At 59.0% G+C, this 129,981-nt stretch overlaps 11 protein-coding genes, 1 long non-coding RNA gene and 1 pseudogene across 54 annotated transcripts in view; 5 read left to right on the top strand and 8 right to left on the bottom strand.

Moving 5' to 3' along the window:
- Positions 1 to 2,950, bottom strand: part of Pycr1 (pyrroline-5-carboxylate reductase 1) — a 6,468-nt gene extending 3,518 nt beyond the window's left edge. For 2 of the 3 annotated variants that reach the window (XM_047546784.1, XM_047546783.1), the window contains exons 1-4: positions 2,811 to 2,950; positions 1,167 to 1,270; positions 443 to 567; positions 138 to 208 (exon numbers count right to left, since the gene is read on the bottom strand). In XM_047546784.1, the coding sequence (XP_047402740.1) occupies positions 138 to 208; positions 443 to 567; positions 1,167 to 1,270; positions 2,811 to 2,942 (432 nt within the window). In that variant the 5' untranslated portion in view covers positions 2,943 to 2,950. Of the gene's footprint in view, positions 1 to 137; positions 209 to 442; positions 568 to 918; positions 982 to 1,166; positions 1,271 to 2,810 lie in introns of those variants that run through there. The other variant, XM_047546786.1, reaches the window with a different exon arrangement.
- A 47-nt stretch (positions 2,951 to 2,997) lies between these two features.
- On the bottom strand, positions 2,998 to 5,297 carry Myadml2 (myeloid associated differentiation marker like 2). Its single transcript, XM_047546789.1, has one exon. It carries the CDS (start codon positions 5,133 to 5,135, stop codon positions 4,212 to 4,214), a length of 924 nt encoding a protein of 307 aa, XP_047402745.1. The 5' UTR covers positions 5,136 to 5,297; the 3' UTR covers positions 2,998 to 4,211.
- Positions 5,298 to 5,345: 48 nt separating this feature from the next.
- On the top strand, positions 5,346 to 13,814 carry LOC124980828 (uncharacterized). Of its 4 annotated transcripts, none has more exons than XR_007107882.1 (6): positions 5,346 to 5,467; positions 6,232 to 6,308; positions 10,036 to 10,111; positions 10,484 to 10,722; positions 11,484 to 11,795; positions 12,250 to 13,814. It is a non-coding gene; the product is annotated as an uncharacterized LOC124980828 (long non-coding RNA). The 4 variants fall into 4 exon arrangements; XR_007107879.1 differs by having other exon boundaries at positions 11,402 to 11,795; XR_007107881.1 differs by having other exon boundaries at positions 11,402 to 11,795; positions 11,899 to 13,814.
- Positions 13,714 to 21,583, bottom strand: Notum (notum, palmitoleoyl-protein carboxylesterase). Of its 6 annotated transcripts, none has more exons than XM_047546781.1 (12): positions 21,328 to 21,583; positions 19,829 to 20,193; positions 18,673 to 18,725; positions 18,498 to 18,593; positions 17,993 to 18,053; positions 17,733 to 17,836; positions 17,355 to 17,457; positions 16,443 to 16,634; positions 16,204 to 16,304; positions 15,196 to 15,343; positions 14,777 to 14,824; positions 13,714 to 14,534 (listed from the first exon to the last, which is right to left on the bottom strand). In XM_047546781.1, the coding sequence occupies exons 2-12, from the start codon at positions 20,164 to 20,166 to the stop codon at positions 14,228 to 14,230; spliced, it is 1,551 nt and encodes a 516-aa protein (XP_047402737.1). In that variant the 5' UTR covers positions 20,167 to 20,193; positions 21,328 to 21,583; the 3' UTR covers positions 13,714 to 14,227. The 6 variants fall into 6 exon arrangements, with proteins under 6 accessions (XP_047402737.1, XP_047402738.1, XP_047402736.1 ...); XM_047546782.1 differs by lacking the exon at positions 21,328 to 21,583 and adding an exon at positions 20,597 to 20,900; XM_047546780.1 differs by lacking the exon at positions 21,328 to 21,583 and adding an exon at positions 20,949 to 21,242 and having other exon boundaries at positions 13,715 to 14,534.
- An 11,084-nt stretch (positions 21,584 to 32,667) lies between these two features.
- Positions 32,668 to 71,233, top strand: Aspscr1 (ASPSCR1 tether for SLC2A4, UBX domain containing). 5 transcript variants are annotated; one of them, XM_047545786.1, is made up of 16 exons: positions 32,668 to 32,834; positions 33,858 to 33,913; positions 36,770 to 36,884; positions 38,679 to 38,779; positions 45,712 to 45,769; positions 47,538 to 47,611; positions 48,023 to 48,443; positions 62,365 to 62,504; positions 62,741 to 62,822; positions 63,172 to 63,238; positions 63,948 to 64,010; positions 64,381 to 64,433; positions 68,470 to 68,521; positions 68,764 to 68,833; positions 68,902 to 69,077; positions 69,160 to 71,233. In XM_047545786.1, the coding sequence occupies exons 1-16, from the start codon at positions 32,733 to 32,735 to the stop codon at positions 69,171 to 69,173; spliced, it is 1,644 nt and encodes a 547-aa protein (XP_047401742.1). In that variant the 5' UTR covers positions 32,668 to 32,732; the 3' UTR covers positions 69,174 to 71,233. The 5 variants fall into 5 exon arrangements, with proteins under 5 accessions (XP_047401742.1, XP_047401745.1, XP_047401746.1 ...); XM_047545790.1 differs by lacking the exon at positions 32,668 to 32,834 and adding an exon at positions 32,964 to 33,236; XM_047545787.1 differs by lacking the exon at positions 32,668 to 32,834 and adding an exon at positions 33,082 to 33,219.
- Cenpx (centromere protein X) lies at positions 70,602 to 73,734 on the bottom strand. Of its 3 annotated transcripts, none has more exons than XM_047545796.1 (6): positions 73,669 to 73,699; positions 72,492 to 72,533; positions 71,580 to 71,631; positions 71,432 to 71,485; positions 71,120 to 71,208; positions 70,602 to 71,039 (listed from the first exon to the last, which is right to left on the bottom strand). In XM_047545796.1, the coding sequence occupies exons 1-6, from the start codon at positions 73,696 to 73,698 to the stop codon at positions 71,025 to 71,027; spliced, it is 282 nt and encodes a 93-aa protein (XP_047401752.1). In that variant the 5' UTR covers position 73,699; the 3' UTR covers positions 70,602 to 71,024. The 3 variants fall into 3 exon arrangements, with proteins under 3 accessions (XP_047401752.1, XP_047401751.1, XP_047401753.1); XM_047545795.1 differs by having other exon boundaries at positions 70,602 to 71,024; XM_047545797.1 differs by lacking the exon at positions 72,492 to 72,533 and having other exon boundaries at positions 70,602 to 71,024; positions 73,669 to 73,734.
- Positions 73,735 to 73,927: 193 nt separating this feature from the next.
- Lrrc45 (leucine rich repeat containing 45) lies at positions 73,928 to 81,392 on the top strand. 7 transcript variants are annotated; one of them, XM_047545780.1, is made up of 18 exons: positions 73,928 to 74,013; positions 74,417 to 74,622; positions 75,117 to 75,178; positions 75,526 to 75,596; positions 75,849 to 76,027; positions 76,229 to 76,357; positions 77,527 to 77,639; positions 77,994 to 78,052; positions 78,304 to 78,381; positions 78,584 to 78,719; positions 78,790 to 78,867; positions 78,957 to 79,068; positions 79,162 to 79,232; positions 79,565 to 79,657; positions 79,985 to 80,077; positions 80,457 to 80,630; positions 80,701 to 80,848; positions 80,925 to 81,392. In XM_047545780.1, exons 2-18 carry the CDS (start codon positions 74,421 to 74,423, stop codon positions 81,119 to 81,121), a joined length of 1,995 nt encoding a protein of 664 aa, XP_047401736.1. In that variant the 5' UTR covers positions 73,928 to 74,013; positions 74,417 to 74,420; the 3' UTR covers positions 81,122 to 81,392. The 7 variants fall into 7 exon arrangements, with proteins under 7 accessions (XP_047401736.1, XP_047401734.1, XP_047401741.1 ...); XM_047545778.1 differs by having other exon boundaries at positions 74,417 to 74,671; XM_047545782.1 differs by lacking the exon at positions 73,928 to 74,013 and adding an exon at positions 74,048 to 74,065.
- Positions 81,393 to 81,792: 400 nt separating this feature from the next.
- On the top strand, positions 81,793 to 84,095 carry Rac3 (Rac family small GTPase 3). Of its 4 annotated transcripts, none has more exons than XM_047545792.1 (6): positions 81,793 to 81,962; positions 82,468 to 82,539; positions 82,767 to 82,884; positions 82,992 to 83,018; positions 83,427 to 83,586; positions 83,691 to 84,095. In XM_047545792.1, the coding sequence occupies exons 1-6, from the start codon at positions 81,928 to 81,930 to the stop codon at positions 83,819 to 83,821; spliced, it is 543 nt and encodes a 180-aa protein (XP_047401748.1). In that variant the 5' UTR covers positions 81,793 to 81,927; the 3' UTR covers positions 83,822 to 84,095. The 4 variants fall into 4 exon arrangements, with proteins under 4 accessions (XP_047401748.1, XP_047401747.1, XP_047401750.1 ...); XM_047545791.1 differs by having other exon boundaries at positions 82,992 to 83,054; XM_047545794.1 differs by having other exon boundaries at positions 82,992 to 83,054; positions 83,427 to 83,590.
- Positions 84,096 to 85,631: 1,536 nt separating this feature from the next.
- On the bottom strand, positions 85,632 to 87,489 carry LOC124980420 (L-xylulose reductase). Its single transcript, XM_047545950.1, has 8 exons — positions 87,341 to 87,489; positions 87,135 to 87,232; positions 86,604 to 86,758; positions 86,469 to 86,511; positions 86,291 to 86,390; positions 86,148 to 86,212; positions 85,941 to 86,058; positions 85,632 to 85,812 (listed from the first exon to the last, which is right to left on the bottom strand). The coding sequence occupies exons 1-8, from the start codon at positions 87,390 to 87,392 to the stop codon at positions 85,709 to 85,711; spliced, it is 735 nt and encodes a 244-aa protein (XP_047401906.1). The 5' UTR covers positions 87,393 to 87,489; the 3' UTR covers positions 85,632 to 85,708.
- Positions 87,490 to 89,286: 1,797 nt separating this feature from the next.
- On the bottom strand, positions 89,287 to 91,752 carry LOC124981426 (carbonyl reductase [NADPH] 2-like; annotated as a pseudogene).
- An 18,762-nt stretch (positions 91,753 to 110,514) lies between these two features.
- Rfng (RFNG O-fucosylpeptide 3-beta-N-acetylglucosaminyltransferase) lies at positions 110,515 to 113,831 on the bottom strand. 2 transcript variants are annotated; one of them, XM_047542919.1, is made up of 8 exons: positions 113,496 to 113,831; positions 113,357 to 113,405; positions 112,802 to 112,904; positions 112,512 to 112,665; positions 112,343 to 112,431; positions 112,095 to 112,260; positions 111,711 to 111,796; positions 110,515 to 111,632 (listed from the first exon to the last, which is right to left on the bottom strand). In XM_047542919.1, the coding sequence occupies exons 1-8, from the start codon at positions 113,751 to 113,753 to the stop codon at positions 111,551 to 111,553; spliced, it is 987 nt and encodes a 328-aa protein (XP_047398875.1). In that variant the 5' UTR covers positions 113,754 to 113,831; the 3' UTR covers positions 110,515 to 111,550. The 2 variants fall into 2 exon arrangements, with proteins under 2 accessions (XP_047398875.1, XP_047398874.1); XM_047542918.1 differs by having other exon boundaries at positions 112,802 to 112,907; positions 113,496 to 113,830.
- On the top strand, positions 113,348 to 118,635 carry Gps1 (G protein pathway suppressor 1). Of its 9 annotated transcripts, none has more exons than XM_047542912.1 (14): positions 113,348 to 113,452; positions 114,689 to 114,781; positions 115,292 to 115,473; positions 115,886 to 116,062; positions 116,154 to 116,289; positions 116,373 to 116,450; positions 116,607 to 116,667; positions 117,061 to 117,146; positions 117,245 to 117,339; positions 117,447 to 117,552; positions 117,624 to 117,704; positions 117,780 to 117,917; positions 117,985 to 118,119; positions 118,195 to 118,635. In XM_047542912.1, the coding sequence occupies exons 2-14, from the start codon at positions 114,704 to 114,706 to the stop codon at positions 118,267 to 118,269; spliced, it is 1,428 nt and encodes a 475-aa protein (XP_047398868.1). In that variant the 5' UTR covers positions 113,348 to 113,452; positions 114,689 to 114,703; the 3' UTR covers positions 118,270 to 118,635. The 9 variants fall into 9 exon arrangements, with proteins under 9 accessions (XP_047398868.1, XP_047398867.1, XP_047398865.1 ...); XM_047542911.1 differs by lacking the exon at positions 113,348 to 113,452 and adding an exon at positions 113,752 to 113,935 and having other exon boundaries at positions 115,898 to 116,062; positions 116,610 to 116,667; XM_047542909.1 differs by lacking the exon at positions 113,348 to 113,452 and adding an exon at positions 113,752 to 113,935 and having other exon boundaries at positions 116,610 to 116,667.
- Dus1l (dihydrouridine synthase 1 like) lies at positions 117,062 to 129,777 on the bottom strand. Of its 9 annotated transcripts, none has more exons than XM_047542899.1 (14): positions 129,326 to 129,777; positions 125,303 to 125,612; positions 124,720 to 124,828; positions 124,117 to 124,167; positions 123,556 to 123,668; positions 122,563 to 122,645; positions 122,291 to 122,394; positions 121,895 to 122,168; positions 121,650 to 121,746; positions 121,491 to 121,579; positions 120,723 to 120,868; positions 119,801 to 119,838; positions 119,391 to 119,481; positions 117,064 to 119,308 (listed from the first exon to the last, which is right to left on the bottom strand). In XM_047542899.1, the coding sequence occupies exons 2-14, from the start codon at positions 125,537 to 125,539 to the stop codon at positions 119,178 to 119,180; spliced, it is 1,563 nt and encodes a 520-aa protein (XP_047398855.1). In that variant the 5' UTR covers positions 125,540 to 125,612; positions 129,326 to 129,777; the 3' UTR covers positions 117,064 to 119,177. The 9 variants fall into 9 exon arrangements, with proteins under 9 accessions (XP_047398856.1, XP_047398862.1, XP_047398855.1 ...); XM_047542898.1 differs by lacking the exon at positions 129,326 to 129,777 and adding an exon at positions 126,039 to 126,112 and having other exon boundaries at positions 117,065 to 119,308; XM_047542900.1 differs by lacking the exon at positions 129,326 to 129,777 and having other exon boundaries at positions 117,062 to 119,308; positions 119,391 to 119,567; positions 125,303 to 126,113.
- Between the last annotated feature and the right edge of the window lie 204 nt (positions 129,778 to 129,981).

Raw genomic sequence — 129,981 nt, 5'->3', positions numbered from 1 at the left:
AGGGTGAGGAGGCAGGGCCTGGAGGTACACCAGCCCAGGCTTGCTTCTCTCACAGGGGCCCAGCCCATCACTATCAGGGCTGCCAAACACCCAGCCCCAGACTCGCTAGGAACTGGGCCTTCCTGCCCCACACCTACCCTGAGGGCAGAAACTGTGGCCAGGTCCATGTCTGGGGAGCTGGCCATTATCTTGTGGGCCGCCAGGATACCTGGTGGGGAAGACAAAAGTTCCTCCCTCGAGGCCCAATTTTGGCCTTTCTCCCCCAACTCTGGGGGAAAGAAGCTGCAGCAAAACCCCACCTCCAGGGTAAGAGAGCAACCCCAACATATGGAAGCTGCCAATCCCACAGGACTCAAGCCATGTAACCCAGACCCCCATGTTCAGCCCCCAGCCCCGCACAGGGTAAGGGAGCCCAGCCTGTCCCACTTGGTCCCTTCCTGACCTGCTGATGTAAAGCCCTTGGCCAGAGCAAAGGCCAGCTGGCCAGCCCCGATGAAGCCCACGCTCATGATGCCTGGAGGCCCCAAACCGGCAGCCCTCACAGCTGGTTCCGGCTCTGCAGGGCAGCTGCGGGACGAGACCAGCCGAATGGAGAGCTGGAAGTTAGGTGGGCAGTACCAGGGCTGGCCGCTCCTCAGGCAGCCGGGAGCCCACCACCTCCTAACCCAGCCAGTCTAATCTTCCCAGTTGTTGCCCATCGGTCCCCACTCGGTAACTATCCCAGCCCCCTGCCCATAACGAGGGTCCCGAGCCCGCTGTCGAGGGTCCCCAGCTCTCCAGACGGAGTCGGGGAGCCCCCGAGAAAGGATCGGAAATGAGAGAGGGCCGGTAGAGGCCCAGCGCCAGGAGAACCCCACGCCCGAGCCGCCGGCCTGCCCGTGCCCCCAGCAGCGAAACCTCTGCCGGACCCCTGCCCACCTAAACCCGCGCGGCTTGTCCCGCCGGAGTGCCGCGCCCGCCACGCGGCACCCGCGTCCCGGCCCCGCCCCCTCTGTTCCAGCCAATCCGCGGTGCAGCCGCTGCGCGCCGGCCAATCGGGAGCGGCGGCCAGAGCCTGGGATGTTGCATCATTCCGGAGGCCGGCCCGTCGGCCCCGCCCCGCCCCACCGCAGCCGCCCTGGAGAGGGAGGCTCTTGCACATCAGGTCAGCGCCCCAAAGCCCCTACCTGGTGGGTGTCTCCTCTGTAGAGCTACCTCGCAGACGCGACTTTGAAAGCTGGCTGTTCTTTGTGGTCACAGGCCTCTTACACTCCAAACAGGTGGTATTCAACTAGTAAATTGGGGAGGGTGATCTTGTAGCGCCCCAGCTCCCCAATCCCCTGACATCTTATCTGCAGAGACCCTGGTACTTTTAGACCCTGGGTTTTAGGGAGAGTAGGGGTCTAGTCATCCAACTCACACCCCAGGGCATGCCCAGGATCTATTTCCCGCCCTTCAGGCTGCAGGGTAGTCTAGGGTAGTCTGGGGTCCCCCAGGCGCAGGACCAAGGCAAAGTGGAAGTGACCACCACGACAACCCACCCCCCCCCCCCCGACAAAGGGAAGAGGTGGCCCGTTTCATTTTTCTCTGTTCTGTGTTTTAGATGAGGACAAGCTATGGGCTGGGTGTAGTGACGAATGCCTGTAATCCCGGCAGTTTGGTAAACTGAGGCAGGAGGATCACCAGAGTTCAAAGGTTCAAAGCCAGCCTCCACAACTTAGAGAGGCTCTAAGCAATTTAGTAAGACCCTGTCTCTGAATAAAATATTTTTAAAAGGGCTGGGAATGTGACTCCGTGGTCAAGCACCCTGGATTCAATTCTGGATATGCGCCACCCTCCCCCTGCAAAAAAAAGGGGAGGATGAGCTGCTTCAGAAGATAATCTCAGAATGATTAAGACATTTTTGTCCGCCTGGCTGCAAACTCTGGCTTCCTATCTACCTGGTCCCCTTCTCCTGGACATTTAATGATCACCACCAACACTAGGGCCCTGTTTGGTAGGGATGAGTTTGGTCTATGCACTCCCAGGGAGAGACTGGGATAATGGTGAGTTTCAAGTGTGCAGCTTGGACCCATGACACAAGCCAGGTCTCCATTATTCTTCTAGAACAGAGCTCCCTGTGTTAAAGGTCACTATTCTCCAAGTGACAACAACAAATTTTAGTCCTTCCTAAAAACAAAACAGAGCAAAGACCAGGAAGTAACCATAGCAGGACTAGCCCTGATATGAGCCTCCCAAACCCTTCTGCCATGCTCCTCTCTGCCTTCCCTCAGGACTTCTGAAATTCAGGTGGGGCAGGGTGCTGGGGGCAGAAGGTCACTGGACCAGTGAGAAAATTGTTTCAGAGTTTTGTCTATCAAAGGAAGGAAAGGAGAAAGCACAGTCCCTCCCCAGATGATGTCCAGACCTCCCTGTGAGTCAGGACGGGCATGGCGTACGTGCTCCTTTGTTATCTGGCGACATGACCTCCTGACCCCAACTTTCTCAGTCAGTAGACCCAGCAGCTGTCTACCTGCCCTTGGGGATCCGCTGTTGGGCCTCAAACACCCACCCCCTCCAAGCAGAAGAGATCGTTTCAGACCCAGTTTGTTGACAGACTCAAGGGTGCCCTCTCCAGCTGGCCAGCCAAGGCCACTTGGCTTATGTGGTACCACACAAGACCTTCAGGGCCTGCCTCTCTGCTCAGAAAGTGTCAGAAAGGGCTAACCAGAAAGTGCAGCAGTCCCTCCGCCCATGCCCCAAGCCTCTGGAGACCCCAGGTGGAGGTGTGGGCACCTTTAGGAAGGAGGAGGTGGAGTGACCCTCCTTCTCCCCACTGGTCTGTCACTCACCAAGGGAGAGGGCTCTGCCTGTCCCTTTCTTGAAGCCCAGTTCCTCAGGAGAAGAGGCCCAGCCTTCCCTGCACTCCAGAGTCCGCGTTTTCCTTCGGCCAAGCCCCAGGGTATGCTCTCCTCCCAGAGCATCCAAGGAGCAGGGAGCCCAGGAGGTGTAACTGGGCAGAGACAGCTTGGCCATAGCCAGGTTGCAAAGGAATCTCCATTTATTTACTGCTCAAGGTCCTGGGGACAGTCAGTGGGCTGAGGAACTGACAAGATGCTACACACATACTCCTGCTCTGGTGGCCAGTGGGCCTGTCCAGGCTGGGCTTGTCTTAGCTCTTGTGCAGGAGAAGCTGGCTGGAACATGGAGGATGTTGGTGCCTGTGGGCCCTGGTTGTCAGGAGCAGCAGGCAGCTGGATGCCTGGTGCCCAGGCTCCACGTCCCAGTGACTGTCCAGGCCAGGCCATCACCCTGTGTCGGTGTTGCCTACCAGGCCAACCTCCCAAAGCAGCCTCTGCAGTAGCTTCTGTGTCACAGCCCACAGTGGGCATTGAGCAGGGCCTCCATCACTGGGACCCCGACTCCTGGTGGTGCCGCCAGCTCAGCAGGCCCTTCCAGGCTACCAGCACTGTCTCCAGCCACTGAGCCCTGGAAGGCAGCCATGGGTGGCCATAGCCCAGTCTGCACTCGCCTTCCAGTGGCCATGGCCACTGGGAAACTCCCCAGAGGCCAGTGGAGCAGGCTCCTGATTTCTGGGTTCCTTTTCTGTGAGCCGGCACAGCTCCCAGCAGAGCTCTCTTCCCAGGGTTCTGGACACTGCCCCTTCAAATGAAGAGGAGGTTTCTGCTTCACGGTCCCCTCCGTGGGCCTGGCTCTGGTGCTCTCCTGGGCTTGTCTGTGGCCCTTCCAACACCTCTGGAAATCGTCCACTGTCTAATGTATTTCCCACCTTGAGTGCCATATCCAGACACTGAAGGACACACTGGGCCATATCTGAAGTCCATTTAGCCTGCATGCCCCATCTGTAGAATGGGCCTCAGCAGTACCTGCTCCAAGGCTTCCCACATTACAGTGATCAACGCTGGACCCAGTACTGGACCCAGTACTGGACCCAGGGAGAAAAGGACTGGGAAATGGAGAGAGAGAGAGAAACACAGATGGAGACAGACAGAGATAGGAAGAATGAGAGCTGTCCTGTGTCCCCTGCACAGAGAGCCTCCTGCCCCCATCTTTCTTCTGCCCTGCCAAGCCCACCCTGAGTGCCGCCAGAAATCCAAGGGCGTCCGCTGCCCGTTGTGCAGCGTCTGCCTGAGTCCTCAGACCCCCTCCTGCTCACCCACATGTCTTGTTCCCCACACATGCCTGTAACCCCCAGCCAGAGAGCGGAGGTGGGCCGGCTTCGCCTTGCCAGGCTACAGGGTAGGCACGAAGCGGATCCTCTGAGAGTAGGCGAGGTCGGCGACGTAGAGGAGCAGGTTGACGTAGGTGAAGATCGCTACCACCAGCTGGCTGTCCCAGGGGCAGCTGCCCCGGGGACAGTCGGGGGGCCTTCTGGGCTCCCCGTACTTGGGATCAAAACAGAAGACCGGCCAAATCACAGCGGTGCTGAGGTACAGGAGCACAGCCAGGAAGGTGTACACCACCACCAGGCGGTCGAAGGGACAGCCCAGGCTGCCCGCGTGGCCCGTCACGCTCAGAGCCACCACAGCCATGGTGGCCAGGAAGCACAGGCTGTAGACGGCCACGCACCACTGGGTGGCCATGTAGCGCCCATAGCGGCTGTCATGGACCAGTGCCCCAAAGATGATGCAGGCCACGAAGGCCTGGACGATCTTGAGAAGCCCTGACACCGTGGCCATGTAGCTGGCCACCTGGCCAGGCCGGGCCCGCGTTAGGGCCACCTCCGCTGCGTAGGCCAGGAAGAGGAGCCCGGCAAAGACGCTGGCCGCCAGGCGGAAGTCCCTAGCTGCGCAGCCGGCAGGCTCTGGCGGGCACTGCAGCCGGGTGAAGTACAGGGGGTAGATGACGGCAGCCGTGGCACACAGCAGCGTGGCCAGCATGGCGAAGGCCGCTGTGAAGTTGCCCCAGGAGAGGCGGAGGCAGCCGTGGAGCTTCGTGAGCTCACAGGCCACCACCAGGAGTGACACTGCGAAGCAGAAGCCCCAGGCAGCCATGCAGAAGGTGCCCTGGACGCCTGCAAAGCCGCCCCGGTGGGCAACCAGGCTGAAGGTGGTGCAGCCAAAGGCCAGTTGCAGCACCCGGGCTGTGCCCACGGGGGACGTCACAGCACCCAGGTGCAGGTATGCACCCCCGGGGGGCTCCATTGTGCTCCCCATCTGGCCAGCCACCTCCCGGCTTCACGCAGTGCCCCAAAGCCCTGGGGTCCCTGATGGCCTGGGGGCCCTCTGTCCTCTGCAGTGGTGACAGGTGCCGGCAGCCTGCAGCAGCGGTGACGATGGTGACATTGCAGCAGGGCAGCCTCTCTGCCGCCTGAGTGGTGAGCGTCCCCCACCCCCGCTCTATAAATAGACAACCTCGATCACAGCCCCGGAATAGCACTGTGAGCCTGTCCCGGTCCAGGAGGAGTATCTGACCCCTTCGTCCCACGCAGATTCTCCGCTGGACCGTTAACCCCTAGGCTGCCTAAGCACCTGCATCCGTCAGTCTGGTCAGTGTCGGGAAGGGGTGGGGAGCATGCAGAGAGCATGGGGCTTCCCACCAGGCCGCCCCACCTCCAGCAGCCTCCAGCGCCAGCTGCACTGGGGGAGGGAACAGGGAGGTGGGAGGCAGCAGCCCAGCGGCAGGCCCTGGGGAGGGGGCTCCCTTCCTGTCATTTCTCCCACCCCTCCCAGTCGGTGGCTCTAAAGCTCTGCTGGGTTTCAGGACCCTGCTGTCATTGTCCCTAGAGCCCTGGGGAAGGGGAGAGGAGTGTAGAGAGGGGGCCACTTGTCAAGGGCCCACCCTCAATCTGGCCTTGATCTTCAGCTTGTCCCTGATGGTGCTGGGCCAGGGAAGGTGGGAGGGTTGAGTTTTTAGTTTTTGTTTGGAGGTGAAGCCTTTGTCCTAGGCATGTAAATACCTAGAAAATAAGTCTCAACTCCTGGTTTGTTTTTAGTGCTGAGGATTGAACCCCCGGGGAGCGGGGGGCTTTACCACTACATTCCTAGCCCTATTTATTTATTTATTTATTTATTTATTTTGGTGGTTGGTGGACTTTTATTTTATTCATTTATTTATATATGGTGCTGAGGATGGGACCCAGTGCGTCACACATGCTAGGCAAGTGCTCAACCACTGAGCCACAACCCCAGCCCAGTCCTCTTTATTTAGTCAGTCGGTTTTGGTACCAGGGACTGGACCTGCAGGTGTTTAGCCACTCAGTCACAGACCCAGCTACTTTCTTTTCTCTTCTTTTCTTTTATTTTGATGCAGGGCCTTTCTGAGTAGCCCAAGCTGGCCTAGAAATTGCAATCCTCTTGCCTCAGCCTCCAAAGTTGCTGGAATTACAGGTGCTCATTTTACGTTATTTATTTGTTTATTTATTTATTTAGAGGTAGAGTCTTGTGTTGCCCAGGCTGGCCTCTAACTCCTGGGCTCAAGTGTTCCTCCTGCCTCAGCCCCTGGAAGAGTTGAGACCGTATCTGGCTAACTTCCCCCACCCCCAATAGTACTGGGGATTGAACTCAGGCCCAGCCTTTTTTTTTTTTTTTTTTTTTTAGTTGTCGATGGACCTTTATTTTATTCGTTTATTTATATGTGGCACTGAGAATCGAACCCAGTGCCTCACACATGGTAGGCAAGTGCTCTACCACTGAGCCAGTCCCCCAGCCCTTTTTATTTTTTATTTTTTATTTTTATCCAGGGTCTCCCTAAGTTGCCCAGACTGGCCTTGAACTTGCCATTCTCCTACAGAGTCTCCCCAGTTGCACCTGACGTTCCATTTTTAAGCTGTTTTGTTTGCTTGTTTTGGTGCTGGGGATTGAATGCAGGACCTTGTATATGCTAATCATGCACCCTCCCACTGAACTATAACCCTAGCCCCAAGCTAAAATTTTAATAAATTATGAAAAGTTTCTGAAACGATAAGCAAATTCTGATTGTAAAGCTAATTAATGCACGCTCAGGCCCAATCAGTAGAGAAAACAGACAGAAACATTGCCTGTAATTCTACTGCCTGGATCAAACCCCTGTTAAAAGGTCTTGGTGTGGGGCCTGGGGTGTAACTCAGTGGAGAGCACTTGCCTAGCAAATGTCCCCATGTGTCTTCATAGATGTTCCCTCAACTTGTAGTCAAAAAAACTTCAGATCCGGGGGAGAGTTGCAAGAGAGCAACCCACACCGTGTCCCCTTCACCCAGGGTTGAGGATTTTCTTGGTGTGTGTGTGCACGCCCAGGAACTGTTCATGTTGTGCCCTGTCTGTACCCACTTAGTTATTAGCTCTGGTTCTACAGATGTGACAGTGTGGCCCCAGACCCTTCCCCAGCAGCTCTGCAGAGCAAGGCGGTTTCCCTAGAGAACCACGACACATAGATGATGTCCTGATGCATGTCCCCACCTGTCCCCGGAACACAGATCTGACCAGGGTGATGCGCTGTGGTGGCTGTCCTGGCTTTCAGTGCTCTTTGCTCTGGAACATCCCTTCTTTGTGTTTCATAACACTGACTTTTTCAGGGGTTTCGCGGACTAGCCTTCAGAATGTGTGTTGTCTGGCTGTTTCCTGGTGGTTGGGTTCCAAGCTGACTGCTTCTGGCAGGAAAAACTGGCAGAGGAAGACCCTGACAGTCCACCCGGAGCATGAGAAGGTCGACTGTCTGTTGGGGCCCTCATTCAGGTGTCCACTGGTTCCCCAGCAGCCTGCCCCGGGGCCTCTGGAGGGCAACCTTCTCTGGGAGCTTACACCCCTTGAAAAGTGGAATCACACTGTTCCTCCACTCCAGGATGTTCACTCCTGATCTTTCCGGAATAGTTCATGCAATGAAGAAACAACACATGGGATGACAGGGGCGTGCCACAGGGCCTGGCACCAGCCACCGTTTGTGTGCAGGGACCCCAGAGCCGATCTCCACAGCCCATCTCTTCATCTTGGGTTGCCACAGAAGCAGCAAGTGTCCTCCGCGTGCTGGCTGATCTCAGTTCTCTTTATCATTTTGCAGAGGGCACAACATTGGTCCCAGATTTACTGAGGATCCCAACCTTCTTATTTATTTATTTACTTTTTGGTACCAGGGATTGAACCCAGGGGTGCTCAACCACTGAGCCATATCCCTAGTACTTTTTAAAATATTGTATTTAGAGACAGGGTCTTGCTGAGTTGCTCAGGACCTCACTCAACTGCCGAGGCTGGCTTTGAACTCACGACCCTCCTGCCTCAGCTTCCCAAGCCTCCCAGCAGTCCCAGCCTTCTTGATGTGATTACCTGTGTTACCAGCACTTAGGTCCAATCCCAAAGCCAAACAATCCCTCTTGTTATACCCTTGGTCTCTACTTCTGTCCTCCCACATCTGTCCATCAATGAGTCACCGACTGTGGCACTTGAGCACTGGGCATTTCAGGGAAACCCAACGTCAGTTCTGCTGACACAGGCCTCCAGTGTCCCCAGGGGCTCCAGACTGGCCTGCACATCTGTGTGGTGGGAAGTGGGCTTTCTATAGAGGTCTGTAGTGGTCTGGAAAGGTCACCTGGGAGCCCGGCTGGACACCTAAGAGTGACCAGTGGCCTCTGGGTTCTGAGTAAAAGCAGCCTTGGGAGGCACTGCAGCAGTATCCCAGAAATGGCAGCTATGACTACCTGCAGCCCCAGGGCTGTGGGTGGGCTCCCTGCTGGCCCCACTCCAGGCCCACCTGGCCCTGCAAGGTAAGGGAGCCTTCAGGGACCAGCCCAGGAGAGAGCTGTGGCCACAGGACTGCACTGGGCTCGGGAGGGAGCAGAAGACTCCCAAGAGGGAATGGGTCGTCCTGGACTTGCTGGATGCCGGAAGGCCAGACTAGGAGCTGGAGCCTCACGTGCTCTGGGAAGGAGGTGCCAGCCTGCAGAGGTCTCCTTATCACCCTCTGCACACGAGGACACTACAGCTGCTCGGCCCGAGCCGCCTGGCTACCAGCCACCACCCACACCCCACTCAGCAACAGCCACCCCCAAGACTCTTGTTTAGTACCTAGTTTGGTGAGAGTCTGGGGCAGGAGGATGGCCTTAGCCCTGGAGCTCGAGGCCAGCCAGGTCGACATAGCAAGACCCCTTTCTAAACAAAAAACTTCTTTCTGTGCTCTGCTGCTGGGACTGTGCCCACCCACAGTGGGGGCTTCTGTCTCTGACGCTGCAGCCCCCTGATCCTCACTGCTTGACCCTGTTACACACTGACTTGCTCGGTACCCTGGCCTGGGAAGCAGGCTGGGTGGCCACTTCGAGGCTAACCCAGAAAATGCAGAGCAGTTCCAAACATCAAACATGGGCTATGTCTCAAATCCCAGATATCAAGTCCCCAGAGACTCAGCCAGCCACGATGTCTGTCTGACATGGTGACAGGCACAGAGATTCTGCACCAACAGCTTCTCCAGGGGTGGGGGCAGCAAAGGTATTCTGCAGCAAGGCAGCTGCAGATCACCCAGAGGTTTGGCCATGGGGGCTGGTGGTGCTCTGACCTCAATGCCATGCTTCAGGCTGGCACCCACCCTAGGGTCACATTACAGACAAGGGAGGACAGACCTGAGGAGGCCACAGGGTCGGAGCCTGCACAGGCCCTGTGCGGGTCACACAAGTTCACTCTTACAGCAAGAGGAGTGTGGATATGTGGCCTCAGAGACAGGGAGAGGCCGGGCGAGTCCCCACAATGTCCCCGTGGCTGCCTCTAAGTGTGGAGTGCACAGTGCCCCTGTTTGTTCTTTGGATTTTTAAAAGTTTTCCAAGTTTTCTAAAATGAAAATCACATACTTTCCAAACCCCTAGAAAGAAGAATAATTTTTAAAATTAATTTTCATGTTTTGAAAACTAAAATAGAGGGACTGGGGTCTGTAGCTCAGTGGTAGAGGGCTTGCCTATGCTTTTACAAAAATTTTAAAGTTTCTCCTTCTCCTTCTCTTCTTCCCCTCTCTCTCCCCTCCCTCCTTCTTTTTTTTTTTTTTTTTTTTTTTTTTTTGTTGTTGTTGTTGTTGTTGCCAGGAATTTAACATTTAATGCAGGGCTGCTTTACCACTGAACCACACACCCAGACCTTTTTTTATTTTTTATTTTTGATGCAGGACGTCGCTAAGTTACCTGGCTGGACCAGAACTTGTGATCTTCCTGCCTCAGCCTCTTCAGTTGCTGGGATTACAGGTGTGCACCACATGCCTAGAGTTTCTTCTTTAGAACTATTTTTTTTTTTTTTTTTTTTTTTTTGCGGTACTGGGGATCGAACTCAGGGCCTTGTGCTTGCAAGGCAAGCACTGTACCAGCTGAGCTACCTCCCCAGCAGAACTATTTTTTTTTTAATGGTCCTGAGGCTCAAACCCAGATGCTCTATCATGGAGCCACATCCCCAGCCATTTTTATTTTATTTTGAGTCATGATCTCACTACGTTGCCCTGAGTGGCATTGAACTTGTGATCTTCCGGCCTCCCAAGCCTCTGGGATCACACCACCCAGCAATATGCTATTTTTTCCCCTCTCCTTCTGATTAATGTCTTCACTAAACAAATCTTTCTCCAGTGATTGTGCAGTGCCCTGTCTTGCTCAAGGCACCCAGAAACGCAGAAGGACAAAGGAGACCACAGCCTCAGAGCTGGACCATCAGCTAGACAGTCATGGATTGTCAAGTGTTCTGTAGAGACAGGAAGCATGAGGTGAGAAGCTGAGGTCATCTTTTCTGGGGGAGATCAGCCAAGGCCACGCTGAGGAGGTGACAGCTGGACTGTAAGCTCAATGAGGAGGTCGGCCCAGGTACAGAGGTAAGCAGCAGGTAGAGGGATCAGCAGGTGCCAGGGTATGGCAGATAGAAAGGCCTGGTGTGCTCAGGGGCCAGGGTTCAGGGCAGGAGGGATAATAGAAGAGGAGAGAGAAAGCTGGGTACAGTAGCCAAGCCTGTAATCCTAGCAACTTGGAAGGCTGAGGCAGGAGGATCAAAAGTTGGAGGCCATGGAGCTGGGGTTGTGGCTCAGTGGTAGAGCGCTTGCCTAGCATGTGTGAGGCACTGGGTTCGATTCTCAGCACCACATATAAATAAATGAATAAAATAAAGGTCTATCAACATCTAAAAAATATTTAAAAAAAAAATAGATTGGAGGCCAGCTTGGGCAATTTAGTAGGACTCTGTCTCAAAATAAAAAATCAAAGGGGCTAGGGAGGGCTGGGGTGTAGCTCAGTGGCAGAGCCTTTGCCTAGCATGTGTGAGGCACTGGGTTCCATCCTTAGCACCACATAAAAATAAGCAAAGTAAAGGCATTCTGTCCATCTACAACTACAAAAAAAAGTTTTTTTAAGGGGCTGTAACTCAGTGGCAGAGTGCTCAGTTTCCGTTCCCATTGAAAAAAAGAAAGAAGGAAGAAAGAAAAGCAAAAACCCAGCTCTGTCCTTCAAGAGCTTTCCTTTCCTTTCTTCCTCTTTTTTTTTTTTTTTTTTTTTTCCTAGTGCTCTTGGTCAAACCTGGGCCCCAGCTCATGCCAGGCAAGGCTGGGCCGTGGACACCCCGGCCCTATCTACTCTTTTTCAGTTTGGGTTGAAACGTGTCACGGGTGTCGACATGGAGTTCAGGTTCCGCTCTGGCGGAGGCTTGCGGAGAGGAGAGGCCCAGGCGGGCGAGTGTCCTGAACACTGCTGCTCCTGCAGAAAGTGTAAGGCCCAACATTTCCAGAAAGGCCGAGAAGTCAGCGCAGAGAGGCCCCTGGCCACGTCAGGGCTTCAGTGGACAGGCTGGGTCTGGAGGGCTGTCGGGGCTGCGCCTCTGTCCTCGTGTGGGCCGGCGTTCCTTCTGTCTCTGGTCCTGGCAGGAGAGCGCGGCAGCTACCTGCCCACCAGTCCCAAGGTGAGCTCTGCTTTCTTCCTCCGTCACCACTTTCATGCGGAGAAAGGGCTTATTCATCTAGGAAAAGCCCTTTGGGCCTGACCCACAGTGTCGTGTTCAGCAGGTCTGGTGTGCCGGACACACAGTGTCCTCGGAGGCCTTCGGGGCCCCTCAGAGGGAACAATACACACTCTGATTGGAAGCCGCCACCTACCCCCCTTCTCTGCACAAATAGGGGCTGGTACCCAGCGCACCTCCCACGTCCCAGCCCAGCTCCGACAGCACCTCCCTCCCAATAGCCTCCTCTCACCAAGAGGCACCCGCCCCATGGCTCCCCAGCCTCCTCTCCTGCCCAAGTTCCCTCATGGAGAGAGTGGTTCAAAGCCTTCCCAGGAGGTCTGGCTCTGGAGGACGGAGGACCGGCTGGTCTCTCAGGCCAGCAGCACACCCTTGGGTTGCCCTCTTCCTTCCCCAGCCCCCAGTCTCTGCAAGTCTACTGTGCCGTCTCCCTTGGCTGCTGGGACTCCATGGATTTCTGCAGGAAGCCATGTAGGGTGGCCCGTGGAGGAGACCTGGGGAAGTGGACATTCGTGATGAGAGGCCCCACATGGGGCAGGACAAGGCCCCAGTGTGCTTTGGCGGGGCCTAGCAGGGCTATGCCTGCCAGGGCAACACCAGCAGTTCGGGCAGCTCCGTCCTCAGGCCCAGCGTTGCCCTGAATTGTTGGCCTGGTCAGACCCTGAGACACGTCGGGGTCCACCTGGCTGTCCCCACTTTGGGAATGGAGCTGCAGTTCCCTGGTGTCTGTGGCTGGAAGCCAGACTCAGAGTCAGGCTGAGCTGGGACAGGGCCTCTTTGAGCCGTGACTTCCTTCTCTGTAAACTGGAGCTTATGACAGAACCCTCCTTGCAGGGCCACTGGGAGAATCAACACCTGGGTTCGCACAGACTGCTTTGCTCAGAAAATTCAACCCACAAGTCCCAAGGTCAGAGTTGCCATGACCAACTGTGGCACTATCAAAACTGTTCCCTAGCCAAGTGCAGTGGCCACGCCTGTCATCCCAGCGACTCCGGAGGTTGAGGCAGGAGGGTCATGAGTTCAAAGCCAGCCTCAGCAACTTAGTGAGACCCGATCTCTAAATAAAACATAAACAGGCTGGAGTGCGACTTGGTGTTAGGGCCCAAGTTCAGTTCCCAGGGCCAAAATATAAATTTAAAAAATCTCTCCTCTGCCTTTGTCCCCACAATCCCACGTCTGAGGTGAACATTGGTGACTGCTTGCCCACACACTGAACCACGCAGATACAAAGCTACTCGCAGGTGTCCTTTGCACCCCATAAGCATGGAAGACAGAGCCTACTGGAGGCCCGGGAACACTGCCCAGTAGCCGCTCCCCTAGAGCTCCAAGATACAGGAGCGGTGGAATGAGAAGCGAGCAGCGTGTGCACAGCCACATGGGTTACAGAAAATGCACGTGCTCCTGGACGTGAGGCAGGGGGTGGGGAGGGTGCGGGTGGGGAGGGGGCATCCCCCCACTTAAATACAGATGCAGACTTCTAAGAAAATGTCAGCTACATAGGCGACACATTTCTGTAGCGATGAGTTTTGAAACAAGACAAAGTTGGCAGTCGCTGCAGCTGCAGGACACGGAACGTGCTAGATGCCATGGTCATTGAAATACTCCTGTTCACTTATTTATTTGTACTGGGGATTGAACCCTGTACCACCGAGCTGCACCTCCCCCAGCCCTTTTTATTTTGAAACAGGGTCTTTTTAAGTTGCCCAGGCTGGCCCCAAACTTGCCATCCTCCTGGCTGGCTCAGCCTCCTGAGCCACTGGATTACAGGTGCGAGCTGTCACTGTCAACACTAGGAACTAGGTATTTGCTGAATGAATGAACAGGGCCTTTCAGGGGCTGAGACAAGACCAAGGTGCAGTGGGCGCCACTGAGCATATAGTGTTTCCAGCCTCCCCAGCCTCCTGCTGCCCTGGGGGAGGTGCGAGTTGAGTAGAACCGTCCCTTAAATAAACAGGTCGCAGTGTGAGCTGCTTTCGTTGTCTTTTTTCATTATTTTTTTAAAAAGTTACAAAACAATGATGGTTCATCATATATTTCTTATTTTTCTTTTTTAAAATATTAAAGTAATAAAAAAGTCATTTTATAAAATAATACAAAAGGACATGATCAGCTGGGGGCATGGCAGGACATGGGTGGCTGGGCTGAAGAACCCAATGCGTCCCTTCTGGCTCCCCCTCCGCACCACGGGCTGGGGGCTGGGGGCTGGGAGGAGGTGAGTGGGCTTGGGAAGGGTCTCCAGGCTGCCCTCTGGATGGGATTCCTGAGGGCAGTGGGAGAGGAGCTGGGTACAGGGCATCCACACCCAGGTGGGGGAGCTGGACCCCGCTGGTCCTGGGAGAGGCAGGAGGGCCTGCTGGCCACCAGGAGGCAGTCCCCTAGCTCCCACTGCTCAGCATTCCCAGCAGCTTGCTGGGCTCCAGTCCCTGCTGCTGGGCCACAGTCTGCACGTCGAAGCCCATGTGCATGAGGAACTGGGCCACGTTCATCTCCTGCCCCGTGAACTGGTCCCGGATGGTGGGGCACGAGGGGTTGCAGTGGGGCCAGGGGCAGCTGTCCACCAGGTGGACAGGGCATCCCTTCAGGGAGGCTTTGCTGGCCTTGTGGCTGTCGTGGAGGCTGCGGTCCCAGCAGTGCAGTGCCCGAGGCAGTGAGGTTCCCTTCACCTGGACATCTGTCCAGTGGCTGCAGACAGAAATCCAGGTGGGGTCAGGAAGGAGGGGCTGACCATCACTGTTGAGGGGCTGTGTTGATCCTGGCCTCGCAGTCAGCTGTACAATAAATGTCTCTGGAAACCCCAACGGGAAACCCTTCAGGTAGAGGTGGGGTTGGGGGGCTCAAGGGAGGGCAAGGGCAGGCTGGGTGGGAGCTTGTGGTGCTAGAAACCAGTGCTGCAGACCAGGCTGCCCAGGGCCCAGGGCACTGACCTGCGGATGATGATCTCATGAGAGAGGCAGGCAGGAGCAAAGCTGGCCCTGGGGAGGAGATGGGGCCTGAGCCCAGGCCCAGCCCCGCCCACTCCATGCTGCTCGCCCAGGTACTCCACCCTGTTTCCCTGAACCCCATCTTCTGACGGGAGACCAGTTCCTCCTGTCACTGTGGCCAGGCAGCAGCAACTCTGCCTGGGTCTTGTCCCCACCTGCCAGCACGCCCCCTGCTAACCCTGCCCTTGGTGCCTACAAATCTTGCTCAGAGTCCACCTCATCCACCTGGGGCCTGCCGGGCAGCAGCAGGGGTTGTCCCCGACAGATGAATCTCTTGCCACTTCAGCTCTGTTTTGGAATCAAGTGGCTTACTGAGGATGCGGAGGGGCTGCTGAGCACCAGGCGGGTCCCCACACACTCACGGCACATCCTTGAGCGTGCTGCGCAGCTCGCGGCCCAGGTTCTGGATGTACAGCCACTGTCCCTCCTGGACTGGCTGCCCCGTGAGGTGCACGTTGTCCACAGTCAGCTGGGCCTCGTCAAACAGCCACTGAACCACGAACACTGGGCCTGGGAGGGTACCTGGCTCAGATGGGCCTGCCTGGGTGCTTGAGGTCCTGGGCAGTTCTCTGGCAGGCTCAGTCTCCCTACCTATGTGTTCTCTCTTTTCTTTTCTTTCTTTCTTTCTTTCTTTCTTTCTTTCTTTCTTTCTTTCTTTCTTTTCTTTTTTCTTTTCTTTTCTTTTCTTTCTTTTTTTTTTTTTAAGTGCCGGGGATTGAACCCAGAGCCTCTACTGCTGAGTGACACCGCACCCCTTTCCTTCCTTAAAATCTGCCGTTGCTGCTGGGCATAGTGGCACCCGTCTATAATCCCGGGGACTTAGGAGGCTGAGGCAGAAGGATTGCAAATTCAAGGCCAGCCTTAACAATTTAGCAAGGCCCTACTAACTTAGCAAGACCCTGCCTCAAAAATAAACACAAAGGGCTAGGAATGTAGCACAGTGGTAGCGCCCCTAGTGTTCAATCCCTGGTATGAAAAAAAGAAAAATTACTGTCCTTTGAAGAAACTTGCTATCACCTTGACCTAAGTCTCAGGGACTCTAATTTGACCAAAATTTGGTGATTATGTCTCTAGCAGGGGACCTCACTAGTCCTCTGAGTTTGGGTCCTGCCTGGGGCCCTGTAACCCAGAGGGACAGCACAGGGATTCAGCTCTAAAGCCTGTCCCCAAGCACGGGTGTAGATAAGGTCACCAACCATCCCGGTTTGCCGGGACTGAGGATTTCAGAGCTAAAACCAGGACGGTTGCAGGGAAACAAGAGTACCAGGTCAGCCTGGCAGAGGTTCCTCCTCCGGCAGCCGAGAGGCTGCACCAGGCGGGTCTAAACTTCCCACTGCACCCCACATGCTGCTCTCAAGTCAGTCACTCACAGCGCAGAGTTGGGTACACTTTGTAGCCAAAGAAGCAGTTCCACTCCTCGCCCTCCTTGAACTGGCGCCGACAGCGCTCCGGAACCATCCCGTTCCAGTACCTGGAGCCACCGCTGAAGTTAGGCTGCTGTGGGTCCGCTCTCCCTAGGAGCTCCTCCCTCAGAGATGCCACCCTGTCCCAGGCCCTTTGCATGGGCAGGCTCCCCAGTATGGGTCCAGGGCCCTCCCTCCTGGGGCACCTGATCCCGCGTCGGATGGCCTCTGTGGGCGCACAGGTGACGGTGTCGATGCAGTCTGTGCGGCGGTACTGCTTGTTGTCCAGGAACCAGCCTGAGTCAGCCAGGCCCCGCACTTGAATGGCCGGGTAACCCAGGTCCTCCAGCTGTTCAGCTACACGGTCCACGTTCAACAGCACTCCAGTGCCCCCAGCACTGCAGGGAAGGCCAGACATGAGGCTGGCTGGCTGGGGAGTGGCACCCAATACCCATACCAGAGCCTGCTCAGCCCCTGCCTGGGCCCTGAGGAGGGCCAGGGCTCTTGCTGTCTCCCAAGGATGCATCTGAGCAGTGGATGCGTTGCCTGCTCACATGCCAGACCCTGGGGCCTCTTGGGGGCCTGAGGCAGAGGGCTGATAGGGTTCCAGGCTGGCAGCACAAGCCTCTACTCCTGCTCAGGGCTGAGCGTTCTTCTCTCTCCTTCCCTTCCCCACCCTCTCAGCCTCAGTTTCCTCATCTGAAAATAAAGGTGCACTATGTTGCTTTGGGCCCCTTCACCCATTCCACATGCACACGCTGCTGCCTATCAGGATCAGAGACTGAACAACGGCTGTGAGCCCTGGAGAGGAGACATCAACCAACTGCCCAGGTCACTGCAGCCCAACCTCCACGGGTCCACAAACCTTCTCTGGACAGTCTCTCATTACAGAGGCCTAATCTCCTCGATATCCCTGGTGGTACATGCTCTCCTGGCTGCAGCCTCTACCCCATCACTGCCCGCCAAGGCCTGGCAGGGCTGGAGCCAGCAGGCACTGGACCTCCTCCCCGCCCTGGCTCTGCAGGCCTCCACCGCCTCCTCTCCCTCCCACCCACAGTCCCATCTCAGCTTGCCCCAGGGGCTACTGCCCCGTGCCCACCCAGCCCTGTCCTGCCCACCTGCTCCCGGCCAGCAGCAGCACCTTGGCCCCGCTCAGCCCTTTGCCCAGGAGCTCCCGCACCACCTCCTGGATGATGAGGGCACCCATGAAGGCATACTCGTCTGCGTGCAGGAGGGGTGGCTTCAGGCAGGGCCTGGGCAGAGAAAGACCTCCACCCGGGCCGGCAGGAGGAGGGGCCTGGGGTGTCCCTGGGGCTGGGGTAGACTGCAGGGAGGTGGGCCAGGTGCAAGAGGACCTTCTGGGGGTCCCTCCCCAGGGAACATTCAGGAGCAAGGACCCCTTGGGGGCCAGGCCAGCCACAGACAAGTTGGCCCCGGGGGACAGGCAGCAGAGGGGTTTCAGAAGGCTGAAAGTCTGCACTTCCCCAGAAGCCCACCATGCTGCCTGGTCACGGGAAGGGGCCTGGAAGCCAGAGACTCACTCTTCTCAGACTTGGAAGACGCCCCACTCCAAACGTCACTGGAGCAGTAGGGGATGAAGCTGAAATAGGGACCTGGTGAGACTGCTCTGCTGCCAAGGTCCCCAGGGAAGACCGCCGGGCAGGACCACCCCCCAAGGCCCACGCCCACCAGGAAGAACCGTTCAAGACAGCACCCTCCAGGGAAGACCACCCCAAGATGGCCCCTGTGCTCTTACACCATGTTGGCGTTCCACCAGTGGGGATTCTCCTCGGGCTGAGAGGACAGGATGCCAGTGCCTGCAGGCAGAGCGGCAGGGGATCTTTCTTTTTGTGGCAGGGGCTGTAGGCAGTGTGGGCAACAGGGGCTCCTGCTGGGCCCCAGCAAGGAGGCGGACGGTACTGCTGGCCTGAGCCAATGTTGCCAGGCAAGTGGGGGATGGATGTGTTCAGTTACTGCAGGCGGTCACAGAGGTCATGACGCCCAGCCAGGCTGTGACATTGGATGTGACCCTTGGCCTCCCCACTCAACACCAGGTGCTTCAACCCTGGGGGGGATGATCGGGGATCACCATCAGCACTGGAGAGTTATTTGTGAGATGGTCACCAAGGGAACTAGCATGCTGGTATAGGGATGTCCCAGGCGAACACATCCTTTCCTGCAGGATCTCATTTTGAGAGCCTACTGCCTTGAGGCTACTCCCCACCTCAAGACTCTCTCTTAGCAGGCCCACCACTGCTGACCTGTCCTCGTGTGCGGCCAGTCTTTAGAGCTCATAAGGCGCCGCATGGTGTCATATCTGGTGTCGCAGTTCTCCCGGTTAAAGCAGTACCAGCCGCCTGCAGGCACAGTCACGAAGTTCTAGTCCACGTGTCCAAGGGCCCCAGCCCATTCCCCTCCTGGTTCCCTAGGACGCACCTTCCAGAAAGAGTAGCCACCGCCGGCTGCCCTTGGACTCCTTTAGGTAGTAACTGCAGGGAAGAACGCACGGAGCGGGTGATCAGCGGGGGCTAGGGAGGCCACAGTAATTCACTTCGGGCGCCAGGCTCCGGGCGGAAAAGGTCGGTCCACCTGTCGTCCGGTGCGCGCGACAGCCGCATGGGGGCGCCAGCGACCAGACCCACGCAGAGCGCACGAGCCCCGCGAGCGGCGCGGCAGTCCCGGAAGGTGGCGCTCACGGGGAGGGCACCCCGCGAGGGCTGTGTGGTCCGTGGAAAATCCCCACGGCCAGCCCGGTGCGGGACCGCTGTCACCTCGTGGGGCACACGAGTGCACTTGGAGAGCCGCAGCGCTCACGCTAGATAGAGGTCTGGGTGTGGGTGGGGGTACCGGGCGCGCCGAGCGGGCGTGGGGGGGGGGGCGCGGGCGCCGATGAGGCGGTGTCTCGGTCTTCCCACTTGGGCCCGGCCTACCGTCCACCCACCAAGCGCGGGAGCACTCCCAATCCCTTCCTCATCCCCAGCATCACATCTGTCGTTCACTTCGAGCCTGGAGTGTGACCTTGCCGCACCCGGGGTTTTTCTGTCCCACCTGCGACCCTCTCCTAACCCCTCTCTCTAGCTAACGATGTAATTTCCGACTGTCCAAAGTCAAGTTGCTGGGGCAGAGGGAGACAGCAAGGTCTCTCCCCGCCCCCAGTGTCGCCTCTTCTTGCTGGAGTCAGGGCTACTCTCAGGTTGTTTCCAGTCTGTCTCCCCAACTCCCCCACCCCCCGCCCAAGGACGCGGGCAAAAGGGATGCGCACTGTGGCCCCGGGGGTCAGTGCCCGCTCTGGCCAGGGACCAGGCCTTCCAACGCTGCCAATCACCCCCTCCCCCTGGCACCAAGCCAGGCCCTCCCCAGGGCCAGAACGGCTGGGCACCCGACGGGAGCCCTTTTCTCTGGGGGCAAGAACTGAGAATTGCCACCGACAGTAGGGGTCCAGCGCAGAGTCTCTGGATCCGCTCAGGGGCAGGGAGGTGGAGCTGCGGGTGCCACCGGTGATGAAGCGGCCTGGAGCTTGGCGGGGGCGACCGGTTAGGAAGGCAAGGCGTTCGGACGAGCCTCCCGAGGTCCTGGCCGGCGCGGGCCTTACCCGGCTGGGCTGCCGTCGTTGCAGGTCACCGATGTGTTAAGCAGGAGATGCAGGCGTAGGTCCTCGTTAAGCTGTTGCGCCGAGCAGGGATACAGGGACTGGGCCAGGCTCTTGACCTGAGCCATGAAGCTGTCCATGTTGCCCTCCACGGCCGTGAAGTCCAGCGGGAAGCTCTCTACTGGTTGTCCGGCGGCCGCCTCGGCTCGCTGCGGGGGAGGCGGCGGGGGCGGCGGCAGAGGCGGCTGCTGGCCGCGGCGCCGCCAGGTCTTCCTGCCCTCGCCGCCCCCGGCCCAGTGCAGCAGGCCCAGTAGCAGCAGCACGCACACCCTTCGGCCCATGGCCACGCCACTCGGGCCCGCGGCCACCTGCAGAGAAGCGGGCGGCCCTGAGGCAGCGGTGGTGCGGGGCACCGGGCCCAGGGCGCCTGGACCGCGGGGCGCCGGCCGCGTCTGCTCGCTTGTCCGTGCTCCCGCGCGCCGGGCCTGGCCGAGGCGGCGTGGGCTCTCGGCGTCGAGGCTCTGGGTTCCGGCGCCGTCGGCCTCGGCAGCTCGGGCTCGGCGTGCAGCCGGCCGAGCGCAGCTTAGGCTCTGGGTGCGCTGGCTCTGGCCCGCGCCAATAAGCAGCGGGGCAGAGCTGGGCGTAGTTTGCGGGGGCCGCGGCGGCCCGGGTGCCCGCGCGTTAGATGTGCCGCCGCCGCCGCCCGGGCTCGGTGGAGGGGGAGGGGGCCGCGCTCGCTCTTTTCTTGGCGGAGGCATCGCCTTTTCTTACCAAACCGCAAGCCTGACGGAGGGGCCTGGACTACCCCGTCGCGGCCGCGGGAGGCGCTCCCGGCCCGGCTCCGTGGGGGGCAGCGCGGCCGGGCGGCCCCAGCGGCTCCATTCACCGCGGCCAGCCCGGCGCCGCTGCCCCCGCCCTGGGAGCGGCTGGGGGCGGGGAGGAGCGAGGCCTTTCCGCGTCGAGGGGCGCTCCACCCGCGGCTCCGCTGCTCGGCCCGACGGGCTGGGGCGCGCACCTGGAGCTGCAGTGTCCCTCTACCCCCGTCCAGGCCCGGAGTAGTCGCGGGCTCTCGCACCCTGGCCCTAAAACCCGTATCCCGAACGGCCCCGAGCCCTGCGCTCACCGCGGCCAGCGCGGGCAGCCCCGCGGCCCCGGCTCCTCCGCGTCGCTCGCGCTGCGCCGCCCGGCTGGTGCGCCCGACTCGGCTGCGCTCCCCCTCTGGCGCTGGCGCAGAGCCGCCCGGGACTTTTATCCAGCCGGGCCCCCGGGATCAAAGCGGCGGCGGACACAGGGCTCCGCGCCGAGGGGCCGGCAGTAGCGGCGCCGGGGCCTCCCGGAGGAGCGGACAGGTGTGGCGCGAGGCCCCGCTCCCTTGGCGACCTGCGGGAGGGACCTGGCGCCCAGGCTCGGCGCCGCGGGGGAGTCTCCCTGTCCCGCGCCTGAGCGAGTGATTCTGGGCGGCTCTCCGAGGCACTGGGATCAGAGGGACCGCTGTGACTTACCAAGGTCTATCAGCTGCGGGGACAGGTCCAGGTCTGTCCCGTGAGCGTCCAGACTGCCGTACTGCCTGCCAGAAGACCCCCCAAACCTCTGCCTTCCCCAGCCGTCACTGGGGGAGGGAGCCGAGGACCAGAGAAGAGGCCGGCTTGGTGACCTTTTTGCAACCTAGAGCATCTGCCCTGTCACCTCATCTTCTAAGCTGGCCTCACCTCAACGTCCCAGGGCTCTGGTCACTGGGGACCGAATGAAATTCCTATCCTGTCAGAAATCAAAATTGGGGGAGGGGAGCGGGTGTTTGCTCAGGAGCTTTTCTTCTCCAGTGGCAGCGGGTGGGGGTGGGCAAAAGAGAAAAAGGTGTATCCACTGTGCCATTCATGCTCAGTGCCCAGCCACCCTCTTCCCCTTTACCCTGCCACCCGCAGCCTGGTGGACTTTTCCTAAAGACAGGAAATAGGCGCTTGCCTTTTGGGACAAGGATCCAGACCCAGGGAGGGTTTCTGGATCCCACCTCTTAATTCAGTGCAGTGGGAGCCTAACTTACCTGGGAGGCAGGTAAGAGGCTGCTAGGATGAGGACAGTAGCTAGGATGCTGCCTGAGCTCCGGGGCTTTTTGGTCACAGGTGCTTACTGCTGGTCACCTGGCTCAGTGATGAACTGTAGCAAGAGAGCCCAAGCACACCTGCACACCCAGCCCCTAGCAAAACACGGCCAAGGCCAGAGGCCAGAGAATCCCTTGAGAACTGTCCAGTTGTGCACTTGAAGTGGTGCAAGTTGCCTCAATCTAAACTGCAAAGCCCAACATCAGGCCAAGAGGTTCCCAGGAGATCGACCGACGTCAGGACTCAGTGAAATGAGAAACACACAGGTCCACTCTTCAGGTACCTGAGAGCAAGTGCATACTCACAGCAACTAAGTTCAGAGATGGTAACAAAAGCACTGAAGGCAGCGCCTCGCTCTGTTCGCTTAGAAAGCCATATTTGCTGTGCCTCCATTGTTGGGTCAGTTTAAAGGTCATGTTTGGTTCTGGCTGGGGCAGGAGCTTCACCATCCTGATGTGTCCTCCTGGGTACCTATCAGCGGTGTAGGCTGATCCATGGTAGGATTTCTGCATTGGGTAAGAACCTGCCCCAGGAGCTCTCTGTTTTAGGAGACTATCATTCCAAGTCCCAGCAGAGAAAGGCTAACTTCCAGCTGGGTGGCATGGCTGTGCAGGGTTGTGCTGCACACTGCTCTGACCTTGAGCCATTTCCTGGCAAGGAGATCCTGGGCAAGGCCCGTGACCTCTCTCTGTGCCTCCATTTCCTCTTCTTCAAAGAAGGGCAACAACCGTTGCTCCATCAGAGAGTTGTGGGATTACAGGAGCCCATGCATGGAAGTGCACAGCGGGTCGGTGGTAATGATTGCCAATAAAATCCCAGGACGAAAGAAGAACATGCATATTATGTTCTCTGGCATTTGCTGTGATGCAATTTATCCTGCACATTGAGCCACCATGAGTTCATGTTTTGGTTTACTCAACACTAGTAGCAGAAGCAAAGAGGGGCTCAAATCCAACCTTTCCTGGAATTTCTTTGCCTTCTCTCTCAGTTTTTCACATCTCCTTTCCTCTCAAGCCCCTGTCATCTGGCCAGATGACTGACAAGGCTGCAACCTTATGGCCACGGACAAGGCCCTGAGACTGCTCATACCCCTGTCCACCTGGTGGTATCTCCCCAGTGGGCAGATCTTTAAAGCCATGAGTGATAGGTCCTGCTTTCAGGTCACCTGCAAGTGAGACCAGCAGTCACTGTGTCCCTGACAAGTGTACTGAAGCTCAGGTTAGATACTATCACATACCCCTTGGAGGGCTATGAGGGAAACTAACAAGTGTTGATGAGGGTATGAAAATATTGGAAGCGTTGTGTGCTGCTAGTGGGATGTGGAATGGGGCCACTGCCATGGATGGTGGCTCCTCAGTAAGTCAAACATAATGTTGTCATATGACCCATCCCTTCCACTCCGTAGATCCAGAAGAACTGAGAACAGATGTTCAGACGAAAGCTTGTGAAAGAGTTCACAGCATCACCATTTACAGTAGCTAACAACTCAAAACAACTCAAGAGTCCAACAGATGAATGGATAGATGCAATAGTCTATCTCTACATTGAGATATATTTCACATGCTACAGTGTGGATGAGTCTTGAAAACACTATGCTGAACGGAACAGCCCAGACCCAAGGGGCACATGCTGTGTGATTCCATTGATATGAAATATGCAAAATAGGCAGACCTCAGAGACAGAAAGCACAGTGGTGTTGCCAATGGCAGGAGGAGGGAGTAGCTACTGATGGGCATGGGTTTATCTTTGGGGTGCCAAAAAATTCTTAAAATTGCCTATGGGGATGATTGAACAACACTGTGAACATATTAAATACCATGGAATTTTAAAGTACATTTTAAAGTGGTTAGTCCTATGGATTTTACCTTTAAAAAATGCCACCAGCTAGGTGTGGTGGCTCATGCCTGTTATCCCAGGGACTTGGGAGACTGAGGCAGGAGGATCAGAAATTCAAGGCCAGGGCTGGGGAGATAGCTCAGTTGGTAGAGTGCTTGCTTAGCAAGCACAAGGCCCTGGGTTCAATCCCCAGCACCGCAAAAAAAAAAAAAAAAAAAAAAAAGAAATTCAAGGCCAGCCTCAGCAACTTAGCAAGGTTTTAAGCAACTTAGTGAGACCCTGTCTCAAAATTAAAAAAAAAAAAAAAATTGAAAAATGGGGATGTGGCTCAGTGGTAGAGCACCCCAGTTTTAACCCCTGCTATCAAAAAAAAAAAAACTCAACCAACCAATCAAACGAACAAAACCCACCAATGGGTCAGACTGCTGATGGTCAGCAGGCTGGGCACAGAGCACCAGACAGCAGGAGCAAGGCCTGAGGCCAGGTGAATGGAGGGACTGAGGATGGGGTGGACTGTTCTTCTGTCACCACTGCCTGCACAGCTGGGGATGGAGAGGGTGACAAAGGGCCTGCCTTCTGTGTTTGGACCCTGGCTGTTCTGCTGGCTTGTGACTGAGGCTTTGAAGTTCCTGGTCAGTGAAGGGGACGAGACAGCAAGAGTATCTGCTGCATGTGGTCATCGTGAGCATCAAGTGAGAAAGCCTGTATGGGAGCTCTGCCTACTGTTCTTAGGCGAGGAATGTATGACAGGTGGCAGTAATGGCTCCCAGTGCCATGGTGGGTGTTGATGGTCCCTCAGGGACCAAGGTGTGTGAGGTCCCAGGTACAGGAGGCTTGTGGACTACCACAGGGTGTGCCCATCTCTACCCCTGGCTGCCCACTGCATGTTAGGGCCGGGTTCTGCAGGGTTCCTGCCCCTGGTCTTCCTCGGCCCCAGTCAGGTCAGTGGCAGATGCTTCTGTCTGTGTGTAGATGTTTTGCCCATTCGGCTGCAAGGGGGCTTGGAAAATGAGAGCCCCCACGGGGGTTTACTCCTTCTGAGAGGAGCCCTAAGAACAGGGTGGGGTAGAGGGTTTGGTTCACTTTTTCCTGCTTTGGGAAGGAGGAAGGGGGTCCAGGGATGCACAGATGAGCACAGGATTAACTGAGAGTCATGGGCCTCCTCTTAGTGGGTAGAAGCCTGATTCCTAAAAAGATAGGGTCAAGATGGAAAGTTTTGGGAATAAGAGTTAGGGTGCCTGTTGGGGTGATCACAGGCTGGGCTGACCAGCAGGGGCTGGGGAGAGAGTGGAGGGTATAGCAGAGGGCAGACAGCGGTGCATGGGCTCCCACTTGAGGCCCTAGCAGATCAGTGACCTGACCAGAGGCTCCGTGTCCAGTCACCCCGGACCCAGTTTCTATGCCCAGATGTAGGATGCTCCATGCCACCCCCCAATCTTGCTCCTTCAACAGCACGAGAGTGGTTTCATGGTCCAGCAACTGCCTGTCATCTGGGGCCCAGCTTCTGTGCTGGCCCTAGCCACCCTGCCTCATGTGGCCACCTGGGCAGTTCTGAACCTCACCTGGGGCCTCTGAGGCCCAAGTAGGTAGGGAGACTGGGCAGGCCACCCCTTACTCTATAGCCTGCTCCAAGAACAGGCCCTGATTCCAGTCCACTAAGAGCCTACCTCCAACTCTGAGCCTGGGGGCCTCAGGTGGTCCCAGCACAGTTTAAGCCCCCTTTGGGTTTCCTCAAAGCCCCACCTTTGGATACTCCCCCATTCTTTGGCAGGAGTCTCAAACCCTTGTCCTGAGAAAAGCCCCTTACCAAGAGCTGTCTGGCAGAGATGGTGTTGAGGTTGGGAGTCACCATGGTCATCTCTGCTCAGGCCTGCAAGGGGAAGAAGGAGTGGGGCCAGAGGTCAGGCCCAGCCCCTTCAAGAGCAGTGGTCTCTCTAGAGCCCCCGGCCCTGGTTCTTAGGCCTGGTGTGACCGCTAGGGTGATCTGGCAGAAAGGCCCTTACCCTTGCCCTAGAACTGCAACATGCCACACTCAGTTCCTCCACTGGGGGTCAGAGCCCTCGGACACAGAGGCCGCGGCTGTCCCTGTACTCCACTGTGCTCCTGACCACTCCCAATTTGCAGTCCTATCTGCAATCCAGACCTCTTGGGGGTCTTCAACTCTGCTGGTCCTTTGGTAGGATGGACCCCCTTCTTGACACCCCAGCAGCTGAGCCTGCCCTATCTCACTTCCCTATGTGGCCTTGCTTGGTAGGTGGTCCAGCTGACGGACCCTGCTGGATGCTGGCCTGTGTTGATGTGGGCTAACTGTGGAGGGTCAGGGTCCACCTTCCAAAGCTGGGGGAGGAAAGTGTAGCATGGGTGGGTCTCCTGGCTCATCTGTGGACACGGGGCTTCTTGGGGGTGTCTGGGAGCATCACCGAGATGGCCAGTATTCCGCATCCTTACTGGACAGTTGAGGAGCCAGTGTTCACGTTGGTCAGGGACCCAGGTGCTGGGAGAGGGTGGAGAGGCTGCTCCTTAGCCCTCCCAGCTGTTCAGCAGAGTCCTGCGAAGCTGCAGGCCTGGCCCCATCTGTCCAGTTGCTGGTCCCCATGCTCCTGCTGCAATAGTGGCTGCAGGCCAGAGGCCGGCTGGCCATGTGACCTTAGGCTGGCCCTCCCTCCCACCCTGTGATCCGCACGTGGCCTCTGGGGAGGCAGAAACAAACCCTCAGATCTTGCCACTGGGAACCTTTCAGCGCCAGAGACATCAAAGGGGGCGGCGGGGGTGGTGGATGCTTCTCTTAAAGGGCCATGCAACTTTTAATTCAAAGCAGATCCTGGGAACAGCTGTCTAGCGGCTGCAGGAGGGAGGATGCTGGCAGCGAGGAGCCTTAGGAAGGTGGCATTGAGAGGCTACCCTTCCTCTCCAGACCCACTGCGTTTGCTGTCCAGAGCCTAGGTGGAGCCCAGAGGGTGGTGGGGGCTGGGAACAGGAGGAGGTTCCCTAGGTGACTTCCCCACCCCTCCTGCAGGAGCCCCACCCTCTTCTCAGGAGGGGCCTGAGGTAGGGCTGGCAACTTAGACTCTAGGCTGATTTAATGAAAGAAATAATGTGTCTCTCTTGCACATCTGAGCAAGGACTGAGTCCCTACCTGGCCAGGTGTCTGCCTTGTCTGCAGGCAGCTGGCTGCGTTCAGAGGTGGGTGGCTGCACAAGCTGGGGAAGGCGCTCTGATGGCCACGCTGCGCACACCTGGGCCTGTCCAGGCCCAGGGACACAGGCCTAGACGGCAGGGTGGGCATGCTTTGCAGGGCTTGTCTTTGGGAGCTCCCTGGCAGAAGGGCAGTTGGCGCAGGCTGGAAGGGAAGTGTGGAAACCAGGCAGAGAGAGGACCCGCACCAGGCCCAGACCTCTACGGCCAGGGCGAAGACACTAACCTCACCTTGTGGTCAGGCTCAGGGCCTCAGACATGCTGCCCTATGCTGGGCCAGCGCCCACTCCCCTGTGAGGGTGGTGCGTGGCTGCTGCTGTGCCGTGGGCGAAGGACTGAGGGCGGGACAGCCTATGCACAGGCCAGCAGAGAATGACTTCCCTGCAGCCTGTCCTGCGTAACCCACCCAGGGTCGCTAGGCTGCAGACGCTGGGACATCCTGCTCAAAGGGACACTTTGGCTCTTAACTTACCCTGCCATGGGGAAGTCACAGTGCAAGGAACAAAGGAGGCTATGTCCTGTCACCTATTGTATAAGAAGGAAAAATAAGGATCCGCAGCTGGGTTCTTTCAGCATTCTAACACACACACTCTCAGCTCTGCAGAGAGAGCAGCTACACCAGATGGAAGGCGAGGGTCTTCTGCGGGAGCTGGGAGGACAGGGTTGGCCCTGTCTTGCTTTATCCTTGTGACTTTTGAATCACTAAATATTTTGAACGAACAAAATGTAACAAAGCTGGGGTTGTAGCTCAGTGGTGGAGCGCTTGCCTAGCGTGTGTGAGGCACTGGGTTCGATTCTCAGCACCACATATAAATAAATAAAATAAAGGTCCATTGACAACTTAAAAAATTTATTTAAAAAAAAGGTAACCAAAAGTTAAAAAAGAAAAAGGGGGTGGGGAGCTGGGGATAGAGCTCAGTTGGTAGAGTGCTTGCTTTTCAAGTACAAGGCCCTGGGTTCAATCCCCAGTACCGCCAAAAATAAATAAAATAAAATAAAAAAGAAAAAGAAAAAAAAGTAAAGAGAGAGAGGTAAAGAGTAGGGTGTGGTGGCACACACTTGTTATCCCAGTGACTTGGGAGGCTGAGGCAAGAGGATCAGAAGTTCAAGGCCAGGGGCTGGGGTATGGCTCAGTGGTAGACTGCTTGCGTAGTGTGTGTGAGGCACTGGGTTTGATTCTCAGCACCACGTAAGATAAGTAAGCAAAATAAAGTTCTCATTGACAACTTAAGAAAAAAAAGGTCAAGGCCAGCCTCAGCAACTGAAACCCCGTCTCAAAATAAAAAAATAATAAAAAGGTCTGGGAATGCAGCTCAGTGGAAAAGTGTCCCTGGGTTCAATTCTCAGCACTGCCAGGGTTGGGGATGGTGAGGGGTGAGGAGGGAGTGAAGAAAACAAACTCTAAAATTCAGTAAAAAGTAAAATAAATGAGCATAACTATGCATCCGATTGTTACCTGACCTAACTGTAATGGTAAATTTCATGTCAGATTATTCGGCTAGCTGGGAATGGTGACACACACTGTAGTCCCAGCCACTAGGGAGGCTGAGGCAGGAGGATCAAAAGTTCAAAAAAAGCTGGGACACTTAGCAATACCCTGTCTCAAAATAAAATTCAGAGAGGCTGGGGTTGTAGCTCAGTGGTAGAGCACTTGCCTGGCATGTGGGAGGCACTGAGTTTGATCAGAAAAGGCTGGGGATGCACTTTAGCAGTATTGTGCTCCTGGGTTCAGTCCCCAGCAATGCACTAAAAAAAGAAAGAAAAAAAAGACTGAGCTTAGGGGTGCCCAGATAGCTGGTAAAACATGATTTCGGGAGTGCTGAAAGAGATGGGTATTTTAATTAGTTGGACTGAGGAGATCTGGGGGGAGTCTGAGGCAGGAACAGTTGAGTCTAGAAGTTAGTGGCCAGCCTGGGCTACATGGTGAGACCCCCATCTCAAATAAATAAAAATAAAATTGTTGAAAATTTATTTGAATTAATTATGCTGGGGGATTAGGTTAGATTCTCAGGCTACCAATTCAAATGTGTAAGAGGATGATTGAGAGGTCATCCAATTCATTGGGGAACAAATGGCACACAAGGCAGAGGAAGGGCATATTCTGCCTTCTTCCTCATTTCCTACCCGCCCCCACCCCCCTCCACCCCCGCGGTTGGAACACAAGGCAGGCAAGTGCTCTACCGCTGAGCCACACCCAACCCCTTCCCTGTTTTTGAGCTGGGATGTCCTTCTCTTCCTGCCCACTGGGCTTAGAGCAGTGCAGGGCCCACACCTCCGCCCAGTACTCAGGCCTTTGGCCTCAGAGTGGGACTATATCCAGCTCCCCTGGTTCCTAGGCCTTCAGACTAGGACTGAATCACACACTGAAGCTCTTTGGTCTTTGACTGGCAGACAGCAGATCATGGAACCTCTCAGTTTCCAAAACCAGGTGAGCCAATCCCCATAATGAATCTCCTCTTACACATTTGAATTGGTAGCCTGAGAATCTAACCTAATCCCCCAGCATAATTAATTCAAATAAGTCTTCAACAATTTTATTTTTATTTATTTGAGATGGGGGTCTCACCATATAGCCCAGGCTGGCCACTAACTCCTAGACTCAAGTGTTCCTGCCTCAGTCTCCTCAGTAGCTGGACTACAGACATGTACCATTGTTCCCAGTCTTAAATAAATCTTGAACACAATACTCTGTATTTCTCTGGTGGGATGTATTCTAAGAACAAAACAACTATGAGAAGATCTGAAATTTCATCACCAGGTCCGTGGTTACTTGCAGGATCATTGTAGTAGCTGGAAATCGAATCCAGAGCCTCACAGACGCTGGGCAAGCGCTTTACTACTCAGTTACACTTCCAGCCCTGGAGGGTGATTTCATGCAGAACAACTCAGCACATATATTGATTTACTGAAAACAAGGCTGGTCACTGTGGACAAAGGAGATGTGAGGTTGAGCCATTTACTATTTTTTATAGAGAAAAACTATTGGGGCTGGAGATATACCTCAGTTGGTAAAGTGCTTGCTTCACATGCATAAGGCCCTGGGTTCAATCCCCAGCACCACAAACAAACAAACAAACAAACAAACAAACAAAACAAACTATTGGCAATTTCATATGATCCAACCAAATACAAATATGGAATTATGGAATGAGGGAAGAAAAGGAAACGCTTAGGTGTGGCAAGGAATTAGCAGCTGTGGAAGACTTCGCAGTGCTGGTTCTGTTCCCGAGGGGGACTGGAAGGCAGGGGCATTTCAGGAGCAATGAGCACACTTGGTACTCAAAACTTGCTTCTGAATCCCATTTCCCTCTAAAGGGCAGCAGGGCTTCCTTAAAAAATGGATGACTTCAGGGCTGGAGCAAGGAGGAAGTGCTCAAAGGATAATGGAAACCTGAAAGAACAGAAAGGGTGTCATCCAACAGTTAGCTATGGATTGGTTTAGAGTATGGTACCAATGTTAGAGCTTTCCATTTTGTGTAACAGGAGGGTGGATCTATTATGGAGTGCCCTTATTCCTAGAAATGCACACTGAAGTTTTCAGTGGCAAAGAGACACAATGTCTCCAGCTTATTCTCAAATGATTCAGAAGAATTTTATACCCAGGTGGAGAGAGGCTATGATGCAGCCAATGGGGCAACATGCAGACAAATGATTAATCTGGCTACAAGACATAGAGATTTCTTACAGATTTCCTCTAAGTTTGAAATGATATAAAAATTAAGCCCGGGTTCAATTAAGTTCCATGGCACAGGATTTGCCTGGCATGCACAAGGCCTTGAGTTCGGTCCTCTACCCTGGAAAATAAATAAGTAAAAATAAATAAATAAATAAAAACAAAGCCTGGTCCCTTGGTGCATGCCTATAATCCCAGCAGCTTGGGAAGCTGAAGCAGAAGGGTTGCAAGCTCAAAGTCAGTCTCAGTAATTTAGTGAGAACCTATCTCTAAATAAAATACAAAAAAGGGCTGGGGACGTGGTTCAGTGGTTAAGCACCAAGGAGTTCAATCCCCTGTATCCCCCCAAAAAAGGAGGACAAGAGACATAGTGAAGGAAGTCAGTCTCACTGACTAAATTTGAACCAATTTAAGCATCAAAAAGAATAATGAGGGACTGGGGTTGTAGCTCAGTAGTAGAGCACTTGCCTAGCACATGGGCTCAAGTGTCAGCACTACATAGAAATAAATAAATAAAATAAAGGTATTATTGGTTGTCCATCCATGACTAAGAAAAAAGGAACCAATTAAAAAAAAGAATATCAAATTCATGTTAGTGCTTAAGAACATTTTTAAAAAGAGGAAAAATATTCTTTGAAGAAAAATTGCTAAATGTAGGAGAAGTGACTGACTTGGAAAGTCATGATTTTGCAGCTATAAATGTAATGGCTCCATTTATCAACTGATGCTAAAATTGTTGGGTAAATGGTTATGGGAAAAATAGCTTATTTATTACATGAAGAAGATGCTGGCCTTGACCATGGTGGACTCTGGCTTACCCCAATTTGACCAAGTGGTCAAATTTCATGTCCTCATGCTCAGGCAGGACATACAGATGTCCTGGATCTCTTGATGACTTGCCATCGGTGCCACTTTGCTGCCCCAAGTGTTTAGCTGGAGGATCCCAACTGGGGCATGTTGGAAGAAAATAGGCCCAGAGTCTGTGACACTGTGCCATGGATGGCAGGCCATCGAGAGAGCCAGGACATCTGTTTGTCCTGCCTTGAAGAGTGGGGACAAACCCACCCAGTTTCGTGGGGCAGCATGTTGGGCTCAGGGAGGGTCCCAGTGGGCTGTCCTCTCCCGCAGGATTTCTCACTGCCCCCTTCTACATAGGAGTGTTCATCAGTGTACAGATGTGTGTGTGACATGGATGGTGGTCTTTACCAAACCGACCCGAAGCACCCGAAGGAGGAGAAGCCGTGGAGCAGACAGACAACTGATGTGACCAGCATCAGGCAGCTGGGCTGGGGAGAGCAGGAGTTCAGGACAGAATTTAGAACTTAGCCAAGCCAGGGCTTGGGGGAACGCCTGTGCGATTGCTGGCCATGGCTAGCAGTTGGTGGCTGGAGAGTGAGGGCAGTTTACCCAAAAGATGGGAGCTGGTCGCTTTCAGCCTAGGTGGCTGAAGCAGACGCCCTCCAACGCCAGGATGCTGCGGCAGGTCCCCTGAAAGCCTCCGCTCAGCATGGGGCTTGGCGAGGGACGTCCTCTAGGCGTTAAGTTAGGAGTGTGGTTTTCTCAAGGGTTCTGGGACGTGTCCCCACTTCTCTATTCTCAAGTTTACAGAGATCTTTACAACACCTCCGAGAACCGCAGGTATTTCACTCAGCCCCCTTCAGCCACGAAGATGAGGTGGACAGGATAAGGTCAGGAGCTTGGTCAGTGAGGAAAGCCAGTGCAGCGGGTGGTTGCCCCACCGCTTTGTGGGTAGACGCGTGGGCGGCTAGGAACAGGCACTGGAGTGGCAGAGGCAGGGGTGGTGTTGCGTGAGAGCTGGGCACAGGGAACCGGCGCGGGCGTGGCTGCGGGGGAGGAGAGCGGGGCCTCAGGCCTCGCGGTGTAGACTGGGGCGGACGCGGGACCTTTCTCAGGACGAGGTGGGCAGCGCAGTCCGGACCGCCGCCGCCCGCACGCGGTTCGGAGGCCGCTCGGGGGCGGGGCCTGGAGGACGGGGGCGGGGCAGGCATCTGGCCCCGCCCCCGAGGCCGCGTGGCTGTGCGTCGCGGCTGTTGCCGATAAAGTTGTTTGAGGGCGAGCCGGCTGCGGGTCACGTGAGCGGAAGATGGCGGCCCCGGCGGGCGGCGGGGGCTCCGCGGTCTCGGTGCTGGCCCCGAACGGGCGGCGCCACACGGTGAAGGTGACGCCGAGCACCGTGCTCCTGCAGGTGCGGCCGCCGGCCCGGGGCGGACGGGGGGTCTCCGCGCCGGCCCGGCCTGCGGTTGTCCCGGAGCGGCGGGGCGGAGCCCGGGGCGGGGCCTGCGGCGGCCAATGAGCGCCTCCCGCGCGGCGCCCCGCCCCCCTGGCGGCCCGCGGCGCGGGCTGGGGGGTCCCCGAGCGGGGCGGCGCCCTGCGCAGAAGGGGGTGTCGCGTCGCGCGTCTTCCCGAGGTCCCCGAGGCCGCGGCGCTCCTGAGCCCAGCCTTCCGGGGCGTCGGGCAGGGTCCGCCCCCGCCCCACCGCGTTCTCCGGGACTTTGGATGGGCCGGCCTGCCCGGAAGCGGCCTGCTGAGTCACGCACTGCACTTTTGCCGGGCGCTGCTTGTGACCTCGAGTGATTTCAACTTAAAAGTGTTAATTTCGCTCCTGCTGTAGGGGACAGCTAGGGTCAAAGGGACACGCGAACGATGCCTGTAGCAGGAGTCCACGGGGTGGAGTGAAGTGGGGGACGCAAAGTTCAGAAGTGGAAATTTTGGCAGTCTGCAGGGCCCCAAGGACCTACAGAGTGACCCTTTTGAGTGACTCCAGGGCTTGGCTCCTGGAGAAGAGGGGTGAGGGTCTGGGGAGCAGGTTTATAAAGGCTGTTAGGCCGCGGGGTAGTCAGCCCCTGGGCAGGTTTGAAGCAGAGGGCAGAACTGAATAGTTTGAACTTTATTCCTCGGAAGAGGGAATCTCAGGGCATGTGATAGAAAAATGTCTGTGGAGTGAGGACCCAAGAGCCCAGAATATGGATATACTGTGGCCAAAAGAGCTGAGCAAATAAGGCAGGTTGTGGAGGTCCCTAGAAAAGGGGTGAGAGGATAGAATTTGTGGGTTAGTTGCACAGAGCTTTAAGTAAGCTGCTTATCCAGTGACCTTACACCTGGTTTTGTCTGGACAGCCAAGCAGCTGGCTCTGCAAGACTGATGTGTCTGCCTACTGGGCAGGTGCCCTGGTCAACACACCGAGGTTCACTGTCCTTTAATCTCCCAGGTTCTGGAGGACACGTGTCGGCGGCAGGACTTCAACCCCAGTGAATATGATCTGAAGTGAGTTGGCTTGGGCTCAGCTGTGGGGTCCCAGTCTTGTTTTCTTCCATACCCCCCACAGGTACTGGCTCTGGCTTAGGAGAGGCCCCTTAGATGACTTAAAGCAACAGAAGTGTATTTGCCTTTTCTGGAGCCTGGAAGTTCAAATTCAAGGTGTGGCAGGGACATTCTCTCGGGGAGAGTCCTTTCTCTCCTCTTCCAGCTTCTGCAAGCCTGGGTACTTGGTTTGTAGCTGTATTGTTCTCTGGCTCTGGCTTCTCTCTGCCTTAGGAGGATACTTGGCATTGGGTTTAGGCCCACTGGGTAGTCCAGGATGATCTCATACAACATCCTTATTATGTCTACAAAAACCCTTCTACCAAATAAGGTCACATTCACCGGTTCTGGAGTTAGGACATCGATGTACCTTTTGAGGGCCACCAGTCAACCTGCAGAGGGCTTGAGTGCATTTGGTCGAATTACATTCCTGGCAGAGCTTTCAGGACAAAGAGGTCATGGGGAAATAGGAAGAAACCCTGCAAATTGGTTGGAGTCTGGCAGCCCTAAGTCCCTGGCATTCCCTGCACAGTTCTGTGTGGGCCTAGATCCAAAGAGAAGGCCTCCACCAAATCCTCAAGGAGTCTGAGGCCTGTGGGGGTCAGGACCCTTGTACTCTTGGGTGTGGGTTTCCGTCTTGCCTGTGAAGCTTTTCTCTCTAAAGACAGGTCCTAGCAGTATTATCCTGATGGGTGAGCAGAGTGCAGGAGCCTGCTCTCAGCGTTGTCCACACCACCTCATGGATTTTCCAGGGAGGAGTTTCTCAGGAGGTACTATCAGGTGGTGCTTCTTGTCTTGTTCATCTGAGAATTTCAGGACACCTGCTCCCACTGGTGAGGTTGTCCCTGTCACAGAGTGTTGTGCCAACTCTGTTGCCTGCAGTCCACACGATGGTGTCTGGTTGGAGCCAATGAGTGGTATTTTTTTTTTTTTTTTTTGTGGCAGGGATTGAACCCTAGGACACTTAACTGAGTCACATCCCCAGCCCTTTTAATTTTTTATTTTGAGACAAGGTCTCACTAGGTTGCTTATAGTCTTGCTAAGTTGCTGATACTGGCTTTGAACCTGTGATCCTCCTGCCTCAGCCTCCTGAGCTGCTGGGTTTACAGGCATGGGCCACCACGCCCAGCTAATGAGTATAATTTGAGTCAGCTCCACTGCAACACTGTCAGCTTTTCTCTTGTCTTCCTGTCATCACTAACTGTGTCATTTGTTTAAGAAATGCTGCCACCCCTCTCCTGGGTGAGTAAGACTTCTCTCTGCCCACTGCTCTTGATCCTCTTTGGACTTGCTGTCCTGTCTTGCATTAGACATTTTAATGGCAGTTTCCAGTCTGCTGGCCATGTTCAAGATGGGTATCAATGTTGCCTTGTTTCATTTCTTCCAAATGCCTTTGGGCTTTGTAAACTGCTAACAGCCCGTTGTCTCTAATGGTGTTTTGCATTTGCAGTTGTCGGCCACTCTGTATTCAAATTTCACATGAATTTCTCTTCCTAGTTCTGTAGTTTTTCCTCCAAACTTTCATTAAAGTAGAGCCCAGTGTCTGACTTCTGAGTGACAGTAGTTCTTTTACTTGTTCTTCCATTGATTCTCTCTGATCCATGTCTCTCTGTAACTCAGAGCCAGCAACTTTGTATTTTTTAAGATGGGTGAGCAGGGACTTTCCTTGTGTGTGGTCCTTCCGGTGGACCAGTGGTTCTTGTTCCATTGCAGTCCTGGAGCCTGTGGGAACTGGCATGAGAAGGGACAAGTTGGGAAGACTCCCAGGTGGATTGCTCCTGCCCTGCCCGCCCACCCAGCTGAAGGTGGCACAGTAGTTCTCCTGATGCCTATCGTTGTCTTCCTGGGCAGGTGTTGGCTCTTTGTGAGTCTGTGGCCAAGGTGTTTTGAGCTGGGTGTCAGGAGCGGTACACTGAGGTCCCAGTTGTACCTTCGCCTGGCCTGGGTGCCTGCTGGGCTGCCTCTGTCTAGAGCTCCTCATCAGAAGGCATGCTAGTCTCGATGGAGGCTGTGCTTTCTGGAAGGGGTAGGCTCTTGAATGCTGGTCCAGGATGGGCTCAGGGCTGCTGCTTGTTTCTCCTTCCCTTGGATGAACCCCTCTACTGACTCACCAGAGCTTTAGTCCTTGGAACTTTTGAGAGAAACCGCATTGTCTGGGCCTTTGGAAAACCTGTGATCCTCCCTGCCCAGGCTCAGAGGAGTTGTTGGGCTTGCCCTGTTTTCCCAGGGATTTGGGGTTGTTTTTTGCTGTCCAGGAGGCTCTGAGACCTCCAGGCCTGGTGCACAGCTGACCCCCAGGAGACGGCAGAGGAAGGGTTGCTGCTGCAGGGTGGAGGCTTTACTGTCTGCCCTTGGCCTGAGTTCACCTTGAGGATGTTGGGCTGGGCCATTCTGGGTGTGGTTTCTCTAGAATCTGCCTCCTCTGTGTGTCTCCTGGGTGTGGCCCCCTTGGAGGATGGGGGGGGCACTTGCACTGCTGGCTGTCCCCTGGTCACCTGTGTGAGTAACTGGCAGTGGGCTTGGTGGAAGGTTGTCTTGTGGAACTTCTGGGGCATTCTGCATGTTTATTTCCTGAGGTCTAGGTCTCTTGTGTCCAGAGGTTCATACCAGTCTCCTGATCCTGTCCCTGTTTCCCTGGCTTTCAGGCTGAGTCAGTGTTGCCCTTCTCTTGACTTCCTGAGGCCCTGTGGCTGGGGACCTGGCTCTGCAGGTCGTTACTTTTTGTTGGGGTCTGCTCGGTGGGTAGCTGCCCTGCAGTCTGGACGGAGTCAGGGCGAGTGTGGTCTGTGGGGCAGCAGGTGACTTTGGTCTGTTCCACAGGTTCCAGAGGACTGTGCTTGATCTCTCTCTCCAGTGGAGATTTGCCAACCTGCCCAACAATGCCAAACTAGAGATGGTGCCCGTGTCCCGGATCCGCGAGGGGCCAGCGAAAATGGTATGTGTCTGGCTGTGAAATGAGGGTGGAGGTGGGGGTTCTTCTCCCGTTCTCGTTCAGGCTGGAGCACAGAGTAATCCTGCAGTGGGCTAAGTAGGGGAGGTGTGCTGTCGGTTTGGGCTGTGAGCCCAAGAAGGGCTAGGAAAGTCGAAGTGAGTCCAGGGACCTTCCTGGGTCAGGCTGCAGCAACGTTTTCTACCTGGTGTGACTGGAAACCGGTCATGGTTTTGTGTATTTCTTTTTTCTTTTTTGGTGCCATGTCCATCTCAGTCTGTCAGAAGTGTTTGCCCATCAGGCTGATGTGCCTGGTTAGAGTCATAGAGATGGAGAACCTGAGGAGCCAGGTGGACCCCTGACAGCTGCTGCATTCCTCGGCCAGCTCATGTAGGGCTTAGGCCTCCTTCTGCATCAGGGCTTGCAGGTCCCTGGCTGATGCTGGCTGCAGACCTAAGGTCCAGGTTGTAAGGGTTTAGAAGGTAGCCACTGTTGCAGATGATAACAGCAGCCAGGGTGATGACCGCCCTCTTACCAACCACTGCCCAGGCCTTTGCTCCTGAGATTGCGTTTTCCCTGCACGGCAGGAAAGTGCTTTCTCGTCAGACCAGGGGGCTCCACCCTGGGCATCAGTAGCTCCCCAAGGCCAGGGCTGGACCATGCCGCCAGGACTTGGGTGTGCTGGGGCTGAGCCCAACACTGGTCTTTCTGTTACTGCTGCGGTCCTCTTCTACTGTGTAGAAGGAAGCCTGGCTTTTTTCAGGGTTCCTCAAGTGTGAGGGGTGAGTAGAAGGCTGGGGCACCCTGACATGCAGGGCCGTTCCTCCTTTGTGTGTTCCTGGGATTTGATGTGAATGTGCACTTGAAGGAAGAATCCTATGGTGAAAACAGCAGGGTCAGCTTGATTGCAGATCCGTAAGCCTAGACCATGTTGTGTGGGCTGAGGTGGAGCTCAGGTCTGCACCAGAGGATCTGTTACTTGGCAGGGGGACTAGAAGGAACTTTCCCCTTTGGGTTATAGCCTGTGCCCTGAATGGGCACACAATTATAAATAGTAGATTTGGACCAGGTGCAGTGGCACACGCCTGTAATTGGGGCTCGGGAGCCTGAGGCAGGAAGGTCACAAGTTCAAAGCCAGCTTCAACAAAACAATGCACAAAGCAACTCAGTGCGACCCTGTGTCTAAATAAAATACAAAAAAGGACTGGGGGTGTGGCTCAGTGGTGGAACGCTCCTGAGTCCATTCCCCGGAGACCACCCCCCCAAAGCAAAAAAGTGCTGGGGATGTGGTTCAGTGGTTAAGGGACACTGGGTTCAGTCCCCGTTTTAGTCCAAAACTAAAAAGATTTGGAAAACCAATGGGTTCAGTTTTGAACAAAATTCAGAAAATTGCATGTGTCAATTACCTATTGCCTTGTGACAAATTTCCAGAAACTTGGCAACAATTACTGTCTCAGGGTTCTGGGGTTGGTCGGGGCAGTTCATCTGGGGGCCTCTGGTGGTACTTCACCTGCTGAATGGAGCTGTGGCTTTCTGAGGGGGCCTCTGGCGCCGTGGAGCATTTCCATGAGGGCTTCCTCCTGTGGCACATGAGTACCTGTGCGCACAACGTGTGCTGCTGCAACCCTCACAGGCCCCTAAGCCACTGGCGTCTCCAGAGTACACAGAGCGGCAGCCGTGCTCCCCGCGGGTGCCTCCTGGGCGGGGCCTGTGCCTTCTGCCTGCTCCCTGGGACTCAGGGAGGCTCGCTGGGATGGCCGCTCTTCTCCTGATGGAGTTTCTTGTGTCCTGCCCGTCCAGGTTCGCATTGCTCTACAACTAGATGATGGCTCCCGGTTGCAGGACACTTTCTGTTCAGGCCAAACCCTCTGGGAGCTTCTCAGCCACTTTGGACAGACCAGGTGAGTCTTGTTGGGCAGGTCTCCGACACTGCCCTGCCCCCTCCTGGCAGCTATGCTGCTGTGGCCCTGGGGTCTGAACCCCCCTCTGCTTCGGGCCTGAGCCCGAGTCTGAGCCTTGCCTCACCTCATGGTGGTGCTGGTCGAGAAGATGGATGGGATGTGGCGGCTGCCCATTTACTGGTCAGCACCCAGTGCTGTGGGTGGCCAGTGGCTCCTCTTACTGAGCATTCAGGCCTGACAGCTGGCCTTGTCCTTGCTCTCCAAGAGGACCAGGGGCATGCCTCAACTCTGTGGGGACCTGAGAGGCCCCCAAGGGTTTGGCGAGCAGAGAAGGGGACTTGGACTGGTGCCTCTTCACGTGCCTGTGTTTCCCTGGATGGGACCGGTGTTTGGGGTCCATGGATGGAACGGACAAGAGACTACGTGTGAGCCCTTTGCCACCACCCTGCAGGTGTGAAACTCCTCATGAAAATGAGGTGTCATCTTCTTTTAATCCCCTGGTACTGGGGACTGCATCCAGTGGGGTTCTACCACTGAGCCACATCCGTAGCCCTTTTTGTTTTTTACTTAGAGTTGATAGATCATTAAGTCGCTTGAACTTGGAATCCTCCTGCCTCAAGCTCCCAAGTAGCTGGGATCATAGGTGTGTACAGTGTGCCCTGCTGGTCTTCTTAATAATACCGGCATATGTCAGTTCCTGTCTGTGCATCTGTGGCTTCAGCTTTATTCCTGAATGTGTAGAACTGGTGGCCCTTTAGTCTGGCTGGTCTTTTCATGGTGGGATGGAGTCTTTATTCACTTTAAAAGTCTCAGCAGCATAACAGGAGTAGTGTTTGCTGTGTGCTGTACATTGCTTGCACTCTCAGTGCCTCTGTGGCCCCAGCTGTTCACGAGCTGGTGTGTCTGGAGCTGAGAACAGGGCTTGGGACAGAGGCTTGTGAGTGGGAAAGTGGCGCTGCGTGGCAGAGGCCCCCGAAGCGAAGCCTGCTGTGGGTGGGCGGAGTGTCCAGTGTCCTCAGCTGCTCTGAGGACGAGGTGCTGGGGTCCACAGCCTGTGTTCTCAGCAGCCCAACAACAGCAGTTTTGTTGGAGCCCAGTTTGAAGGTTTAAAATGAATGGAGGCCCGGGGAGTCACTGTGAGTGGAGACCAAGTCTGTGTAGCTGCCAGAGAGGCTGTGGGATGAGGAGGAAGATGGCCTCTGCATTGGGTGGGACCTGCAGCAGTCACTGTCCTCAGAGGACGTGCAAGGTCACTAGAGGAGGCTGTGTTGGAAAGGAACATCAGAAGAGGTGGGTTCTGGGACTGCAGGTGTGCCCGTGCCAGGGCACCTCAGGCAGCGTGTGCTGGTCAGCAGCAGCTGTGGTCACACACAGTCCCTGCCTGGCCTGCTGGCTCCTCCTCCTGATTGTGGGCTTCAGAGCAAGAGTGTGCAGAGCCTGCCAGGCCTGTGGCCAGCACACGAGGCTGGCAGGCTCCTGGCCATTGCTGGTCATTGCCTCCTGGTGGGTGTGTGACTGACTCCTCTGGGGATAGAAACTGCACCTCCTTGGTGTGTGGAGGAGCTGTGGGGGCCCTACTGGAGGGCGGAGAGAAGAGGGCAGAGGGTCAGTCATGAGGTCAGTGGGTCCTTCAGCCTCTGGTGTGGGTCTCTGTAGTGCAGCACAGAAGGTTCGAGAGCCCAGTCCAGGGTGTGAAGGACCCTTGTTAAGGGTCCCCATTGTGAAATACAGGATATGAGGACAAAGAGACAATTCCACACTGTGAGGGAGGGCAGGCCTGGGACCCCCGGGCGTGGAGAAGTGCCTCCAGAGTCTGTGGGAACACCCGCTCTCGTGGAATTCCATACCTTTTCAGTGTTGTGGAAGGGTGAGGGTATCATCCAGACGGTTTTGGATCCCAAAAAGGTCTCAGTTTTGCCCCATACGCCCCTAGAAAAGCCTCTGCACCTCCAGAGAGTGGGCTGCAGGCCCTCGAGGAGTCGGGTGGTGCCGACAGCACGCGGGCAGCCCTAGTCCAGAAGTGCCTCCTAGGCCAGGTGCTGCCAGGGTGGCATTCCCGAGGCTGCGTGGCATCAGCACACTCACCTCGCGGACTGTGCCTCCTTTGTTGTCGTCTCAGTGGTAGGTGGGTATGAAGACCAGGGCTTGGCCCCAGGTACCCCAGAGTGGCCTCGGGGGCAGCCTGAAGGTGTCCACAGAAGCCTCCTGGGTGGGTGACCGTGAATGGTGAAGTGTGACTGGAGGGAAGGGTGGGGTGGCCCTTCCACCAGCACAGGTGGGGCCCGCAGAGGCTGCCATGCCTGGAGGCCGCGGCTTGGTCTAGGTGGCCATCGGGTCTGTCTAGGGCTGTGACAGCTCGTGGACAGGGGAAGGCTGTGGGGGGAGGGCTGTGCCTGGCCTTCTCTCTGACCCCCTGGAGAGTCACAGGCACCCTTCCCACTGCCCTCTGCAGAGGGACATGACTGCTGTCTGCACCTGACCAGCTTGCCGGAGCTGGCAGCCGACTGTTGCCCAGCCTGTGGCTGCTGGCTGCACATCACCCTTAGCTCCTCCCTCAGGATCTGTTCCGGAGGCAGAATTGCTGGAGCAGGAGGTATTTTGGCTCTCGGAATGCAGAACCAGTTCTATCTTTGAAGCCGGTGCCCCTCACTGGAAAGCAGAATGGAGGCCCCGTGTGGGTGTGTTTCTAGCTCCGTGGTGAGGGCTCCGTGCCCAGCGAGCGAGGCTGTGGATGGGGCAGAGGGTCAGCTGGGAGCTGAGACATCCCTGGTCCAGAGAGGTCTGCACGAGGTGAGGAGGAGCGTGTGGTCTGACTCTGGGACCCCTGGTCTCCACTGAGTGGGGCAGGAGGGAAGCTGGCTGCCCCCTTGGTACTTCTGCAGGACGGAGAATATGAGAACCCCACAGGTGCTGTGCTTAGGTGGGGACCGTGGGCCACACCCCGCCTGGGAGCCCTGTGGAGGTCAGCATGGCGTGTGGGCTCTGCTTTGGGTGTTGGGGACCACCAGGTGGTCTCCTGGGCTGGAGGCAGTGATGGTGTTAGTAGCGGGGCTTCCTTCCCTGGCCCCCAGCCTCTGGAGCAGCTCTGGCCCCTCGGAATACCACAGAAATCTTGCTCACAGGTCACGAAGAAACTCAGAATTTCCTAGTACCTAAGGAGAAAGTAAAAACATGTATGACAATTTTAGTAATACGTTAATTAGCTCAGTATTTTTAACAGGTAATCAATAGGAAAATGAGGTCACTGATGTGGGTCACTTATGAGGTCACTTGCGAAGCTTTGTATTTAAAATATTTTTAGTTGTAGATGGACACACTACCACTCTTGTATTTATTTTTTGTGGTGCTGAGGATGGAACCCAGTGCCTCATGAGTGCAAGGCAGGTGCTCCACCACTGAGCCTCAGCCCCAGCCCAGTGAAGTTCTTAACATTGGGCAGGAACGTGAGGAGCCCTTGCTGGCTTCTGGGCTGGACCTTCCGTGCGGCTGGGGTGCCCTTCAGTAATGAGCCGAGGCACCTGCAGGTCAGGCTGTGACCATGGGCAGCCTGGGAGGAGCTCATCTGAAGCCACACGCAGAAGTCAGGAACTCGTGGAGGGAGTGCTGGGGTTCTGTGGGGAGCCCCAGGACCGGTGGGTGGAGCTCGCAGGACAGGTCAGGCAGCATCCAGCTGCCCCATGGGCGTCCCGCACGGCAGCCACTGCGCAGGCAGAGTTCTGCATGACCGTGTGAGCCGGGAGGAGGCAGGGGCTGGAAGCCACCTCAGGGGCTGAGCTGTGCTGTGAGAAAGCCCGGCTCTCCTTTGGTATGGGGCAGAGATGCCCAGTTGGGAGCTCACTGCCTGGGCGTCCAGGTGGCCCTCTGCCTCCTCCTGCTCCATGGTGGCCCAGCCTGCTCAGGCTGCTCTCTGAAGTCAGTTTGGGAGTACTGCAGGGTTTCGTAAATGTCACGTCCAGGGACTGAGGGCATGGGGACTCAGCCCCTCCTCTCCTCCCAGCTGTGTCTGTGCCTCCCACCCCCTGCTGTGCCTCCTTTGTTGTGCCCCTGCCCCTCTGCTCCCAGCCTGGGTTCATGGTTGAGCCCTGCCTGACTTGCACCTTCTGTTCCCTCTGTTAGCAGAACTATATTTCCTGGGAGGCCAGGGGGTCTTGGTGGTCCCCTGGGTGTGGAGTGGCTGCCAGTGAGAACAGGGTTCTGCTGGGGCTCCGAAGACAAGCCTGTGGACACACTCAGGGTTGGTTTGTGTGCCCAGTGGCCAGCTGGCTCCAAACTCCTGGCCACAGCTGCTTCTCCTCTGGACTCTCCCAGGCTCAGCTGCCTGGCCCTCCTTACTTCCTCCAGCCTGAACAAGGGGCAGGGTGCATGGGTCCGTGCTGTCATATGGCAGGTGGTCAAGACACCTGCTGCCCTTGCCTGGCACTTGCAGGCCCTCTGAACCAGGAGGACTCACTCTCTGCCTGCAGTCACGGCTCAGGTGATCTTGCTGGCTTTTGTCAGTGTGTGTCATTCTTGCGTGGGGAACACAAACTTTTCTTGGCAGTACGTTTGTACCAGCCCTGGTTTGTTCAGGCCCGAACAGGTGTTATAGACACCTGCCTTGTCTCAGCCTTGTCCCCAGCGCTCTGTGCACTGCACAGGAGCTGGACTCTGAGTGGGCAGATGGTCTGCCCCTTAGGGGACGATGAGCTTTGTGGAGGGTAGAACTTACACCTAAGGCCAGCAGCAGTGGCATCTCTGCCCTGACCAGGAAAGGTTTGCTGGCCTTCAAGGGAGCGAGCGCTCACCAGTTCCCCAGCATCCTCTCGTGGCTGAGGGGTATCTCGTGTGAGTGGGTGGCACCCGGGAGCCATGTGGTGCCCCTGGTTTTGTTTTTCACTCAGAGCGTAGAGTCCAGTCCACCTGACCTGTGGTGCAGGGCCAGGTCTGCAGAACCTGGGGGTCTGTGCAGGGTGCACGAGGAGACCGCCCTAGGCCTGCCAGCCTGGCAGAGAGCCCCGCTTGCTGATCTGAGTGGCTGAAGGTCTGGAAGGGGTCTCGGTGCGCCCCCCCTTGGCCCCTGGCTGCTCCTCGGATCTTGTACAGGTGAATCTGACCCGCCTTGTTCCTTCTGGAGAAGCCACCTGTCAAAGCCAGTTCAAGCTTTGGGGCTGCACTGCTGTCCTGCACCCCTCTTTGCTACTGTGGAAGGGCTTCAGGGAGCTCTGGCCGTGCTCAGTGGGCATCAGGGCCGTGGGCGGGCCCAGGTTGAGTGGTGCGGCCCGCTGTGCCATCAGCCCGCTCCCTCCTGGAGCAAGCCATGTGTGTGTGTGTCACACTCAAGAGGCTGGCCCTTGGCTTCCCAGACTGCTTCCTGGCCGGAGCTCCCTGTTTCCTTAGGTCGTGGGTGAGGCGGCTGTTCTCGCTGTGAAGAGTACCTGGGAGAAACAGTGTGACGGAGGAAAGGTCTATCGCGGCTCGTGGTTTCAGAGGCTTTAGTCCATAGCCGTGCAGCCCCACGCCTTGGCCTGTCGTAGCAGTGCTTGGTGGCAGAGGGTGTGGTGGAGCCAGCTGCTCTTTGCAGGGCTGCAGGAGTAGGGGAGCCAGGCGGAGGGGCTGAGGCCAAGTTCGAGACCCCAAGGCACTTGCCGCGAGCACCCACTCCCTTACTGGGTTCCACCTCCTAGTTTCTACTCCTGCCAGGGGTCCCATCGAGCGGTGAGTCTGTCTGGGAGTAACCCAGGAAGAGCCCAGAGCCCTGGCGAGCAGACCCCTTCCCAGGTGCCCCTCTGAGCAGTGCTTGCTGGGGAGCCACTTGTGTGCTGATGTTTCCTGCCTGGGTGGTCCCAGTGCACTGCCCCTGGCCCTCCCTGGCCTGCAGCTCGTCTAAGCCTTGCCTTACCTAATCTTTGTGCCTGCCTTCTCGTTGCCAACTCGGTCCTGTGTCTTGCTGTCCCAACCCTGTCCCTGTGTTTGGGCCCATGGTGGCTGACTGATGTGGACAGACAGGCCTGAGCTGAGTGGGGACCCGAGGTGGACCACGTGCACAGCCCTCGGTGGGACAGTGGAGGGGCAGTGTGGGGAGGGTCCATTTGGGTCTGGTGTTTCCTGGCCGGTTCCTGCTCTTGTTCCCAGCTGGGTCGGTTACCGGGGCTCTGCCTCCAGACTGCCATCTGGGCAGGCGTGGGTCAGTGTGTTTGCAGTGCCACTTCCTTACTGTGTGAGGTCATCTTAGGAGCTTGCCCTGTCCACTCGACACCACGGGTGTTTACCTGTGCTGCACAAGGAGGCGCCACCGTCACTGTCCGTGCCCTGAGATCACCCACGGGGCCGTGGTGATGCAGTCCAGCCCCTCAGGTGTGGGGTGACTGCAGTGTATGCTGTGGGTTTGGCACTGATGCTGCAGCCCTGAGGCCTGCTGCCTGTCCACCCGGTGTACCCCTGTGGGTTGGGCAGAGGGGACAGCCTGTGGCCATACTCAGGGCCTTGGGGACTTGACCTCTTTGCTTCAAGTCTGCCTAATGTCTTTGCACCCTGAACTGGTCCTCCTGGTCTCAGGTCAGTGGCCCTCCGAGAGGCACCTTGGGATGAAAACCCGGATCCCGGGACCCCTTGTCCTTGTCGCAGGCCCCTGACCTAGTGTACAGCAGAGCAGAGCACCCTTGGCAGTAGGCCACTCCTGGGGTTGTCTTGGGCTGCTCATCCCTCTTTCTCGAGGCTGCATTCCGATGGCTGAAGCCCTTCTCCAGGCTCTGCTGGGCTGCCTGCTGCCTCCTCCCAGTGGTCAGGGGTGGTCAGGGTGTGGGAGGCTTTGCCAGGCTAGGCTGCCTGGCTGAGGGCTGTGGCCCTGGGCGGGCTGTCAGAGCTCTGGGGCCTCCTGTCCCCCGGCTGGGCTGGGTGCCTGGGGTGCTGGCTGACCCACCCAGTGGGCCCTGACCTGTTCTTTCCCCATCCAGAGAGCACCTGCAGCAGCCGGGCGAGGCGACCCCTGTCTGTGTGTACATGAGGGACGAGGTAGGTGCCGCCACCCACCCCTGCCACGCTACACTCCAGCCCGCCCAGCCCGCCTTCCAGGCTGGAAACTCTGCCACCGTCTTCAAAGCGGCAGCCGGAGCAGCAGGCTCCTGAAAGCCGGTGTGTTTTATGGAAAGAAGCGGAACAGCCGGCCCCGCTGGAACCAACCGCGGCCGCCCGGGCTGCTCCCGAAACCTCCCTCAGTGGCCTGTTTGTTTTTTCAGCTTCTCTTAAAGCCCAAGAGTTACAAAAGTGGTTTCATTTTAATAAATATTTGCTTTGCTCTGTGTTTTGATCTTTTCAAAACCAAATGCAGTGTGGCCCAGGCACAGCCTGGCAGCAAGGCCCTGCCGCCCGCCAGCCTGCCCGCCATGGGGGGACCCTCCTAATGCCGGCTCCTCTGGCCTCACAGGGGCTTTTTGTTTCAACTCTGGCCCAGTGCCCCTTGCTGGCTTGGGGCGGGATGGGGGCACTGTCCCTGAGGGGCTGGGACAGCCCTGGTGTGGACAGGACTTCCCCCTGTTTGTTCCCATTGACTTTCCCTGACCCGAAGCTGTGAGGGGCAGGGAACTGTGAGGGGACCAGGAAACTGTGGCTACCCGCGCTGTCTGGAGAGGAGACCAGCCACCAGGCCTCTGGGACCCGGATCTGGCTGCTGGAGTGTGGCCCCACACTCCGGCTGTGCTGTTGTGCCGAGGGCAGAGTCCAGCCCTCGGAGGGATGCGCCCCCCTGGAGGCAGCTTCTCAGAGAGTCAGCCTTAGCTCAGCGGGTGTGGACAGCGGGGCCTGAGCTGAGGCCAGGAGTGACTCCTGAGGGGTGTAGCTCAGTGGTAGAGCACGGTGCTGGGTCCAGTCCCCAACCAAACTAAACAAAGCAAAAGTGACCCCTTGAGAGGGGAGGACCTAGTGGACAGGTTGGTGGTCTAAGGCAGCACTGGCCTGGGGCAGCTCTGGCTGCATGTGGGCGTGGTGGGCAGGAGCTGGGCTGTCTACCGCAGGCAGGCTGCACAGTGGGTGCTCTCACCCTGGCCAGGCCAGGCGAGCCTGTGAGGCTGAGTGTTCTGACATGGGGCCCCTGTGGCTCAGAGGGCTTTGAGGAGGCCGTGCCGCCAGCCCCCTTGACTCTGCAGAGAGTGTGGGCTCCTCCAAAGAGGCTCCTGGTCCTGCTAGAGCCTGGCCAGCAACTGTGGGCAGGATGAACCGGGCAGGGACCCACCTGGCCTCTAGCGTCTGGCCCCCTGAGGCTGAGGCCACCTGCTGCAGTAGACTGGGAGTGCTGGGGAGAGGTTGGGGCCTTTCTCTCAGTGGGCTGCCCTGGACAGACTCACCAGTCATTTTGGCCAGTGGTGGCCATGGGCCTGGCGTTCCCAGAGCAGCCTGGGCAGTGGGTTTTGGTGGGGTGGGGCCTGATCTCTGCGTTCTCATCCATCTCAACTGCCGTTGACTTTGGGCAGCGCTCTGGGCCTCAGGACGGCCCCCACCCAGCCCGTTCTTCTCTCCCTGGCCTCAGTGGGCTCAGTTCACAGCTGAGGAGGCCAGGCCAGGTGGAGAGACAGATGGTCATGGGTCCTCACCAGCTCCACAGCTGGTCAGGTGGCTGGACCTCGCGGAGCACACCGTCCTGCTGAGCACAGGGGCAGAGGAAGGCCTGGGTGGGAGGACACTGGTCAGTGGGAGCCCTAGCCTGAGTCAGTGAGGGCTTGGGGTGTTGTCCTGTGTGTTGTCATCTGGGAGAGGGACTCAAGAACCCCGTTTGCTTTTCCTGCAGGTGACTGGTGGAGCGGCCCTGCAGAGCACGACACTGCAGTCACTGGGGCTGACCGGGGGCAGTGCCACCATCAGGTAAGGACAGGACAGCTACAGGGTTTGGAGTTCCATTTAGTTAAAAGAAAATGTAATCTCAGCCAGGTGCAATGGCCTCTCTAATCCCAGCAACTTGGGAGGCTGAGGTAGGAGGTTTTCAAGTTCAAGGCCAGCCTCGGCAATTTAGTGAGACCTTGTCACAAAAAAAAAAAAAAAAAAAAAAAAAAAAAGAAGAGGACTGGGCTGCATCTCAGAGGCAGAGCCCCTGGGTTCAACCCCCGTAACACAGAACAAAACAGAAAATTCAGAGGGAGTGTGGGAAGTCGGAGAGGAGGAGCTGGGGCGCGGGGGCACCCTTCCTTCCACTGCTGTGGTTGTTGTGCTCAGAGGGGGGACGTGAAGGTCCTGTCCTCTCCTCTGTGGTGTCCACTCACTCTCTGGCTCCCGCAGGTTTGTCATGAAGCGCTGTGACTCTGCAGGCAAGCAAGAACCTGGGACCGTGGGGAGCGAGACCCCAGGAAGCCCAGCCGTCTCTGCATCGGCCACCCAGGCCACCGGCAGCCCTCTGCTCCCCTTAAAATCAGAGGAGCTCAGCAGGGGTGGCCTGAGCTGTCGGGATGATGCAGGCACCTCAGGGACCAGCCCCACGGGCAGCTCAGAGCCAGGAGACGCTCCAGCACATCAGAGCACAAAGGAGCCTGTGCCCACCCCCTTTGTTCCTTTCTCTGGTGGGGGGCAGCGACTGGGGGGCCCTTCCCAGGCCTCAAGGTCTCTAGTCTCACCTTTGGCCAAGTTGCCTAAGTCCTTCTCCAGCCCCGGAGGTCCCTCCAAACCCAAGAAGTCAAGGCCTGGGGAGGAGCCCCAGCAGGAGGTAAGGGCGTGGCGGACTAGGGGGACCTCAAGCTGGCTGCCAGCCCCACCTGTCTCGGTGGTGGCTTGTTCTGTTGTGGTCTGTGCCCACTGTTGGGTGAGGGCCTGTTAGGTGTGTTTGATGTGCCCCAACAAGCCCTCTGTCTGCGGCGGCACCACCCTGGAGCTGGCCCGCTCCCTCTACGCCGCTTTCTGCCCAGCTGGGAGGTTTTCTCTCTGGGGATTCAACCCACTAGTGCTTAGCCGTTGAGCTACACCCCCAGCCCTGACGTGGAAGTCTGGTCAGCTTGGTCTGCTGGGAGAGAGCGTGCGAAGCAGCGGGGCGGCTACCGGCCTTGGTGACGCCTGCGACGCGCCCCCTCCCTGGCGCCTGCCTTGTGAGGCGCGGCTTCCGTTGTGCAGAGCACGCCTGTGGTCCTGTGACATCTGGCCAGTTTTGCTAGTGTGTTGTCTCAGTCCTGGGGCCATCTTTGTGTTCCTGTGACCTTTGTCCCTGGGTCTCATCCTGCCACCTGAGAGATGGAAGGGGCCCTACCTTTTGGATCACACCAGGTGGGTGGCTGAGGGTGAATGCACGGCTCCTGAGAGCAGGCTCCTGCCCAGTCTGGGGCTGCACGTCTGCAGGAGCCTCTTCTGCATCCTGGTGGGCCCTCAGGAATGCTGTGTCCACCTTCTGCCACCTTTCCTCCACTGGCCAGTGGCTTGGGCTAGCTCCAGGTGAGCCATTGATTGGTTCTTGCCTAGAGTCCCGTCTGACACCTCTTGGACTCTGCAGCTGAGGTCGCATGGTTCTGCCAGGCTCCGTGGGAATGTGTGAGGCCAGCGTCCTCTCCAAGCGATGCCGTGGTTCAGCCCAGTGGGCTCTCGCTTGCCCTCTGGGTGCCACAAGACCCTGTCTGCCCTAGGAGTCAAAGCTTCCTTGCTGATTTCCCAGGGAACACTCAGGTTCTTGGATGTGCTGCGTTCCTCTTCCCCAGGGCTTGGTTCCAAGGAAGGTTCAGTAGTCCAGCCAAGTAGGCGCTGTCAAGACTCGAGCCCGCGGCTTCTGGCTCAGAACTAGGGAGGGTCTCTCCCTCTGGCCAGCGTCACCTGAAGCTAGTTGTGCCCGGCCTGGGCGTGGCTGGGCCTGGTGCCCTGGTCCTGCATCCTGAAGGAGGGAGCTCGTTTGGGGAGGATGTTAGGTGTGCCCTTTCTCAGCACACATCTCCTGCCTCGGTGTTAGGGACAGCAGGGGACACATAGTGTCCTGACCCTCAGAGCATGACCATGGGCCAGCTCCTGTCCTGCCTGGGATAGAGCATCTGCAGGTGCTGCCTCTGCACACTCCCTGCAAGTCTGTGTTCCTCACGCTTCAGAGGCAGGAGGAGAGGGCCTTCCTGAGATGCTGGTGTCCTGCCTGGGGTTGTCCCGGCCGTCGGCTCCAGCTGAAGTGACTGTTTGTTCTCACGTGTGTGGATGTCCTCAGGGTCTACCTAGATTTTATTTGGTAAGAAAAGTCCTGCTACCAAAGAGAACTTGTGGCTGGTGAGTTCCTGGTTGGTGGCAAGCTGCTGGTGGGTCTGGGGACGGCGACGTGAACTCTGGACACAGTGCTTCCCTGGAGGGCAGCTCACCCTCGTGCGGCCTGGGCGTTGCCCTGCGCTGGCTGGTCTGCCTGTGTGTGCGCTGACCTAATCTCAGCTGCTGGTGCTCGTGCTTGTGAGGTGGGACTTAGAGGGGCGGTGATGCCGTAGGCAGCTGGAAGGTGACTTGTCATCCCAGAGAAGTGGCCCCAGGGATGGAGAGGACCAGGAGGGAGCCACAGCGAGTCCCCAGGTAGGCCTGGGTGCCGAGTGGCTCTGGCTGGTTGCTCGGGGAGCTGCCGTGTTTGTTGGGAACATCTCACCAGAGCCTGTGGACACTCACGTGTTGGGTGAGATGGGTCACGTGCTGTGGCTGCACACCGACACCTCAGGAAGGAGTTTCTTCTGGTCTCTGAAGTGCGTGGAGATGTGCCACACTTCAGTTCAGAGGAAGAGCAGGAAGGTCCTGAGTTTCCCTGTCCCCATGTGGTCAGGTGTGTCATGGAGCCGCCAGAGAAGGGCCAGACCCGGATGCTGCCCTCTCGGGGCACTTGCCTCTTAGAGAGCAGGGTGCATGCAGCACAGGGACAGTGAGAAGCAGCCCCCTGGGGGAAGGGGCTTGTGAACAGGCCAGGAGGAGAAGCCTTGTCTCTAAAGTGCTCAGGGAGGACAGCGCAGCAGGTGTCGACCACAGCTACCTGCTCTTGTGTTCTTCTTCCAAACAACACGTCCTGGGGAGCAGGGACGAGAGTGCTGCATCAGAGGACATAAATTCTTCAAGGTTCAGTGTTCGAGTCTGATTCCTGCTACCTTCGTTCATTTCTTAGTCCTCTGCAGCTTGGGCAGCGGGTGGGGAAGACTGCCTGGAGGAGGCAGCTGGTTCTGCCCAGTGTGCCCTGGAGGCTCTCGTGTGTTGTCTTAAAAGCAGAGAGGGGTGTTGGGTGTGGTGGCACATGCCTGTGATCCCAGCGCTCAAGAGCCCGAGGCAGGAGGATGGTCACTTTGAAGCTAGCCTCAGCAACTTAGGGAGGCTGTAAGCGACTTAGTGAGACCCTGTTCCCTGTCCCACAAAAAAAAGTGGAGGTGGGGATGTGGCTCAGCAGCTGAGAGCCCCTGGGTCCAGTCCTTAGAACCAGAAAAATGAAGCAGCAGAGAGGGGTGGGTCCTGGGTTCCAGGGCCCGGGAGAGACGTGCTGGAGGCTGAGGCTCTGGCTCCGTCCTCGTTTTGGTCTTCCTAACGCAGTCATGCTGAGGGGGTTGAGGAGGAGAGAGGAGGGAAGTCACCCCAACCCCTCCACTCTAAAACTCACCCAGAAGTGTCTGACTTTCTTTCCAAAGTCCTTTCCTGGTCACATGTGTCCGTGTGTTGGAGCATGGCACACGTATGTGTGTGTGCATGGGATTTGTGCACACGTGTTGCGCCCTCAGGTGAGTGAGGACTTGATGGTGTCCCTCAGGTCCCGGCCCTTTCCGTGCCTGGTGCCCGCGGCCCCTCCCTGCTGCAGTGCGTGCTTCACTCCTGGGGGAGTAGCTCTGAGGTCTCAGCAGGTGGGTTCCACTCTGGGCTCCTTGCTGCCTGCTGTAGCGCTCCACCGTTTGCCCACCGTTTGTTGGCTTTTGCTGCGTTCGGTTTGTGTGTGTGTGTGTGTGTGGTTTTAGATCAGTTTTAATGACTGACAGCAAAATTGTAGGGAGGGGACAGATTTCCTGTATACCCTGTGTCCCTCCCAACAGCCCCTACAGAGTGGAGCATTTGTTAAGGGCAGACCTGCAAGTCGGGCGTGGTGGCCATGCCTGCAATCCCAGCCACTCTGGAGGCTGAGGAAGGAGGATCACAAGTTTGAGGACTGCCTGGGCAACTAAGCCAGACCCTGTCTCAAAATAAAAAAGAACAGATTCAAGGACTCGGAGTGTGACTGGGTGGTAGAGTGCCCCAGGTTCGGTCCCCAGGACTGCAAGAAGAAAGAGGACAGGCCTGCGGGCCGGGTGGCGTCCTCGGAGCTCCGGCTGTTGGCCTGGGGGCTTGCACACGTGTGGCCGGGCGCTCCTCTGCCTGACGCACCCCGGCCTCTCTGTCCCGCCCTCCTGGCCCTGGCAGCCCCTTGTCCCTGCAGGCTTTCCTCCTCCTGGGTCCCTGTAGGCTGACGCAGCACTCTGCCCTCGGACCCTCGAGCCTGTCCTTCCCAGGCAGGTGCTCCTGCCCCTGCGGCTCCTTGCTGGAACCCACACCAGCCTCACTTTGCTGCAGCTCCGCGGCTGCGCCGTCTGCTGGGATGGGTGTGGGTGTGTCTTGGGGGGTTTGGTGTCTGGCTCGCTGCCGCCTGCTGCCATCTCCTGCCCGACTGACCGCTCTCTTCTTGGAGAAGTTGCTTGTGCCTGTGGACGTTGTGGTCGTGTTGTTGTCCACCGTGGCTGTGCGGATCCTGCGTGGAACAGTGGAGGCCGGCTGCTCGGCTGCACCGACCTTCATCCTGCGGTCTGCTTGCAGGGTCTCAGCGCCCTTCCTCACCCCACGGCCATGGCGAGGTCATCCTGGGCTTGTCTTCTCTGGGCTCCGCGGCTTTGCCTCTCACGCAGTGGCCTTCTGCAGGTCCTGTTGTGCGCTGCGGGACAGGGTCTGGCCGGATGTGCTGGCGGGTGTGCCCATCAGCGTGCAACTCATGCTGGTTCCAGGCATGGCTCTCAAGTGACTGCTGCAGTGACGCCCTGCCTTCCTCTGCCCAGAGGTGACCTCTCTGTTCATCCCAGAACGCCACGGCAGTCCCTGTGGAACTCTTCATGGGATTCCTTGAGGCTCTCTTCCTTGGGGAGCATCCTCTCGTCCGCAGACTCTGCACCTTTCCACTCGGCATTCTGTCCTGCAGGATTCCATCAGCTTTTCCCGTGCAGATCACATGTAGACTCGGTGATTTCCTGATACTTGGGATTGTTTTCCACGGTGTCCAGGAGTGTCCTGGTTCCAGTGAGGTGTGGACGGCTCTTTACCAGTCCCGACAGCTCATCAGCTTCCCTGGGGTCTGTGTAGTGGAGCGAGCTGTGTCTTTTCCTCTTGCCTGTCCTCTTACCTTTTCCTTGTCACTGGTGTTGGGTGACTGGTAGCAACATGAGTAGATTTTAAGGGTATCTTGATCTAAAGGTGTATGGCTGGTTTTTCTTTAAGAACGATGTGTGCTGTAACAAGCCTTTGTCAGGCTAAGGATGGTGCGATTCCCGCCCTCCTGAGGTCTTTCCTGTCGTGCATACATAGGTATCACAGCTTTTTCTGCATCACTCGTGTTATCTACTTTTCCCGTCAGTTCATGCGTGACGCGAAGTTCTGGATGGCTCTAGTGTCGAGCCATCCTTGCATTCTGGGGTCCTTCCGGTAGCCAGTGGTGTGTTTTGTTGGTAGGCATGTCAGCTGGCACTTGGTTTCAGGCTTAACCTCTGCATCTGCGTGAGCCTGACTGTCACTTTCTCTCACTGTCTTTGCCGACTTGGAAACTGAAGGTGTACCGAGCCCCGCAGGCCTGTTTGTCAGAGCCCTGCCTTTCTGCCTGGAATGCAGCACTTGTGCAGGGGCCATCCGTGGCAGGCAGTCTTTGCTGCCTGCTCCCAGCTCTGTGCCTGCTGCTTATGACTGGTACACAGACCTGCAGGTGGTGACTCGGCGTGCCTGCTTGGGGCCATGGTACTGTACCTCACCCCTTCTCTGGCACCTGCTCGAAGGTGGGCTTCCTGGCCCTTCAACTTAGCCCAGCCATCCCCATCCTGGGCCCCGTCTGGTGGCTCCTGGCCACACACTGGAGCTCAGGTTCAGCTTCCTCGGCCTTCTATACTGAAAAGGCAGTGGCCCCTGTGGATTTGGGCCGGAGGAGGCAAGCGAAGCCCGTGGCTCCCTCAGTGTGGGCCAGCGGCTCCCAGACGACCCCGGCGTGGGGCGGGGCAGGAGGAGGGTGACTTGGGCCCGACCATCTTGGGAGCCATGCCAGTGGCTGGGGCCAGCATGAGCTCTTGCTGGCCTGGGCAGTCTGCTGGACTCCCACGTGCAGGATGCTGGTGGTGTGGGGACCCTCACTGCTGTGGACTTCCTTCTGCAAGCCAGTCCTGCTCTTCAGAAAAGGCATTTGCGTGTTTCAGCAGATCCCGCCTTTCTGAGAGATTTTCGTGGCTATACTCTGTCCGTGGCCTGCTTCCGTGTCTAATGTCAAGGTGGCTATGGAGAGGGAAAGGCAGTGCTGGGGATGTCCCCCTGCTCCGGCGTCCTGCCAGGGCCTGCCCTTGCCCACTGGTGGCTCCGTCTACAGCTGCAGGAGCTGCATAAGCAAGCCGTGCTCTGACTGCTGAGGGGACCCTGGCCCCGGCATGTGTCGACCTTGGGGTTGAGGGCTGCGTGGTTGGTGTGTGGAGTCCACCTTCTCAGGCCACTGCTGATGGTCAGTGCCTGCCCTGCCCTCCCAGGCCAGCACTCTCTTCTGCCTCCTGCCACACACCTGGGAGCTGGAGGGTCCAGGCCAGCGTCCTGCCTTTGGAATCCTCAACCTGAACTGTCCTTGACATGTCTGATGAGTGGACAGGGGAGTGGGCATGGAGCAGGTGAGGGGCACCCCTGGTCCCAGTTTGGGCTCGTCCTGGCACGGTGGTGACAGTGGGCCCCCCTACCCTTTGGGAAACGTGCTTGCTTCTGCCCCTGTGAAGCCCCAGGCTCCTCAGCCTGGGCTCCTTGGCATGTGTGACTGGGCCAGCTGGTGCCAGGGTTCTGGCCACCTCAGGGTGCTCCTCCTGGGCAGGAAGACTGTCTTTCTCCCTGGAGAGCAGGCCCCAGGCCCCAGCTTTCGGCCCTTGCTCTTTCTGTGTGGGGCTGGCCTGGGGTGTGTGTGTCTCCGTGTGTCCCCGTGATGGGTTAGTGCAGCAGCTGGGAACAGCTGGCCTGGCCTGCTCTTGGGCGGGTGTCACTGTCCTCAAGTGCTAACCCCAGGCCCCCAGCTGGCAGGGGCAGGGGGCGGGGTCGGTACTCCAGGGGAGGGTGCGTGTGCCTTTGATCTGGAGCCGGGGTGGCTGGCTGATGGAGGAGCACCTCACACACCTCCTGTCACTGACAGCCACACGCCCAGGGCAGGCCGCATGTGTCTGCTTTGTGTCCCTCCTCAGGCCTGGGGGAGGGGAGGGAACAAGACAGAGCTTTTTTGGGGAACTTCAAAGGTACACTTTAGTAATCAAGAAGAGTTTCCAAGTTTCCCATTAATGCTTTGCCTGTGTGTGGTTTTTGGATTTAAATAAAGACTCAGAAGAAAGAGACAGGATAAAATACAGGCAGGTCCTCGCTGAGGCCGGGATGGTTCACAGACCCGGGCGGTTCCTGCCTTTGATGTCAGACATTAATTATTAGAAGGTAGTTTTACTGGCGATCAGAACCGGGCACTGGGAGAGGCTGGGGCTGCCCGGCGCCCCCTGGCCCTGTCCTTTGAAGTCCCTCCACGGCCGGGAGGCTGCTCCACAGCTCTGTGCTCGCCAGCAGACGCCCCCCACGCCTGTGGCCTCCCCTGCAGCTGCTGGCACAAGGGCTGGCCCTGATCAAAGGCCCCGTCCCCCAGGCAGGACTGGCTGCTGCTGGCTGGCCTGCCCCTCCCCCTCGAGAGCTGCCTCGGAGCGCGTCCTGCTCCCCCAGCCTGGCTTTGCCCTGTGCCCAGCCAGTCAGTGCTGCTGAGGCTGGAAGGAGCCTGTTGGGGGTGTGAGGTCGTTGTTGGTGCTGATCTGGTGAGACCGTCTCCCTGCTCCTAGACTTGAGCTTGTGGGCAGGGCAGGCTGCTGGAGTTCAGTGCCACTCTCCCCTTCTCAGCCTGTGGTCCCTGCCCTCCCCTGCTGTGCTTGGTGGGTGTTGGTGGACACCCCACCTAGCTGTCCTGAGAGCCTTCAGCCATGCCTTCATTGGCATGTCCACTGAGATTTGCTAGCAGCTGGCTCAGTGGCATTGTGGGTGCTGGTTGGGTCTTGGTGCCTGGTGACTGGCAGGTGCTTGTGCCTTAGTGCCTTGAGGCTGATGCTCCCTGCATGAGCTCTGATGGATGGGCCCTTCAATGCCAGGACCCCGCCTGCCCCATCAGGACCCGGCGCTCTGCCAGGCTCTTCTGGGAGCTTCTGTCTTGTGTGTGTGTCCTGTCTTTCCCCAGCTCCTATCAGTTGCCCGACCTGGCTGGCCTTGTGGGTGAGGGTGTTGCCCGTGACCTGGGCTGGTGTTCACTCTGGGTTGGTAGTGTGCCCTGTGCCCGTGGAAGACACTTGACTCCAGGTGTGCAGTGTGGCCCTTGGTCAGGGATTAGCAGCTCTGTGCTCTTCTTTTAAAGAGATGCTTCTCATTTCCTTTTTCTTTTCTTTTTTTTTTTTGGTACCAGGGATTGAACTCAGGGGCACTCAACCACTGAGCCACATCCCCAGCCCTATTTTTTGTATTTTACTTAGAGACAGGGTCTCCCCGAGTTGCCTAGCACCTCACTTTTGCTGAGGCTGGCTTTGAACTTATTATCCTCCTGCCTCGGCCTCTCGAGCTGCTGGGATTCCAGGCGTGGCCACGGCACCTGGCAGATGCTTCTCCTTTCCTTTCTTTGTGGTATGAGTGACTCATATTCACAGTAGAGAAGTAGGACAATAAGAAAAGCCCCAAGGAAAATGAAAACCTGTTGCTGAGCACCGTGAGCGCGTTGTGTGGCGCTTCTGGCTGCCTTGGTGGCAGTGCCCACGTGCCCAGCATGCACCCAGCATGCACCCGCCTGTGTCCGCAGCGGAGCTGTGGGAGTGCTGTGCTCTGGCTGTGAGTGCTACGAGTTGCTGGCTCCCTGGCCACCGTCCTCTTGGGGTTGGGCTGTTCTCGCACAGTTATCTGTAGCCTGTCAGACCTTCCGGAAGTCTGGGTGCCTCTGGGGCTGGAAAGGGTAGGAGAGGCCCTGGATGGTGGCGCCCTCTGCCCCCTGCCTCAGCTGGGTAAGCCCGGGTTCAGGGGACATCATGGCACTGGGGAAGAAGGTTCTGAGCTGACCCTACTGAGCGTGGCGTCCAGAGGGGTACTGGCTGCACAGGCAGGGCCCCCTGGGTTGGGCATGTCTCCCAGGAGAAGGCACAGGTGCCAGGTCTCCTCGGGACCGTGTCCCTGCTTCTGACCGCCTGTTTCGGCCCTTTCCTTGGCTGCGTGTGGCTGTGTGCCAGCAGGCATCCCAGGCAGAGGTGCCGCTGCTGTGCCCAGGCTTGTGTCAGGCACAGTCTTCCCTGGAGGGTCTTGCTGCTGGGGCCAAGGCTCTGCCTCTCCAGGGGCCGAGGTGTGCAGCGTGCTTGCTCCAGGCCACGTAGCCCCGAGCTCAGGTGCAGGCCTGGCCTCTCGCCCAGGCACAGCCACCCCCCTCTGAGCTGTCCAGAGCCTTTGGTGGTGTCCACACGTCCCAGCGCCTCTTCCTGAGGGCCGCCCAGCCCTGCGAGCAACACGGGAGGTTTGGCCCACGTCCCTCCTGGAGGGGTCCATTCAAGCTCAGCCTCAAGGGGACGTGCTTTGCATTCCCCCTCACCAGAACCCCATCTGGACAGTCCCCCTGGGAAACGGGTCTGGCACTGAGGTGGCCTCCAAGCAGTGTCCTCAAAGGTCCCTGTCAGCAGGGACACAGAACTGGGCACCCCCATCCCCTATCTGGGGTCTCCCTGCTGGAGTGGCCACTGAGTCTGGCCACCAGCCGTCCCGGGGTGGCTGCAGCCCGTCGCCCGCAGGCTGGACATTGCCACGGTGGTACCCGCCTTCCCTTGGGGCTCTGGTCCCTCCTAAGTGTCTTCCCTGCCTCTCTCTGGGCTGGCTGGCGGTCCTTTGTCACCGAGTTTGCAGACAGCTGGGGCCCACCTGCCTTCTGTGCTGCTGGCCCCTCCTGGTTTTTCTCCTGCCCACCTGGCCTCCTCTCCAGTTTCTTATCTGTGACCTTCACTGGAGGCAGTGGCCTGGAAGTCTGCCGGGGCTCTGAGTTCGCAGGAAACAGGGTTCCCCGACGGCCTTCATTGTTGGGGTTCCATCCCGTGTGGGGTTCACAGCCTCATGGCCACAGTGAGGCTGGCCACCCCCAGAGCCTCCTCCCTCCTGTGCCAGCTGCTCCCTTGGGCTCTCTGGCCTCCGTTCCCTCACCCATCATGTGGCAGTCGTCACACACACCACCTTACTGACTTTTTTTGAGGATTTGGAAGCCCCACACAGAGGCCTCAGAGCTGGCCCCCTGCTGGCCCCCGTGTGACAGATCTGTTTGTCCTCACGCCTCTGCTCTGACTGTAGCACCTGGGTGCCAGTGCGGGGACCAGGTCTCCTGGCACAAAGGGATCGGACAGGAAGATGGTGTCCTTGGAAACTGACTGGACTCTGGAGCCCAGGCCAGTGCACGTTCTCGGTGACGGTGCTGACGCCTTGTGGGGCTTCTTGGAGGCCTCGAGCAGGGCCGAAGATTTGCCCTGTGGAAGCCGGCGGTCAGGAGTGCGGAGAAGGTTCTGGTTCTGTCCCTCGGCCTTCTTCATAGCTTGTAGGTGCCCCCGTGGACCAGTGACCTGCAGGGCCCCGGTCTGGGCTCCTTTGCCTCAGCACTGGAACACATTCAGGGATTGGGACTTGGGTCAGCCCTGTGTTAGTGAGGTTTTCGTTTCTGTGCTCAAAATACCCCACAAGAACCACTTCGAGGAGGACATTTATTCCGACGCACAGTTTCAGAGCTTCAGTCCACAATTGGTCCAGCCCACTGCTGTGGGCCTGAGACGAGGACCACATGGGGAAGCGCAAGGAGGTGGACGGGGCCCAGGGCAGAGGCACCCTCCAGAGCAAGGCTGACCCGCCTCCTGCAGCCACACGCCACCTGCCAGCTGCCTCCAGTCACCTCATTCCACCTGGATGGCCTGACCAGGCTACGCTCAGTCGTCACCGCGCCTCTGACGAGTCTTACCACTGCATGAGCAGGAGCTTCCGGGACCCTCGTCTCCAGACCACAGTGAGCTCCTCACTGGCCAGTTAAGTGCTCCAGGACGCGGGAGGGTGGCAGCTGCAGGGCAGGGTGCCAGGAGCCAGTCTCACTTGAGAGAAGCTGTGACTTGGAGACGGGCCTGTCTCCAGGATGGGCTGTGGGCACCTGGCACTGCGCTGGGAGCCGCGGTGGAAGCTGGTGGGTGCGCAGCTGCCACAGCCATGCTCCCAGCAGGGCCCTGCCCCCCAGGAGCCCGGCTCACGTCGAGGGAACAAGCAGGGCAGGGCGTGCACGTCAACTCGGGCGTCACGTCGACCAGCTCTTCTTGGCTTCTTCGTCTCTGAGAGTAAAAACCTGGGCCCTGTCCGGCCGTTTGCACCTGGGACCTCCCACACCTACCTTGGCGGTTTCGACCCGTCAAATCAATGATTGGATTCTGGAGGGTCTGGGCTTGGAGGTGTGTGAGCACAGACCAGCCTGGTGCCTCCGCCCGTGGTAAGCAGGTGGGAACCCTGGGAGCCCCGTTGGCTGCAGAGAGGCATCTGAAGCAGGTGCTTTGGGACCTGCCCACCAGCCTGGATCCCTGCAGTTTCCTGGAGACGCGCTTCCTTGGTGGGAAGAGGCGCATCTCGCCAAGCCCCCAGGGGCTCTTCAAAAGATCCACCTTTGCCACTACTCGGCCTCAGAGCCTGGCGGCCTGGGCCCTGCACCTCCTGCCCACGCCTTTTCCTGAAGCCACCAAGAGCTCTTTAACTGATCTGGAGCCCTCTCTCAGTCTCAGCAGATGGAAACAAAGATTTCTGTAGCCCTCCCAAAACATACTGGAAGGGAGAGGAGGGGGTGCGGCTGTCTGCGTCTGTGTGCACCGTCTCGGCAGCTGGGCTCCAGGGCATCTCTCTTGCTTCAGCGTTGTCCCGGCCAGAGAGACAGCAGAACCTGCCCCTTTCCTCTCTCGGCACCAGCCGGGAGGATGTCTCTGGACATCAGGCCCTCCTGGAGGCCCCCTCCAACCACCAGCATGCACCCCGGGCCTCCCTGCTTAGTCAGGCCTGGTGGTCCCCACAGTGCCACTGTGGGCTCTTCTGCTGGGGTCTCATCCCTAGATCTGTTCTCCATCTAGAACCACCTCTGCAGCCCACCTGGGAGAGGAGCTGTGCGTGACACTGTGGATGCCCACACAGCACGAGGGCCAGGTGCTGGGCCTGCTTGGCCCTCCCCTGGCCCTGACACGCCCTGCCCGGCTGGCCTGCTCAGCGGCTGGCCCTCCGCGAGCGCTTTGGCTCCTCCCACTCCTCTCGGCCCAGCTGCAGATGCTGCCGGTGCTCCTGGGAGAGCCGGCCCTCCCCAGCTGTTTGTGCAGCCTGCACCTCGCCCAGCAGGCTCCCGAGGGCACCTGGCTCCTGCGGCCCTGTGTTCCAGTGCCGTGAGGGGCCTGGGAATCCCATCCGTCCTGTGGTTCTGGTCCTGGACGGGACCCTGGTCTCTTTAAACCCAGGCTTCCCGAGCAGAGTGGAGGCCTGGGGGATGGCGGGTAGGAGTCCAAGATGGATCCAGATAAGAATTTTGTCAGTTTTATTTTGAACAGAAATGCAGTGGCCCCTGCAGCATGAAGCAGGTGGCTCTGCCCCTCCCACCCTGACCTGCAGTGTGGACTGTGAAACTTGGGGTCCTTGTACTTCCAGGGGGGTAGATATATTTGTGACCTGCTGTCCTCTATGGAGACCCCAGGATGACATGTCCTTCTTGGGACTAACTGCTGGCCTCTGACCTCTGCTGTATTGCTGAGTTCTGGGCACAGGGACTCTGTCGGGTGGTCAGTCTTGGTGTGATGCCATCACTGTGTTGCCTGCCTGCTGCAACCAGTGTGGACTCAGATCCTGTGGGTCTGGGCTGGCTCCTCGGGGGAGGGGCTGGATTGGGCCACTAGAGAGCCTGCCCTTTAGCTTGGGGCTTTGAGGCCAAGTGCCCTGAGGCCACATCTGCGTCAGGATCTCGGCCTGGACTGGCCATTGCTGGGCACATCCATGTCCTTCCTGCCTTCCCTTGGGGGCCTGGCGGGCTCATGGCCCTTTTGGAATGCAGATGCTGGCCACGGGGCGCCTGGTGCCTGCAGCTTGTAAAGAACTGGCGCAAGACCGCCTGCGGCTGCTGCTGCAAGGCTGTGGCTTGGAAGGGGCAGCCCCTGGAGCCTGGTCAGCCACCTGTGGGCCCCTGCCCGGGCCTCAGCCAGCTCCTCTTGGGCTGCAGCCCTTGGATGAGGCGCGACGTAGCTACACGGTTGGTGGGCCGTACGGCATCCATGCACAGGGCTGGGGGTAGAGGCTCAGGTGTGTTTCCAACTGTCCTAGTGGGTGTTTTGGGCGTGCTGGTCCCCAAATACTGTGCAGGGCTGACCAACCTGGGCCTGGAAGGCTGTCCTCAGGGCCGTGGGACCAGGGTGTTGCCCAGCTGCTAGAGGGCTGCAGGAAGGCATGAAGGGAAGCCGGTTCCCAGATCTGCCAGTCCTGTCCCCCAGGGCAGAGGAGCAGGAGCAGGCCAGCCTGGGACCAGAGGGGCCCTTGAGGGACAGGGCAGGATCATAGGGCAGGTTCCTGGGGCCTCCTGCCCTCTCTGACGTCTCGGTTGTTTTGTGTGGGGAAGGACAGGATCACTGTGGGCCCTGCCGGCCCAGCCGGGCCCTCGGTCAAGCCTGGCTCTGTGGGGTGGCCTCTGCCCCCAGGAGGTGTCCTACCCTCCCAGAGCACCGCAAATGGAGTGGGTCTGCCTTGTAATTTTCATTGCTGTTGATGCCAATTAGGAGTGACGCTGTCCCTTCCTCTGTCCCCAGGGTGGGCAGAGGGAGGGTTGGCTCATTCCCCAGGGGAGGGAGAGGTGGAGTCAGCCTGGCCACGGGCTGTGGCTGAGAGGGCAATGGGGGCAGCCGCTGGGGTTTTTGCCAACACTCTAATTTGGTGGCTGTCACTGCCCCTCCCCTCCGTGGAGCCCCTGACGTGGCCAGGAATGGGGGTGTTGCTCCACAGTGGGTTTCTAATCTTGGGGTTCCCGCGCTGAAGCAGAGAGTGTGCAGGTGGGCTGCCTGTGTTCCCCCTCACCCACTCCCCAAGTCCCCTGGGTAGTGCTGGCACCTAGCCTGGCCTGAGCTAGACTTGAGGCCACAGGCCCTGCTGGTGAGCAAGATCAGGTGGTGATACTGATTGGGGTGCCAAAGTGGCGGGGAGAGGAAAGGGGCTGCAGCGTTGGAAGAGCTTGTCTGAGGCTTGACCCCTTGTCCACTGTTCCAAGTCCTGCCCTGACCCTGTGCTGGCAGGTGGGCTGGGAGGGACGGGCTGAGATTGAGAGTGCATGACCGTTCCAGCCGTGGGGGCTGAGAACCCCCAGGAGACCCACGTCAGATGAGGCCCTTTGCCCCCAGCCCGTGGACCGAGACCCTGTGGTGTGCCACCCCGACCTGGAGGACCTGCTCCAGGCCTGGCCAGCAGAGCTACCTGATGAGTTCTTCGAGGTGACTGTAGATGACGTGAGGAGGCGTCTGGCCCAGCTCAAGAGCGAGCGGTGGGTGCCCCAGTCCCCAGCGTCTCCTCCACTGGTTTGCCCTGACTGGGTTTTGCCTCCGGCTGCTAGCTCTGCCTGCCTTCCCCAGGGCGCAGGGGCTGCCAGGCTTGGCCACTGCCCGGGTCCCTGGCACCTGTGCCCTTGGCAGCACCTCGGGGGGTGTGGCAGAAATCCACTTGCTCCTGAGGGTTCTGTTTGACTGGGGAGACCTGGACTTTGCACCCCTCTTGACACAGGAAACGCCTGGAAGAAGCCCCCTTGGTGACCAAAGCCTTCAGGGAAGCTCAGATGAAAGAGAAACTGGAGCGCTACCCAAAGGTCTGGTGGACGGGGGCGGGGCTGTCTCTGTCTCAGCACGTGGCCGTGACTCGCCTGGCAGCCACCAGGGCTCAGGCAGCCCACACCGCTGGTCATGAGACATGCTGACCAGTGCTAGCACAAGATGTGGTCCGCAAACTGACCAGCCAGGCACCCACATTTTCTGCAGTGCAAAAACTACAGATTTTAAAGCAAACGCCTGTGCTTTTAGTATGCTTGTGTGTGCACACAGGCTTGGCCATCTTTGCCCCCAGCCTGAGCCTCGGCTGTTAGACTGTGGGGCCCCGGGGCTAGGGATGGGGCCAGGTCTGAACTTTGTAGTCTGACGGCTGCTCCTGTCCTGACCTAGGTGGTGCTGAGGGTCCTCTTCCCTGATCGCCACATCCTGCAGGGCTTTTTCCGCCCCAGCGAGACAGGTACGTGGCCCTACTGTGGAGGGGAAATGGGAGCCCTCTGATCCCCTCTCAGTTCTTTCCAGGCCACAGGACTGGCCATCTCCCCATGGGTTCCAGAGAGCCTGGGCAGCTGCAGTGGTTTCTCTGAGCCAGGGGGCTCTGAGCCTGGGCACGGACCATGAGCCAGCTTTTGCCAAAGGAACAGTCCTGGCTGGGGGATGCTTATATGCACCTGTTTATCCAGAGCATGATGGATCAGCCACCCAGAGGAAGAGTGGGCTCAGGACCCCTTGGAGAAGGGGTCTGGGGGGCCTTGGTGTCAGCGAACTTCCCAGAATGGCTGGGCCAAGGTGGCCCACCAGCCTCTGAGGGAGCCTTCCCCTGGACAGGGTTCAGGCTGGGGTGATGGGTGAACAAGAGACACGGGGATGCTCTAGGCCTGGCCAGGCACATGGCTGGGGGTGAATGGGCCCAGGAGCAGCCTGCAGAAGGTCCAGCCAGATTGAGCATTGGGATGCCGTAGAAGGAACAGAGTTGAAATTCCCACCCCTGCTTGGCCTCTGCCGAGAAGGTGGGAGCAGAGTCCAAGTTGTGGGAACCAGATCCCTGGGTGACTTCACGGTGCCCTGGCTGGCAGGGCCGCTGATAGTGGGGGCAGAGAAGTGGGCCTTGGAAGCAGGCGTGTGGACCTGTCCTGAGAAGCCCTCTGCTCCCCTCTCCCTCCTGGCAGTGGGGGACTTGCGAGACTTCGTGCAGAGCCACCTGGGGAACCCCCAGTTGCCGTTCCACCTGTGTGAGTGCCTTCTCCAGAGCTCCGCTCACTCCTTACTCTCCCTGTGTCCCAGCCCCGGCCTGTGCCCACCTCGCCTCCCTAGTTTCTGTAGAAACTGCAGTCTGCAGCTGAGGGCCCATGGCAGTGCCTGTTCATGTCAAGGCTGAACTTGGGGGGAGGCAGGAAGGAGTGGGAAGCAGGAGGGAGGCCCTGAACTCCACCTTCTGGCTCCAACCATAGGGAGAGGCCAGTGAACCAGGGAGAGCTGCATCTGGGTGGGTCTGCCCTGGCCCCTGGTGTCTCTCAGGCCCCTTGCCAGGCTTTTGCAACAGCAGAAGGGTGGGCAAGGTGCCCCCAGACTTGTCTTCCTCATGGTGCCTTCTCTCCGCAGTTGTTGCTCCCCCCAAAACCATCTTGGATGACCACACGCTGACCCTCTTCCAGGTACTGCTGCCTCGCGGGGTGCTGCTGGGCAGGGCGGGGCCTGCGGCTGGGAAGGAGTGCCCTGGCAGGCCTGCGGCGGTAATGAAGCCTCTTAGAGCCGGGAATTCAGAGGGAGCAGGCAGCCTCTGAAGTTGTTTCTGACAGGGCTTTCCAACCTCCTCCGCTTCCTGCCTGGCCCCAGGGCGGGGATGGGCCTGCCTGACTGGCTGGCCAGCCATCCCGAGCAGGGGGCCATCAGAAGGTCCTGGCCTTTGGACTGCTGGATAACACCAGCCCTCTGCCCAGTACCTGGGTGAGGAAGGGCCCTGACAGGGCTGGTCAGAACCCTTGGCTAGAGGTGGCTGCCTGTGAGGGACTGGGGACCTGGGCTGGGGGGCTCTTGCCAGCCTGTTCTCCTGCCTTCCCCTGGGCCCAGCCTTTCCCCTGGTCCCCAACTGGCCTCTGATGGTTGGCCTACCACTCCCACCCGCCCCTGGAGGTCCTGGTGCTTGGAGGCCTCTTAATCCCGTGCCCTGCCCTGCTGCCTTAGGGAGCCAGGAGGCATGAACATCCTGTCCCTTTGCCCCCTGGGAGAGCAGCTGGAGCGTCCCCAGCCCCTCTGGCCTAATAGTTTCCTCTTCAAAGAATCGTCAGATATTTTAATTAACAACAGAGGCAGCTCAGAGGCCTTTGCAGAGGTCTGGGTTGGGGGTGACAGGCTCCACTGGCGGCCTGGAGCCGCTGCCATTGGGGTGAGATGGGGCATGAAGTGGGAGGCTGGCTGGAAGCCTCACCTGCAGGTGAGGGCTGCGGAGGTGTGGAGCCTGCCTGTGACGGCAGTCCCCTCAGCCCTAAACCCTGAGGCGCCAGGCTTCTCCCTCTGCACCCGCCCCGCCCCTTGCTGGCCAGCCTGCTGATAAACATTGAATTTGGAAGATGCTTTGGGATGGAGGGCCAGTGTCCAGCTCCCTGCCGCCCATTAGGAGGCTCCCCCGACTGAGCCTCGGGCACCTCCAGTCCACCATGTCTGATTCATGGTGACGCTGCCCCACCATCAGCAGCTGCCTCCTTCCATCAGTCAGCTGGGCCTCCAGCCTCAGGGCCTTTTGAGGGGTGGTGACCGTGCCCGCCACCATCAGAGCTGGCAGGGCCAAGGGAAGGAAGCCTGCCTCCCTCTGGCGGGTGAGCAGGCGGCGGTGCAGGAGCCGCAGCCTTCACATCTCTGGCAGGGCTGCGCTCTGACCGCCTGGCCTGGCGCTGTCTGGCCCAGCCTGCCTCAGAGAATGATGGTGTGGGGTGCTGGTGGGGCGGTCAGGAGGACAGGGACAGGAGAATGGGGACGGCGAGCCTTGTTCCCGGGCCTGAGCTCCTGAGTGCAGGGCTACTCTGAGCCAGGGTCCTTTCCTTGCCTTCTCAGCCCTCACCTGCCACCTCGCCCAGGGCCCTGACGGCCAGCACTGCTCTCCAGGGGCCATCAACATGAGCTCTGGGCCCAGAGCCTGGAGGAGTCTCACCTCGCCCGTCCTCCATGTTTCTGGGGGCTGTGGGTTAGCTGTCACCCGTGTTTCTTATGTCCCCATCTTTCCCCTCCCATCTGAACCCTCAGTTGTCCCCATGTCTGGGGGGGTCAGTTTAACGGTTGTGGTCAGGTCTGTCCCCGATCCTTCTCTGTGAGTCTGCTGGGGATGGGCTGGTGGGACTGGGCCAGGGTCTGGCAACCCGGCCAGTTCTCAGTTCCAGGAATGGGTCAGAGTGGCCCACAGTGGGTGCAGGTGAACAGATGGTGGGATCCCTTTTCTGCTGGTCCGTTTACTTGGTCAGGACTTGAGCCCCAAACCAGGTGGGCAGGGAGATCTGGTTTGGGGTGGGGGAGCTGGCCCAAACTTTGGTCTAGAGGACTCCCCTATAGAGTGTAGGCTTTAGGCCTGTACCCGCCAGGCTGGTGCTGCTGACTGCCCTCTCTCCAAGTTGAGAGCAGAGAAGGAGGTGAGGGGCGGAGGTTGGCCCCCAGACTCCAGCTTGCTAGAAAGAGTAAGCAGTACCTAGGTTCCTTCCGGCATAACCCCCCACCCTGGGTCAGATGAGATTCAGCTCCCACCCAGGGCATCAGCCCACAGGAAGCAAGTGAGTCCCACAGTCAGAGACTTTTCATCCCCTGCCCTTGCAAGCCATAGCCCACTGTCCCTTGAGTGTAGGGAGAAGCCCCTGATAGCACCTGCTGCCTCTGAGCAGTCCTCAGCCTGGCCACCTGGAGCAGAGGCAGCCCAGGGGCCTGGACCCAGCGGAGGCTGCCCCTCTCTGCTGTATGGTTCTTTGGCCCAAGGAGGTGATGGCACTCAAGATGGGGACGTTCCTGGGGTCCTGGAGGGCAGGCGCCTCAGGCCTTCCAGGGGTCCAACTGGAGGTTTCCGCAAGTGGGAGGTGTAGTAAGGCTTAGGGAGGCCCAGGCCTAGCCCCCTGAGCACTCACCAGCCTCGATGCTGCCTAGTCTGCTGTCCACCTCCTTGTCCCTTCAGCCCCGCAGTGCTGACTGCTCTGCCGACTGCTCCCTGCAGGCCCTTGCCCTCTCCTGGTGCTCCTGGTTTTGACTGCCTCTCTGCACAGGCAGTGCCAGGTGAGGGGCCCCCCTGAGTGATTTGTGTGGTCCCTCCTGGAGCTTCCAGGGGACACCCCGTAGCTGGGGTGGGCCAGTGCTGAAGACGTGGGTGTCCCAGATGTGCCTGCAAGAGCGGGGCTGTGGCCTGTGTGAACCCTGGCCAGGTCCCCCGGGACGTGCATGTGGGTGTGGAGGTGGCTGCCACAGCGGAGGCTCACCAGAGGGCACCAAGTGCCGCACCAAGGAAGGCTCCCCGCTTCCCGTGCTCCTAGGGGCTCTAGGGTGGGCCCCCGCCCCAGGCCTCCTGTTGGGCTTTGATGCCGGCCTCACAGTTGGGTTTCAAAGCATTCACCGCCCTCGTTAGTGTCCCTGCTGCCGGCTGGAGGCTGAGGTTTCAGCGTTCCTAGGCCCGGCCTTTGAAGCCACTCTTACTGATCTTCTAATGTCCCCCCAGCCCCACCCGCCCAGCAAGCCCAGGGCACTCCCAGCAGTTTGGCGCCTCAGGCAGAGAACACCCTCCACCTCCGCGGCAGCTGCAGCTCCTTCCAGGAACGTGGCTGGGCCTCAGCCCCGTCAGCCTCAGGCCTTGTCAGCTGGCCTGGCCTCTGCCGCTCTGTGCTCCTGGAGCTGCATGCCCGGGGTGTCAGCTGGCCCTGTACCTTGGTTTCCCCCACTGGGGCCCAAGCGAGTGGGGCCAGTCCCTGAGCAGGAATCCTGCACCTCCTGCCTGCTGTGGGGAGGCGTTGGTGCTCGGCTCCCTGGGTCTGCAGAGCATCTTCACCCTTATTTGAGTGGACACGAGGAGCTCAGGGCCAGTGGCAGCTTGTGCCCCCGGCTTAGCCAGGTGGATACCCTGCCTTGGCTGGGGCACTCAGCCTGGGACCCCAGAGCTGCTTGCTCTGGGAACCAGCTACCCATCCTCAAGCCCGGGCCTGCCCTCCCAGGACACTCCTGTCTCCCACTGTGTCTGAGTGCGCCCCTCAACCCAAAGGAGAGCCCCCTGCCCACAGCCCCACAAGTCTGGGGGGCAACACCAGGTATGGGGCTGTGGACAGTCAGCAGGGAGGCATGGGCCTCCCTGTCTCCACCGTCTCTGTTCCTAGACAGCAGCAGGTTGCCCTTCCTTGGCATCCTTGGTCCCCAGACCACCCTTCCAGTGCTGTCTGCTCTGACCTGGGCAGGACACCCACAGGTGCACACTCGGTGCCTGCTGGGCCTTGCAGCTGGCCTTCGGAGTGCTGACTGCTCACTCTGCTGTGGGTGGGAGGCTAGGAGGGAGGAGACGGGAATGGAGGAGTCACAGAAATAAGCGCACTTCCAGGTGGGGCTCTGGACTGTCCTGTGGGGTCCCTGTCCAGGCTGGGCTGGCTGCTGTAGGGAAGGGCCGTGGCCATCTCAGACCCTGGGCTGGTGGAAGCTCTGCCTACATAGCCCCTGAGTCCCCCTTCCTCTCCTCTGCAGGCAAACCTCTTCCCCGCTGCCCTTGTACACTTTGGAGCTGAGGAACCAACAGGTAAGTGGGACCACACTGCTGACCCCGGCCAACTGTCCTGTACCATGAGTCCCACCTTATCTGATGCCCAAAGCAGGAAGCCCTGGAGGGTGTTCAGTCTGGAGACCTCATGTGGGTCTTGGAAGGAAGGTCTGTACCCAGATACCTACTTCCCTGCCAGGCACACGCCCTCCAAAAGCTGCGTGTGTGGGTGGAAGGTGAGGGAGTTCCCCAGGGGCTGAGGGGATGCGGTGCCTCCGCAGGCCTCTACTTGGAGCCCAGGCTGCTGGAACACACCATCTCCCCTTCTGCAGCGGATGTACTGGTGGCTAGGTAAGTGCCCTGGGTGCCGGGGTCTCCTGCGCAGTGCCAGCCGTCCTGACTTCAGCCTCTCATCCCAGGTGCATGTCCAGGGCCACCAGGTCTCCCCTGCCACTGCCAACCCCTGGCCCTGTGCCTCTGGAGTCAGAGCCAGCTGCTGAGGAGGGGGCACTGGGACCCCCTGGACCTCTCCCAGGGGCAGTGCAGCCCATGAGGAAGAACCCGGGCAAGGTGCCCAAATGGCTGAGGCTGCCAGGTACCAGTGGGAGGCGGGGTGGGCAGGCAGGACAGGTGGCAGGGGTCCCAGGGCCCACAGCATCCCGGTGTTTCTGCTGCAGCTGGCAAGAGGTGAGAGCTGCTGTCCAGGAGCTGCAGGACCCCGCCCCGCCCCGCCCCGCGCAGGAATAAAGACGCTTCTCTCAAGGCCTTCCGTCCTCCTTCCTGCAGCAAAGGCCCCACAGACCTCTGTCCCGCTCGCTCATCCACTGTGATCAGCTGGTCCCAGAAGCCTGGCTGGACTGGTGTGGCCCTGTGTTCCTGCTGAGAAGGGCTCTGGTGTCCCCTGCAAAAGGTCTGGGCAGGCCAGAGCCCTGGGCTCAGTGGCTGTCCCCCTGTTGCACCTAATGAACTGCATTACTCTGCTAGAAGAGGAGGAGGAAGTAGGCCGCTCCCCCACCCCCACAGGGCCCTGGGCAGGCCTGCTGTGAGGTCTTTGGTGACCCTGCCTTGTGCCCCCAGCCTGACTGGGTAGCCAGTTCCAGCACTTCCACTCGTTGGAGCCCTTGTGTCACCACCAGCCAGCCTGTCCCTGCAGGTCTCCTCACCTCCATGGACACCCACCTGCTGAGAGGGCACATGGGCGCTCAGAGCAGCTCTGCCTACCCAGCTCCTCCTCAGGCTAGTGGGGCTTACTCCCAGGCCAGCTCCTGCCTCCAAAGTCCCCCAAGGCTGCCCTGGGCCCCTGCAGGAGCAGATGTCCCTTCTGCCTTGGGGCCTGACGTCACACCCTTCAAACCTGCCCATCCCCACTAGACCCAAAACCCGCAGCTCCTTGATTCTGAGACGGGAGCCCAGGAGGCCACATCTGATGCTGAGTGCCCAGTAGTATGTTGGTGTCCCTGCCCTGTGTTCTGACAAAGTGGCTTTGGGTGCTCAAGGGAGGGGACTCCAAGTAGCCCTTCAGGGTGCTGCTGGAGGCAGGGACAGAAGACTCCATATGTCTCCTGAATGCTGGCCCAAGTGGAGCTAGCTGGACAGAGTCTGAGCAATGGGACTGCCAGACCTGTGTGGGACTCACAGCACTGCATTGCTGAGGTGGGTAGGGGCATGGCCTGCAGCTGACCTATACTCTGCCTGCCTCTTCTTGGGGCCAATGTCTGGGCAGGGATGGGGGAGGCCCTTTTTCATTTCAGCATGGCCTTGAAGCAGGTTCAAGACCTGGAAGCATCTGGTCTCTGGGTCCCTGTCATCCTGGTACTGCCCACAGTCAGTAGGCCCAGGGAGAGCCTGAGGCCAGCACATGGCAGTGCTCCTGGACGTGACTGCCTGCTGGTGGCAGCTGCTGTGGCCTGTGAAGGGCAGAGTATGTTCTGGGAGAGCTGGCTGCTCTGGTTGTAGCTGGCTCAGCCCCTGGTGGGCAGTGCACACATGCCATTTGTTGACCACCCTGTCCTTCCTAAGGGCTGTGGCTTTGTTCTACCAAAATGGATGGAAGGGGACACGCAGAGTGAGGCTTTGAAGCAATCTGAGTGAGTGATCAGTGGCAACAAGGAGGCAAAGCCCGGGAGAAGAGATGTTGATTTATTAGTGTGGCTCTGTAAGAACAAATTGATAGCCTGGGAGGCACCCTCCAGGGGAGGGCCATGTGGTTAACAGGCTGCAGGTGGGCTTTGATGCTGGGGTGGCCACCACACCCCAGGTGCTGGCATGGCTGGGACAGGGAGGCAGGCCAGTCCACCTGTTCCCTGTACCTGCCTCTCTGACCCAGAGGCTGTCTCACTGGGCTGGGAGCCATAGGGACAGGATACGGGGGAGAGCAACAAGTGCTAGGTCCTTCGTCTTCTTCAAACACTGGAGGAGGCTCTTGGGAACCAGGTGTTAACACTTGTCACTCCACTGCAGACCTCTTAGTGCCACAAAAGACACAGGCCAGCTTTGCAAGGGCACTGGCTTCCTGGGGGTGGCCTCAGGAGGATGAGTAGCCCTAGAAGTCCAGGAGCTGTTAAGGAGAAGGACACTCAGCCAGCCAACCAGGCACCCTCCAGGACCCACTGGACTGCCAGCCTGTACCCCACGTACCAGCTGAGGAAGCACCTTTTCCAGCTGGTCCACATCCACAAGCGCCACGTCCTCTGCCTGGGCCTGGCGGGCCCCTCGGACAGCTGCCTCTGACGCCAAGGAAACGGGGGTGGGGGGGTGGGGGGGTGTGTGTGTGAAAGTTGCGGGGGCTGGAGCCTCGGCCCCCCGTTCCCCACCCACGGCCACCCCTCAGAAGAGCCAGGCTGCAGCTCCTCCCCGTCAGCTTTCCAGGGACACAGCTGGGAAAGCTATGTTTACACTGAAGAGTAAAAGAATTTCGTCTGCTCTTTGGCCACTGGGCCCTTGGCTCACCCACGACAAAGATCCTCAGAAGCTCCCCCATAAGCTGCAGTGCATCCCCGCTGACTGCAAAGGATGAGAGAGAGTCAGGAGGGCCCGCCCTGCTGCCCCTACCCCACGTGGCCCCCTTCTTCCCCAGGCCTCCCACTGGCACCCACACCTTTGGTCTTGCCGTCCCTGAAGTACAGGTGCAGCAGCCTGCTGACCAGCTCCTGGAAGGGAGGGAGGGTCAAGACCTGGAAGGAGTGGGCTGACTTCCAGCTGAAAGCCCTGCCACCCTAGGGTCTCGGGCCCAGGGAGGAGGCTGGCAGTGCTGAGGGGGAGAGCTTATCCAGGGGGCTGGAAGAGGGGCCCGTGGGATCCCTTCAGGTGACAAGAAATCCCATCGGAAGCCACCTGCATCTGAGAGGCTCCAGGGAGAGGGGGAAGGAGAAATTTTGTTGCACCACTTACCCTGGGGGCTGAGGGGCAGTGGCTCTCCGTGAGTAAACAGCCCTGGTTGGATCTGGGATGCCAGAGCTGCCTGCTCCTGCCTGGGGAGGTCTGCCCACCAATGCTGCCTCACTTGGCACCAGCTCCATCCTCCTGCTTAGGACATCATTGTCTGGTGCAGTGTGGCAGGAGCAGGAGCGGGGCTGCGGTGCAGAAGCACTAATGCTGGATAGAGACCTGAGACCTGTTTAGCTCTCCTGGGCAGGAAACGGCGCCATTTCCAGGTTGTGGGTGGAGGGGCGCTGACTTGGAAAGACTGGGCTACTGAGGTATTGAATAGGCTCTGCAGCAGGGCCTAGCTGTTGGTCCTCTAGGAGGAAGGGCTTCTCACTTTGTGGCTTGAGACCTGAAAGGATGTCACCATTCTGTGGGATGGTGCTATAGTGAGGGAATCTGGGGACCAGGGCAGCTGGACAAGAACCTGTGCAGATCGTGAGGCCAGGACACCCCTCCCAGTTGCCCAGGGCAGGAAGCAGCTGAGAAGAGAAGCAGCCTGGACCAACTGGGGAGGAGAGAGGGCAGCAGCCACAGGAGCCCGATCAGCAGCCTGTCACACAGGGGAAGGTGAGCTGGGACCCACCTGGCCACTAGCATCAGCCAGGAAAAGGCCACGCTGTCTCACCTAGCGCAGAGAAGAGTGGGCAGGAGTTGATGCAGAGACAGAAGTCCTGAGGGCAGGGGAAGAACCTGACGGGCAGTTGGCAGTAGCCAGGAGGGTTCCTGTCAATGAGTATGGGAGCCTAGTGCCACCTGCTGGTTCTGCTTACCAAATGCCATGTCAGGAAGGTACCACCTGCCCCACTTACTCCAAGACCCCTGGCATGCTGCTCTGGAAGACCATGCCAGAGAGGCAGCCACTGCAAGGGGCTGGACAACAGCTTCTGCAGTCGTTCTACAGTGACCTCCAGGAGGGGAGGACCAGGAGAGGCACAGTGAACATGCCCAGCTCCTGGCCCCCACCACACAGGTCATACAGGACACAAGCCCCTTGTCATCCTCGCTGAGGACGCCTGCTTGTCAGTAATGACTACAATCCCAGCTCTGGCCAAGGTCCTCAGGGATCTAGCTGTCCAGGTGGGCTTAATCCAGAACCAGACAGGCTGTGACCCTCCCCGTGTCATGTCTCAGGCAGTACCCAAGCCGCAGTGACTTTCCTTCGGAAGTTAATAACTCAAGAAGGGGCTGATGCAGGTGAAAAGAATTCCCGCGCCTCTACAAGCTTAGGTCCTCCACCAGGGGACAAGCACAACAGGAAGCCCTCCTGGTGCACCTTCCAGTCGTGAAGGACGCTCATTGTCTCAACTTTCAGGCAAAACAACTAAATGAAACAACCTAGAAACCACTTAGTCTGCGCGGGGGGTGGAGGCCAGTGGGCCCTCTGCACAGACCCTCGGATGGGAAGCCTGAGTCTAACCCTAGCCCTGCCTCCTAGGGAAGGCCTCCGTGCAGACGGCTGAGCCCGCGCTGCCGCGCCTGGCGGCACCAAGGAGTACGCGCGCCGCAGCAGCTTCTGCTCGCGCCAGGGGCCCGGGCGGTGTGGGAGGCCCTGCGGCTCCGCGGCTGGACCGCGCTCCATCTCTTCCGCTGAGCCCAGGGGCGGGCGGCGGTCCGGCTGCCTCCGCAGACCCTTCGGTCTGGCCGGGGGACCCCACCCTCGAAGAATACGCGGACAGCGCGCGGACTGGCTTCGGACCCGCACAGGTGCCACGCGGGAGCTGCAGCGTCCGCACCCGCAGCCCGCCAGTCATGGATCTCACCTTACGGAAACCCGCGCAGGATCCCTCCATAACCGCCGCCGCCGGCAGCGCTCTGGGAAACCCCGCCCCTGCGCCTCAGCCAATGAGCCTGGGCCACACCCCTGACCAATGATCGCGAGCGTTCCCCTGGAGCCCCGCCCCCGTGCCGCCAGATCCCAGCCAATGAGGCGGAGCTCCTGGGCTTGCAGCCACAGCGCGCGTCCGCTCTTCTCTCTCATTGGCCTTTGATGAGCCACTTTTCTGCAACGCCTCCTGGGAGTTGAAGTCCCCTTCGCCGTTCCCGGCGCCCCCTGCTCTTCCTGGATACTGAGGCGCGCGGGGCAGTGTGAAGCGCGGAGGCGGCTAGTGGGTTCCGCGGCGCGAGGGCGGGCTGGGAGCCGCGGAGTCCGCAGGGAGGGTTCGCAGGGAGGGTTCGCAGGGAGGGTTCGGGGTATGTGTGACGCGCCTGCCTGCTCTCTTGACCAGCTCTCCTCGGCCTCCCTGTCCTCGCTTGCCATCCGGGGACGCCCTCCTTGCGCGGTCCCGACCACCCGTACCGTCCCATCCCACCCTCCTAGGCCTCCCCCTTGGGGTCAGCGTAGCTCGTCCCCAGCCCCCGTCGTTTGAGACGTCGACCCAACCCCGATGCCAGGATTGCCCGCGCTGAGCCGGGTGTTGAGCGGCTGCCCCTCTTGCAGCTACGTGTAGGCCCCCAGGGAGGGGGCCTCTCGGCCGCCGGCCTAGCCGCTCACCTGGAACCTGTCTCTAGGAGAATGCGGGGAGGGCCAGCCCGCACTCGGGGACATGGAGGAGTTTCGGCGTTCCTACAGCCGTCTATGCAAGGAGAGTGGGTCCGAACCCCAGGATGCTGTCCTGCAGCAACTGCACCAGCTTCCACGGGGCCGACTGGACCTGGCCACGCAGAGCCTCACGGTGGACACCTGCAGGGCCCTGGGCAAGCTGCTGCAGAATCAGGCACTGTTGACAGAGCTTGTCCTTAGCGACTGCATGCTGAGCGAGGAAGGTGGGCGCCTGAGTTGCAGGGCGTCCTCTGCAACTTAAAGGGCTGACCTCCGAAGCTGCAGGCAGGGAATGCTTCTGTGCCACCTGATTGTTTCCTCTTCTCCTGTATGTACCGGAAAGTGAGCAAGTGTCCCCTCCCAAAACCTGGAAGCAGAGGGCAATTTCCCTGTATAGCGGAGGAAAAGAAGGCTTAACATTCCCTGACTTTCCGGTTCTTCTGTGCTGGCTCTAGAGAGGTCTCAAAAACCCAGTGCTGCCTGGCAAGGCGGCAAATGTTTCAGACCTTACAGGGAGCAAGAAGACTAATTTCCAGTGTAAACCCAGAACAATGGGAACAATGGGGCAGTCCTCCCTCTTCTGTCTAGGGAGATGCACCGAGATGGGGCCCACAGGGAGGGCTCAGGGCCAGCAGAGGCAGAGAGTGACCACCCATCTCCTTTATCCAGGAACCACACTGCTGCTCCAAGGACTGTGTGCCAACACTGTCATGAAGCTTCTGGATCTAAAGGTGAGCAGGCCTGTACTCTGGGTAGGAGAGGGGAGAATGCAGGGTCCCAGGGCCTGGGATCTTGACAGTGGCTAGAAACCGTGTCTGTAAGGTCTGGCACCCAGGACCTCCATGGTTCCCCTCCGATTGTCCCACACACATGTGTGCTGAGGGCAGTGCTCCCATAAATACTGAGCACAGCAGCCCAGGATATCAGGGAAACTAGGCTCTTACAGGACATGTACCTTCTCCAGAGCTTGCCTCCCTGGCCTTATGTGTTGCCTGACCAAAGTTCCAAGGGGCAGGGATGTGGTATTCAGAACCCAGCAGGTGACAGGAAGTGATTGGCCAGACTGTTCCTATCCTAGGGCAATAACCTTCGAGCTGCAGGGGCCGAGGCTCTGGGAAAACTCCTTCGACAGAACCAGTCCATTCAGAGGTATAGCACCATCCCAATCCACCAGGTCCCTCTGGCTCAGGGTTGGCCCCAGAGAACACAGTCCTGCAACCCATTCACTCCTTCAGTCCAGTTGTCTGTGTTCCACGTCCGTTGGTGGGGAGTAGGTGGGTATAAATCACTCAGGAGGCTCCAACATCCATCAGACGCCTGAACCCACAGCCTCTGCAGGCCCTGGGCCCCCCCAGGTCAGGTGCTCCACTGGGCTGAGCACCTTGAGTCCCCTTCCCACAGCCTCACCCTGGAGTGGAACAATCTGGGCACATGGGAAGATGCCTTTGCCACCTTCTGTGGGGGCTTGGCAGCCAACAGCACCCTGCAGCAGCTGGACCTCCGCAACAACCAGATCAGTCACAAGGGGGCAGAGGAGCTGGCCCTGGCCCTGAAGGGCAATGCCACTCTCCAGCAGCTGGGTGAGGCCTTCTGCACTCCGGCTTCCCCGGCGGGACCTGGGGTGTTTCAGGCCATATCCCCTGCTCCCTCATCCCTCTGGAAGGAGTGGGCTGGGCTTCCTGCTTTGTTGGCAACCATAGGCAAAGGAAGCAGCCTTGACTAGGCCAGCTCCCCCAGTCTACCAGGTACCTTCCATCTAGTGACAGCAGGTTTCCTTCCAGACCTGCGCTGGAATAACATTGGCCTCCTGGGGGGCCGGGCCCTGGTGAACTGTCTCCCCAGCAACAGAACCCTCTGGAGGCTGGACCTGGCTGGGAACAACGTCCCCAGTGACGTCCTCAGAGCCGTGGGTACGGGTGCATGGAGCTGCTTGCTCCTCAGTTTGGAACAGGACAGGAAGCCCTTTGACAGAGGCTCCCACCAAGGGAGGGGGGCAGCTCAGGGCTTTGGACAGGTAGGCTTACCACAGGAGTAACCCAGTGTAGGTTAGCACCACGGGGGTGAGGGAAGAGCAGAAGGCAGGCAGCCACAGCCTGCTGCGTGGCAGCCACGTGCTCATTCAGTTCTCAGGACCCGGTAGTGGGGGAGGGCGTCACATTTCACAGACTGGCAAGCAAAGCCCCTGTGACCAGGAGCCCGACTCTAGCATTTCTTGGCATTTGTCTCCTGGTCATCCTTGAGTTTGTGGCTGTGCATGTGAGCCCTGTAGGTAGAGAGCCACGTGGCCTGTGCTGCTTCTGCCACAGCTGTGATCTTTCCTCCCCACAAGTCCCTGTAGAGGACATCTCAGCCCCAGGATAGCGGATCCACACCTTATAGCTCCCCATGTGTCACGCAGTGACACAGAAGTCTGAGCATGGGCCCAGAGTCCTGAACCCTGGCTTCTACCACACCTCTGTGCTACTGTGCTATAGGGTCACTTCTTCCTGATGGCGCTACCTAACCCTCTGTCATCTCCAACTTCTCACTGTTCCCAGACCTACCTCCAGGCAAGCAGTAGCTGTTGAAATGGCTTTTGACTCACACCCGCCTGGGCCTTTTTTTTTTTTTTTTTTTTTTTTTAAGTCCTTTTTTAAAAATTATTGTTTAGTTGTAGATGAACACAATACCTTTATTTTATTTATTTATTTTTTATGGGGTGCTGAGGATTGAACCCAGTGCCACACATGTGCTAGGCAAGCGCTGTACCACTGAGCCACAACCCCAGCCCCCGCCTGCAGCTTTCCAGAACACCTCTTAAGTTGTGCAGTGGCCCTCAGCCTTGTGGTGGAGGACAGCCGCTCCAGCATGGTAGCCATCTCTTGTGCTGGAGCAACCTCCTCAATGTGCAGGAGAGGTCCCCATGCCAGGTACCTCCTGCTTTCAGCCCCACCCCAGGTGTAGTGGAGGTGGTGCATCCCACAGGGGGTTGGTTCCCAGATGACCATCTTTTAGGTATAGCCAGTGCAGGGCTGGGCCAGTCTTCCACGCTTCCTCAGGCAGATTCCCAGCAGGTGGATAACACGGCTCCTTCCAACAGAGCAAGCCATGGAGCACAACCGGGACCGGCACTCTGCCTTCCAGGAGACCCAAGCCCGCACCCACCTTCTTAGCAAGGAGGTCCAATACCTCCAGGAGGAGAAGTCCAAGCAGGTAAGCAGCATCCTCACAGACCTCAGAGCTGCTGTGGATGCAGGACCTGGCCAGCTTCCCACTCCCTTGCCCCCATAGTATACCACCTTCCCTTCCTCCAGACCTTGGAGCCTCTGGGGCACAGATGACCCTAACCAAGGCGACCTCCTGACCCTACTTCCTTTGGGCCGGGTCTTCCTGAGAGCCAGAGTCCCGGCCTCCAGCCCCTCTGCAGGGCATCTTTCCTCTAAGTGAGGCAGTGGGGCCAGGAGGCTGAGTGTTGCCCAGCTGCGTTGGTGGGCATCTGCTCTCCTTTGCTTGGGCAGGGCAGGGCAAGCAGACTCTGGACTCTGAGGGGGTCTGCTCTGTCCCCAGTTTCTGGATTTGATGGAGACAATCGACAAGCAGCGAGAAGAGATGGCCAGGAGCAGCCAGTGAGTGGCCCAGGGTTGGGGAGGCAGGGCTGCAGCTGAGCCGCAAACCTGGGTCACCTGCCTGAGAAGGAGTTGTACCTTGTGCTTCCTAAGGAGGTGGGCTAGAGGGCCAGTGGCAGTGAGTACCAGTAGTCACACTGCTGCCCTCAGCTCCGAGCTGGCCTGCCGCAGATGCATAAGGAACAACAGCTGCTTGGCAGGCCAGGGAGGGACCCAGGGTTTGGGTTTCGCAGAGCCTCCTTTGCCCACAGGGCGGCAGCAGCACGTGCGGGGCAGCTTCAGGAAGCCCTGAATGAGAGGCACTCCATCATCAACGCCCTCAAGGCCAAGTAAACAGGGGAGGGGTGGCCTCAGAACACATGGAGTTGTGCCCACGGGACGGGAGGGGTGCAGGCAGAGGCAGGTTACCCAGGAAAGCTTTCTGAGAGAGGTGAGCACTGACTGGGATTTGAATAGGGCCTGGCAGGAGTGAGGTCAGCGGACACTGCTGATGGAGTTGGCACGGAGCTGGCTGGCCCTTCCTCTTTGCAGGCTGCAGATGACTGAGGCTGCCCTGGCTCTGTCCGAGCAGAAGTCCCAGGACCTGGGGGAGCTGCTGGCCACGGCAGAGCAGGAGCGGCTGAGTCTGTCACAGAGGGGAGAGAAGGAGCGCAGGCTGGAGCAGCAGGTGGGGCACGTGCCGGGGGACAGCTGGGGGTGGCAGCAGTGTGACTGGTACTCACCCACGCCCAACTCAGGAAGCTGCAGAGCGGGAGTCCAGGCTCCTCAGAGACTTGTCTGCCGCCAGTGAGAAGAACCTGCTGCTCCGAAACCAGGTACAAGGGTCACGGGACCACCCACCCAGGGAGCCGAGGGTGGGCCGGCAGGGTTGGCCCAGCTCCTGCCCGTGCTGCTGGCTTTCCAGGTGGATGAACTGGAGCGGAAGTTGAAGTCCCAGCAGGAAGAGCTGTTTCTGACCAGGCAGGAGCTGACCAACACATCAGCTGAGCTGAAGATTCGAGTTGTGCAGGCTGAGGGTGGGCACAGGCAGGCCTGCCACTACCGGGACAGGGAGCCCCAGGGACGGAGCACTCCAGAGAAGGTTCATCATACTTTCCCCCTGGGTTTAGAGCGCCTGGATGTGGAGAAGAGAAGGGCCAGACAGAGCATGGAGGACTCGGAAAAACTGCGCTTCAAGGAGGTACCTTCATGGTGCATGTCTTGTGGGCCCTGGTTCCCCATCCACCTGGCATGTACAGGCCTCAGTGTCCCTAAAGCATGCCCCTTCAGTTCAGCCTTCAGTTGCTGGTGGCGGATCTTCACCACCCAGGCCCTCGAGTGTGTAGTGCTCCCCACAGGTGAAGAGATGCCGGCTCCCCTGCTCGGGCATGCATGCCCTTGTACTTGCTCCTACCAGCACCCTCAGGGTGACCTTTCCCAAGAGATGTGTGCCCTCCGGGGCAGGGATTCCATGGGGGTGGACTGGGAAAGCCTGCACCTCCCAACCCTGGCCTGACTCCCACACCTGGGCAGGTGGAGCACATGACCCGCCACCTGGAGGAAAGTGAGAGGGCCATGCAGGAGAGGGTGCAGAGGCTGGAGGCCCTGAGACTGTCCTTGGAGGAGGTGAGCCCACATGGACGGGGGCAAGCTTCAGCCCTAGGGCGAGTGAGGGTGGCAGCTCCTGTCATGCCGGGTCCCGGGACCTGGGGCACACCTTTCTGGTTTCAGCCTTACTGTACCCTACCTTGGGGACCCACCCACCAGCGTCCCTGAGAGGCCACAGAGAGCTAGTGTGAGCCTCCTTGGCTGTAGAAACCCTGTCCGGTGAGCTGGGGGTGGGGGGTGGTGCATGTGGCCTTAAGAGGCTGATGGAGGGAGTCTCCCAGCCCCATGGCCCAGAAGGGAGCCTGGGCCAGAGCAGGATGGACTAGCAGATGGCTGTTGTTGCAGGAACTGAGCCGTGTGAAGGCAGCAGCACTTAGCGAGCGTGGCCAGGCCGAAGAGGAGCTCATCAAGGCCAGGAACCAGGCCCGCCTGGAGGAGGTGAGATGTGGCCACAAGTGCTCATAGCCTGTTGCAGAACCCTGCAAAGCCTTCAGGACTGGCTTGAGCCACTGGGAGTGAGGCTAACGTGGGCAAGACCCGGGCCGTTGGCCACACAACCGGGGCTCTGAGACGGGAGAGGGAGGCACCACGAGTCCAAAGGGCTAGATTCAAGCCTGGGGGTGCATGAGGGGATGGTCCTGGAGGTCCTGGAGGCACAGGATAGAGCAGCTGCAGAACAAGACGAGTGATCTCAAGCGACACTGGAGCCTTCCCCTCAGTCTCTCTAGAGATGGGGGTCAGTCCACATGCAGACTGTTGCTCCAGATGCATGCTGGGGCCAGGAGGCCCCTGGACAGAGTGCCTCCCATGCCCCCAGCAACAGCACCTGGCTCATCTGGAGGAGAAGCTGCGGCTGCTGGCACAAGCGCGGGACGAAGCGCAGGGCACCTGCATGCAGCAGAAGCAGACGGTGGCCGAGGCCCAGGCACGGGCCAGCCAGCTCAGCCTGCAGGTGGAGGGGCAGCGGCGGCGCATAGAGGAGCTACAGCAGGTAGTGGACTTCCAGGGCCGCGGGCCCCAGGGGTGCCTGCTCCTGCTGTGTCTCACCCCATGACCCACAGGAATTGAGCAACAAGGACCAGGAAAAGGTAGCAGAGGTGACCAGGGTGCGAGTGGAACTGCAGGAGCAGATGGGCCGCCTGCAGGCCGAGCTGACAGCCCAGGAGGCTCTGAGGGAGAAAGTGGCAGCCTTGGAACGCCAGCTCAAAGGTAAGTTCACACCTGGCTGCTGGGTTGAACTGGATCAGGTCTCAGCCCCCCTTCTCACTGAGCCCCTCGCCTGCAGTGATCGCGAGTGACCACCGGGAGGCACTGCTGGACAAGGAGAGCGAGAACGCATCCCTCCGGGAGAAGCTGCGGCTCAAAGAGGCAGAGATGGCACGCATCCGTGATGAGGAGGCCCAGCGGGCGAGCTTCCTGCAAAATGCTGTCTTGGCTTATGTCCAGGGGTCTCCCCTGAGATCTCTGAGTCCCCCAAAGTGAAGTCCCTATCGCCCCGGGAGGACCGAGGGGTGGCGTCTCTCATGCGTGTCCCTTCCTAAAGCGCAGGCCCCGGGTCCCCCTTCTTCCACCGTGGGGACAAACCTGGCGCCCAGCTGGCGTGCGGTCCACGCCAAAGCGACCCCGCAGCCCTACGCCGGGAGGACCGCGTGCGCCCAGGAAGGGGCTCCTTGGTCCCCCGCGGGGACAGTGCGGCGGTGGGAGGGAGGGAGTTCCCACCGTGAGCGCTGCCGCGCGCCGACGGCGAGTCTGAAATACAGAACTTTTGCACTTGGTGATGCGTCTTGGTCCAGCGCCTCTCTCAGCCGCTACCGAACCCCACGGGAAGGACCCGCGGGCGGGGCGGGGCCGCCCCTCATGCTACCTGGCGCCTGAAGGCCGCGCGATCCCCGCCTCCGGCCTGGGACTGCAGATACCCGCGCTTTCGCCGGCGCCTTCCCCGCCTCGGGGGGCGGTGCCCCGGGAGCCGCCGCCGCCCCGCCCTCCCAGCTCGGGGTACCGCGGGTCGGCGGCGCCCTGTGCCCGGTCTCGGGTGTGGACCCCGGGTCCGAGCGCCGCGGAGCCTGCCCGGCGCGGGGACAGACTGGCCCCCGCCGCCCCGCCCCCGCGGCGGCTCGCGCGCCCCGCCCCGCCCCGCCGCGCGCTCGGCTGTCTCCGCGGCCCGCGCTCGGCGGCGCTCGGCTGTCTCCGGCCGCTCCTCGGCGCTCGGGTCCGTGGCCGCTGCGGCGCCGGGCATTTCTCCGCAGCTCGGCTCGCGGCCGCGCCCGCCGCCGCCCGGCCCCGCGCCCATGCAGGCCATCAAGTGCGTGGTGGTCGGCGACGGGTGAGTGCGCGGCCGGGGCCGCGGGGACAGTGGGGCAGGGACGCGGCGGGGCGGGGCGGCCAGCGGCGCGGGGTCCTAGTGGGGTGGCCCCGCGCGCGCTCGCCGCGGCCGGGCCGCAGGTCCCAGGGGCGGGTGGGGCGGGGCCCGCTCGCGCGGTCCGCCAGTCTCCGGCCCGGGCCCACCTGATGCTGGCGGGTCCCCGCCCCGTGCTCCCGGTGGGTGGGGCAGGGCCTCTCACCTGTGCGGAGCCCTCGGCGGCCCCACCCTCTTCTGCAGCCCTCCCGGGCGCAAGGATCTCGGCCCGACCCAGGGTGGGAGTCTGCTCCTGCGCCCTGGGCGTCCTTCTCCAGACCCAGGTGGCTGCAGACCTGCTGGGGGATCCCCGGGCCCCACCCCACCCCAGCCGCCCAAACTGGCCTCTGGCTCCGTGGGAGGGGCAGTCCTTGTTAGGCAGAGGGTGCGAGGCGAGGCCCGCGAACCACGTGGGCCGGCCCTCTGTCCGCAGCGCCGTGGGGAAGACGTGTCTGCTGATCAGCTACACAACCAACGCCTTCCCTGGAGAGTACATCCCCACTGTGTGAGTGCGTGCGGGTGGGAGGTGCAGGAACCAGCTATCGGGGGCTGAGCGCACGGTGCAGGAGACTCCCCCGGGCCCCTCATTCAACCCAAGTGGCCCGGGCTGTGGGCCTCCTCAGTGGGGTTGAAGTGTAGGGCAGCAGGCTTAATTAAGAACCTGAGTCCGCGGACTGCTTGGGTGGCCTGAGACCCCTGCCGAGCCCAGGTCTTTGCCACTTTGCTCTGCAGTTTTGACAACTACTCAGCCAACGTGATGGTGGATGGGAAGCCAGTCAACCTGGGGCTGTGGGACACTGCAGGGCAGGAGGACTATGACCGGCTGCGACCACTTTCCTATCCTCAAACTGTAGGTGACAACAGGGAGAGCCAAAGGAGCTGGGTGGCCCTGGTGGGGGTGGGGATAGGGAGCTTTTGAACCCTCCTTGACCCTCTCATCTGCTCATCCCTCTCAAGGATGTCTTTCTGATCTGCTTCTCCTTGGTGAGCCCAGCTTCCTTTGAGAATGTTCGTGCCAAGGTAGGGCAGGGCTGGAGGGGTCAGACTTTCTCGGGGAGGGCTTGCCTTGAGCATCTGCCCCAAGACCGAGGTCTCTTGCCTGCAGACCTTAGGCAGCTTGGCCTTCAGAGGCAAATGAAATTCCGTTCTGCTTGGGGGGGACACTGCTGGTGGCCCTGGTGAGGAGGGTGGGCACTGCTGCCGAGAACAGAGGGCATCTCCCCACCGGAGGTGGGCCCTGATGGGGCCCTGGTATGTCCTAAGTCTTCTGGTGGGGCATCTTTGTTCCCAGTAGAGAGAGCCTAGTGTGTCCAGGGGCAGTGAAGAGGCCTGGGGCGTGGCCTGCCCTGGGCAGGCTGGGGGAGCCTGCAGGCTCAGAGCCTGTCTCCACAGTGGTACCCAGAGGTGCGGCACCACTGCCCCCACACACCCATCCTCCTGGTGGGCACCAAGCTGGACCTCCGTGACGACAAGGACACCATAGAGCGGCTGCGGGACAAGAAACTGGCACCTATTACCTACCCACAGGGCCTGGCCATGGCCCGAGAGATTGGTGAGTGGGTACACGTGGGCGAGGAAGGGGTGTGTTCTGGGGGCCTGCCCTGCTTTCCACTGACCCCTTTCCTGTCTCCCCCACCACTGCCTGCTGTCCCCCAGGCTCTGTCAAGTACCTGGAGTGCTCAGCCCTGACCCAGCGGGGCCTGAAGACGGTGTTTGACGAGGCCATCCGGGCAGTGCTCTGCCCACCCCCAGTGAAAAAGCCTGGCAAGAAATGCACGGTCTTCTAGAGCCCCTCCCCAGGCCAGCCTGGCAGAGGGGCAGCCCCTGGCCCGAGTGTGCCCTTGTGTTGAGCTGTTTGGTGTCCAAGTCTGCTGTGGGGAGTGGTATGGGTGGGGAGGGGGAAGCATGGGGACAAGGCTGGGGTGACAGGGTCCTGTCCTCTCTGCCTCCTCTTTCCGGGGTACAACTCCAGCCTTCCCTGGCCCCCATGAGAGGCCAGGAGGGAGCAGGGTCTCCCTCAGGGCTGCAGGGGTGGGTCCAGGGCAGCCCCAGGATGGGCTTCCCTGATGGGTGGGTGGGTGGGAGGGTTCTGTCCACTATGTCCCCAGAGGGGGCAGCCCCTTCTTATTTTATACAATAAACATTCTCCATCAACACCTCCTGCCTTCACTCACTACCTGTCCTGCCCTTCACCCTGGGGTGGCTCCCCCCTAGCCGCCCCCCAGCAGATGCAGAGGAGTCTGTGGCAGCAGACTTGGATACAAGTTCCCAAATGGAACTCTGAGCTTGCCCACACCCTGGGTAAGAGGCACCGCTCCGGACCCAAAGACTCCCCAGACCAAAGCGGGCAGGGCCTTTAGCCCTTCGGATGCTGGCATGCCTGTGCACAAGGCCTCTGTGTGCTGACTGAGCCTGGCAGGCTGGGTCTTCTGCAGCTCCCTGTTGTGTTGCCGGGGAAGGTGTGCCGAGGCTGAAGCCAAGCCAGGCCTGGAGCCAGGACAGCTGGACCCAGGGCAGCTCCCCAGAGCACCCCACCTCCTCTGGCTGATATTAGGAAGAAGAAAGGCATCAGGCCAAGAGGCCAGTGTAACCAAAGGAATGGTGGTCAGGAGGAGCGACAGCTGGTGTTGCTGAGGTGAGAAGAGGTGAGGCAGCCCCAGGTGCTGAGCTCCAGGCCAGGGGCTTAGACTTTACCCTGGAGGCCTCAGGCAGACACAGGACCAGAGGGTGCCCTGCAGGCCCACGCTCAGCCTCCCTGTGGCATGCACAGGCGGGTCATACTAGCTCAGGAGAGCTGACTGCTGCATTTTCAGGCATTTTGCTAGCTACTTGTTAAACAGCCATCATTAGTAATTAAACTTGTAATTATTTATATTAAAAACAAATTTACTCAGGAAGCTGAGGCAGTAGGATCATAAGTTTGAGGCCAGCCACAGCAATTTAGTGAGATTCTGTCTCAAAATTCAAAATAAATGGGCTGGGGACGTGGTTCAGTGATAAGTACCCCTGGGTTCAATCCCTAGTACCAAAGAATAAAATCAAATATAAAAATAAAAAAGTTAACAAATATTACACATGGCTGCCTATTTTGTGGTATGAGTGTTCTCTGTGCCTCTGGAGTTGTTTCCATTTACTACTGGATCTGAGAGGGTGCTACTGCCCATCTCTCTCCAGCTCCACATCCAATGACATCCAGTGAGCAGCATGAAACTAGTATGAGAATTTACACCATGGAAATGGGCAAATTCCACAGATCAAAGCTTGACTTATTGAGGCACAAAAGCTGTGGGATGTTCTAATATTGAGAGACGATTGTCAGATCCAACAAGGTTGCTCAGGTCATCAGTGAATGAGTGAAGTTTGACATGCATCTCCCTCGTTAACTCCAAGGGAGATCAATGGTGCAAACAGTCACGTGGCTGGCAGCTCCCTCCCACACAGGGCCAAAGGCCATCCTAGGTCAGATTTGCCACTCTCCTTAAGAGCCAGCCTTCAGGAGGATCTCACCTCCCAGCTCCAGGCAGCCGGCCAGGCCACCACCTGGTCTGGATTGTGGACTTAATGAATCTTGGCCTACCTGGGAATCAGCACACAGGCTGAGTTGAAGAATAATGTTTATTGGAGGGCAGGGGAGGGCTAAGTGTGGAGCTGAGGTGTGTGTATGTGTATTGGGCTCAGGTGGCTAAGAAGCCCCCATCCACTGGCACAGTGGAGCCTGTGGTCATGCTGCTTCGATCACTCAGCAAGAAGAGGATGGTGTCCACCACATTCTCCATCTCTGTGGGCAGGGTGGGGGTCAGGGGCACAGACAACGGGCTGGGGAAGTGGCTCAGTGGTTCCCAGCCCCAGCCCCAGCAGGCACAGGGCCATTGGTGCTACCTCAGCCTGGGTTCCAGCCTGACTCACCAGCAAACTTGCCAAGTGGGATGCGGTCCAGCATGACCTTGGCCTTGTGGGGGTCACTCCAGTTGGCCTGGCCCATGGGTGTCATCACCACTGTGGGGTTTACTGCATTCACTCGGATCTGCACAGGGACAGGCAGGGATCAGCAAAGTCAATAGGGTGCCCTAGGCAGGTGGGCTGGGTGGTGGAAGGTGCCCCTGTCCAGCTCACCTTGTAGGGTCCGAGCTCTAGGGCCATCACCTTGGTCAACATGTCCAGAGCACCCTTGGTAGAGCCTGTGAAGAAGGACATCTTAGAATCCAAGCTGACCAGGTTGGAGTGGAGCAGGGGTCAGGTCACAGTCAGTCACTCACAGTAGACAGTGTGATTGGTAAGTGCTCGCTGGGAGGCCTGACTGGAGACATTCACAATGGCCCCAGGGGCTCCCCGTGCTATCATGCTCCTGACCACAATCTGAAATTTCAGAGAGACAAGAGGCAGAACTAGCACCATTCTTCAGAGTTCCTGCTCCTACCAGGCAGGGCAGCTCACCTGGGACACCTGGATGACAGCCCTCAGGTTCACATCAAAGGACCTAGTGGCAGATGCAAAGACCTGGTCAGGAACTTGGGGCTGCTGTAGGGAACATCTCCTCGCTGCAGTGTTCCTCTACCCCTGCTGGCTCACATGTCAAAGGCCTCCTTGGTGACCTCCAGGAAGGGCTGCAACAGTGCCACGCCAGCATTGTTCACCAGCAGGTCCACGGGTCCTACACTGCCCAGGGCATGTTCAGTGGCTTCCCAGTCTGCCAGGTCCACACACAAGGGCTCCACTCCGGGACACTGTGTGTATTGGGGTGAAGCACAGCTACCAGCGGCTCCAATGGGCACAGGTGGACGCTGCCACCTGAGGGCAAACCCAGAGCTGCCTACCCGGAGCTGGACCCGCCTCCATCCAGTCCACTTCCTCTCTGCCCTAGCGATCCTGGCTCGAGGCCAGGTCACTAGACACTTCAACCTCCTCCAAGCCCAGGGGCGGTCAAGCCGCTCTGTCTACCACCCTGCCAGCCACGCAGGCAGGGGCGCGAGGTGCTGCGGATCCCCACCGGCCCCAGCGCCAGGCGCCTGGTCAGTGGCAAGCACCGCACCTAGGAGGGGAGTCAAGGGGCCCAGCGGGACCCAGTCACCGTCTTCTCCGCAGGGTGACTGTAGCGCCTACCTCGCGGACAAGGCTATCCAGGTCGGCCTGCGTTCGGCTCACAGCCACCACGCGCACGCCCGCCGCATGCAGCGCCTGGACCAAGCTGCGTCCGATGCCTAAAGCAAGCGCGGCTCAGTGCCAGAGACCTCGGCCGAGCGGGGCCCGCCCTCCACCCCTGTCCTGTGCCTCCGGCCCGCCTTCCCCTGTCGCGGATCGCGGCCCACCTTTGCCAGCGCCGGTAACCAGCGCCCGACGACCCGCCAGCCCCAGCTCCATGGCTGCACTAGGAACCCCGCGCTGGGCCCCTAGACTTGGCGTTCTGGGCGCGGGGCGGGGCGGTGCAAGGCCAATCACAGGACGACTTCTGGGAAGGGGGCGGGGACATCCTAAAAACCCCCTGGGAAGAGAGGAGAGCGGACCGAGGAGGGGCGGAGTCCTCACTGGCCTTGGGGCGGGGCTTTTCAGACTGCGCACAGATTGCACCGCGCGAGAAATCGGGTTAGTGAGTTCTGGTCGGCATGTTTTCCCTGCCAAGTTTATTATAAAAAAATAGACATGGTAGTGCCAGAAATAACGTGCGGCTACTCCTGTAATGGAGAACACAGTGCTGACATCTGACATATCCAAAAATTTTCATCCTTCCTCCCTTCCACAGGCCAGGAGTGGGTCATGTTGGCTCACTTACAATGCCCAGGGAGAATTTGGACGACCGAATAAATTCGAAGAAGACACCATTGCCAACAGGGTTCCCCGTTAGCCTCAAAGGGAGTTGATCCCAAGGCCATCCCAGACGGCCCATCAGGCCACCAGCACCTTTAGAAAGTAGGTAGAAAGTGATAGGACTGGAGTGATGGAGGTACATGGAGACCAGCCAAGGCGAGCGCTGCTACTGAGTCCTAATAACCAATAACAGCCTACACGTCCGGGCACACGCTGGCTCTCCCTACAAAAGATTTTTCTGTTCTGTGGGTCATGGTGGGGAAGTCTAGAGTCACTGTTCTGAAGACCCTTCTGTAGTAGGGAAATGGTGATGTATGGTCCAAGGGCTTTGGGCCTAAAAAAGTGGACAGGATGGAGGCAAGGATGGCCAGGTGAAGCAGGAGACAACAGATTTTTTTTCAATTAGTTATGAAAGTGAATATTTAGAAGGGAAAAATGACATTAAATATGGAACACAGATTTGAGAAGACCCTGGAAGATGGTCAAGTACATTCTCCTCACCAGTCCTGGTTTTTAGCGTGCTTACTACCCCCTGTAAGGCCAACCTATAATCTCTGCCTCTGTCCCTAACCTTAGACACTGCCCTCTGCCTGCCAGAGACCAAGGGAGGGACAGTCCCCAAATGGTGCTTCCTGAGGGGCACCTCTGTTTAGATCCCTTCCTTGGTCTGGCCTTGCCCCCTGCAGTGTCCAAATCTCATCAATTGTATCAAATGTCCTTTGATCCTTGGCCAGACAGGCCCAAGTCAGCTTCAGCTTAGATAGCGCTCCCTGGAGGTCCCGTTTACGGCCAGAAGGACCCCCACGCACACCTCCCACCCTCACCTTGCTCTACCAGTCACTGTCTAGAAGTCTCACCCCAGCCCCTCGTTCTTTGCTCGCTTGCCCAGGGCTGGACACTGTGCCAATGCCTCCAAAAAGCCAGGACCGTGTATCAGGCAAGCACAGCCGAAACCCAGCAGGGCCTGCAAGACGCTCTGGCCAGCCCTGCAGCGCAGGGCTGCCGTGCTTGATTCGGGCCGGGACGGTCGGCAGAGCAGAGGGGGCGAGCGCGCTTGGGCTCCCTCTTCAGGTGTTCTTGGCGGAAGGTGTGCCCAGAGAGGGGCGGGCGAACCAGGGGGAAGACGGTAAGACTTGATCCACCGCCCCGCCTCGCTGCCTCTGAACGCTCGGCTCCTCTGGCCTAGGGTCCGCCCGGGTCCGGCGCCTCTCTCCTCCCCTGTAGGCTGGGGTGGCTGCAGGCTGCTCTCTGCCTTTTGCCTCTGCCCTGGGCTGGATGGGCATGTGGGGAGAGGCGTCATCCTTACGAAAGAACCGCAGCCCTTTGGTCACAAGGCTGGGTCAGCGCGTAAGCGAGCGGGTTTTGAGGGAGTGCGGTCAGTCCCCGTTCCCCCGGCCCGGCCTCGCGACGCGCCCACCCGGAGCGCTGGTTCCCGGAAAATAGCGTTCATTTATTTAGGCAAATAGGCAGTGGTGGGCGTGCGGGTTCTGGATCGGGTGGTCTGTGAGGAGAAGACCCCTGCGCACAGTGGGCGAGGAAGAGCGCTGGCGTGGGCCAGGACGCGGAAGTGAGTCTGGGGCGTGGCGTAGCGGCGAGGGCGGGGCGTGGCCGCGGGGCGGCGGCTGGGCGTGGAGGCGCGGCCGGGCTGTGGGAGAGAAGCGGGGCGTAGATTGAAGGCGGGGCTGAACGGGAGCGGGGCGGGGCGTAGATTGAAGGCAGGGCTGAACGGGAGAGGGGCGGGGCGTAGATTGAAGGCAGGGCTGAACGGGAGCGGGGCGGGGCTGAACGGGAGCGGGGCGGGGCGTAGATTGAAGGCAGAGCTGAACGGGAGCGGGGCGGGGCGTAGATTGAAGGCAGGGCTGAACGGGAGCGGGGCGGGGCGTAGATTGAAGGCGGGGCTGAACGGGAGAGGGGCGGGGCGTAGATTGAAGGCAGGGCTGAACGGGAGCGGGGCGGGGCGTAGATTGAAGGCAGGGCTGAACGGGAGCGGGGCGGGGCGTAGATTGAAGGCGGGGCTGAACGGGAACGGGGCGGGGCTGAACGGCAGCGGGGCGGACCGGGGCGCGGTGGGGCGTCGGGGAAGTATGCGGCCACCCCGCCTGGAGATGGGGTCTCGGCGCGACGAGGAGGCGGGGCTTGCGCGGGTCTGGCCGTGAGCGGTGTAGGGGAGCGGCGAGTCCGAGAGCCCAGCTGGCTGGTGGCCCAGTCTGTTCGCTCGCGCTGGGAGACCAGGTAGCAGGCGTCCACCAAGATGCCCGAGCCGCTGGTGGAGGCGCTGCGGTCGCTGAGCAGGAAGAAGATGCTGTTGACCTCGTCCTCCACCTCTGCGGGGGACGAGCGGTCAGTGGTCAGGTTCAGCTGTCCGACATCCCCCACCCCGACTTTCCCCAGACCTGCAGAATGCCTGAGCAGGTGGCGCTGCTCAGCTTCCGGGAGAATTCAGGGTCAGTCGAGTACTTTCTGGCCCATGGCCCTCAGCACCACTGTGGGATTCACCGAGTTCACCCGGATCTGGGACCAGGGTCCAGAGGTGGTGGCCTCCGTGGTGATTACTAACCCCACCCACACGGCCATGGTCTTCCGCCGGAGCTTACTGAGTCAAGCCAACCACACCCCGTTGCTCAGAGCCTCCCGCGGTCCACAGACCTGCCCCATTCTCACCTCCAAACTTGAGCTTCACCCATTGCACCAGTGCCCATCTAGTGCCCCTCAGGCTGGACCCTCAGTCCCCACTGCTATGCTCGCGTTGTATGACCCAGCTCCATGGCCATGGCTTTGGTCAAATGGTCATTGCATCCTTGGTGGAGCCTGCACAGGGACAGCACTGAGAACCCCTCAGGGATTGCCCTCCTTCCAGGGAGGCCCAGCCCGAGACAGGGTCTCTGCACTCACTGCAGGCAATCAGGCTGGGGACAATGACATCGGCCACCATGGACACACTGAGAGTGGATCCTGGCACTCCTCGGTCTATCATGCCTCAGGCTACAATCTGTAAGCCAAGAGCAGGACAGCTCACCTCACCCTACCCCACCCCACCCTGTGGCTGGCACAAGGTCACACCTCCCACAGGCTCACCTGAGACACCTGGAACACAGATTGCAGATTCCCACTGAAGGACCTATCGGGAGAAAGGGACCATGGACACCTATCCACCTGTGCTAAGTAGCCTCTCTACAACCTGACCGCTCTGCCCACTTCCCACCTCTCAGAGGTCTTGGTGACCTCCAAGAAGGGCCAAATCAATGCCACAACAGCATTGTTCACCAACAGGTCCATGGGGCCCACATGGCCCAGCGTCCACTCTGTGGCCTCCCAGTTACTGGGTCCAAGCATACAGGCTCTATCCTGGGACACTGTGGGAGACGGTGCATGGAGGCCTGGTGGGTGGTCCCCGCAGGCTCCTGTGGCATCCCTGAGGGTGTGGAGGGCAGGCCTGGCCACAGCAGGCTGAGAGCCGCACCTCACTGGATAGGCTGACCAGCTCGGTGTTGGCGTGGTTCCTGAGGCTTGCAGAGCCCTCACCGTGTCCTGTCCAATCCCTGCAGGGTGGGATGCAGTGGGGAGATGGCTGGGGTCAGGGCTGGGGTCGGGGAGCAGCTGCAGTGAAAGCTGCAGTCCTCCTGCCCTGCAATGAGCAGGGAGACGACCCTGGTCCGGGGCGGAGGCCCAGGATGCAGTAGCAGGCACTGACCGGAATCAGGCCAGAGGCAGCTCCCACCCCTTAGGCCCAAGGGAAAAGCCTGTAGCTGGACCCCCATCTGCCCAGCCTGGTCTAGGGACTGTTCTGGGGCCAGGGCAAGCTCACTGCTCAGGAGTAGCCCTGTCTCCCCAGTGCCCGGCATTTCCACCTGCTGGCTCACTTACCTTTCCCTGTCCCTGTCACCAGGGCCTGCATTGCCACTAAACTCAGCTGCATGGTGCTACCTCTCAGCTTGGTCCTGCGGCCAGGGGAGGACTTGGGTTTTATAGATTTGAGCGGGCAGGCAGGGCAGGGGTGGGACCAGAGCCAGGCAGGCCTGGCCAGGGTGGCATTACCCACTCCCTTCAAGGAGTGGCCTCCTCACTCCCTGACATGCCAGTCAGATGCTCTGTTAGGGTTTGGAAAATAAATGTAAAGAAACAAAATGTGCAGTGATGGGGGGCTGGACACAGTGAATGGAAGCGGGAGGGCGCTGGGCAAGTGCTGGACCGGGAGACACGCCCAGCCCTGGACTCTGTCTGCTGGTCTCTGCACAGAAACGTTTCCCCTTAACACTGTTTTGCTACTGGGCAGGAAGAGGAAGCAAGGCTGAGGGGCGAGGGCAGCTGTGTCCAGTGGGAATGGGCCGCAGCTTCACACGCAGGCCTGCACCCTGAACTGGCTCTGCTGCCAGAGGAGGGGGACAGGCACCCAAAGCACTAGTGGCAGGGAGCCCCTTCATGAGCCGGCTGGGAGGACAGCTCAGAAACTTCGGGTGTCCCACGTCCCGCTTCAGGGCTGGCCCCTGTGCACCTCGCCCCAACCGCCATGCGCCTGCGCCTCCTCATCTGGTTCTTGCAGGTGCCCTGGACTCCATTCCAGTGGCCGCCCTGAGGTGCCCTTGCTCCCTGGAGGTGGACTCTTGAGTGCGGGAGGTCCTCCTGCTCCAGCAGCCCCACTCTGCCTCCCCGCCAGGAGCTCTCCATCTCAGAGCAAATGGGCCGCCATTCTGGAGGGCCGTCGAGCCTCGTGATCAGGGGACTTCACGTGCCCACCCCAGCTCCACTTCCGGGGAGCCGTCTAAGAGTGCGTCCAAAGCCACTCCCAGTCTTGGATGACAGGGTTCACGGGACACATACCGCTGTCCAGGGGAGTGAGGGCAGGTCATGTGGGACTTCTGTTAGGCAGGAGGCCCTGGCTTACAGGGAGGCCCCAGCCCTGAAGTTGACCTACTCAACTTTGCCAGACCCCCAAGAAGAGGGTCAGTGTGTTGTCTTGGCACTGCGCCTACCTGCCCTTCCTGGAGGGCCCTGTCCTTGCCCTGTGGAGATCTCAGCCTGGGTGGGGACCAGGCGGGGTGCTCAGGCTGAGTTTTCCCTCCACCTTTGTCAGAAATTTGGTTTTGAAGGGCAGGTTGGAGGGTTCTGGGACTCTGGGGAGTAGACAGTGAATAAGTGGAAGCTGGGACTCAGCTTTGTGCAAGGGCCTACCTACCCCAACGCGCACAGGTGCAGACCCTGAGAAACGGGTGTAGCTGGGGTCAAGTTCCCATTTAAAGTAGAGATGCAGGGACTGGGGCTGGGGCTGGGGCTCAGTGGTGGAGCACTTGCTTCACATGCATGGGGCACTGGGTTTGATCCGAGCACCACATAAATAAATAAAGTGAAGACATTGTGTCCATCTACAACTAAAAAAAAAATAAATAGAGAAGAGATTCAGGCCTGTAACCTCAGTGAGTTGGGAGGTTGAGACAGGAGGATCACAGGTTTGAGGCCATAATGGGCACCTTAGTGAGACCGTGTCTCAAAATAAGAAATAAAAAGGATCTGGGGTATAGCTCAGTGGTAGAGCACCCCTGGGGTTTAATCCCCAGTACAAAAAACTGAAATAAAATAAAATGGAGATGCACGTTTCTTCACAGAATCCCAAGACTGAGCTTGCCTACTCACTGTACCCCTGTTCCGTTTGGCGGCAATCTCCAGGTGACCTAGGATGGTGGGTGAGATACACCACCATCCCAGTGGCCCTGCTTCTGCAGGACCAGGCCTGGCCTGACATACTGACATGTCCCTCTGGGGAGTGTCCCCCAGCATCTGCAGGCACCACAGCTCAGAAACATCTCTGGGCCTCCACACACCCTCCAGTGGAAAACACAACAGCACCCAGCTCCCTCACCAAGGTACCTCACCCTCCTGACAAATAACCAAATGCTCAAGAGTTTCTACATTTAAATAATACAGCTGCAAGGATGTTAGTAAGGACTAACTTCAGGACAAACCCCTGCGCTTACTGGGAGAAGCCAATGCCCTTTAAAGATGGCTGACACACCTTCGACGTTGTTCTTTCCTTTTGTTTCAGCTAAAGCTCTTTGAAGCTCTCTGGAAAAACTTAGGAGGAACCAGCCAGATCATCAAGTCATGCTGATTCTTTCCTTCAGGCAGCCATTGTGAACCTGCCTCATTCTGCTGTGCTAAGCATGCCCAGAGCCTTCATGGCCGCCATTTTTCTTTTTTGGCCATGTGCTCTATGACCTTGCACTGAGCATGCTCAGAAATGTGCCTTTTCCGGCATGGTATTGGCACCAAAATAGACAGGAAGATCAATGGTACAGAATAGAGGACAGGGAAACAAATCCAAATAAATACAATTTTCTCATACTAGACAAAGGTGCCAAAAATATGCAATGGAGAAAAGATAGCCTCTTCAACAAATGGTGCTGGGAAAGGTGTTGGAGAGGATGTGGGGGAAAAGGCACACTCATACATTGCTGGTGGGGCTGCAAATTAGTGCAGCCACTCTGGAAAGCAGTGTGGAGATTCCTTAGAAAACTTGGAATGGACCCACCATTTGACCCAGCTATCCCACTCCTCGGCCTATACCCAAAGGACTTAAAATCAGCATACTACAGAGATACAGCCACATCAATGTTCATAGCAGCTCAATTCACAATAGTCAGAATGTGGAACCAACCTAGATGTCCTTCAGTTGATGAATGGATAAAGAAACTGTGGTATATATATATACAATGGAATATTACTCAGCTATAAAGAATAATAAAATTATAGCATTTGCAGGCAAATGGATGAAACTGGAGAATATCATGTTAAGTGAGATAAGCCAATCTCAAAAATCCAAAGGACGAATGATCTCACTGATAAGCAGATGATGACATGTAATGGGGAGTGGGAGGAGAGCGAGAATGGAGGAAGGAGGGACTGTATAGAGGGAAAAGAGGGGTGGAAGGGATGGGGGGAAGGGAAAAATAACAGGTTGAACCAAACATCATTACCCTATGTAGATGTATGATTATGCAAATGGTATGCTGTTACTCCATGTACAACAGAAACAACATGTATCCCACTTGTTTACAATAAAAATAAATTTTAAAAAAAGAGAAAAAAAAAAACCTACATTGTGTCCAACCATAGAAATGAAATGCTGTACCCCACTTGTGTACAATGAATCAAAATGCAGTCTGTAAAAAGAAAAAAAAAGAAAAAAAAAAAAGAAAAAAGAAAGCGACAGACGACAGACACCCCCAAAGAGGAGGGGCCTCAGAGCCGGCCCTGGGAGGGGTGCGACTGGCTTCTTAGAGACCCCAGGCCCCCCTCTTTATTGTGTTCCCCTTCTTCCCTGTGGTGCACTTGGTGGAGAGCAGGAGCAGAAGGAGCAGGAGCGGAGGTGAGTGGCCGTGTCCTCCCTCTGCACCCCACCCCTCCTCACCCACGGCCTGACCTTTGCCCTGCCTCTTTGAGGCATTTGAGGAATGTGACATATCCTGTCCACTTAGCCAGGCAGGGCGGCAGGCAAATAGCTTTTTGGCAAAGCAAGGGTGCGGGTCAGCACAGCGGGCCCCTTGTAGGGAATCATTCTCTCAGCCCGGTGCTCCCGCCATCCGCATCTGTGTGGAGTAGGGCTGAAGGCCCGAGGACGCTGGTGTCAACCTCAGGCGGATGCGCTCGGCGTGCAGGCCAGGGCCTAGCTCAGAAGGAAGCTGACACTAACGTGTTAGGTGTTCCTTGGCAAATCCTCTCAAACGGTTCAGGGGAGAAGGAAGTTCTTTGTACTACACTTGTAACTTAATGCGATGGGTTTGTGTCTTGGTGAGTGCAAAGCCAAAATGCACAAGCAGGAGATGGAGGCGTGGAGAAAGGTTTATTACCTGCTGCAGGTGAGGACAGCGCTGGGCCTGTTTGCAAAGCAATACTCTCCCCAAGCAAAGGAACCTTGGGGGTTTGATTTAAGAATCTACATATTCACATAGGAAAGCCCATGCAGGGAAAAGGCACATTTCTTTTTTTCTTTTTCTTTTTTTTAATTTTTAAATTTTTATTTTTTTACAGACTGCATTTTGATTCACTGTACAGAAATGTGGTACAACTTTTCATTTCTGTGGTTGTACACAATATATATTCACACCATTCATGTAATCATACATATACATAGGGTAATACTGTCTGTTTCATTCTACTATCTTTCTGTCCCCCACCCCCTCCCACCCCTTTTTCCTCTATACCATCGAAAGTTCCTTCATTCTTCTCTTCCCCCGTCACCCCCTCATTATATATCGTCATGCACTTATCAGAGAAAACATTTGGCTTTTGATTTCTGGGGCTTGGCCTATTTCACTTAGCATGATATTTTCCAACTTCATCCATGTACCAGCAAATGCCATAATTTTATTCTTCTTTATGGCTGAGTAATATTCCATTGTGTATATATATATACCACAGTTTCCTTATCCATTCATCAACTGAAGGGCATCTAGGTTGGTTCCACAATCTGGCTATTGTGAATTGAGCAGCTATGAACATTGTTGTGGCAGTATCTCTGTAGTATGCTGATTTTAAGTCCTTTGGGTATAGGCCGAGGAGTGGGATAGCTGGGTCAAATGGTGGGTCCATTCCAAGTTTTCTAAGGAATCTCCACACTGCTTTCCAGAGTGGCTGCACTAATTTGCAGCCCCACCAGCAATGTATGAGTGTGCCTTTTCCCCCACATCCTCTCCAACACCTTTCCCAGCACCATTTGTTGAAGAGGCTATCTTTTCTCCATTGCATATTTTTGGCACCTTTGTCTAGTATGAGAAAATTGTATTTATTTGGGTTTGTGTCCGTGTCCTCTATTCTGTACCATTGATCTACCTGTCTATTTTGGTGCCAATACCATGCCGTTTTTGTTACTATTGCTTTGTAGTAGAGTTGAAGATCTGGTATTGCGATACCCCCTGCTTCACTCTTCCTGCTGAGGATTGCTTTAGCTATTCTGGGTTTCTTATTCTTCCAGATGAATTTCACGATTGCTTGCTCTATTTCTGTGAGGTACGTCATTGGGATTTTAATTGGAATTGCATTGAATCTGTATAGCACTTTTGGTAGTATGGCCATTTGACAATATTAATTCTGCCTATCCAAGAACATGGGAGATCTTTCCATCTTCTAAGGTCTTCCTCAATTTCTTTCTTCAGTGTTTTGTAGTTTTCATTGTAGAGATCTTTTACCCTTTGGTTAGATTGATTCCCAAGTTTTTTTTTTTTTTTTTTTTTTTTGAGGCTTTTGCAAATGGAGTTGTTTCCTCATTTCCCTTTCAGCTGTTTCGTTGCTCATGTATAAAAATGCTTTAGATATATGCGTGCTGATTTATAACCTGCCATTTTGCTGAATTCATTGATGAGGTCTAGAAGTTTTCTGGAGGAGGTTTTTGGATCCTCTAAATATAGAATCATGTCATCAGCAAATAGTGACAGCTTAAGTTCCCTTTTCCTGTTCATATCCCTTTAATTTCTTTGGTCTGCCTAATTGCTCAGCTAGAGTTTCGAGGACAATGTTGAATAGAAGTGGTGAAAGAGGACATGCCTGTCTTGTTCGTGTTTTTAAAGTCAAACTTGCCCTCTGTGCTTGCCTCAGATCCCTCGGGTGATCCGTCCTCCACACGGGGACAAGGACTGTTCCTGATCTCCCGGATGGTCATCCGATGAGCTCTCCTCCCAGCGCTCTGTCCCTCCTCTCCCTTTCTGACCTGACGTTTTTTCGGATGACAGCTGGCTGGTTTTGTTTGTTTGTTTGTCATTAGCGTCATTTATTACCACGCAGGGTTAGAGACCAAGGCCACAGAGCTGTTAAACACCCCCACCCAACTCTGCTATGAAGACAAGAGCCCAAGACAAAATACCGCCGCTCAGGCTGAACCGTGAACAGAGTGGCTCAACAAAAGTAGGACAGACACAAGGCACAACATCTTGGCACATGGCTATAAAAACTGCCCCGGCCCACGGGAAGGCCATCGCAGCCACGTCACAAGGACACTGAGCCACGGGCACGGACAGGGTGGAGACAGCTGCCCCTTCCGGCCAGCTGCCCCTTCCGGCCAGCTCTCCTGGACTGTGCCACAGGCCCTGGGATGCCAGGTCTGGAAGTTCAGGCCACTGGGTGTGCTTCTGGGTGGGGCAGAGGCCTCCAGGGAAAGAGGGACAGAGCGAGAGGGTCGGGAGCCCCTGAGGCTTCCTGTGCCCAAGACAAGGAAGCCGCTCCAGGAAGAAGGCCCTCAGTGGACGGAGCTCAGGCCTGGGGGCCAGCACACTTGCCTTCACACGTAACCATGGCCACCACAGGCTGACAGTAAGGACCCGTCGGAGGAAGCTCCCTGGGAGAGGCTGCTGACCGGGGCTTCCCTCTGGGGGTCTCCGCAGGGGCGGAGGCTTGGGCCTGGCTGCTGGCACGGCGGCGAAGCCCAGCCGTCTGTGAGGGGTCCTGGGTCAGCAGCTCCTGCAGCTCCTCAGACAGCTGCATGTAGAGCAGGAGCTCATTCTCGGCCTCTCCGATGACCCTCCGCCTGACCTCAGGGGTCATCTCCAGAGTGTTCATGAGCAAGCAGTAGAGCAGTTTGAGCTGGTGGCGCTGGCGAGGTTGGGAAGGTGAAGAAGGCCATGCCCACACCAGAGCTGGGCAGGCCCAGGGCTTTCTGAGCCATCGTCAGCCGCCCAGGCAGTGGGCACCAGCGGGGGCTCTGTGAGACCACCTGCTGGAGCTGCCCAGTAGCGCAGGGGAGCGTGGCTGCAGGGGTGGCCTCCTGCCAGCGTGGGGACGGGAAGGCCACGTGCTGCCCCAGGGCGGCCCTCAGTGGGCTCCTCGGGGAAGCAGAGGGTGTCCTGGTTCTGCTCCATCTCTTCCTGGCCACGTAGACGTGCCGGACGCCATCACCCGCTTGAACCCTTCCGGGTCACGGGCCCTCCTGGAAGCTCCTCCTGCACTCGCACTCTTGGCGTGTACCTCCTTGGTGGCCTCCTTCAGGCCTCCGACAGATCCAGGGCATGCCCTTGCTGTGGCGCTCCAGGCGGGCTGGCTGGCGCAGGCGGCTCTGGCTACAGCGGAGGAGCAGGTGCGGAGGTCCAGCAGGCTGCTTGTTTGGCGATCCCTGGGTTTGGGATTGCCAGTGTCTCCTCAGGATCAGTGCCTGTTTATCCAGAACCTCGAGGGACAGGCCTGTGTCTCCAGCGTCCCATCAGCTGCTGCTGCTGCTGGACCTGTGACTGGTGGCCTTGCTCTGACTGACCACTGGTGGACGGTGGCCTGCTTCGGATGTTAGCTCTGGCTGCTGGGGTTGCTGCCTCCACCTTCCATGCATCAAGTGCACAGCCGCCGCTGCCCCTCCGTGTGCTCCGGATCTGAATCTGGTGTGGAAGGCCCGCACTCTCGGTCCTCTGCTGCTCCTGGCCACGGTCACATGGCCACGGCGACTGTGCGTCTCCTCACCTCACTCCCAGGAAGCCCTTCAGCTGCCAAGCTTCCAAGCCTGGGCAGCGATCATGCCAGTGTGGAGCCTTAACTTGATTACATAGGTGGGAGCGCCAGGGGCGCCCAGGGTCCCCTGGGTCAAGTGTACCTCATAGCAGATTGTCACCCTGGAACAGCCGGGTCAGAAGCAGGCACCCCCCTGGAAGTCCCTCGTTTTGCCCATTGGGTCACTTGTGTGAAGAGCCCTGAAGAGCCGGGTGCAGTATCCACTTCCAGTTTAGTGGGACTGTTGTCGAGTCCACTCCTCCCTGGGAAGTCAGGACGGCTTTGCCAGCTTGGAGCCCTGGGTTGCAGAACTGGGAGGCAGACGTTTGGCAAGTGGGCCACCAGGGAAGAGGGGAAGCAGCTGCTCCCACTCTGCCCTGCATCCGGACTCCGGGAGAGAAAGCCAGGCCCTGGATGCTGGTGGAAAACTCAGACACCCTTCTGGAGGATCCTGCCCCCACCCGGGGCAGGCACGAGGGGCCCGGCAGCTGGGTCTGCAGAAGAGCCGTCCTCCGTTCTGCCAGGCCAGCCCAGGAATCGTTGAGCCAGGTCTCCTAGATTTCCAGCTTTATGGTTTGACAGTGCCAACAACGCCCGCTGGCGACAGGCAGCCCCGGTCACGGGTAACTTGGTGGTCCACGCTACACGTTCAGTCTCTGAGTCCCAGAAGCGAATACAACAGCAAATATTCCTCAAGACCAGAGTAGTCACCCACAGAGGGTGTCACTGCCCGCTGGACAATGCTAACGCGTCGTGCTGTGAGTCACCTGTGCAGACCTGACACATGCTTCTGCCCCGAAGGTGTCCGTCACTGCACCTGCCTGGCCACCGGCTGGGTGGCAGAGCAGGTCGCAGGGCAGCCTGGCCTGTTCCCGGGCCTTCGCCTGCTCTTGGCCCGACTCAGACCTGGCAGGCGTCCGAGGCCTACGGAGAGGAGCACCTGCGCGGCTGGAGCACTTCCCAGACCGGACGCGCCCCCGGCCTCCTCCCGAGCAGTCGGGGGTCAGCGGCAGCAACCTGGTCTTTGCCTCAGGAGGGACCCCAGAAGTGGCCCGGTGCCGAGCCTTGGGTTTGTCCGTCCTCGCTCTGGGTGCGTGGCTTGTCGCAGGGCCCAGGGCAGGTCCCTGAGGGCGACGGGTCTGCGTGGCACCCTTAGAATGGGGGTTTCAGGGCTCCGGGCTTGGGACAGGGGTCTGGAGAGCTGAGACCCGTGCCCTGACGGTGCTTCAGTGGTCTCTGCCAACGGAGAGGGAACAGCCCCCAGAGCCGCAGCTGGGCAGGCGGCGTGCCCTGCGCTTGCTGCTGCCAGGAGGTCAGCACTGAGGTGAGCTGGTTGCTCTCTCCTGACCTGTGGTTCCCCAGACCCCCTGTTTTCAGCAGCTGAGGCGGGAGCGGGAGGGACGCGCCTTCTCAAGTCTTCAAGGAGGACTTGCCAAGCGCGGCTGCTGATCTCGGCAGTCCCTCTTGGAGTGCGTGCTGCCACGGGCCACCATCAGGAAGGCAGTTAGTTCCGACTTCTTCCAGGGGGCCTGCCCACCACCACAGCCTCGTCCCTGGGTCAGGAGGCCAGTAGGGGACTCTTTCCTGGATGTGCATGTCCACCTCGATAATGCATCCCTTCTGTGACACAGATGTGCCCTGAAAACCCACCCTGACCTCCCCGGGCCCCCACTGTGGCTGCTGGAGCACGTGGGGCTCTGAGTCTGCAGCAGGAGCCGTCCCCTGCCAGACGGCTGCGAGTGCCTTTGGGGAGGCTGGGAGGAGGGACTGCCCCCCTCCCAGAGTTTGGGCTGTGTAAGGTGATCCGCAGGCGCCGGGTCTGGGCCCTGGGGTCAGCTCCCTGCCTCAATTCCCACGTCCCTTTTTCCAAATGAGGTCCCGCTCGCAGGAGCCGGCTGTGTCTTGGGTGCTGTGCGGCCCCTGCTGAGCCTGTCAGTGCCCTGTGGCTTTCATGCCCGTGCCCTCCCTCCGCAGAGGGTGGCATGCTGGCTGAGGGAGGTGTCCCTTGGCAAGGTGGGGTCCTTGTCCACGGTCATGGATCTGGTCAGTGCAGAACAGCTCGGCCTGCCGCCTCGTGCAGTCAGGCCACCGTGGAGCTCTGAGGCACAGGGCTCTGTCCTGGGGCTCCCTTGGGGGAGACCAGCATGGAGGCCCACACGGTCCCTGGCCGGCCTGGGGTCTGCGGGGCAGGCCTGAGCCCAGGTGCACCCACCCCCAAGCAGGAGTGCACCCGGCGCTCTCTGACCTGGGGAGGAGCTCACGGGGAGGTGGGCCCTGGGGGGAGCAGGCAGGGCCTGGCTGCAGGGCTGCCTCCTGTGCCAGTGTGGGCCCTCCCTGCACGTGGACCTAGGCACAGTCCTTCCAGCTCTGAGCTCCTCGTTCCTCCCGGGCCCCTCAGGGTGTGGAGAGAGCCCTTGACAAAAGTGCCTGAAACTGGACCCCAAGTTCACAAGGGGACACATGAGCCAGAGTGTGGGCAGGGCTGGGGTCCGAGCTGCCTGTGCCAGGGACAAGTGGACCCTGACTCTGAGGCCTCAGATCCCCGCAGAACCAGGACAGGGGAGGGCAGGCTCCTCCCTGCACCCAGGCCTCCTGAGGTGGGGCCCCTGCCCAGGGGAACCCGCCGTAAGGCCACCGGTCTGCTCTGGACCCAGAACGCCGCGGCAGGATGGACATGGAGAAGGAATGCCAGACTCCCAGAGCCCAGGCCGTGTCCCCCCTGGGAGCTGGAGTCCACGGGGGGCGACCAACACCGTGTCCTGCCCCTCCTCCCTCACTGTTCCAGCAGAGCAGGCCCCTCCCTGCAGGCTGCCCCTGGCCTTCACCTCCAGTCACCGACTCTGCTCAGCCGAGTCCCACCTGCTCCAGACCCTCCCTGGCCTTCAGCCCCCCTTGTTCTCCTTCACGAAGAACGTGTCTGCCTGTGTCCCCAGGGTCAACTGTCCAGTGACCTCTGGGCCCCCATCCCTGCTCACCTGCTCAGGGCCTGGCCCACTCCCCCACTGCCCGCTTCTCCCACGTCCTGGAGAAGCAGGTGCCGCAGGGGTCCTCAGCCCTGGCCCAGCCGCTGGCTCCAGGCTCTGTCTCTCTGGGCACTTGCTGCTGGTCTCCAGTGTCCCCTGCCTGCTTGGGCTCAGTTGAGGGTCAGTTTGTCTGATGGTCCGACCCTCTGTGCTCCCCCACGTGTCATCCAGGAAGAGGGGTCGTCCGCGTCCTCTGCCTTGAGCGAGGCTGAGTTCCTGGAGGGTGGGCACCGTCCTGCCCCTCACTCCCCGGGCGCTGGTGGAGTGACCTCAGCCTGTGTCTGCGAGCCGGTGGAGGGACGGGTGGAGGGACGCCACGCCCTAGACCCAGGGCCAAGCTGTGCTGCAGACAGCATAGGCCCTGGCTGCCCGCTCCGGTCCTGGGCCCGGGGAGCAGGTGCTGGGGGACTCGACTCGGGATGAGGCTCAGAAGCCTGTGCCCCCGCCAGGCCCGGGAGGGTGGGAGGGGCCTCCTTGCCAGCTGGGCACTCCTTTCCAGGACCCCTGCGGCTCGGGAGCCCTCGTGGCTCAGGCGTGGGAGGGGCCGTGTGCAGGGTGCCAGGCCTGGCCAGGGAGGGGCTTCACGCCATGGCCACGCACCGCAGCGTGTGCCCTCCCAGCAGAGTGCAGAGGTCTGTGCCCGCTTCCATGAGGGAGGGGGAGACCGGGCACGTGGGTGAGGTTCAGGGACAGCATGTGATTTCTAGGGGACACTGGTGGGCTTGAGGGACATGTAGCGCCCTGGACAGAGCCTGCTGGACCCATGAAGAGTGGTGGACTCTGAGTGATTCTGTGGGACCGGCAGTGGCGTGTGACATGACGCTGCCCGTTGTCCTACGGGCTCCCGTCGGCCTGCAGCGGAGTTCAGTCCACAGAAAGGCAGAGAAGGGCCAGAGGGGTGGCTCTCCTCAGGGTCTGGCCAGCTGCCAGGTGGGAGAGGGACGTGGCTCCAGGCTCCTCCACACTGACAGGCAGCACCGTGCTGGGCGGCATCCCTCCTGCCGCGCCTGAGCCACGGCTAGGGACTGGGGGCAGGGGCTCCTGGAGGGCAGGAGCAGGTGTCACTGGGCACCAGCTCAAGAGGTCCCCGGAGGGCAGCCTCCCCAACACCATGTCCCTTTGACACCTCGTGTGTGCACAGGCAGGCACCTGGTGGCGTGGACACGTGCCCAGGGACGCAGGAACACGTGTGTACACGGAGACTCCGGCCCGCGCCCTCACAGGCACACACAGACAGGCAGGCCCCGGGCACACGCGTGTACACACGTCCCAACCAAGCACATGGGCACATGTGTGCATGCCTCCGCATCGGCACAGCCCCACAGGCACGCACATGTGGATCCATGTGTATGGACTCAAAGGCACACGTGAACACCCTCAGACACAGGGAGCATATGTGTCCACACGGGTGGGCACACGCACTTTTGGCCCACAGAGGTGAAATCAGCAGCTCTATCCTAGATGCTGGTCTTTGTGAGGGTCCCAGCCAGGCTAGGTCATGACCCTGTTCTGGGCTTGGCATCTCACAGGACGGCCATCCTGGTAGGGACAGCATGTGGCCTCCATGCTGGGCACAGCTGACTGGGTTCAGGGCGCCCTCTGTGGCAGCCAGACCGGCGAGAGTGTTGGAAATGGCCGCTCTGGTCTCAGGTGTTCCCAGGCTTCCTGGTTGGGCCTGATTTGCACCTGGTGCCTGGAGCTCAGGCCAGCTCTGGAGCCTTGGAGAGGGACCGGACGCAGGAGCTGGGAAAGGGCCCTGCTCCTGAGGGAAGATGGGGGCCACCCTGAGGACTTGCTTTGTTTCTTCTGGACAATCAGGAGTCCAAAAGAATATCCAGCCCCAAACTTCTATGGGGTGGCTGGCCTGTCCTTTGCTCTGGGGACAGTCCTGTGTGACCAGGAACCAGCAGGAGCCACTGTCCCCAGCATGGACAGATGGGGCAGGCCCCCTGGTTCTGGTCCTGTCTTCTGAGCCTCAGTGGAACGGGCAGGGAGGGAGTCTGGGAGGTCCATGGCCCCAGGAGCCCAGGGAGGCCTGAGTCAGGGTGGCTGGGAGTCAGGTTGGAGCAGAGGCCCCTCATCCTGCTCTGGGCGTCCTACCCCCCTGCATCCGCCACAGCTGGAAGGCCCCTGACCCTGCTCTGGGGGTCTCTGCCCTCCAGGAAGCAGCCTCGCTGGCAGGCTGGGGCAATGCTGGGGAGGGCTGGTGGCTAGCAGACCCCCACGCCCGGGTCCTGTGTCCCTGGGGCAGATGGCTGTCCCGGGAGTGCCGCGGCCTTGCTGCGGAGGGAAGGATGACCCACCCGGTTACATAATGGGGTCATAACGTGACTCGTGAGGTGCGGGCCCTGCTGGCTACCCGACCAAGAGTCCAGCCCTTCTGGGCGGGCAGGGCTGGTGCTGCAGCGGCTTTAGGGTGCAAAGAGGTCCTGTGGAGAGGCCAGCCGGTCTCTCTGGGTCACCCCTGGGGCAGGGTGGGGAGAAGGCAGAGCGCGCAGCTGCCAACCCCTATGACCCCTGCCTGGGAAGCGAGGCCGTGCCCTCAGGGTCGGGGGCTCTGTGGGCCCAGGTCGGGGGAGGAGGGCCCTCTGCAGGGACCCCGCCGGTCCTCTCAGCCTGACGCCTGGCCCCTCTCCCCAGCCAGCCCAGGCCTCTCGGACTCCGAGGGCCACTTCACAGGTGCCTCCTGCTGGGGCTGGTTCCTGAAAGAGCAGAGTGAAGGAACCCCAAAGCCAGGCAGCCTGCTCCCCGTGAGTCTGATGGCTGTTCTCCCGCCCGGGCGGCCTGGGGCTGCCAGCGCCTCAGCCTGCACACATGGTGGCTGCCGCAGGCCCTGGCTCACAGCAGCCCGCGCTGCCCTGGTCAGGAGCACAGGATAGCTTTCGCTGTGCCGATTTCCTTCAGGATCCTTTGCATTGTAAGTGTATAAAAGTCTTTTGTCTGCTTGGTTCAACTTATTCTCGTATATTTTATTCTTTTGAATTGAAAACATGATTGTCTGAGTTTCTCTTCGACGTGTTCGTTACCACTGGGTGCTGTGCCTGTTGTCTGCGTCCCACCCCTCGGTACCTGCTGGGGCAGGTACTGGGGATGAACCCAGGCCTCGAGTGTGCTAGGCCAGTGCCCGGCCACTGAACTACCCCAGCCCCAGATGACGTTTCTTCTTAATTCTTTTATTAGTTATTTTGTGGGAGATTTAGGATTTGTCTATATATAAAAGAAAATCATTGCAAATAGAGGTAGTTTTTCTTCTTCCTGCTTTGGCACCTATTCCCAGAATGTTCCACCGTGGTGAGACACACAGTGTGCAGCCGGGCGTGGTGGCACACGCCTGTCATCCCAGCGGCTCTGGAGGCAGAGGCAGGAGGGTCACGGGTCGCAACCCAGCCTCAGCAATTTAGCAAGACCCTGTCTCGAAAACCGACCACCCAACCAACCATCCACATAGCAAACCACTGACCAGCTCAGCTGTTTTAAAAGTGCAGCGCAGCGTGCGCCTGAGCAGAGTGCACACCCGTTTCCACCGTCTGCCTCCAGAGCTCTTTACTCTCTTCATTGTGCAGTGCGGGGATCAAATCCAGGCCTGGCGCTTGCCAGATACAGACTCCACCACTCCCCAGCCCTCACGACTCTTCTTACTGCCCCAATCTGACACTCCATCCCCACTGACCACCAACCCCATCCCCACCTTCCTAGAGGGACTCCCATGGGTAGAATCAGGGTCTGTCCTTTCCTGTCCAGCTTATTTCCCTCAGCATATGTCCTCGGGCCCATCCGCGTTGCCACACATGCTAGAACTCCCTTCCCTCCCTTTCTCCTTCCTCCCTTCCTCCTTCCTTTATGAGATGGGTCTCTCTGTATTGCCCAGGCTGGTCTCCAAACCCTGGGCACAAGTGATCCTCCTGCCTCAGCCTCCTTAGCTGGGACCCCAGGTGTGCCACTGGTCCCAACGTCTGTTGAAGGGCTGAACAATATTGCATCATGTGGATGGACCACACTGTGCGTGTCCATTCAGTGACGGATGGGCACTTGGGCTGCCCGTGCCCTCAGCTGTTGCTGGTGCCGCTGTGCATGGAGGACCGGCCCCTCCTGGAGACCCTGGTTCTGTCCCGGGGTGTCTTCACACGGCACTGCGGGTCCTGTGGCACTTGTCTGGACCTCCTGAGGAGCTGCCACGGACCTCCCATAGCAGGGGCTCCACTTTCCTTCTGACATTTTTGGGCCAGGGACTGAACCAGAGGCCTCCAGCACTGAGCTGCCTTCTGGCCTCTTCCTTTTTCACGCTCAGTCCTCCTGCCTCAGCCCTGGAGCCTCTGGGATGACGGGGTGCACCCTCCGGGTTCGTCCTCATCTTGCCACCTGTGCACAGGCCTCTGGTGTCCCTGGTTCTCCCCTACAGCTTGATGGTGGTCATCCCAGCCAGCGCGAGGGGCCGAGGGTGGTTCTGACCTGTGCTTTCCGACCACTGTGGTGCCGTTCCCTTCCTCTCGTGGCTCTTCTTTGGAGGGATGTCGGTCAAGGCCTTTGCCCTTTTGTGCTTCGGCCGTTTCCTGGTTGCCGAGCTTCAGGGCTCTCTCTTCCTGGTGGCCGCCCCTGACCACAGAGGTGACGCGTAGATATTCTCCCATTTTCTTTGGTCCCCGTTTTACTTCCGATGCCTTCCTGTGACATAGGAAGAGAGCGCCTCACTCTGGGCAGGCGGCGGGCAAGCTCGCTGGCTGGGCACACACCCTCTGCTCGGCCTGGCTCTCACCTCCGTCCTTTATGCCTTTACTTCTGGCACGTGCCATCCTCCAGTGGCCACGCTTCTCCCTTCTGCGGGGGGGAGTCCAGGTTCCACATGCCACACCTTGAACCCGTCTTTCCCTGACCCGTGACCTGCGACCGCCGTAGAGCCTCGCTGACCTTGCGCTGCAGGGTTCTGTTCCTGTCCCTGGCCTCTTGTCTGTCAGGATGCTGGACCATGCTGCTTGGTCGCTGCAGCTGTGCAGTGAGTTGTGAATCAGGAAACAGATGAGTCTTTTCTTGTTTGTTTTCAAAACTGTTTAGGCTGTTTGGGGCCCCTTGAGATTCCCTACAAGGTTTACGAATAATTTTTTCACTATATTTTTAGCTGTCAATGGATCTTTATTTTATTTATTTACATGTGGTGCTAAGACTCAAACCCAGTGCCTCACACATGCCAGGCAAGCACTCCACCACTGAGCCACAACCCCAGCCCCTACAAATAAATTTTAAGATTCTGTTTCTGGGAAGAAAAAAGAAAAGTCATTGTGATTTTGACTGGGGTTGCACTGAATCGACAGATCACCTGAGGCCAAAGCGGTTGAGGGCACAATATAAGGGTCAAGGTTCACTTGCTTCACGGGTGTTGTTTCCAGCCCTGTCTGTGCAGACTCTCTCACTGAGCGACTTTGCTGGAAGCCACGCAGCAGTGCGCGGGTGTCTCCGTGATGTGTCTGAGTCGGGAGCAGGTCCTGCTGGCCTCAGAACATGAGTGGGGAGGTGTCCTCTATTCCCCGAATCCACTGATAGCAGCCCCCTGAATGTCTGGCAAAGTAGACCGTCTGGTCCTGGAGATCTCTTTGTGCCAGTGTTTGTGGTAATAAATTCAAATGATGATGACCAGATGTTGTCCAGTGGTAGAACACTTATCTAGTGTGCAAGGTCCTGGGTTCATCCACAGCACCCAAAATAGATGACAAAACGATGTGCTCGAATACTGGGCTCTTCCAGTTTTATATTTTATCTTGACTCACTTTTTCCTACAGTACTGAGGATTGAACCCAAGGATGCTGTACATCTCAGCCCTTTTTTAAATTTTTGAGGCAACGTCTCACTAAGTTGCCCAGGTTGGCCTCCAACTTGTGATCCTCCTGCCTCAGCCTCTGGAGTTGCTGGAATACAGGTGAGCTCCACTGCACCTGGGCTCCTCTTAATTTTTAAGTAACACTATAAGCCTCCCCCCACCCACCTTTCTTTCTGTGTCTTGGCCAAAAATCACAGCACACTTTGACCTCGCTGTGCCCAGCCAGCGGTTGTTTCCCCAGCATGCTGAGCCCGGTGTGGGCCTTCCCAGGCACTGGTCAACAAGGCACCTTGCAGGGGCCTAAACTCTGAACTCCAGCCCTGGCCCCTGGTTGCAGACTCAGGCAGAGCACCCCTTTTCTCACTGTCCCCAGGATGAGCTAGAGTACTAAGTTCCCAAAGGTGCTTTGAGGGGATCATCTGGGGCTCAGTGCTGCTCTGGAATCTCCGCCAGCCCCATCTCGGGAGGGTCTGGGGCAGGGGTGAATCTGCAAGTAATGAGAGCCAACTGTCTGCATCCTCCTGCAGGGCCGCCCACAGGCAGCTCTCCCCCGCAGCCTGCTGGGAGGGTCCGCCTGCGGGCCTTGGTCCTCGGTGCCTGGCAGCGGTCCCGTGGAGGCACCGAAGCTTAGCAGAGGCTTGTCCAGGAGACGGAGGGAGGCAGAGGCCCAAGCACAGGGGTCTGCTGGAGCCGGAGCCCACCCACCCCACAGTTTCCTTGGATGTCAGGCAACAATGTTTCAGATTTTCCTGATTATTTTCTACTTATCTACTACCCGAACACTGTTGGCAATTTGCAAAACACAAGAAGCCAAAGAGCGCAGCTGTCCTTGTCTTCTCATTACAGAGGTGAACTGAGCTACAGGTCCGGGTGCTGTTCCTTCCAGCCCTCCTTCTCTCAGGAAGACAGGTGGGCCAGCTGCCCGGTGGGCACACCTCCCTCTGGAGGGACGCGGTGCCTAAGCATGGTCATTTCCCTGTGACCCGTGGTGGCTGCCCCAGGGCCAGTGTCTGAAGGATCACTGGCTCTCCTGCCACCACCAGGTCCCAGTCCTGCCCCTGAGGTGTGGGTCATCCCTGGGCTCTTCCACCCCTCCCAGCAGTGGTTCCTCCGCAGCCTGAGCTGACCACATTGAAGGTCCCTGAATCTGGGTGGCCAGTCTTCTCCCAAAACGTGAGCTGCAGGACTGGCTTTGCCTGGGAACAACTTTTTGGATCAAAGTGCAGAATTACCAGTCAGAAAAGTCTGACCACAACTCAGAGATGTGCCTAGTTGCTCAGAAGAGAGGCTGCAAGACCTCGTGAGCAGACCTTAACTTGGACCCAAAAAGGAGAGAAGCCAGGTGTGGTGGCACACACCTGCAATCCCAGCCGCCTGAGAGGCTGAGTTCCAGACCAGCCTCGGCAACTTAGCAAGACCCCATCTCAAAATAAAAAACAGAGCAGACCGTGGGTAGTGCAGTGGTTAGACATGTCTGGGCTCAATCCCTGGTACAAAGCCTGTGGCAGTCCCACCTCTGGGGTGCTATCACTTCCTACCAGAGTCTGCGCTGCCTCAGGTCACAGCATGGCCTCGACTGGCTGGGGTGACAGGGACACAGCTCACGTTCTCAGCAAGGCCCCAGCTGAGGGAGTGGTAGAAGACATCTGGCTGTAAAGACCCACAAAGTCCTCGTGTGCTCTGGGCAGAGGCCCTCACTTGAAGTTGCTGTGCTGCTGGCCTGAGCACGTCCCCAGGCCAAGGTCATGGCTGTGGGGAGCCCGTGGGTGAAGGTCCTTACGTGATGGTGTGGAAGGGACCACCAAGCCCCATGTCATGAACCAAGCTTGGCTGGATGCATGTTCACAGGAGGGGCCAGAGCAGACGCAGGGATGCAGGGAAACAGCTGCTGGACAACCAGGTGCCAACTTAAGGACTCGCTGTCCTCTCCTCTCAGGCTTGTTAAGGACCACCAGTCAGCTGCCCAACAGTGCAGAGGCAGGGCTTCTCCCTGGGCCAACAGCTGCCTCAGGGAATTTTTTTTTTGGTATTGGGGATTGAACCCAGGGGTGCTTAACCACTGAACCACATCCCCAGCCCCCCTCCCTTTGAAAAAAAAAAGACTTTATTTAGAAACAGGGTCTTGCTGAGTTCCTAAAGTCCTAAGTTGCTAAGGCTGGCTTTGGATTCACCATTCTCCTGCCTCAGCCTCCCAAGCTGCTGGGATTACAGGCGTGTGCCACCGAGATGAGCTCCCGAGACTGGTATTCTTGACTCTTATGTCCTGGGGTGTGCCTTGCTCTGACCTCCCCAACTCTGACCTGGTCACACGGTGTGGCCTCCCTGCCCGTCACAATGCTGTTCCAACACAGTGGGCTGGGTCCCACGAAACTGTCACAAGTCGAAAATATCCAGAGTGGAAAGAGCATTTAATGTGACAGCTCGGTGGCCTGTGGGGGACCTTGAGCTGCGGGAGCTCCAGCGGGGCCGTCTAGCCTTGGGCTGTCGCAGGTTGCCAGCAGGCAGGTTCCTCGGCCGCAGCGCCGCTTTCACACCACCGAAGGTCCCTACGCCGAGCACGGCCAGCCAGCACACACCCTCGGCCCACGGCCACGCGTGCCCGGGCCACCCAGTTCACACAGCTGCCGCACGTGGGAGCGGGAGTGTGCGCCTGCGCACAGCGTTGCGCGGCAGCGTGCTCACGCACAGAGCGCTCGCCCAGGACGTGCGGAGAGGGCCACGCCTGTCGGGTCCTCACCAGAGCCCGCGGGGCGGCTGCGGGGCGGCTGCCGGCATCGGGAGCTCACTGACAGCAGCCCGCCCAGCGCGGCAGGAGGCTTCGCTGGCTGCACTGGGGCGGGGGCGGGGCAGCTCCCGCTCCGACCTCTGCCGCCTTAAGGACCCTGGCAGGGCAGGTCGGAGCTCAGTGCAGAGCTGAGCGTGGAGCCGAGTGGAGAAAGGCACCCTTGGGCCCCAGGGAAGGCCGGCAGTGGGGCTCCTGGCTACATGCTCTGCCCAGGATCATGCCCCTGAGGCTGGTCCCGAGCTCCAGCAGTCCCTGTGGGGAGGCTGCCCGTGAGGCCTGCCAAGAAAGCCCTCACCTGCCCGGGGTCCTCCTGGGCCTCACATCTCAGCATCCCGCCTGCTGGCCCTTCTACAGCTGGGCGGGGAGGGCGCAGTGCTGGGAGGCTGGGTGTCCAGATGCGGGCAGAGGCCTTGTCCTGCAGGCATGATCATCAGGCTGGGGAGGGGCCCCGGCGGCGCCACCCCTTCCTCTCATCCCTGGGTGGCAGAGCACAGACTTGGCAGCCTTGCCCACCCAAAGCACCTGCCCCTGGGACTGCTGAGAGGTGATGGGAGGCCTGCTGAGCATCTGCCCAGCACCTGCACTGACAGCAAGAGGGAGCCAACCAGGGCCATGTGGGGCAGCCACCAGGAGTCCTCAGTCACCGAGAGGTGAGGTCACCCCCACTCTGCGTGGGACACCAGTCCGTGTCTGGGTACAGAAGGCAGTGCACAGACTTAAACCTGAGAAGGGAGAGGAAAGTGTGGTCAGGATTGAGGGCCCATATGAGCCCCCGGGACCCAAAGCCCCCACCTACTCACCGTGTGGGGTCTTGCTGCAGACTGAAGCCTCCGGCCACGTTCACCACATTATGTGGGTTCTCGGGACCCCCGTAGCTTAGGGTGACCTGGGAGAAGAACCGGGAGAAGAGGGTGGGGGCTGGCACTTTCTCCTCTGCCCCACCTGCTGGAGAGGACTTCGCTCACCCTCTACCCTGGGGAAGCTGAGAGGCGCCCTGTACAAAGAAGCCCCCCAGGCCTCACGGCCCTGTGCCCAACAGGCAAAAAACGCCAGGGCCGCCCCTAGCCACACTGAAGTGCAGGGCTGAGCCTCCCTTGTACTCCTGCCCAGCCAGGAAGGCACTGGCAACGGGCTGGCCAGCCAGGGTGTCTGGAGAAAGGCGGCAGGCCAGGGGAGCGGCCTACCTGCTGGAGCACGGCCTCTGGCGGCAGCCTCTGCAGGCTCTCCAGGTGCGAGTGGAAGAGGGGGCTGTGCAGCAGGCGAGCACCCAGCAGCCCCTCCACGATGTAGCCCACCGTGCAGTCGTCCGGCAGCCGCAGGCGCTCGGCAGTGCTCATGAAGCTGCCCAGGCTGCGGGGAAGGCTGGTCAGTGGCCCTGCAGCCCTCACCCGCGCCTGCCACCTCCCGGCACTGGCAGCTGGACCCTACTCACCTGGCCCATGGACTCATCTTGAGAGCAAGGCCCCTGCTCAGGCAAAACCCCGCCCCACCAGTGGCAAACCAGAACTTGACCGTGGTCACCTGGAGACAGGGAGCGCTGATCAGGACCCTCAGGAGAGAGGGTCCTTGGCCCTGACCCCAGTGCCTGCCCCAGCACGTACAGTGCCTCCTCCAGGAACCCTCTCAGTGGCCTCGATGGGGTGGTCCAGGCTGGGTCTCCCCAGGTAGACGTCCTGGCTGGGAGAGAAGGCGGACAGCAGGTGCAGCAAGCCCTCGGGGTTCACGTAGTTGTCATCATCCACGTGACAGAACCACCTGCAAGGGGGCAGTGCTGCTGCAGGGGTGTGGGGCTGGGAGGGGCTGGGAGGGGCTGGGAGGGGCTGGGAGGGGCTGGGAGGGGACCCGCCCAAGCAGCAGGGGGCTCCCTGGGGCGGGGGACACCACAGCCTACTTGCGACCTGACTCGATGAACTTGTCATACTCCACGGACATCTTGCAGCAGAGGGCCTGGCGGGTGCGCAGGGCAGAGCAGTTGGTGTTGATGATGTGGCTGCCTGCTGAGTTGGCAGAAGGAAGTGGAGGGTTGCCGCCCAGCCTGCCCGAGGTCTAGGCCAGAATGTGGTGCCTGGACACCTGGCTCAGGTCCAGCTGCAGCCCAAGCTCACCCTCACTTAGCTGGCTGTTAGGGACTGAACAGACAATGGGCACTTGGAATCCCACAGTGGGAACGGGCCGAGGAGGGCAGCACTCACCAGGCCTGGAAGGGACGTTCCCTGCCGGGCCGGAGGACGTGGCACTGGCCAGGGGCCCCAAGAAACCTAGCAGTGGCCGCCGGGTGGGCGTCGCGGCTGTGCCTCTGCTAGCCGCGCGACCCTGGGCAGGTGTCCACGCTCGGGTCCCAGAGGCGGCTGGCCCTGGCCCCCCGGTCGAGGGACGCGTGACAGCCGGCGGCGCGTCCGGCACCCACGCGGGGTGGGCAGGGGCGGGCAGGGCCGGGCGCGCTCACCTCCCAGCGGCTGGAGCTCAGGGTCGTCTCCGTCGGTGAAGATGAACGTCTGCGGGAGAAACGACCCGTGAGGCGCCCGCGCCGGGGCCCGCGCAGGTGGGCGGGCAGGCGCGGCGGGCTGGGCGGGACGGGCGCGCACCTGCCGGCGGGCGCGCGAGATCCAGGTGCGCAGCAGCAGCCGCAGGCGCGGCCCGTGGTTCTTGCGGGTGGTCTTGACCGCGATGAAGACGTCGTCGGGCCGCAGGCGGGGCGCGGCGCGGGTCGGGACGGGGCCCGGGGCCGGGGCGGGCGCGCGCGGCAGCGGCAGCGGCAACGGCAGCGGCAGCAACAGCAGCGCGGCCAGGGCCGCGGCCAGCGCGAGGCAGGCCCGGCACAGCGCGCCCCGCGCGCGGCTCATGCGGCCGCCGCGACCCCGGCGCCGGGGACCGGCTTGCGCGGCCTGCGGCCCCTTTAAGAGTGGCGCGCGCCCCGCCCCGCCCCACGACCCGGAAGCGGCCCCCGCGTCGCCCCGGAAGTGCACGGCGCGCCGCGGCGGGGTGGTGGAAGATGCCGCTGCCGGTTCAGGTGTTTAACCTGCAGGTGATGAGCCGAGGCCGCGCCCGCGTCCTCCAGGACTGGGGCCCCGAGGAGGGCGGGAGGCCGCGGGGAGGACGGGAGGTCCCGGGACCACCGGGAGGCCACGGGAGGACGAGGAGGCCAGGGCGGGAGGTCCCGGGGAAGACGAGAGGACGGGAGGCCGCGGGGAGCACGAGGAGGGCGGCGGCCGCCGGGCAGAGGCCCCGCGCGCGGCGTGGACTCGCCGCGCGGGCTGCGCTCGGCCGGCCCCTCCTCCGCCCTGCGCCAACGCTCCTCGGCCGCGGCCGGCCGGCTGCAGTCAGGTCGCGATGCCGGGCAGCCCGGCGCCCAGCTCGGCCTCCTCGTCGGCCTCCGACCTGCGGCCTGGCACGGCTGGGGACTGCAGCCTGAGCGTCAGCCTGTCGGCCTGCACGCTGCTCTCCGAGGTACCGCGCCGCGCTCGCTGGGAGCCGGTCGGCCAGGCCCTCCAGCGCTGGTCCTGGCGCCCTGAGCCTCCCGGCGGGCCCTTTCTCCCCTCCCGACCCCGGGACTCCACCTCGGCGTGCCGGCTGGCTTGGAGGAGACTGCACCAGGATGTGGCTGGAGACGAGCCCTCCTGATGTCAGCCACAAGCGTGCCCCCTCCAAACGCGGGCGTTCAGAGTCCGCCGAGGGCTTCTGCTCTTGAGCTCCCGCGTCCTGAGGGGCCCTCCCTGCGGAGCAGCGCTGGAGCCGGGGTGGGAGTCAAAGTGCCTCAGACGCCTGGCCTGTGTTACAGGGGGCTGTGGAGCCCATGCAGATTGACGTGGACCCCCAGGAGGATCCCCAGAATGCGCCCGATGTCAACTACGTGGTGGAGAACCCTACCCTGGTACAGACCCGTGGGGAGCGGGCGTTGCAGTCCTGTTGGGCATCCAGGCTGGAGTCCCACTGCAGTCTACTCTCTAGGCAGGGATGCTTCTCCGCTACTTCTCATCCTTCTCTGAACTGTGAACCTTCGGCGTTTCCATCGCCCATTTGTGTGGCGTTCTTAGCCGAGCCTGACATCCCGCACCCACTTCTCACCCTCCTGGAGTAGCCCTGCCTGAGGGCAGGTGTTTTGGGAGCCAACCTGCTAAATGCCACTTGCTGCTCAGTTCAGTCCAGCACTCACTAACAAGTGCCCATGAGCTGCAGAGTTCTACCCAGTGGTCTTGGCACGGGGTATAGTAGTTGGTTTGGCACCACCAGGTCCAGTGCCTGTTGTGGGCCAAAAGTGAAGGGTTGGCATTCTGGAAAGGGCAGTCAGACCTCTGCCTGCTGGCCCTGGGCTTGGGTGTGGGGCCTTGCCTAGTATACACTCCTGACCCTCTCGTTTGCTTTCTTCCCACTCCCATGCCAGGATCTGGAGCAGTATGCAGCCAGCTACAGTGGGCTGATGCGCATTGAGCGACTGCAGTTCATTGCTGACCACTGCCCCCCACTGCGGGTGGAGGCCCTGAAGATGGCCCTTTCCTTCGTGCAGAGGACCTTCAATGTGGACATGTATGAGGAGATACACCGAAAGCTCTCAGAGGCCACCAGGTAAGGCCAGGGCCTTGACAAAAAAGGCAGTCATGGTGGGAGGTGTCCAGGGCTGGACGTGGTGTGTCCCCTGCCTTGGGGCTGCCCTGGATGGGGCCTTCCAGTGCTGCCATACCCAACAGCCAGCTGTGCAGTGACGCAGCAGAACGTCCCCACAGGGGAAGGCCCCACTCCTGTGCTCCTGGCTAAAGGAGCTGCCCTGCCTATGTGCTCCAAGGGGTCAGTGGAGCTGGTCCTCCCCTGGCGGCCACTCCTGTGGCCAGGCCGCTCCACCCAGCTGAAGGCTCCTGGACCCCTGGTACAGATGGCCCCTTAGCTGGGGGTTGGGAACGAGTCTCTTGAGGGCTTGTCTGTGGCTGGCAACACCTTCCACCTCACTGGCCCCAGTGACCGTCGCCGTCCTGATGGCCAGGTCCTCCCTCAGGGAGCTGCAAAATGCGCCCGATGCCATCCCTGAGAGTGGTGTGGAGCCCCCACCTCTGGACACAGCCTGGGTGGAGGCCACTCGGAAGAAGGCCCTGCTGAAGCTGGAGAAGCTGGACACAGACCTGAAGAACTACAAGGGCAACTCCATCAAGGAGAGCATCAGGTGCTGGCCTGCCTGGGGCAAGGGAGCGGGGTGGGGGTGTCTGGGCCCCACTGGCCCCCTGGCTGGTGCCCACTCACAGCCAGGCCTGCAGGCGTGGCCATGATGACCTGGGCGACCACTACCTCGACTGTGGTGACCTCAGCAACGCTCTCAAGTGCTACTCACGGGCCCGGGACTACTGCACGAGCGCCAAGCACGTCATCAACATGTGCCTCAACGTCATCAAGGTGGGCCCTGTGATGGGCAGCAGGGCATTGGGCAGCCAGGAGGTGGCACCCAAGCTCAGCGGCCCCGCCCACTTGTCCTCCAGGTCAGCGTCTACTTGCAGAATTGGTCTCACGTGCTGAGCTATGTCAGCAAGGCTGAGTCTACCCCAGAGATTGCTGAGGTAGGGCCTGCCTCCTTGGAGACCCTGCCCTGGAACCTGACCGCTCCCCACTTTGTGCTCAATTCCCCACTCGGGCTGGCCTGGGGACTGGGCCCTGAGCTTCCGGGTGAGGTGGGGGTGCTGCAGGCCTCTCATGCACATGGCCTTTCCCTACAGCAGCGTGGAGAGCGGGACAGCCAGACCCAAGGCATCCTCACCAAGCTCAAGTGTGCTGCAGGTGAGGCCCCACCACCTAGAGGCTGCAGGCTTGAGTGGAGTCCTCACTCTGAGGCAGGAGCAGCCCCACCTCACAGCCAGAAGCTTCTGCAGCGCTGCAGGGCATTGTTCGATGTGTGTCCCAAATCCACACACAAAAGATGACACCTACCAGCATGTGACTGGGACACACCACTGGGTGTCTGTGCAGGTGTCACAGGAGCAGTTCAGGCCCTGGGCACCTGCTTGAGGAAGCACATGTGGTGTGGAGTTATTTCTGCTCCACAGCTAGAACTGTCCTGGGCTGGGGAGCAGCACCAGGGCAAAAGTAGGGGGCACCCACTGATGGCCAGGCCTCGTGGCTGCCCCAGGCAGCTTAAGGCCACCCTCCTCTCCCTCCCTGCCCTTTCTCTAGGCTTGGCTGAGCTGGCCGCACGCAAGTACAAGCAGGCTGCCAAGTGCTTCCTGCTGGCCTCGTTTGATCACTGCGACTTCCCCGAGGTGAGGCCGGCAGGTTGTGTTGTCGGGGTTCTGGGTATTCTCTTGAGGGGGTGGTGGACTGGGTCATCAGTGAACCTGTCTCCCTTTTTGCCCCTCAGCTGCTTTCCCCCAGCAACGTGGCCATCTACGGTGGCCTGTGCGCATTGGCCACCTTTGACCGGCAGGAACTGCAGCGGAACGTCATCTCCAGCAGGTGGGTAGGATGCGGGGCCCTCCAGGCCTTGTGTGGGGAGCAGGGCCCTGCCAGCCCCTCTGGGCAGAGGGGAGGTGGAGGTGGGCTGAGCACTCTGACATCTGCAGCTCCTTCAAGCTGTTCCTGGAGCTGGAGCCACAGGTCCGAGACATCATCTTCAAATTCTACGAGTCCAAGTATGCCTCGTGCCTGAAGATGCTGGACGAGATGAAGGTGAGGGGCAAGGTCTCGGCCGTGCCGGCAGGTCCTGCCCAGCAAGGTCCCTCACCAGCTTTCCTCTGCAGGACAACCTGCTCTTGGACATGTACCTGGCTCCCCACGTCAGGACTCTGTACACCCAGATCCGCAACCGCGCGCTCATCCAGGTAGGCGCGGGCAGAGGCTGGCAGGGGTGGAGGTGCCCTGGAGTGGCAGGCAGCTGGTACCCTCTCTGCCTGCAGTATTTCAGCCCCTATGTGTCCGCTGACATGCACAAGATGGCTGCGGCCTTCAACACCACAGTGGCAGCACTGGAGGACGAGTTGACGCAGCTCATCCTGGAGGGGCTCATTAACGCGCGCATCGACTCGCACAGCAAGGTGGTATGGGCGTGGGGCTGGGGGCCGTGGGTGCCTGTCGGGCTCTGCTGAGTCTGTCCCTGCACAGATCCTGTATGCTCGCGATGTGGATCAGCGCAGCACCACCTTTGAGAAGTCTCTGCTGATGGGCAAGGAGTTCCAGCGACGCGCCAAGGCCATGATCCTGAGGGCAGCTGTCCTGCGCAACCAGATCCACGTCAAGGTGAGCAGCTGGGGGCATCAGGGAGCAGGCAGCACCTGCGCAGCCCCTGGCTGAGCTCCCTCCTGTCCACTGTAGTCCCCTCCCAGAGAAGGGAGCCAGGGGGAGCTGACTCCAGCCAACAGCCAGTCCCGGATGAGCACCAACATGTGAGGGGCACCCAGCGGCCTCCGGGATGGTTTGCACGCCCTTCCCTGCCCCCTCGGACATGCTCCTGGGTCTCCTGCCTGCTCACCTTGAGCTTGAGCAGCCCGACCACTGGGTGCTACTCCTGAGCTTCTAGCAAGGCCTCTGTGTGCCCCTCCAACTGGCAGGACCCTGCTGCAGGGCCTGAGGAGGCAGACAGGTGCCATTGTGGCCACGAAGGACCGGCCCCTGGGCCCCCATGCCCAGGGAACAGACTGCATGCAGTGCCCAGGCTCCTGCCTGGCAGCACAGCCCCCCTAGCCCTCCTGTTCAAGCGCTGTTTGGGCTGCAGAGTGTCAACTGCAGAGTACATTAAAGAGCAGACTGATGGTTGCTCTGGGCTCTCCTTCCTCCCTCCTGTGGCCACTTGGGTTGCACCTGGGTTGTCTGGCTTCCATGGGTCCCTCCAGCTGCCACCAGATCTCCTGCTCTCCTGTGGGATGCTCTCTGGAGCCTCTGACTACCCATCCACGGGGGAGGTCAGGAGGGGACCCGAGTCCCCAGCTGCGTTCTGCAAAGGCTGTAGTGCACCACCTCTTCAGGTTTGCTCGGACTCCTAGGTCCCTGCTGGTTCTCATTGTGCCCTCCCGGCTCACGGCCCTCCCCGGGTCTGGAAGGGTGATGGCCATAGGCTGTTGGCTCTCTGCACATATGTCTCTGAAATGATTTATTGTTCGCTTTTGAACATACAAGCTGTGGACAGGGCAGGTCCAGCCTGGGCCTGCCTGGGTGCAGCATTGCCAGGTCCCTGTATGGGCCAGGGAGGATGTCCTTCCGTGTCAAACAGCAGGAGATTCCCTGAGTAAAGGCGGTTCCTTAAGAAGTGTCCAGGCCTCAGTAGCAGGCCTGGGGTGGGAGTGGCTCCTGCTAGCTCCTCAGGCCAGGGCACTGCCCACAATCTCAGAGAAGCCACCTGGCCCAGTCTGTTGAGGCTCCTGCAGCCCGGGTTGGGTCCCTTTCCAAGTCAGAGACTTCTCCAATTTGGTTTTAAAAAGTAATCCGTGACCTGGAAGAGAGAGGACTGGGGATCAGGAGGCCCAGGTGCCCACTGGAGCTGGCAGGACGGATGGTGGCAGACATCCCCTCACCTGGGCAATCTGCTGTCTCTTTGAAGGCTCGCTTCTTGCAGCAGCCCCGGCACAGGTTGAACACACACCTGTTGCCCTGGGCACAGGAAAGCTAGTGAGGTGAGGCCAGTGTCCTTCCCAGGCCTGGGCAAACCATCTGGAAGCCTCTGCTAGAAGCCCCATGGCCTGGACACAGCCCTGGGAATCACAGGCCAGGTCACCCCAGCAGACGGTCATTCCCATTCCAGGCCTGGGTGGGGGTAAAGACAGGCCCTTTCTCCTCTGCAAGGAGGAGGACTGGACAGAAGGCATGGGTGGGGCTGTCCTCCTCCCTGGGCAGTACACAGCAGTGCTGAAACCCTCTGAGACAGTGTTGGTATAGCCTGCCCTGCCCACCCTTCCTGGGCAGCAGGCTGACAGGACTGACTCACCTTTGGGTTTCCACACTGGTCACACTTGGCATATTTTGCTGAAAAAAAGAAAAGAAATGCTGGTTGAATGAGGAGAGCCTGAGGTGACTGGCCAATCATGGCTACCGCCACCTCCACAAAGCTCACTTGGGTTGGGGGTTTAGGGGGCAAAGGATTTGGGCTGGTCATTCTGCTTTTCCCCTGAGTAAAGGATGGTGGCAGAATGCAGTGGGCAGTCTTGCTAGGAAACAGACAGGAAGCAGAAGAGCTGCCCCGTCCCACCCCCACCCCCAGTAGTTCCAGGGGTCCTTGTGCCCTTGGCTGTGTCTCCTACAGCAAGAAGGCCCAGAAGGGCCCTGTTGGGAGCTCAGCCCCAAGCTCTGTTTTCTGTGGCGGCTCAAGGCACCTGTCAGGCAAGGGCTGCTTGGGGGGCTTCATGAGGCAGCGCTTGGAGGTACGTGGGAGGGTTTGGGCTCTTCTGTCTCCCCAGGCTTACAAAACCGTCAGACAAAGCTGCCTGGAGATCTCCCAGGAGCAGGCATGAGCAGCCAGGCCTGAGGGCCACATGGGCTGGCCAAGGTTGCCGCGGGGCCCCAGCGTGCTTAGTGGAGACCACATTGGGCTGAGGCCTCCCAGCACAAGCCTTGAGGCCACACTGAAATGTCTCAGGTCTTCTGAGAGGGAGAGCATCTTCACCTCAGCTCGCGACAGACCTCAGGACACTTCCTAGGGGCTCCTGACAGCTGCTCAGGCCACCCCTGTGCAAGGCCTTGCTGGCCAAGGACATCTCAGTAACCAAGGCCTTCTGGCCACCTGTACAGCACCTAGGCTGGTCCCTGGAAAGAGAAGCCTTTGGCATCTGCTTCTGGCTCTGGGGCTGGAGCTGTGGATGGGAGGCAGGCAGACGGCCGCCCGCTCCTGCCCACCACGGGTGGGTGCTCACGTTTCAGAGACGGGTCGAAGGTCTTGTTGGGGTTCCGCAGCTGCTTCTTCTGCTTGTTCTTGGACAGGCCATCGGTGCTACCCTCCTCCTCCTCCAGGGCCCTCTTGCTGCGGCCACCACTGCTCTCCTTGGTGCTCTTTCTGGGCCTCAAGAAAAAGGGCCATGGGCAGAGCCAAGGACACCCATTCAGAGGTCAAAGCCATATGAGCCTAGGGGGGTCCGAGGGTGAGGAGAGACTGGGCAGCCACGGTGGGCACTGGGGCAGAGGACACGTGGTTCTACAACAGGCCCCCAGCTCCACTCAGGGTGCTCTGTACAGGGCCACAGGACGCAGCTGTGTAGGTCACATGGTAGAGTGAGTGGCGAGCACAAGGCTGGAGCCTCCCTGGGAAGGTATCTGAACCTCAGGTGCCAAGGCCTAAGCCACTGAGCCAGGCAGGGCTGTGTGGCCTCAGCTGAGAACCGAGAAGTCCAGAGCGTCTGCCTCTTGACCCCAAGGACAAATCCACCCAGGATCAGAGGAGCGTGGGGAAGTACCTTCTGGAACTAAATGTCCAGTGACAGTACAGGGAAGGGCAGCAGAGCCACCAGCACCCTCCAACAAAGCCACAGAGCAGGCCAGGTTCACAGTGGCAGAGGGTGGAGCTCACAGAAGGTGCCTTGCTCCACATCAGACTCCCCTCCTCTCCATAGTGACCCCAGGGTGGCAGGTGCAGGCACCTTGGTGTGCACCCCCCCACCCCCCCACGGGCTGGCCCAGGTGCTCACCCTGGCCGGACGCAGGGCTGGCAGATCCAGTGGAAGAAAGGCAGGTCGCCAGTCGGCCTGGCTCCCTCCTCCTGCCGGGACATGTCCTCCTGCAAAGGCCCAGAACACCATCACAGACGGCCTGGCCAACACAGCTGGACCCCACAGCCCGGCACCTGCCTGGCACCGCAGCTTCAGCGCCTGGCTCACAGCAGCGATGCCCTCTAGGGTCTTCACTCTGGCGAGCTCCTCTCGAAGCTGCTGGTGCACCTGCAGCCTAAGGCAGACGCCTGTCACGCAAGGTGGGCCTCCTCCTGGGCCCCAGCCACAGATGCACAGGGCAGTGCTTCCCCACCTGCCTCCTACCCTCTGGGAAGCCTGGGACACAGGCAGGCCCACTGGCTTCTGCCTGATGGGCGACTCACGTGTGGTGCCACAGCTTGAAGAGGTGGGCCCGGACGCAGGACAGTGGGCAGGGGTGCTGCCGCACAATGTCCAGGTACTCCTCAGCCAGCTCCCACACGGCAGGGCTCCGGCCCTCGAACAGCGCAGGGTTGTGCAGGTTGCCCTCTGCAGGCAGGAGGGAGGGGAGGCCTTGTGGGGCCACCCTGGGGCTGGGAGAGGAAAGCCTAGGACACCCTTCGGGCCACCTCACACCGAGGACAGGACTGACCACTTGGTTCACTGGCCAGTCAGGAGCTGGAAACAGCCCGGGAAACCTGGTCTGAGAGTGTAGGCCCATCAGAGCAGACAGCACAGCGAGAACTGTGTGCTCACAGCAAATGGTGTCAGGAAAAAGAGGGTGAGCTCGGCCTGCTCACCTGCACTCATGACCCCCTGCACGCCCGTGTCCTGGATGCACCGCTCCACGTCCTGCAGGCACCGGATGTTCCCGTTGGCAAACACAGGGATGGCCACAGCCTTCCTGTGGGAGGAGAAAGGCCTGACGCTGCTTGCACCCCACAGGGCAGTGGCAAGCCCAGGAGAGAGGGGGAAACAGGCTCCAAACTCCCCAAGCTGTGGAGCTGGGTTTACACCCCCAGCACGAAGCCCAAAGGACCAGGGCAGCATTGCCCACCCCTTACCCACTCACCGCACAGCCCTGATGTGCTCCCAGGATGCCGCTCCTGACAGGGGCCCCTTCTGCTCCTTGGTGCGCCCATGCACTGTCAGCAGCTAGGAGAGAGCAGCAGCTGGCTCAGCCCGGCTGAGCCCAGCGGACTCCAGAGAACCCCTCCTCAGTCTCTCAGCTCCCCAGCCGGAGCCAGAGCCATTCTGGGCCAAAGGCGCTGTGAACCTGTCCTTGGGGAGGAGCTCTAGCTACACCCAGAGTGCCCAATCCCGCCAAAAGCCAGCCCCCACAGGAGGACCAACGTTCAAGACCCGCCTCAGCAACCTAGTGACATCCGGTCTGAAAAACTAAAATAAAAATTAAAAAAAAAAAATAGGATTATGGCACGGTGGTAAAGCCTCTCTGGGTTCAATCCTCACTACCAAAAAAAGACAGCCAGCCCCAGGACAGAGGAGGCAGGATCCTTACCATCCAAGGTCAAAGGTGTGCAAAGGACCAATGTCGGGGGGAGGGAAGGTGGGGTCTCCTGCCCAGGGCTTGTCCCAGATCACTTAGGATCCTGTCCATCCCCAGAAGTTAAGCAACTTGAGGGGCACCCCTGAGGGCTGAATCCCTCCAGGCCTGTGCCGGGCAAGGCTCAGCATGCAGGGGACACAGCTGTGGGACCAGATCTGTCAAGAGCTGTGGCCTGCCTCCCTAATTCTCCAGGATGCTGAGCTCCCCACAGAGGAAGTGCTGGTGGTGAGCCCAGAGCTACTCCCCATGGGGACTGCACCCTAGAGCAGATTGCAGTCTTTTACAGGACTGAGCTCAGGGTGGCGGGTCGCAGAGTCAATGGAGCCAGGCCACTAAGAAGCCCACTAGCTCCAGCACAGAAAACACCTCGCCTGTATCACCACATAAGGGCCCTAAAAGGAGGGGAGCCAAGAGGGCAGAAGTCTGTTTCGCGGGAGCTCTCGGGGAGAGCTGGGCTGCCTGCTCAGCCCCGACACCCACGCCCGAGCCAGGCCTCACCTGGCAGCCAGCCTTCTCCAGCATCTGGGCGTACCTCACAGTCTTGTCTATCTCTGGGAAGACGCGGATTTTGCATGTGACTGGAACTGAGAGCTTCTCATGGGCCAACAGAACTGGGAAGAGACATGGCTTCTGAGGTCCCACTTTAGGCAGCTGAGCCCCACAGCCCAGCCCCCACAGAGCGGCACCAGCTTCCTGGAGGGCAGCTCTGGTCATTCATTCTGGCCATCACTTCAGGTTGCTGGGCAGGTGACTATAGCCTTTCCCTTGTCCTCACAAATTCACATGACATGGGGCCAATGCTGAGAGACTTGGCTGTCCCCCAGGGCACTGGGGCTGTGGCCAAGCAAGGTACCGGTACCCCCGGCACCTACTGTCTGGCTCTAAGGGGAAAGCTGGTACAGGACAGGTGACTCTTCACAGGCACCTCTTTCCAACAGGGAGGGTACAGCAGCCAGGAGCCGCCAGAGTGACCCAGGACTCTCACACTGTCCTCTCCCGGCCCTGCCAGGCTCCTCTGGGGCTCCTTCACTTGCCCACAAGGCGGCATGCGGCACTCACTCATGCTTTGCAGCAGGTCCCACTCCTCCTGCAGAAAGGCGCCGTAGTGCCCTGTACGGAAGGAGCATGGCCCAGTGGTGCCAGGGTGCAGGTGGCTTCAGCACCCTCCCACGACGTGGCCCACTGTCCCTCTGCCCTCCTGCACCCACAGGCATAAGCCCACTGCCAGGCTGCATAAACTAGTGCCAAACAACTGCTGGGCATCTGGGTGGGGCAGGGGGACGATCACAGACCCACACTGTGTGTCAGTATCTAACTTGAGGGCTCTATTTGCTCAGCTGCATAAGCTCAAAGGACGCTCTACAGACCACTTGGCACAAGGACCAAGACCAGCAATGCCCACCGAAGGGGGCAGGGACGAGAGGCTGAGCCTAGTGGTGCTCACACAGCAGCATGAGGCAGGCATGGCACACTCGCGCAGAGGCACTCACCAAGGGAAGTGAGGAACCCTGCTTGCCCGCCTGCCTGAGTCAGCAGAATGGCTGCCTCCATTCAGCACAGAGGAGCACTGAGGGACGGGCTGCTTGTTAGCCCCAGCTGCCACCATGATCGCAGGCAGGGCCTGGGCCTCAAGAGGCTTAGCGCAGGTGAACACCAACTCACCCCTCTTGGCTATCATCTGTGGGCAGCCCAAATTCAGATCAATGGCATCACAGTAATCCTGAGCCAGGAGAGCTGCCTGGACAAACACCTCTGGATCGTTGGCACAGAACTGAAGACAAGAAAGTCACCCATGAGCCAAGCCAGGCTTGGGTCCCTCAGTGCCCAGACTGCCCAATCCTGTGAGGGGTTCCACTGTGACACAATGGTCATAGTCCTGGGGTTCAGCGTTGGGAGTAGCCTACCAACATTTACAATATGATGGCAGGACATGTCCCCACACCACAGGAGAGTGCATTACAGACCTACAGAATTTTCCTTGACATGTAACAGAGGCTGCTAGTGCTGACTTCTGAACAGCACAGGCCTCCTGGTAACTGTGGTGAGAAGGGGCATGAGAGTGACAGGCAGCATCAAGGTTACATCATGGGCTGTGAGTCGCTCTGATTACCCAAGTCATTCCCTCATGAATGGAGGTGCGCCTGGAGGCTGGGCTTTGCCACAGGTGTCAGGGCTGCTGGGACTACCTCCTGGCCACTGCGAAAGGCTAGGGTGCTTCACCAGCTCAGGACTTGTTGCTGCCCACCTGCACTATGAGGGGCCGGTCCTCAGGACACACTTCGCAGTACAGGTTCTCCTTCCGGTAGTTGGCATCCCGGACAAAGACCTGGGCATGCAGCATAGGGGTGTAGCAGAGCTGTGCCCCATGGCGGCGGCTCAGCAGCCTCCAGGCCAGCTCGCTCTGATCCACCATGGGCGCCACCACATGGCGGGCGCCCCCCAGGGTGCGGCTCCAGAACTCGAACCCCTGCAGCTTGGGCATCACGACAACACGGAGGGAGGATGGGAGGGCACCAGGCTCGGGCCCAGCCTGGGCGCCCAGTACAGGGCCAGACCTGGGGAGACAGGACCAGGCTCAGCCGCGGCCTGAGCTCGGCCTAGAGCTGGAGCCGGCGAGGGCAGCAGGTTCACCGAGGAGGGGCCGCTCTCCTCAACCACCGCTGTGCCCGTGCACCACCTTCCAGCCGAGGCCCCGGCTCATCCCTCGCCCTCCTCGGCCTCGGGATTGAACGCTGCCTGGCTGGACCCGTGTGGAGGGTGACGGGCAGTCTGGACAGTGTCCCCGGGACCAGATCTCGCCGCGGAGGGGCTCGAGGCCTCCCGCCCTTTGCTCGGTCCGGCTGTCCGCGGCCACACGGGACGCCGGCGACAGTCCGCCTTGGGGACTCGCTTCCCGCACCGCCGGGGTGCCGAGCAGGCTGGGGTTCGCCGCGGACCAGCGCCCGGACGCGCTCGGACCAGGCCGCCGCGCCCCTCCTTACCGCGGCACCACCGGGAGGACCCCCTGGAACGCGGCCGGCACCCGCGCCCCGCCAGACCGCGCCACCGCCGGAAGTGCCGCGCCGGAAGTGCGCCGCCTGGCGTTCCGGGCGGCCTGCGGTGCTTCGGGGAACTTGGCCCGGGAAACTGTGCCCGACGCCAAGGGGCCCGGGTTGGGCGGATGTGGGCGGGAGTTCTTGTAAGGCCCCCAGGACCCCCGCGCCACCCGGCCACCCCACAGAAGCACCCCAGGGGGCGAAAATAAGTGCCCAGCGAACTTCCTTCCCCGGCCCGTCTCCCCAGCTCCACGTCTCCCCGTCTCCCCAGCTCCCCGATCCTCCCCGTCTCCCCGGTCCTCCCAGTCTCCCCGGTCCTCCCCGTCTCCCCGTCCTCCCAGTCTCCCCGGTCCTCCCCAGCTCCCCGATCCTCCCCGTCTCCCCGGTCCTCCCCGATCCTCCCCGTCTCCCCGGTCCTCCCCGATCCTCCCCGTCTCCCTGGTCCTCCCCGTCTCCCGTCTCCCCAGCTCCTCGGTCCTCCCCGTCTCCCGGGTCCTCCCCGTCTCCCGGCTCCCCAGCTCCCTGATCCTCCCCGTCTCCCCGATCCTCCCCGATCCTCCCCGTCTCCCCGGTCCTCCCAGTCTCCCCGGTCCTCCCCAGCTCCCAGATCCTCCCCGTCTCCCGGGTCCTCCCCGGTCCTCCCCGGTCCTCCCCGTCTCCCCGGTCCTCCCCGTCTCCCCAGCTCCCCGATCCTCCCCGTCTCCCCGGTCCTCCCCGATCCTCCCCATCTCCCCGGTCCTCCCCGTCTCCCGTCTCCCCAGCTCCTCGGTCCTCCCGGTCTCCGGGTCCTCCCCATCTCCCGTCTCCCCAGCTCCCCATCCTCCCCGTCTCCCGGGTCCTCCCCATCTCCCCAGCTCCCCTATTCTCCCCGGTCCTCTCCGTCTCCCCAGTCCTCCCCGTCCACCCCATCTTCCTGGCATTCTGGTCCCTCGTCCCCATTCCTTCCTGCCTTGTTTGACCCTAGGGCCCTCCTCAGACCCCAGGGCTGATAGGAAGAGTATTTAGCTGAAGACATTTGAGAGTCAGCTAAAGCAGAAAGAAGCTTTTCAGAGATTATCTGACTAGAGGCAGCAGCTTCTGAGAAGGGCCAGACACTTGGCAAGGACATTTGGGAATAAGATGTCCACGGGAGAGGGCTGGGCTGCGGCTCAGAGGTGGAGCGCTTGCCTCCTACATGTGAGGCCCTGGGTTCCATCCTCAGCACCGCATAAAAATGAATGAATGAATAAATAAATAAACCAAAGGTCTACTGACATCTAAAAAAATAAATGATGGCCAAGGACCTGCCACAGCTGCCTGTGCCCTGCAAGGTCTCTGGAGGATGGAAACCAGTGAGGAGGAGCCCAACCTTGAGCCTGCCCTGCTGAGCAGGGGCCTCTGCAGGGCAAAGCTGGGAACTGGACTTTGAGGGCATCTGCAGCCCACACTCAGCCATCAGAAAAGGCCGCTGGCCTTGCTGGGTTAGGATCCTTAAGTATTATCGCACTAGCCTGTGCTGACCCGGGAGCTTTTAAAGTTCAGCAGAGACGACACTGGTCACATACTGCAGAGCAGACAGACTCTCAGAATCCATCCAAGCATGTTACGCAACAAGAAAACAACACTTGGTGGGAATGAGAGGGAATTCTAATCCAGAGTTTCTATGATAGATTCTCTAAAATGCCCAGTATTCAATTAAAAATCAGGGCCGGCAAATCTCTGTCATGTCAGCTTAGGACCTGACTTCCTCAACAAGACTCCTACAGTGCAAGAAGTAAAATAAAAAAAAACAATAAATGGGATGGTATCAAACTAAAAAGCCTCTTCACAGCAAAGGAAACAGTCAAGAACGTGAAGAGCGAGCCTACAGAATGGGAGAAAATCTTTGCCACCTGCACCTCAGATACAGCATTAATCTCCAGGATATATAAAGAACTCAAAAAAGCTTAACACCAAAAAAATAAATAACCCAATCAATAAATGGGCTAAGGAACTGAACAGACACTTTACAGAAGAAGTAGTACAATGGGTCAACAAATATATGAAAAAAGCTCACTCATATATTGCTGGTGGACTACAAATTGGTGCAACCACTTTGGAAAGCAGCATGGTGATTCTTGAGAAAACTAGGAATGAAATCGCCATTTGATCCAGTTATAACACTCCTTGGTCTACACCCAAAGGACTTAAAATCAGCTTACTATAGTGATGTGTCCACCTCAGTTCATAGCAGCTCAATTTACAATAGCCAAGCTATGGAACCAACTTAGGAGACCTTTAATAGATGAATGGATAAAGAACATGTGGTACATATACACAATGGAATATTACTCAGCCATAAAAAAGAATGAAATTATGGCATTTGTGGATAAAGGAATGGAACTGGAGACTTGTGCTAAGTAAGCCAATCCCAAAAAATCAAAGGCCATTCTCTCTGATATGTGGATGTGGACTCACAGTAGATGGGGTGGAGGTGGGGTGAGAGGAGTGGAGGTTCACCTGATTGGGACGGGGGAGGGCGGAATGGGAATAGGGAGATGGGAACAGGAAAGATAGTAGAGGGGCTGGGGATATAGCTCAGTTGGTAGAGTGCTTGCCTCCCAAGCACAAGGCGGTGGGTTCAATCTCCAGCACCGCAAAAAAAAAAAAAAAAAAAAATTCAGTAGAATGAATCAGACATCAGTTTTCTGCATTCATGTGTGAACACATGACCAGTGTAACACCACATCATGTACAACCACAAGAATGGACAGGTGTACTCCAGGTAGGTATGATATGTGAAAATATATTCTACTGTGATGTATAACTGAAAAGAACAAAGTTTTTTAAAAATCAAGGTTGGGTGTAACTCTGTGGCAGACCGCATGCCCGGCAGGCCTGAGGCCCTGGGTTCCATTCCACACCACAAGGCAAGGAGAGTCCCCGACTGAGCTCGGGCAGAAGGCGAGAAGCACAGAGGCCCTCCGAGGACCCACACGCTGCGCTCAGCAGGCATTTCAGAGCAGTGGTCACAAATATGCTCAAAGAACTAAGACCACATTTAACGAATTTTTATTTTTGGTGCTGGGGAGAGAACCCAGGGCTTGGTGCACGCTAGGCAAGTGCTTTATCACCAAGCCACGCCGCACCCTAGAGAGTTTTTTTAAATGCGTGATGGCAGTGAGTTATCAAGTGGAGAGTCATGTCACTGTCTGACGTCACTTCCTGATCATGAGAACGTCCTTCAGGAGCTCTTGTTTAGGGCGGAGACGCACCTCTCCTGGCAGATGTCCTGCTGGCTCCTGTGTGACCCGGGCCCAGCTTATACCTGTCTGGTCATTGCTCTGAGATTGGGGCTCAGCCTGGTCCCACCTGGCCTGTGGTAGCCCTTGCTCTGCAGACGGAAGATGCAGCCTGGCGTGCTCTACTGGGCCACATCCGCCACCCTTTGTGTTTTATTTTGAGACAGGGTCTCACTCAGTTGCTCAGGCTGGCCTCAAGCCTGTAATCCTCCTGCCTCAGCCTCCTCATTTTCTGGGATCGCAGGTCAGCACCTGGCAAGATTTTCTCTGTCTGTGGTTTTGTCTGTGGTGTGTCTGACTGGTGTTCTGTGTATTCATCTTCTTCAGGTTCACTGAGTTTCTTGCATTCTATAATGCAAAGTTTTTCTTTTTCTTTCTTTTCATTTCTTTCTTTCTTTTCTTTAACCAGGAATTGGACTCAGGGGCACTCAATCACTGAGCCACATCCCCAGCTCTATTCTGTATTTTATTTAGACACAGGCTCTCACTGGCTAAGGGCCTGGCTAAGTTGCTGAGGCTGGCTTTGAACTCATGATCCTCCTGCTTCAGCCTCCCAGGCTGCTGGAATAATAGGGTGACCCACTGCACCCAGCTATAGTGCCGTGTTTCTCTGTGTGTTTAGCAGAATG

Source organism: Sciurus carolinensis, chromosome 3, assembly GCF_902686445.1.
Source record: "Sciurus carolinensis chromosome 3, mSciCar1.2, whole genome shotgun sequence".
Classification (NCBI taxonomy): Eukaryota; Metazoa; Chordata; class Mammalia; order Rodentia; family Sciuridae; genus Sciurus; species Sciurus carolinensis.
Note: the sequence above shows the minus strand (reverse complement) of the source record. Positions and strands in the feature narration are given on the sequence as shown.

Bases quoted from the DNA above. Each gene is read 5' to 3' on its own strand.
- Myadml2 (XM_047546789.1), bottom strand. From the start codon at position 5,135: ATGGGGAGCACAATGGAGCCCCCCGGGGGTGCATACCTGCACCTGGGT.
- Notum (XM_047546781.1), bottom strand. From the start codon at position 20,166: ATGGGCCGAAGGGTGTGCGTGCTGCTGCTACTGGGCCTGCTGCACTGG. The intron at 18,054-18,497 runs GTCAGCAGTGGT...CTCTGCCTGCAG, and splicing joins CTGGCCGCACACGAGGACAG to GCACTGGCATCCTGTCCTCT. The intron at 14,535-14,776 runs GTCAGTGCCCTG...TTCTGTCTGCAG, and splicing joins CATGAGATCATCATCCGCAG to CCACTGGACAGATGTCCAGG.
- Aspscr1 (XM_047545786.1), top strand. From the start codon at position 32,733: ATGGCGGCCCCGGCGGGCGGCGGGGGCTCCGCGGTCTCGGTGCTGGCC. The intron at 36,885-38,678 runs GTATGTGTCTGG...CTGCCCGTCCAG, and splicing joins GCGAGGGGCCAGCGAAAATG to GTTCGCATTGCTCTACAACT. The intron at 68,834-68,901 runs GTAAGTGCCCTG...CTCTCATCCCAG, and splicing joins GCGGATGTACTGGTGGCTAG to GTGCATGTCCAGGGCCACCA.
- Cenpx (XM_047545795.1), bottom strand. From the start codon at position 73,698: ATGGAGGGATCCTGCGCGGGTTTCCGTAAG. The intron at 71,632-72,491 runs GTGGGTCCCAGC...CCTCCCTTCCAG, and splicing joins TGGCTGATGCTAGTGGCCAG to GAGCTGGTCAGCAGGCTGCT. The intron at 71,209-71,431 runs GTGAGCCAAGGG...CCTTGGCGTCAG, and splicing joins TCTGAGGATCTTTGTCGTGG to AGGCAGCTGTCCGAGGGGCC.
- Lrrc45 (XM_047545778.1), top strand. From the start codon at position 74,452: ATGGAGGAGTTTCGGCGTTCCTACAGCCGTCTATGCAAGGAGAGTGGG. The intron at 78,868-78,956 runs GTACAAGGGTCA...CTGGCTTTCCAG, and splicing joins ACCTGCTGCTCCGAAACCAG to GTGGATGAACTGGAGCGGAA. The intron at 79,658-79,984 runs GTGAGCCCACAT...CTGTTGTTGCAG, and splicing joins TGAGACTGTCCTTGGAGGAG to GAACTGAGCCGTGTGAAGGC.
- Rac3 (XM_047545791.1), top strand. From the start codon at position 81,928: ATGCAGGCCATCAAGTGCGTGGTGGTCGGCGACGG. The intron at 82,540-82,766 runs GTGAGTGCGTGC...TTTGCTCTGCAG, and splicing joins GGAGAGTACATCCCCACTGT to TTTTGACAACTACTCAGCCA. The intron at 83,587-83,690 runs GTGAGTGGGTAC...GCTGTCCCCCAG, and splicing joins GGCCATGGCCCGAGAGATTG to GCTCTGTCAAGTACCTGGAG.
- LOC124980420 (XM_047545950.1), bottom strand. From the start codon at position 87,392: ATGGAGCTGGGGCTGGCGGGTCGTCGGGCGCTGGTTACCGGCGCTGGC. The intron at 87,233-87,340 runs GTGGGCCGCGAT...CGCTTGCTTTAG, and splicing joins GGTTACCGGCGCTGGCAAAG to GCATCGGACGCAGCTTGGTC. The intron at 85,813-85,940 runs GTGAGTCAGGCT...CCCTGCCCACAG, and splicing joins CCCACTTGGCAAGTTTGCTG to AGATGGAGAATGTGGTGGAC.
- Rfng (XM_047542918.1), bottom strand. From the start codon at position 113,753: ATGAGCCGCGCGCGGGGCGCGCTGTGCCGGGCCTGCCTCGCGCTGGCC. The intron at 112,666-112,801 runs GTAGGCTGTGGT...GCCCCCTTGCAG, and splicing joins TTCATCGAGTCAGGTCGCAA to GTGGTTCTGTCACGTGGATG. The intron at 111,633-111,710 runs GTGAGTAGGTGG...CTCCCTTCTCAG, and splicing joins CTGCAGCAAGACCCCACACG to GTTTAAGTCTGTGCACTGCC.
- Gps1 (XM_047542914.1), top strand. From the start codon at position 114,241: ATGCCGGGCAGCCCGGCGCCCAGCTCGGCCTCCTCGTCGGCCTCCGAC. The intron at 114,358-114,688 runs GTACCGCGCCGC...CCTGTGTTACAG, and splicing joins CCTGCACGCTGCTCTCCGAG to GGGGCTGTGGAGCCCATGCA. The intron at 117,918-117,984 runs GTGGTATGGGCG...GTCCCTGCACAG, and splicing joins GCATCGACTCGCACAGCAAG to ATCCTGTATGCTCGCGATGT.
- Dus1l (XM_047542899.1), bottom strand. From the start codon at position 125,539: ATGCCCAAGCTGCAGGGGTTCGAGTTCTGGAGCCGCACCCTGGGGGGC. The intron at 122,169-122,290 runs GTGAGCAGGCCG...GGCTGTTTCCAG, and splicing joins GCAGGGGGTCATGAGTGCAG to CTCCTGACTGGCCAGTGAAC. The intron at 119,839-120,722 runs GTGAGCACCCAC...TCTTTTTTTCAG, and splicing joins CTTCGACCCGTCTCTGAAAC to CAAAATATGCCAAGTGTGAC.